Source organism: Anastrepha obliqua, chromosome 2 (genome assembly GCF_027943255.1).
Source record: "Anastrepha obliqua isolate idAnaObli1 chromosome 2, idAnaObli1_1.0, whole genome shotgun sequence".
In the NCBI taxonomy this organism is placed as follows: domain Eukaryota; kingdom Metazoa; phylum Arthropoda; class Insecta; order Diptera; family Tephritidae; genus Anastrepha; species Anastrepha obliqua.
The window spans coordinates 54,935,884-55,044,841 of record NC_072893.1 but is presented as its reverse complement, the minus strand read 5'-3'; the positions used below and the strand labels follow the sequence as shown (position 1 = coordinate 55,044,841).

Here is a 108,958-nt window from a genome sequence, read left to right as displayed (position 1 = left end):
GGTCGATATTTAGTTCCTGGGTGATGCTACGACTAGTAACATCGCTAATTTCTTTTTATTTTATCCACATTTTTTTAACATCAAAAATGCCTGAACAGAATCGACGAAACTAAAATTGCACGTAATTAGCTGTTACCGTATCGGCACCATAAACAACATTTACAATTTCAGCGGTCTGGTTTGCATTTTCGTATTTTGGCCTATATCAAAGAAAAACTTTAAAATGTACCGAATTTTCTCTTTGTTGGCTTCCATTATTAGCACTCTGTAACTCACAACTGAATGGAACAAACAAAAAACAGCAAAACAATTGTTTCAGTATGAAATGTCACCTTAACAACGGGCATAAACTTTAAATTATTTGATGGATAATTTACGAGATATCGATCACTACTGGCATCTACCGGGAAAATAATGGATTTTTTCCCCCAAACTATTATTATCAAAAGAAAAAGAATTTCTCATAAATTTAAATTTAAATTTAATTAAAACTTAATATTTAATAAAAATTTTATTTATATTTTCCCTGCTAAATTTTTTTGAACTTATAACCGGGTAACTTATTTATTGAAATCATAATTGCTGTAATTATACAAGATGGTTCAAAATTAATCATCTAATTTTGTTTTTGAATACAAATAAAATGGTGAACTTTAAGCGCTCCATTGCTTGTCTGTTGATATACTCCAGCTGTGTAGTTCACAAATGACAAATAAGCGATATTTCAAAAGATAGATGCATAAATGTAAAAATTTAGATTATTTCAAGTTTAACTATTTTTATTCGAACTACGACTCTTAAAAATTACAAGTAAAAAATGACTTCAGTTAAATATTCACAATGAGCACTTCCGCAGGTAAAATCCGCCACGGTCAAACATGAATGTCTGCATACATCTTGAGAATGTTGAGATATCGATTTTGAAGGTTGTTCAGCAACACTTTGCCCTACAGCAGCAATATTCCAACAGAACGTGCAGTTTTTGGTATAACAGTCTAGCTGCCTTTTTCTATCCTCAGCCTTTTGAAATTGTTTCACCAAATCTTTTTCAATGAATTGTTATCTCATTCGGACGATTATTTACATAAAAAAAATCACAAGTAGTCGCAATAATTTTAATGCGTTTTTCTATCGTGTAAAATTGTACACTGTCTACTTAACAAATGTCAAAGGTGGCATACAAAAAGGGGATCCTCTAGGAATTATTCCACTCTGACATCTATGTAGGTGGCACTTTTGATTGGCGTACGACCCTTTATGTTTAACGTGCGACGCTATTTGCAAAAATTATAAATCTTCTGATAAGATGATTACTTTTGCGCCACCTTGTAGTTACTACATAAATGCTCTGTGTTTTTTTCTTAATTTTTCAAACTAAACCTTTTTTAACACACCTGCCACACTGTTTGCGAGCACATAATTTTTACTCAAACATTCTCTTGCAGAAGACCTGCAAATAACTCAATGCTGTAATGCCATTACATTTTTCACTCATTTACTCCAATTACTCTTCATGATGTGTAGGAGTAACCGGTACGCGTTGTTGACCTGTTAAGGAAATGCAAAGCCGTATTTACCTATAAGCAGTTATATTTTAAATCGCGATAATCAACGAGCGATTATTGAAATGACATAAACAAATGAGAATCATAATATTCTAGTAAAATCTCTAAATCTCAATGTAACTTTTTAATACCCATCTGTGTACATGCATACAAATGTAATATATATATATGGATGTATGTATTTATGTAAATCTGAATGAATGTGCCAATGTTTCTATGACAGCCAAGATAAAGCAAATCTATTGATTTTTTTTTTTTTTTTTTGCTTGGAATTCGCATGGAAAAATTGAAACACAAATTTTAATCACATTCGATGCATTTTTTATTTGATTCAATCATAGGAAAGGAATGTAAAAAACAGAGCTTAAACTGTGATTGTATCACACCATCAAGGATGAAATTTGCAGAAAGAGAGGCATTGGAAAAAGAGTGGAGCTAAATGAGTTAATAAAATTTTTGGTTGTCAGCACTTCAACGGTAATTCAGAGACACTTTGAAATGTGAGTCAGGTTTACCTGTGTAAAGTTTTTCGAAACAATTTAATACCGTCTGCTGTGTGGGGCCAAATATTAGGTCCTTCGATATATTTTTAGACTAACAATGAAACGATATGAATAAATGAGTGAATATGCATACTTACTTACTGCATATGTACATGTAACGGGTCCTTCAAAAGTGACGCCTAGATGCCAGGAGTGAATACCTCCTTATGGTACCTTTTTTATGTCATCTTTGACATTTGTCAAGTAGACAGATGCACAATTTTACACGATAGATCAACGCGTTAAAATTATTCAAAATTTGTATGAAAATGGTCGATCTTTAAGAACAACATATCGCACAATTCGTGATATTTGTATGGAAATAATGGGCTGAATGAAACGACCAATTCATTGATACTGTGCAACAAGAAAAATAAATGAACAAAAATTTAAAAAAATTTGGTGAAAAAATTCCAAAAAGCTGAGTATGGAAAAAGGCACCTCGACTGGCAGACCAAAAACTGCACGTTCTGTTGGAATATTGCTGCTGTAGCGCAAAGTTTTGCTGAACAAACTTCAACATGGATATTTCGACATTCCCAACAATTAGGCATTCATGAATCGACTGCTTGGTCGATTTTATTTGTGGAAAAATAGTGACAATTTTTTTTAAAGCAACATCTAGGCGTGTCTTTTGAAAGACCTTTTAGATACTTTTAGTCTTAAATATAATCTTCCATAAGCGCATAGTTTTTCCAGCGGTTTTCCAAGCAATTAAACCCATCTCTGAAACGAATTGGGAAAGGTCTTTGAAATATCCACCACCGCCAATTGTCGCCTCTTCATTTGATGCACAACTTTACCTGTGTCGAATTTTTTTTTAATTCGGAAACTGTCAGAAATTGATGGAAACAACAAAATCTGTAAATTAGCTTAGATTTGTGGGGGGTTGGACAAGTCCAAGCACTCAGTACTATACCCGGGTAGATTGCAGTGGAAGAAATAGAGAGACATGATAGTTAAGGTATGGATGGTATAACGTAAAAATTGGTTTGAAGTTACACTTCAAAGAATCTTTTGGATTCATCGATGAATCTAAAGAGATCCGGAAGAGAAAGAGTATGAACTTTATCCATGCTCAGTACATCGCGCCCCAACGGTCTACGGCCTAAGTCTGATTCTTGAAAGCGCCGGACAGCTACAGAGAAAATGATCTGCACAGTCCTCATTCTCACGACAGGTTAGGCATATTTCGTCGCCTGTGATTCCCATGGTAGCCGTATACTGACCACAGGCGTTGTGCCCTGTGATTACACCCGCCAGTACTCTCAGGTCCTTCCTACTAAGTTTTAATAGAAAGGTCGCTAATTTCTTATTTGTTTCTTTCACAAAGCACTTGCCTGCTCTGCAGGAGCCCAACTCAGACCTACGTTTTCTATGGGTAGACCTCATGAAGTCATCAATCCAGAGTTGAATCGATGCAGAATTGACAGCTAGAAAAGGTTCAGGATTTAGTTGTACGCTTCCAGAGCCTTTATTAGCCACTTTATCAGCCAAATCGTTCCCTGTAGTACCACAATGTGGAGGCACACAAATAAGAGAAGCTTTTCGGTTCAGTTTTGTCTTGCATTCACCGACTAATTTCGAGGAGCAGCGTGGGTTAGTAAGAGCACTTAATGCAGTTAAAGTGAATGTTTAGGCCATTCCAAGTGTTTCTTCCATTAGCCTTCTGTGAATTTAGCTATTTACAATGCATTCTTATGAGTCTGTCAATTGTTTGATGAAATTTTCGTAAAAAAAATATAAAAATATGCTTTGCATAAAAACCTGTAGAACTATTTGGCAGGTTAACCCAAAATGTATACTTTATCTATATGAAATACATATGACACGCTAAAATGGTATACAGATCAAATAAGTGTTGCTAAAGGAATGTAGATGTCAGACTAGAAATGCCATACATTGAAGATAGAAGAATATGACTATTAAAGTTTCGCTTCCACACTTCCACGTAAATATTCACGGCCCATTTAAAGCCCTTCTTGTTTAGACTTAATTAGTCATCATTTGGTCATCATCCTCCTTCTTCCTCTTCTCGATTTTTGTTTTGTTTTCCCCCCTCAGGTTTTTCTCTGTATGGCATCACAATGGACGAATTTCTTTGTCCAAATGGGCCTTCGCTTGGGCAGCCTTTTATCCTAACCCAATGTTGCCTAGACTTAACTTAAAGTCCACTTGCTATATGAACAGTAGGAATACCTAAATGATTATTCCCGACACAACTTAACTTAAACGAGTAAGGATGGCCAAATGCCGTCCGGGCCGAGCTTCATATACCAGCGCACAAAATTTCATATAAAGGGTGTTTTTTTAGAGGTTAGGTTTTCAAGTTGGCACTACTTTTTTCGTAGATGGTCTTTTTGACAGCTGTCACTTGATTTATGCTCAGTTTGGTTTGCCATTTCATAATGAATAGACTTACACCTGAACAACGTTTGCAAATCGTGCAAATTTATTACGAAAATATTGGTTCGGTTCGCGCGACGCATCACAAGAATATTTTGTTCAGCGATGAAGCTCACTTTTGGTTGAATGGGTATGTCAATAAGCAAAACTGTCGCATTTGGAGTGAACATAATCCACAAGCCATTGCTGAGACGCCGTTACATCCTCAAAAAGTCACTGTTTGGTGTGCTCTATGGGCAGAGGGAATCATTGGTCCATATTTCTTTAAAAATGAAACCGGCCATAATGTTACAGTCAATGGAGAGCGCTATAGAGCCATGATTAATGACTTTTTCGTGCCTGAATTGTGCCTTAGTGCCTTAGACTAAATCGACTACACTCATTATTCTAAACAGTTTGCTATACATGACAAAAACGGAAGGGCCTGCAATTTAAAGTCGACTCCCAACGGCAGATATTTCTTATGAGAACCTTCTTCATGGCATAAATACACTCGGAGGTTTGCCATTGCCTGCCTAGGGGCGGCCGATGTTTGAAAAAACTTTTTCTTCAAATTGGTGTTTCATGCACGGAGATACGGCGGCTGCTGAATGCTATTCCAAAATATGAACAAAATTTGTGAACAAAATTATAATACCCCAGGATATAAATTATAATACCGCGTGGATATAAAAAACCACAGTTGCATTTAGACAGACTGCATTGATCAAATGTTAGTAATTGCAAAAATAGAGTTTTCCCAACAATCAAAAGTCACGATTATCGCGAAAGTACTGTGACTATATTTTGAAGATTATGACATCACAATCCTAAATGATCTGGAATGCAAGTAATATGCGCATACAAACACACACGAATTCACGTCGATATGTGGGCTATAATAAAAAAATAAGAGAGAAAGAAATTTTTGCAAATGCTCTTGCTAAATATGTAAGGCTGCTCCATTGTCTCCTTCTGGCATTCGACAAGCTGGCTGGCATTAGATTGTCTAATTTGTAGTTAATTGACGATTCTAGAGTTATGAAAATTGTTTGTAAACAAAATTTACTCAATGACGTTAACAAATAAACTAAAATGAATGAATAAAAACTAAACTGAGAAAATGTATATCAACCCACAGACATATTTTCAAAATTAGCAACATTTCCATATGGAATTATTGGCGACATTCTATGTAGGCTAGTTGCCAGTGACAAATGGGGATGGTGATCATATTTTTAAAAATAGCACAACATAATTTTAATTGGTAAAAAAATTGTTTACACTGGGAATGCAATGAGTCAGAGGGATGCTTTTGAAACGGCGGTGGCTTAGTGAAGCCTCAAATGGATTGCAATCGTGTATTCTGCCGCTGCTTGCCCACGCCTCAAGCTTTTAGAATAATTGAAATTGAATTACTTGTAAAAATTCGTGTATTGTCTATATACATATGTACTCATATGCATGTATGTGTGCAAAACACTTAAGCAATTTATGTATTAGGTGAAGCACTGACATTGCATTTGAGTACCTGAAGAAAGGCGTGGAGAAATTGCTCTTGTCAATGGCGCATTGTTTAAGATGCTTAAAATTTCGAAATTCTCTTGAAAAGTTCCAATTATTTAGTGCAAATATTGCGAAAAATTTATAATTAAGAAAAATTGTGAAAATAAATATACTCACATACTTACATACATGCGTGCATACACGGACATACACTGGCGGCCGCGCTTAACTCACCGCGGAGCTTATTCAAGAATTCGTTCACCTTGAACGCGTTTTCAAACAAAAAACTTGTTTGTACAATTTTTATTGTTTCATGATATTGATTCAGGACCGGTATGACCCTAACAAATACACACAGCGGGTGCACTTTTTAACCAGTACAAATCTACTTGTGAGAATCGGCCTGGAAGTAAATGGTTTGGAAATTCTCTTGATTTGAACTCGATAAAGCACTTTTGGCCACTGCAGAGAAAATACAAAAAGTTGCGCATGTCGCGGTACTACTACTCGGTTCTCAGGGAGTTTGAGGGAATTCAGCCGTTGAACTGCAACAATTGTTTTTAAATTTTTTTATTGAAAATTTTTGGTTTACAAACAATTTTTCTTCTTCTATTTATTATCTTTTTTTATCCCCCGTGAATACTTGCCCTATCCGCTATTAATTCGTACCACTAAGATTTCTTCCATCTCCTAACTAAACGCAAACCACTTAAATCTTTTTAATAAGGTAACTAGTCCTTAGAATGAGACATTTTGCAAATTTCCCAAGTCTTCAAAGAAATAATCGCCAAGATATTTGGCACGTCTTCTTTGAAGTGCAGGACATTCACAGAGGAGGTGTTGTCCGGACTCAATTTTTTCGTCATCTCAACAATTTCTCCAGAAATCATTGTGGCGTACACCCATTCTACTGGCTAGGCTGCCAATAGTCCAGTGACCCGTTATAATACCTGTGTGCACGCTGGTAGTTAATCTGTTGAATCCAAGCAGACATTTTGTCGTTTTAAGATTCAGTTTTTGCCAAAGCGCTTTGGAGACCCTGCAGTTATTGCTCAGAGACCACCTTCTCTTGATTTCCGCGGATATGCTCAAGTCAAACGCAATGTATAGTTCATTTAGAGAGCGACCTCCTGCATTCTTTAACACATCTAACACCTCTTGAATTGAGGTCAGTGCCTTCATCGCGGCTTGACTATCAACAAAAATGTTAAGGTTTACCTTATCGTTTTTGCTGTTTTGTCTATAGCGTAGATCTCAGCTTGTAAGACGCTACACCCGTTTAGCAGTCTAAAGGAGCAATTTAAGGATAATTATTCCGAGTAGACTACGGATTCAGTGTCATTGTTCGCCTTTGCGCCGTCAGCATAAATATGGTGACTACTATCATCTGATATGACTCTAGTCTGCCAATCCTTTCTGCCGGGTATTGGTATTTTATAGTCTTTGTTCAGATCTATCTTGCTGTTTTAATCCCGGAAGTATTACAGACTTGGCCGCTATCCCTTTAACATATACGTATATCAATGGGTGGAATATGTGGGAACACTTAAGGCCACTTCGCAATTTTTTTTTTATTTTTGTGTAACAAAGTGCGAGTTTCAACTGGCTACATACCTCTGATTTTTGGAAATTTGTTTGTTAACGTTGTTTGTTGCTTTGTTGTTGTTTGTTCTATATGAAAAAATTCAAATATGCACCTACTTTGAGTATTTTTGGAGTGTATTTTGCAATTTTCAAAAAAAAAATACCTTTTTCAGATTGCTTTTGGAGTGCTAAGCGTAAATGCTCAATTATGGGATATTTTTTCTCAGCATTCTTCTAACGGAACTTAAAAAGAATTAGTTGCTGCGTCTCGCTAAGAAAAAACACCTCAAGAAAGATTTTAATTTATGTTTAATATTATAAATTTTTTCAAAGTTTTCAAAAATTTTTTCTTAAGAAAGTTTTTGTATTTTTTTTCCGTAGGCATGGGTGTATTTGAATTTTTGAGTTTAATATGTAGACATACGAGGTGTGTTCAAAAAGTATCGCGAACTTTGTGTTTTTCAAAAATTATTTATTTATTACTAATATCTATTTTGTCCCCTTCAAAGTAATCCCCATGAGATATTATGCACTTGTACCAACGTTTTTTCCAATCTTCGAAGCACTTCAAAAAATCATTTTTTTATCCTTCAGCTCCTCCTTCGACGGCATCGTCAATCTAAGCGTAGCGTCGTCCTTTCACGGGCCTCTTCAGTTTCGGGAACAAGAAAAAGTCACAGTGCGCCAGATCTGAGGAATACGGTGGCTGTGACATCATTAGTGTGTTGTTTTTGTCCAAAAAGTCGCGCACAAGCAACGATGTGTGAGCAGGGGCGTTATCGTGATGCAAGAGCCAATTTTTGTTTTTCCACAAATCCGGGCTTTTTTGGCGGATTGCTTCGCGCAAATTGCGCACAACTTGCAGGTAATATTCCTTATTGACCGTTTTAGCCTGTGGCAAGAACTCATAATGGAAACGGTAAGCAAAACTTTTACATTCGGCCGAACTTGGCGCGCTTTTTTCGACCTTGGTTAGTGCGGCTTCCATTGAGATGATTGAGCTTTGGTTTCCACGTCATAACCATAAACCCACAAGTCACCAGTTATGACCCTCTGGAGCAAATTTGGGTCGTCGCGGACAGAGTCCAACATCTCATTAGCAATGTTCATGCGATGCAGCTTTTGGTCAAAATTGAGCAGTTTTGGTACGAATTTTGCGGCGACCCGTTTCATGCCCAAATTATTGGAAAAAATCGAATGGCACGAGCCAATCGATATGTCTAGATCCTCAGCAACTTCTCTAACGGTGATTCAACGATTGGCCAATACCATTTTCTTCACTTCATCAATTTTTTGTCTGTTGTTGAATGCTCGGGTATCCGGCACGCCGGCACGCTTTTCGTCGTTCACATCTTATCGCCCTTCTGAGAACATTTTGTACCACCGATAAATGTTGCTTTGGTCCAAAGTAGCTTCCCCGTATGCCACAGTCAACATTCGGAATGCATCCGCGCACTTAATTTTGTTTTTCACACAAAATTTGATACAGGTTCTTTGATCCATCTTCTTGAATAGGTAAAAATCGAAGACGAGCCGAAACTCGTGCAAGCAAAGCAGCTGTTAACAATTAACTGAACATTCAAAATGGCCGAACTCGTCGGCATGAGTGAGAGACATGAGTAGCAACATATCGCCACAATAAAAACGATATTCGAATTTACATACTTAACCTGCGAAAATTCAAAATTCGCAATACTTTTCGAACACACCTCGTGCATACAAATCTGGTATATTTTACTTATTGATTATATTTCATTATGAGTTAATAACAAACAATATTTAAAAAAAAATGTATTTATATGTAAAAGGGTTTTATTCCATTAAAAACGGGTTTAAAAATTTTTCATAAAAATACTACGAGATGCTTGATTAACGACAAATTAACCATAAAACACTCAAAATTCTTCGGAAAAATCTAGGAAAATTGAAACAGCATTAATTTAGAGAGATAGATAGAGAGATCTTATATCAGGTATGCACTTCTATCTCTTCAGATATTTTCTGTATTCTTCTCTTCACTTTACTACCCGGCGCTACCAATGCTCTTTCGAGGTCTTAGTGAATGAATGTGTTTTTTTTTGTTTTTGACCGAAATAAGTTGCTTTTTTCGTCTTCTCGAGATTAAATGACTTAAAGGAACAGATGATTTCATATCTCTAAGGCAGACGCTAGTCGTTCGACCAAATCTCGAGCCTTCGCAGATGATCGAAACTTCTTTTAGCGTCTTATCCTCTGCTCCATGCAAGTCTTTAATCGAGTGCCTTTCTACGGGCAAACAGGATTTCGAGCCTATTAGAAGTCAAATTTTTAGATTTCTTTCAGTAGCTCTGAGTAGAATGAAAAATCGCTCATTCAAGGATCAAAAGAGAGCTCATTTCTAACAAAAAGATTCGCTAGAAGAAGATTTATTGCTCATAAAAGAGTATTTTAGAATCCTTTTGGTTAGCTGGGAAGTTAGGTAGATAGGTAGGTATAGTGGTTGCCGGTTGACACACCTAGGTCTGCTGTAGGCCCATTGTGATACCACCAGGGATGTCCGCTCTCCTCACTCTACATTGTCCGCATTGAACCAACCTGTGGCTTTAATATATCTAACAATGCTTGTTATTTTTATATTGGTTACTTCTGCCAAGTTATTAAGGGAACTTTTTCCTAAAATATTGAACCTTCTTCTATCCAGAGCTATGCACCAGCATAGAAAGTGCTCTAAAGTCTTTTCTTCTTCAATGTCGTTACAGCTTTTGCAATAGTCGTTAGAGCCAATGCTATGTTAGGACGCCGAGAAGATTTCTCAAGTTCTTCCTGTTCAGTTTCAACAGTCGGTTTGTGCGGCCCATATTCCATTCTGGCCACGTCATTCTACTTGTTGCACAGGTCAGGGACTGGGTCCATAGTCTGTTGGCAGCTCTGATAGTGTGTTTGTCTATAAGCATCTTACAAGTTGCTAAAGGTAGAGGTATGTTCGATTTGTCTGGTTGGATCGGTAATGTGGTAACCGATCTCGTTGGTTCATCTGCTTTGAAGTTGCCTTCTATGTCTCTATGACCCGGCACCCAGAGCAGGTTTATTACAAAGTACTGTCTTCGAGTTAATATTAGGCGATTTTAATGCTTTCAGGGCCGTTTGGCTATCTGAAAATCGGGAAAGTTAAAAAATGGGAAAAAATTTGCTGCTGGAAATTGCTACAAATATGAGTATAGAATTAAAGCGGTTGACCCAGTTTTTTTTCATTTTTTTCTTAATTTTTTTCATTTTATTATTAATTTTTTTTTTTTTGAATTTTCGACCATTTGGTTGTACATAGCAATAATGGCAACCCCCTCCGCGTTTGAAAACATTTTTGAACTAAACTTTCACCTACCAGAAGCAGCTTGCAACTGATGCTTTCCATTTCAATTCAACCGGGCTATTCGGGTCATGTTCTTCGATCTCGATGTAACTCAAATATGTTGCTCTCTGGTCAAAATAATGAGACACGTATTTTTTTGTTCGCCCGAAAAAAATTTTTTTCAAGAGTTATCGGCAATTTTATTCTTCGGCTCAAAATCGATTTTTTTTTTTCATTATATAAGAATTTTTTTCTTTTTTAAACGCTCATAACTTAGTCAAAAATGAACCGATTTTAGTTGCAAAAAAGTAGTTGAGAATTTTTTATTTTGCAAAAAACAAAACGTGCGAAACAGGTTTTTTACTCAAAAATTCATTACTCAAAAACAACTCATTTTAGCTACTGGGCATTCAGCTCAATTGAAGTTTGAGGTGTCCTCTTGATTTGGAAAAAGTTATAAAAAAAAAATACACTTTTTGAAATATTGAATTTCGAAAAAATTTAAATTTTTTTCGTTTTTGCTAAATAAAAAAATTTCAACTACTTTTTTGCAATTGTTTGTAATGTAAGTAATGACGATCATTTCGCTTCGAGAATCATTAAAATCGGTTCATTTTTGACTAAGTTATGAGCGTTTAAAAAAGAAAAAAATTCTTATATAATGAAAAAAAAAATCGATTTTGAGCCGAAGAATAAAATTGCCGATAACTCTTGAAAAGAATTTTTTTCGGGCGAACAAAAAAATACGTGTCTCATTATTTTGACCAGAGAGCAACATATTTGAGTTACATCGAGATCGAAGAACATGACCCGAATAGCCCGGTTGAATTGAAATGGAAAGCATCAACTTTGAGTTACTCGATTCTTACAAGATTTTATTTTATTTCTCTATCAAAGTACGTTATACGTGGCCGCCGTTGTCTATTTACTGTATGTATATGTATGTATGAATGTATACGGATGCATGAATTCACAATATATGTACTATGTAATAAAAAACAAAAACAAGTCATTTAGAATACCATTTCAGAAATGATTTTTCAAATAACAGGTGTAGGAGGCATTCGTGTGTTTAAATATTAGTATTCGTATAGCCTAATCTCACGTCTATGCGAATAAACCCACATAACAACAACCTTGAAGAGATCTCAAGGAATATAATCACTGTCGCCGTCATAGTCATTCACTTCGTCAAATTTTAAAAACAAGCAGATGACAAAATCGTATTCAGCAGATTCTTTTGTTTTGGTGTTGAAAGCACTCTTGCGCTAATTTTGCGAAAAAAAACAAATGTAATACGTACCGAGTATTCACTGAACATGTGTAAATAATATACTTGCACATATAAAATTTATTCTACGAATCAATCAGAAACATCACAATATCGAATGCCTCACAATTTGCATTTAACAAAATAATTTAAAATTTTTGAATCTGAACACAAGCTCACATTCATACACACGCAAACGATTAGAAGAGTCCAGTTATGTACGCACGTATGTGTATTAGGGTGAGTTCATTTATGCGGCGAAACACACTCATTTTCAATGAAATAACGATTCTAAAGGGCGATCAGATTGGAGGAACTTTTTCCAATAGGGTTTGTTGACAGATCACGCGTGACTACTGTCAAGCTAAATACATAATTTTTTTCAGTATTCACTGACATTTCATCATGGAAAGACTAACGCCTCAGCAACGTTTACAAATCGTAAAATTTTGTTTCGAAAATCGACGCTCAGTGAAAAGTGTTCATCAAGCACTAAACGCACCATTCGGCAAAATTCAAAATAATTTTACAGTATTAGATTATACTCGACCGTTTAGACCACGTACAGCCCGACGTGAAGAGAATATTGCAGCTGTAAATAAGAATTTCGCCCACGACCTGGAAAAATCAATTTCGGCGCCGATCTCAACAGTTTGACCTGTCTTATGGCAATATTTAGGCGATTTAACGCAAAAATTTTACATATAAAATACAGCTAGCCCAAGATGTGAAGCCGGCCGATTTTCAAAGCGACATAGTTTCAGTCGTTGGGCTTTTGAAAAACTCGCTGAAGATCCGCATTTCGGGAATTTTGTTCAGCGATGAGGCACATTTTTGAACAGCCACTCAACACACAACAGCTTTTATATATACGCATATATATATATATATAATTTGCGCGTACTCCCTTTTTGGGTATTTGGCCGAGTTCCTCCTCCTGTTTGCGATGTGCGTCTTGATGTTGTTTCACAAATTGAGGGACTTACAGTTTCAAGCCGACGCCCAACGGCATATATTTTTTGTGAGGAGCTTTTTCATGGCAGAAATGCACTCGGAGTTTTCCCATTGCCTGCCGAGGGGCGTCCGCTATTAGAAAGAACTTTTTCTTCATTTTGCTCTTTTGCCGAGATTCGAACCTACGTGCTCTCTGAATACCGAATGGTAGCCACGCACTAACCCATTCGGCTACGGCGGCCGCCATTACGTTCATTAAAAACCAACGTTTGGTGCGGCCTGTGGCCCGGAGGAATCAATGATCCATATTTATTCAAAGAGGAGGTTGGCGACAATGTAAGCGGGATTAGCGAACGTTATCTCGCCATGATAAAAGACTTTTTGATGCTAGATGACAAAATAATCGCGTTACTTGCCATACAGTCCACGAAACAATGGATTTACTGCGTCGTCGTTTCGGTGAGCTATTTATATTTCGTCTCGGACCAGTGGATTGGCCACTAAGATCATGTGATATAGCACCTGGACTTTTATTTGTGGGGGGTGTGTAGTCGAAATGCTTTGTGAATAAACTAGCTTCGATTGATGCATTGGAAGCCAACATTACTAAAGTTATTCACAAGATACCGATTGGTGTTTACGGATGGAGGAATCACGACGCAATTGCGGTCAACGTTTGAAAGGTATTATCTTAAAAAAAAAAACGTCATTAATGGGTCTACACAAAAATAATAAAGATTGCCCATTCAATTTGAATGTTCGTTGTTTTATATCAATTTAAAATCCGATTCCTTTAACTTGATCACCCTTTACATGGTTTCAGTAACAATGCGATTTCGGAGTGGTGAGGCAGCTACCTTAAATATAGCTTGCAAGGAATAGCATTTCCAAGAGAAAACCGCTCGCAACGAGACAGACGTGGCTTATACCGCCGCTCACATGAATCACACAGGAATCAGGGCAGAATGATCATTTGAAAGCGCATTTGCTCGCCTTGTCATAGGAATTATCGAGCATTGTGGATTTTATAAAGGACTTGCCATACTCCACGGCAAGACCACTCACACTCGTTATTCCTGCCCGTTGCTTGTCCGGGACTGCTCATACATATGTAAATAAATACTTATTCACAGCTATCCTTCATACCTGAAGGCCGTATCACTCGCAACCGGTGGCCCCTCTGGTATCCTGCAGCTCGGCTTCCGCGGAACTCCACAATTCCGCCGATGTGCCCGTTGATTGGCGCCTCATATTCATAATTAACATTGTTTTCGAAAAACTTTTGGATTTGAAAAATTTTACTTTTTAAATATGGGAAAATAATCGGGCTTTCATAGCTATCCTTCAAAACTTTCCTCCTTGAATTATTAAAGTTGTTTTGTGTTAGGTTCGAACCCAACTTTTTAGATATTCGAACCCAACTGCTGGCCAGTTTTTGCCTTTCGCGCGCAACCCGGTAGAGGAAACTAATTAAACTTTTTCTTTCAGCTGTGACTGGCAGGCTTGGAAGTTGTAGGTGTTCTTGGTAGTTATTTAATAGTGATTTAATCTCAGTGGACCAATACCGTTGATACCGTTATTTAAGCTCATTTTGCGTCTCCCCATTTACTTACAAATACCTTTTTTAAATTAAGCAACGTTAAAAACCTATGGATGTGCACTGAGCTCAGGTCTGCGTCTCCTAGACAACCGAAGAAGTAATGGCGCAAGCAGAGCCTTCTTAGCCTCGCCAAAGCATTACGGTTTCAAAGATGATGGTCGATAATTTCGATTTCTTCGATGTCACGATGTAAGTAGGCAAAGCGCGTAATACGAGTACTTTTGAACTCAAGAGCTCTAGCAGACTACCAACTTTCAGAAGAGTGGAACGGCTGAAAATCTATTCTTTGACTGCCACCCTTGTACTAGAAATTGTATGAAACTTTTGGAATAAGATGTGTTAATAAAGCAAACAGACAAAGCTCTCAAAAGTACGACTATCCACTTTTCTAATTGTCTGCTCTGATAAAAAAAAAATATGGTAAACTCTAATTTAGCCTTTCCCCCGCTTGTGGCATAAAATAAGTTATAGAACTACTTTCGACGGCTTCTTTCTCATAAAAATCGGCCCTCCCTAATAATTAAACAATTTGTAAGTATTTAAAAACGAATGTCGGTTTTTTTTTGTGATCTCACCAAATTAGTCATAAATCACTTGCAAATTGTTTGGAGGGTGAGGCATAACTTCAAGAAAAAAAGCATCCTGAAATCTGTATAGAAGGTGAAATCCAAAATAAACAAGACAGGCGTCTTAAAAAAAATGTTTGATGGCGTTATCTTTTCCACGAGTTACTGCGTTCGGAGTTACATCCCTAGCTGACTTCCAGCGAAAGCTTGGTGGCATTCGGTTCAGTGGAAGCGAAGTTATTGCGTCTAAAGTGTCAGTATGTTTGTGTCATCGGTACAAAAATGAGTATCGAACAAAGAGCTAATATCAAATTTTGTTTTAAAATCGGTCAAACGTTTACCGAAACATTTGAATTGATGAAATGATTGAAGTTTATGGCGATGATTGTCTCTCTCGTGCCAGAGTTCATGAGTGGTTTATACGTTTCAGAGATGGTTATGAGGACATAAGTGACAATAAACATACGGGCCGCCCATAATCAGTAATCACCGAGAACTCCATCGAAATTGTTCGTAAATTTATCAAAAATGAACCGGAATCATCCTTCATCATCATTCATGGAATCCGAGTTGCATTTTAATTGATCGTTTGGGCTTACGAAAGGTCTGCGCACGTTTCATTCCGCACAAGTTAACTGAGGACCAAAAATTGCTCAGAATTCAACATTCGAAAAACCTAATTAAAGAGGCAAGAAAAGACGAGAACTTCCTTCACAACATTGTATGATAACTGGTGATGAAACGTGAACCTGAACTAAGCGTCAAAGTGCCAAATAGAAGGCCCCAAACGAGCCACCACCCACCCAAAATATCGCGTTTGGAGAAGACAAAAATCAAGTCGATGCTCATTTGTTTTTACGATTCCAAGGGAATTGCCACAAGGAGTTCGTGCCAACGGGCCAAACCGTTAATGCAATTTTCTATCTTGTCGTTTTGAAGCGTTTGTTGCATCGCATTCGTCGAATTCGCCCTGAATACGGCGAAGGAGGAAGCTGGGGCTTATTGCATGATAGATAATGCACCATCTCATCGGTTCACTCATGTGACTGATTTTTTGACAAGAAATCATATTTTATCCATCAATCACTTACCGGATTCGCCTGATATGGCTTCTACCTATTCAGAAAATTCCTTTGGGCCAGTAGAGCCATTCCGGTCAATGACTTGAAACACCCTTTCGAAAAGCTTTTAGATCGCGCAAAACAATGTATCGAAGTTATCAGAACAAAGCTCCTGTCGTTTCTATTTTAGCTCAGCCTGGTTTATTTTGGACTTCACCTTGTAGATTTCATTGAGTTGACAAATATTTTGAAAATGTACTAATTCAAATCGAAAAAGCTAAATAAGCACTGTGCGAAAAAACGTCACAAAATTTCGAAGGTAAATTATAATTATTTGCTCGAAGGCGATTTTGGGTCTAAATGTTTTGCCTCCTTGATGAGACGAAAATTTACTTTATCGACAAATGCTTAAAAATGTCTGTCAGTTTTCTCCATCTAAATAAATGCTAAAAAAGCCGACGAGGTCTACTTTATCCCATTCAGCGTGATTTTTTTCGTGGATTCGCACAATGGGAATTTTCGACCATTTTTCAACCGATTTTAATATTGTTTTTTTTTTTTTAATTCTCGTCAAGGATTTTGGAAGAGATGATCGAGGCCCAAAATTCATTTTTTTTTTATTAAACCAAGACACACCATTGAAAGATGATGAGAACTTTTTTCATTCTGCAGTTCTTCAGCTTGATAAACTTTTTCCTTGATCTGTGTCAAATTTTACTTACATATCTAAAGCGTCTTTGTGGTGTTAAATGTGATAAATTATATGAAGTTTCCTACCATCTACCACATAATTTTGACAATAATTACGTCACGGTTTAAAAAGTGCCAAAAAATTCAACTGATTTTGAATTGATGTGCCTCTGGTCACTACTGCACTAGTTGCATTCGCAATTCAGCGAAAATAGTAGTAATGCTTAATGTTTTCTCTTAACTATTACAGGAAGTTATGCGCATTACGAGCATTACAGAATGTTACCGGATTACTTCGAGCTTAATGCCTTAATGCGTAATTAAAAAGTGGATTAACGAAACAAACGTTCCCCCTCGGCAATGTGTGGATTTATTTTTATTATGAAATATAGCCACGGATTTTGCATGCGTATTGCTGCAATAATCTTTTGAAACCTTTGAAGTCTTTTTTCTCATTTCTGCCAATTACTTACTACTGGCGGTCAATTATGCCATTATGACTAAGTTTTCCAATGCAAGTTTAACGCCGCGTTCCCACTAAACTAAATTGAAACGCTCAATTACGCATTTTAAAAATTCGGCGCAGTTAAACTAGCACCGACAAATTGGCGCTAAATCAATAGCTGATTTTTTTTTTTTTTTTTTTTTTTTGCTTCCATAATATTTATATTATTTATCCAAACTCAATATAAACTAACCAACATGAATCTCCAATCAAACAAGCGTACACAAACTTGTCACCGAATTGAATTAATTTTAAGTCTGACCGTGTAAACGGGTAGAGAAATTATCGCAATCTCATTCGATAATTTCGCATGTGTGAACATCATTTAAGGCCAAATTTTGCCTGTAGAACTGCTTATTGTACACACACACACACTTTTAAATATATGCATGCAATTTTCTCTCCCCATCCATTCTGCAAGTAGAATCTATGCGTTTGGCAGCAATAAGCAGCTTCTAGTCTCACAGGTCTCACACACATAGAATTTCATTGCATATATTTAGGCAAATATAATATAAATACATTCGAAACAAAAAAGGAGAATCAACCGCCTTGCGATATTTAAAAACTGCAATTAGATTGCACGGCATTAAAAAAAGGCAGCAGCTCTTGAATAAATTAGTTAATAATTGTCCATTAAATAATAAGTACCAATACTTTCCTTTATTTTAAAAATCCATGGGAAGTTCTTCATTTGATCAGCGACGTAGCATGGGCACTAACATTCATACATACATACGCATATGCATAACGTTCATAACTTTAGGCGACTGCACGACTTGCTTTCGCGCATACGCCAGTGGGTCGGAGGAATGATCATAAAAGCTGAAAATATTTATGAAATTGTTAAATCAATGAAGAACTCAATGAACTTTCCCTAACGACCTCTTCCTATCATTTCGTATGTGTTGCGGTGTGTTTTCATTTAACTTACTAACCCTGTATAAATATGTAGGCATTAAGTATTTAAAAATTTCTCATAAATTTAATTATATTTGTATCTCTTGCACTCTTTTATAATTATTATTATAAAATATTTAAATTACATTCAAAAATTTACTTATGTATTTACGTTATGTTCGTAATTTATGTATCAATATTTCAAACAATTTTACGTTCTGCTTTATATAATAATTGATTTAATTTTTTTTGTTCGATTTTTCGCACAGACGCATTCTGTTACGTTATGTTATGGTATTTTTATACAATCATCAAATTGAAAATTAATACGTATAAGGAAATAAAAACACTCAAAATTAATTCTTTACTAACATTTTTTTATAAGTTCCAGACGAATTTGATTGAATACACACAAATTTGATTTAAGTTAGTTTTTAATAAATTTCTGCATACGCTAGAGTCACCCTTGATCATTTTTTTATATGCCTATACACATATTATATATTTTTTATTATTAACTAATGTTGTATTTTATGTAGAAGCAAGTTAAACTAGAATAAAATTACATGAAAACATAGGGCGATTTGGCGATACGCCTAGCGCGCTAACCCTTTTTCCTACATTTTTGTTTCGACACGTTTTTCATATTTAAACTTAATATTTGTGTTTTTGGAAAATAAAGGAATTTGAAGTGTTTTAAACAAAGCAAAACAATAACTTTCTATTTTTACTCTAGTAAAGCAGCGCAATCACGTTTGTCTTTAAGTGGCTGTTAAAGGGAGAATAATTGCCCAGTTGACAAGTTGACTATATCTTCTTAAAAATTATTCAGGCCATAAGTTTATTCCTAGAAATGGGCTTGTGGGCGTGGTGAATCAGTTATAAAGGTATCAGTCTATTCTTATGTATCTTCTAAAGATAAACGAATAAAAGTATGGAACCCAAGGCTCTAATAAAAACAAAAACAAATGGTGGCGCGCAAGGAAGGAATCACTGATGAGAATCCAGACCGATCATTACCATAACAATTTATTGTAGTCCAAATGTTTACCTTGCAATGTATTCGACTTTAGAGCGGTGCAATGAAATAACTGAAAATTACTACTGCCGGTATGCAGAGTACGATATGAATTTTGAAGAGGGTTATACACCTACTAATATGCAAATAGGATGCATTATTTCCGAGTTGATCATTCAGTCACTTGTGCACATTTGTATGCGCACGGATATGTAGTCAAAGTGTCCACAGAGGTACAATTTACGGTTGTTTATACAATTTCTACTTTGACAAAAAACATGCCATCAATTTGTAATAAGATTTCTTTATGCCTTTACTGTTAAATAAATATTTAAGCACACAAGCAAAATGTGCATGCATTATTTTTTACTATATTTAAAATTCTAAATCAAAGCTTGCTATACCTTTTACTATTTTTCATCCCAGCATTCAGATGAAAACGTTATAAATTATTAGATCCCCAAAAAGATCTTAAAACCTCACTTAAATATTCATATGTAGCTCTCACTATAAAATTCATCTAATTTGATATTGGAAATTTCAACGCCTCATAATTGCTTCTAGAAACTATTCTATTAAAAAAATTTTTATCAAAAAAATGTTCCAACCCTTTTAAAGCGCCTAATATTGGCATAACCCGGCGCGAAAAATACAAATATGTACATCCTTTCAAATTAATCATTAATAAGTGCTTGAAACCCATTTGGAGACGTGGACACTTTGCTATAAATGGATTTATCCATATGTGCATAGACTTGTTGAACTTGTATGCAACCTACTGCCGGCAGTTATTCGCACACACGCACACATAAACGTCACAGCCAACTACCCAAACTGCCACGCCCACGTTTTTTAATCAACCACATATAGCACCCACTTTCTCAAACGAAAAGGACCGCCCACTCCCTTGCGCACGGACACACTCATACCCACACATGCATACATATTTATGCACTTTCCACATTTATGCCTGAGTTCGCGCTCCAATTCGCATAACGGAATTTTTTTCATTTTTGGGCTTGAATATTCATTTGAAAAGATCAGCCGGTGGCTCGGTGGTCTACGATGATCTTAGGGTATTTTCACAATAACTATACCGTATACGACTGTCTGTGTCTGTGAATGGCTCAATTGCTCAATTTATATCCCAAAGCAGTAATTGTTAACTTGTTGTTGTCGCCTGTGATTGCTCTTGCTTCTTATCCCACCACTCCTGTATGCTGTTCATCATTTGCTTCCGCCGAAAACGCATAGATTCGCTGATGCACATTTTTATGAAATTTGATTTCATATCATAATCACCTTTGATTAGATTAAGATGCTCCAATAGTTGCGAGTAATTTCGGCCTGGGCGCCGTATATCGCGAAAAACTTGTGTTCGAATTTCTAGGTTATGTTTGCGCGCTGCATCGCGCTGCTCATCTGTGAGAGGTGGTGGCGACGAAACGATACTAGAACTACGCTGGATATTGCCATTGCCAATATTATTGCTTAAGCTGTTTATATTGTTGTGTTGGTTGTGATTGGGCAAATGATTAGAGTTGCATACGCCCGCATTATTGGCCATTGACTCGCGTTTCAGTGTATCAAAGTTGGCGGAAAGTGTCACAGGTGTTAGCGAATTTGTCGTGGATGATGGTGGTGGCATTAGTGCCAACTCCGTTTCCATTTTAATCGCACCTGCGTTGACTGCCAATTCAAGATTCGGCGCGGAAGTTGTATTCGATATATTAGAAGTGCCGTTGTGGCATTGCTGCAATATGCGCGAAATTTCTTGAGCATCATTAATATCGTTGTGTTGATAGGCAGGAGCTGGGGACACAATTAACGGTGTGGCCACTGCTGCAATGGGCACTGGCGTGCCCACCGGCGCTGTCGCAGCGGGAATACCAAGTAAAGCGTTGCCATTGATTTGAAGCGATGACGCGAAGACGTTGGGTGTTATTGACTGGTTCGCATTAGCCAATACGCTTGGCGCCACTATTGAGCCAACAGCAGGCAATGCATCTGCGGACGCCATAATTGGCTGGCCATAACTGTTCATATAGGGTTGTGGCGAGCCGGGTGGTGACATAGGAGTCAATACACTGTTGTTGTTTTGCATTTGTGCAACAGGTGTCAGTGGCAAAATGCCCACCGCAATACCAGCCGTTGAATTGAGCTGGCCAACACTGGGCACGATCATATCAGAATCACAGCTACTTTCATCGTTGATGCCATTAATAAAATTACGTACATAGCCATTTATTAGCGGGTCGCCGGGTTCGTCTTCATTGAAGTCGAACGCCACCACAAGCCGATCCGAGTCTCCGTCATCTGACATGCCTGACGATATGGACGCTGTCTCTGAAACGCTATCTTCATCGAAGTCAGACAGCGAAGAAACCGAGGCGCTCGAGGAAATCGAAGACGTCACAGTCAGGCTCGGTGTGCTGGGTCGTACATCTGTGGAAGTTCGCCTAAATATATAATCCTTACGAATCGGGCCTGCCTTTCGCTTACGCGTACGTGATGCATCGATTTTCTTTGGACCAATGCCGCCTGGTACGCCCGGCAGTGGCGGACCGCCAGCTCCATTATTTGATTTCATTGGAGCAACATCGCTGAGATCAGCCTCGTCCACCATAACCATATGCTTGTCTTTTTTATACGGATTGCCGAACATATGTTGCCTAACATTCGTTGGTTCTATCTCGCGCAATGGATTATCTTTATTCTTCAAGTATTCCTGGTAGTTGCCCATTTCGGCAATAGGTAGGCAGTGTCCCGAATCTTTAGCCACTAAACTTGTTGGCGCTGGTCGAAGAACGGCTTCACGCATACGCGCTATTTCTTCCATTAAATCACGACGTGGAATATCGAACGGATTACGGTACGATTTCGCCGAAGATTGGCGTGTCAACTGTGGCACGACAATGGTGTAATTCTCAAGTGGTTCAATTTCTGCATGCAATTTGGAAAAGGTTTCTCTCAGCAAAGGATGTCGTACAAGATCGCGACGCAACGGTACACCCGGATTTAGTTTTGCTGTTTCGATTTGACGATACGGCGGTTTCGGCTGTTTTAACTGTTTATATACCTTCATACAGAGATTTTCTTGATCCTGCTTAGCGGTGTTTTTGATATGCTTCAACTGGTTGGCAATGTTCGGGGACAAGTAGTTGTCAATATTTTCTGGCAGCAGAAATTGGAGCAGTTGATACGGTACATTGATGTTGAGCAGTGCTTTCCGCAAAAATGGGCAGTAGTAGGGCGGTATTGAGCGCACATAAGCATTAAATTTATACATAAGATCGTTAGGCGGGCTCATGTTATACTTGTGTATGAGGTCGTGCAGTAGCGGCAGTAATGCCGGATAATTATATGCCAACACATACAGGTGAACTTGTGTAAAATTCGGAGAAGCCTTCAAGTAGCCAAAGGGCAAATCAAATCCATGCATCCCATTCGATATAATTACCTGCCAGCATTTATTCATTTCACGCTTTTGAAGTATTTGTAGCGTTAGTGGACTGCCTTCGATTTCGTACTTGTCGACGGGAAAACTGCGCACCATTTGTGGTTCATCGACGGCAGGTGCTACTACTTTTAGTTTGGGATGCGCATCACGCGGCGGTAATGTAACTGCTTTCGGATCCGGCCAGTATGGTTCCGGCAATGGCCAGTATCCGATGGGGAAGGTCTTTTGTGTGATATGCTTTTGCACGTAGATCATTTTCTTCATTGGTTGGAATATAATATCTTGCATAGCTTCATTTGGCAGACCCTCCTTCGGTAGCATTAGTTCAAACTGTAGCACAACACCCGGTTGCACCTTCTGTACTAAACTCTCTATACATTGATTGAGTACATGATGTGAACGCACACGATACGAACGCCCACCCGTCACGACACACATGCGCTCGATGGGCGAATCGTCATGCGGTACTTTACCTTCAACACGCTCATCGACCTTATTGCCAGGCATGCGCAGAACTAGGGAAAAAAGTCGTTGATCCCATCGAAATGGTTCCTTTGTAAAATTGGTTCCGGGTATTTGTGTATTCAACGGCAGTATGATTTCCTGATGTACACCATTACGGTACGAGTACCGTCCACCGTCAGTGATCACAATTATTACAGACGGTTCCAAATAGAAGGGACATCGACCCTGACCGTAAGTGTCGATACCGGATTGCATGCGATTCAGATTTAGTAAATCGAAGGCATTCTTTAGCGATTCACCCATTGAAGTAAGTCCATTACTTTGCAGATTTTTAAGTTCATTCATAAATGTTGCGTGATTCTCCTTCCACCCGGCCTTGACATTGGAGGGGGGTTCCTCAAAAGTTAACAACATATAGCGATCCCCAAGACAATCCTGTGTGCGTTGACGATATTTTAGAAATGTTTCCACAGCGCCCTTCGCTATGTCCAGATACGACTTTTGTACGCCATTTACGTACGCTTTCTGGCACATCGACGCGGACGTGTCAACCAAAAATAGTATAATGGTCATAGCGACCACACAGCAAGCGCGTTTAAATCCTCGTCAACTATCGATGAAGTGCGGTTTTCCACTTATTTCTTTCTCTTTAGTTATTCAGTATTCCAGTATTTTCTAAATACGATATTAGGTTTTTGAAAAAATAATGCACTTGTTGATTTACATCTGCTTCGACATCCGGAAATAAAAATCGCAGTAAAATGTCTGAAAAACAATTTGGAAGAAACACATAGAAAATATTAAGCGTTCAATTAAGGACCATACAGAGAAAAGTAATTAAAGAGAGAGAGAGAAAAATTCATTGTGTTTTAGGGATTATAAATAAATATTTTTTGAGAGTGAAGCATACAATAATTTAATTAAAAAGAAAAAAATACCAAAAATTAAATCTATAGTATTATAAAATGTAGGATAGTCGTGTCTGTATGTTGAAAACATCAAAAAATTATTGTGGACGGTGAAGGGAGGGTAACAGAATTCATCCAGAGCGGCTGAATCAGAATTGTTGGCACTTTTACAAGTTTGTGAAGTAGTTCTCTAAACAGGGCATAGGATTCCTTTATCCTAAAAAAATTACTTCTAGATGGTGCTGTAGTTGAAACATTCCTAAAGATCCTACTTTTTATCAGATTTTTTTCAAAAAAGTACCAAGTAGTTAATAAGTCTTTGAATAAATCTGTTAAAATATGTCTAAAATGCGGAACAATGCCAAAGATATTTTTTAGCCACTTCTCGTGCTGAATTTGACATTTGTATTTTTTTTCTTGATATTTTTTGTTTATTTTTGATTTTTTGATAGAAATCATAATAAAATTTTGGCTTATCACAAAGATACGAATGTTTTAAAAACTGCACACCTCAAGGTAGTGGAGTTCTGATCGCTGTATAGAACAATTATCGGTCTTCATTATATCAGCTATCAAATAATAAAATCTTCCTTGATCGGTTTTACGTCTGCATTCATAGCTCGCTTCGTAAATTTTTTTTAATTATTTGGTATTCCTGATTATAGCTTAGCTGGTTATATCCATATCACGCTGAAATGACTATTATTGTTAATCTCTGCGAAAAAAAATTTATACTGGCATCAGGCTGAAATGACTATTATTGTTAATCTCTGCGAAAAAAAATGTATATTGACATCAGGCTGAAAATACTCCCAAAAAGGATCCTATGAATATTGCAGTTTTTGGATGCTAGATGACGATAACCCCAACCAATGTTAATAGATCCCATGAAATTTACTTTCTTTCAAAAATTTTAAACTTGTTACCGTCGACGAATATTTAATGCCTATTTTTTGTTTGTTTTTGAATGCTATCTTCTAATATGTAAAACAGACAAATAGTGTAAGCCATTTATCATAACGCTGGAATTGTATAGTGGCTTTGCTAATGGTAATGATAAATGCAGCTGATTGCTTTGAAAGTTTTCTTTACAAAATTAACGATACTTTTTTTCGAACAATCTTTCTGTCTGCCATACATAAATTACCATGGCATAATAGAAACCTAAAAAAGTTAAAAAATCATAGAACCAAATTTTGTAAAACTTAATGTTACAATTTAAATTTAAAAAAGAAATAAAGTTATTTTATGAATTAGTTTAATATTCTAGATAAGTTTCTATACAATAAATATATTTGTAAATTTGAAACTGAACTTCAGCAAAAACCCCAAAGCCTTTTCGAAATACAATCGTTCCAAAAAAGGTGGTTCCATTGGGTTATTTTCCCAATCGCTGCTTAATTCTGTTTTTGCAAACTACTTCAAGTAAAATATCTATATTAACTCTACCCAATCATAAGACTTTGGGTCTTTGCCTCTGAAAAATGTAGATGCCATAAATGGTATTACTTCCGTGAGCAACGCAAATTCTCTTTCTTCAGCTGTGTTTAAATACCGACCGAAGGTCGCTTACTCTATTTTAAATTGGGTGGTAGAAATGATATAAGCAATTATAGACCAATATCTAAATAACCTAAGCTCTAGGCATATGGAGCGGATTCATAAAAAATACCTTCGCCACAAATTCTATTTTAGAGCCGCAGCTAACAGACTCTAACACATTTAGTCGATTTCTCTGAATATTGTGTCTCATGGTTCAAGTGTAATTTTCAAGTAGACGTCATTTATACAGACTTCTCGAAAACTTTTGATAGTGTGTCACATGCAATTTTATTGCATAAACTCGAATATATAGGCTTGCACTGTTTTTTTGTTTTTGACTTGGCTTAACTTTCACACAAATTGTCATTTGTTGAAATAGAAAATTACAAAGTGTTGTTGTCGTTGTATCGGCATAAACATTGCCCATAAATTTTTGGGGAATGCTGCTGGAGTTTCAGTCCTTGGCCGGATATAAATCCGGCTCGTTCTGGTAACGTTGAACCGCCTGTCACGAAAAATTTGCAAGTCGGTCTCTTTTATAGCGTGTTTCTTGGTCCGATTTTATTTATTATTTTCATTCATGACATTGGTTCCTATCTAAAAGATTCAAGTTATTTACTTTATGCAGATGTTTGGAATTTTGTCGTAATATTACCTGTGAGCTCGTTAAGGTCCTTGCAACAAGACCTAAATAATCCTGTCGATTGGAGTCGCAGGAATAAACTATCATTGAATATTAACACCGATCCCATATGTCTGTTTCTAAATCTACCGAGATTCGGCAATCATACTATACTATCTTTAATCACCAACTTGAATCTGGGCAAAGTAAGTACATTCGCTTTGCACTCTTAATTGATAATATTTGAAGAGCCGTTACCCTCTTATAGTGCACGCCGTGTGTTAATAAGCTTAACAACACTCGAAAGCAGAAGAGTAATCCGGTCTCTTGTTTGTTTAAGACGTGATTAGTGCTTATATTGACTATTCTGAACTTCTCGGTCAGATTAGTTTAAATTCACCCAGCGAAACATTTCTGTTTCAAAATCCATTTCACCTACATATGTGTTCGCAGCCAACTATTTTTCTCATACACCCATATTCGGAGCACTTTTCGAGTGTAATAAAATATCAAAAAAAAACTAATATGTACTGACTTTTCATCTCCAAGTTCTGTTTTTAAATATGCCGTTGGCGCTCTGTACTGTTACTTTCTATAGATATTTCATGAGAGCTTTTATTTACGTATGTATGTATATGCATATTAGTTAGAAGAAAAATTACATACTACTTTAAATTACATACCACTAGTCTGTAAGATCTTCCATGTCATAGACTGAATTAACATATTTAATATTGACTAGCAAATGCTTTTTTTTCTTCACATTGCTTGTTTTTCTAAACTTCCTTCTCATAGAAATTCTATTTTAGCTAGGCTGTTTTTTAATGGTCGCGCTTGAAATGCTTTTAATAATTTGAGTGTAGAATACAAATATTTGATTTCAAACATTTCCTTCAACGTTTCTGACTGCATAAAACTAATGTAGTTAAGGAAATTTACGCCCTACGTTGTTATTATTGTAACAGCATAAAATATTACCTACAACATTTTTGAAATGCTATTTGAATGGCATAGTTACACAGCCATGATATAAATTCCTGCCGTGCCGGCAATGCAAACCCGCTCTGGTTTCATTTTCTTAATTGCATCATTCGCTCCGGTTAATACCTTTGTGACTTATTTTTCGCTGCATTGGCATGCATCTGTAAATCAAAGGTGCTAACAGCATGTCCGGTGGTGACTATGATTAAATTATTTGTTTTTTGCCAAAAAATATCAAGTTTTTGAAAAGCGTTTTTTAATACTATGCTTATGTATATTTGTAAAATAATTAGTTTTAAAAAGAAACCACAAATGTTTAGGTTGTGCTATTAAAAACCAATATTTTCATGAGAACAACAATTGCATTAAATTGAGAAAACAATATAATCTTTGTTCTTTTTGATGAAAGAAGTCTGAGAGTCGCATAACTTATCAGCACCAATCAGTGAGATTTATATAAGTTTAAAAATACCAGTCCTATTTAAAATTAGCTCATTTGATCAGAAGAAAAATATGCATAATTCAAGCATTTCTCAAAATACGTCATCATACCAAAGTCTGTGTGCATATGTTTTAATAAATATGATACGCCACTGTGGAGGAGCCTGTTGATTGTACGCACTTTTTAAAACTGGGCACGCTCAAAAGAATGTGCATGCGCCCGGTTTAAACTCTCTGATATTTTCGGCAGTGCAATAGATGGCGCTGCACCCCAATAACACCAACACACGATTTCCAACTGGAGCTGCCGGAGAGCGCCAAACACTGCGGAGATTACCAAAAAACAGCAGTTAAATAATAAAGAGGTAAATAAGTGAGTAATACAGGTGTACAGCAAAGCAGACAGACTCACTGACTCGACCATTTCAAAATGCAAAGAACTTTATTTCATTCTTAGCGCAAGACATACAAGTATCTAGCTGAGTAATAACTTTGCACTCCCAAACATGGATAAACTGCGTGTGCAAGACGAGCAAACGGTAGCGACGACAGTGATACAAGTGAACACATAGAAGATGTTGGCATTTCTGGATGTATTTCAAACAACAAAATTCTTTAATGCTCTTTTTCTATTTGTTACCGAATCTAACATCAAAAATAAATCGTTTGTTTTGGAATATTATTGTGTACATTTTAAAATTTAAGTGAATGATTTCAACTATTCGGGTTGCAGGTGAATTTTATTAATATTGGCACGGTACTATTTGTTATCTAGGCGTTCGTGAACAACTTTCCGCTTGCCATTTGTTAGCTATGACACAAATTCAAAAACTTTTCTATTTTCCGCCCTCCCCTCTACTGAGAGAGCAATTTAGTGACAAGATATGCTACCAGCGGCAGTGCTGTCAACTTGGTAAAATTATGAAATTGATCATATTTTAAAATAATCAATCATATCACGTTTGGGATTTTTGAACACGGATATTACTTCAATCTGTTTTTTTCAGATTATTACAAAAATTTATATTGAAAAAATCGGCAGACATGTCATCTTTCCAGAGGTTTTTAATTCATTTTAATATTGTAGCTGTTATCGACTGCCTTCCGAACCATACGGTCGTTTCCACAGCGAAGTTTTGTTTTTCTCCTCAGTGCGATTATTCTTTTTTTTTACTTTCCTATTTCTCATTTACTTATCGCTATTGTTATTACACATATTGAATATTTCTACTTGATTCCATGTTAACTTTTTGAAGTGTTTAGAAGCTATTTATTATTTTTATTTTTATGTATATAGATTTTTATCATTTCAATTTCTTGAAATCAACTTAATAATGGATTCTATGGATATTTTATAGCCGTTAAAAACACTAATAAAACTAAAGCAATATCACATTAATTGGCGAGCCTGATTACTTCTCCCAAAATTGTAAAGGCCAATTATTAATGGCTAGTTTAACTGTAGTGAATTTTTTAACCTAAGTTTAAGATTTCAAAATTAGGCTTTTAGCTTTTACGCTTAGTTTAACTGGAAAACATAATTAACTAGCACTGAAAACTGGTACTAATTCAGACCCAATTTTGCCTCTAAAAGTATCTTGAAATCCTGATTTCATGCATTTGTATCGAACACGCTTTTTAATTCCACATGGTAACGCTTTTAGGCCAAGAAACCGAAGGAAAAATTCTCACGTGCGCGAAAGCGAGACGACCGATAAACGACCAAAACTTTGACATTTGGCAAGAAAAAATACACTAAAGTAAAAAAGGAGAATGCTCGCCTAAAAAGAATAATCTCTGTAGCTTTGCATTGGCAATAGGTGGCTGTATGTATTTTAAAAGCACATCCCGCATAGAATAAAGTGGTAAAATAGCGACTGTAAGCTTGAAATAGGCTCTAAAATTTATAAATTCTTGAATAAATCTAATTGAAAGAGTTGACAACACAGATGTTGTGTAAAATGGCAGTTTGACGTTGGAGGTTTTCATGACATAAACACGCGCCTCATACAATTAGCGATTGAAAAATCACCACTATTAACGAAACGCTAAAAAATTCGCACCAATACAAATTAAACACACGTCCTTGAGGTTAAGAAAATTGTAAGCGGTAGCGTGCAACCGAAATTTGTAAACAAAATTGTGATTGTTGCAAGCGAAGAGCGAGCGGTCCGCCAAACGTGCGAGCGTACGCAATGTTCAATTGATGGGTGGGTGGACATGTAGCACCGCGCGACTGCCACTGATAAGTAGTTTATACTACCACTGTCGTTAAATACAGCATGCAGCAACAACTCCAAACCAACTGCTATTGCTATCAGTAAGGTGAATCGGCAAGCGTGATCAAACTGCTCTCAACCATTTTCGTTAATTTGATTTCGAGCTTGGTTTTTTGTCTTTTTGTAAATAACGTCTGCGTAAAAAACGTCGTTTACCAGTTTGTATTTGGTATTACAGCTGACGTCGCCGTCACCGCTACAGTGGCTGTCACTATATGTTTCAATCCGTTTGCTCCAAATGTAACGAATTGAACTTACACTCGTTGGACGTTTTCACAAACACTTTATGCTACTTTAATATTCCTTTGAGTGGGAGACATCCCAATTCAGTAGAACGCTGTGCGGTACCTTTATTTGCTTGCCAGCTACACTCCATACGCTGCGCTTAATAAAGCTTCTTCATCCATCAGTTTCCTAAAGAGGCGTTCTAGTGGTATTCGACTTGTGCAATAGGTGTATGGTGCGATGGAACGAATAAGTCAATCCAACAACAAATGCATATATCAACGCAAGGCAGATGAGAGAACGAACAGCCTATTCGTAGTGCCACTGCGGGAGCACCAAAGATTCCCCAAATCCACTGTGTATTGTTATTGTGAAGTGCTGTTGTCACCTCTTCTTTCTTCCTTCTACTTCTCTCTCTCTCTCTCTCTCTCTCGCTTTGTTTCACACTTTTAAGCGCTGCTGCTTTTTCTGCTTTGCTATTTGCTTACATACAACAAATTTATCACCACCGCGAGCGAACACTGCTATTTGTTTTTGTTCCGTCCCGAATATTTAGCTTTGATTATATTTTTCAACCGGTGCTTTTAAATGATTACAACCTTTCTTTCCAAAAGCAAGAAACAAACTGTCAAAATTTCGCTGGACTACAAGCATTCGTCTCGTTTTGGTGTTGCTCTTGGTATTGGTATCGGTCTCGTTCAACGACGAACAACTACATGCAAGCACAATTCTCAATTTTACTTTGCGTTCACATTTGTGAACGAAATACGAAGCATGCACATAACGTGTACGGCGTAAATCAAAAAGAAAAAATGACAATTGTTCAATCAGAAAGACAGTCTCGAACATAGTTGCCAGCTTCGTACTTTAAGCACTATTTTTAGTGGTTGTGAAAAATGAAAACACTAAACCAACGGTTAGTGTGTAGTGCATTGTTTGGTGATTTTTTCTGAACTCATATGCAATATACATGAATTTCTTAAACATTAAAAACATAAAATAATTTGAAATATTTAAAACTGTGACATCACTGAATATTATATATTGTCCTTGGTGAAAGAATTCGAAACTTTGGCGAGCATTAGCAGTGGAGGGAGAGCTATTGCTTCAATGCAATAGTCATACTGAGTCCGTTTCAAAATGGGTACGAGTTAAGGCCTGAATCCATTTGAAATTGTGGCAAATTTAGCAAGCTCTAGTGATCTCCCTCCTCAAATGCAGAAATTAAGCGTGATTTCAGCGCAGTGAATACTTTTCTAAATCGATTGCCCTTTCTTTCTGTAAACGCATTATATATAGTATATATATGTAATTGGCGCGTACACCCTTTTTTGAGTGTTTGGCCGAGCTCATCCTATTTGTGGTGTGAACAACATCAAGACACGTTCCACAAATGGAGGGACCTACAGTTGTAAGCCGACTGCGAACGGCAGATATTTTTATGAGAAGCTTTTTCATTGCAGAAATACACTCGCAGGCTTGCCATTGCCTGAGGGGCGACCGCTAGTAAAAAAATGCTTTTCTTAATTTTGATGTTTCACCGAGATTCTCTCTGTGAATTGAGAATGGTAGTCACGCACCAACCCATTCGGCTACAGCGGCCGCATTGCTCAACATAAAAAACGGATTGAAAAGAGTAAATTATTCAGACAATTATAATTTACCAAATAATGTAAGTTGTAACATCAATAGTAAACACATTTATCAAAATTAAAAATACGACAAATCCTCAAATTGGAAATTATAAGGAAAGAGTCTCTGAAATAAATGTGCGATACAACTTGTGTATTTTAAATTTATAAAGGTAAATTTTTTTTCACAATCGTATACATTTTGTGTGGGACTTCTACTTTACATTATATGTTAAGTTTTCACTTTTGATAATACAAACTGTGACGAACAAAACGTATTCTTTGATTTAATAAGTTTAGTGTGGTAAATGTTTTTTTTTCATGTTTTCGTGTTTTTTGGCTCGGAAAGGTGGCAGCACTGATCACGAAACAGATGGCTTCGTTTTAAATTCAAAAAGTAGAATTGAAGTGTGATGTTGTAAAATAGGCGAAGAGCTATACAATAGTAAGGATTAATGGGAAATCTATGAATCTAATTGGCCAATTGTACTATAAATATGCATTTAGTTTATATACAAAAAATATTTTTATGGAGAAAGCAGGTATCTCATTGGCGGCTTAAATAGCTACTTGTTTTGTAGCTACACAAAAATAATTCAACAAGTTGCATGTTTTTATGCTAAAAGTCGTGGTCGGACTGAATTCACATAAGGTGTGCTCGAACTGTAATAATTGTGGTAGTGTTAGTTTTTATAAGATCGCGTCTGTCACATAATTTCTGCAACAATGCTAACGTCATGCGTTCTGGCAGTAAAATGTTAACGACCTGATGGTTATATCTAGCGCAATACAAATTTTTTTCACTGAAAAAGAGAAATAGAAGGAGAATAGCAAGTTTTTATTTAATAAATACTATGATACTTTGAAGTGTGCTAAATTAAGTTCAAATGAAACGAAGTTATTGGTCAATATTTTCAAACACGTTTGGCGCGAAATAAATTGTTCAAAATTTTAGCAGCTAATCAGCTTCATGCCGCCAGAAATATAACTGGATTGCAATATTGCTGTAATTATTGAGTGTGTGGTGAACATATTTTTATTTTTCTGTCTTTACTACAAATATGGTGATTTACTTCAAAGATTCCGTTTCCTCCTTCGATTAAGAACATTTCTCCTAATGATAAATAATGAACCATTAACTATTACATAAATATACCTTATTGCTCTCGCCATAATTTTAAGCACTTATTCTTTAAAAATTAGAGATAGTTTATTCATTTTTCTTTATCTTCGAACCGTTTTATTCCACAAGTGCTTATAAAATATTAGTTATGGTTGAAATTTTTAACCGAATTGCAGCCTTTACATTGCAATTTACAACTTGAATCAAAAATTATTTACATTTAATTCAATAACATGCTTTATAGGAATTTAATTAAATATATTTACACACGAGTTACTAATATTATTTTATTACTAGCGAAGCTTTCTACGCAATATGTTGTAAAATTCCTTGTCGTACTAGTGATTCGACTTGGGCCCGTGGCAAATAGTGCTGACTATTTTTTTTAAGATAAATTACTTCGCCGTCCTCAAGTTCAAACTTACCGTAATCTTCAACACATCGCACTTCTATGTAGAGCGATTTTGGTGGGCGCAAGTCACCCGTCAAATCTATACCCTGTCCATCACCAATGGAACGCATGTAGGAAGCTAAAGATTTTGAGTATGTATTAAAGAAGTTCACCTCAGGTTCGCATAATGAAGCTTTAATGTCCGCAGGAATAATTGGCCCAAATTCCCAGCGCAGCATTTTAATACGCAGCAAACGCTGATACAAATATGTTAAAAGGCAACGTTTGTTTCTTTGTAAAGCAGCGTGACGATAATTAAGCAGAGGCCATAGGGTACGATCGCCTGAGGTTGAGTAGTTGGCGCTAAAAGGAAAGTCGTAAGCAAAACTTTTAGATTCCATTAATACAGAACACAACATACGCTTGTGCACAATTCTCCTCGAATATAGCTTTGATTTCCTCCAACACTTGTCGCACGCCGTCGTCCTGTAAATCATATTCGATTATTGTTCAAACGCTACAAATATGGCTGCACTTACATCGAAAGGGGGAATTGTTTGCGAAGAACGTTCCAACTCTTTAATTAGTTCGAAGGCTTTATCAGCAAACATTTTGTTCGATTTTGCCATTTTATTTGATTTCGTATACTTCTATTAACTGAAAGATTCACCAAGCGAAGTTTGGGCGCTTTTTGCTCTTTTGTTTACTTTTTATTTCTACAATGCGCCTAATCTGTTGTCATTCAGCCAGTGTTGAGTAGCATGTTAAAAAATTGTTTGAGTACGCCATAAAATGTGTGAAGCTGTCAAAATCAGCTGTTAAAATTTGTATTCTGCAGGATTTACAAATGGACGACATTTGTTTCTGAATTAAAGTCGAGCTGAATTCATATAAAAGCAACGTAAATTAAAAGCTAGCAAAGAAAACCCTAAAATGCCGGAGTACATTATCGCAGGAATACCAGTGCATTTCCCTTTTGAACCATACGATGTGCAGACGGCTTATATGGAAAAGGTAATCAATTGCCTGCGTGATGGAACTAATGGTGTATTGGAGTCTCCAACCGGAACAGGTAAAACACTAAGTCTGCTATGCGCATCCCTAGCCTGGATACTGTCCCGAAGAGCAGATTTGCAATCGATGCTGCAAAGGAATAATGTGGGAGGTGGTGCAACGTCCCAGCAAGGCGTTCCTGACTTGAATGCAATACAAGCGAGAAACGCTAATTGGGGCATTCCAAAAATTATATACTCCTCGCGTACACATTCTCAATTAACACAAGCCATGCAAGAATTGAAGCGTACTTCTTACTCATTTATGAGGGCAGTGGTGTTGGGCTCACGCGATCAATTGTGCATTCATCCAGAAGTTATGCGCGAACAAGGGAACTCCAACAAAGTGCAACTTTGCAAATTGCGTATACAGACGCGTACATGTTCATTCTATAATCGTGTCGAATCCAAGAAAGATAGTCCAGAATTAAAAGAATCGCCAATAATGGATATAGAAGATTTAGTCAAAGTGGGGCAGAAACTTAAAGTGTGTCCTTATTATGCATCCAAAGAGTTGACCAGCGAGGCGGATATTACATTTATGCCGTATAACTATCTATTGGATCCGAAAGCACGCAAAGCTAATAAAGTGGAATTGGGCAATACTATTGTGATTTTAGATGAGGCTCACAATATCGAAAAAATTTGCGAAGAGTCAGCATCAGTGCAAATACGTTCATCAGACATTGCATTGGCTATTGATGATGTGACGCATGTGATGAAGGCAATGATGAATGAAAATTCATTGGATTTTATGAGCGGTGATGAACCGAAAGATTTCAAACTCGAGGATCTAGCGTTACTGAAAGAAATGCTCCTGGACCTTGAAAAGGGGTTTGATAACATTGTGGTTGAAAACAAAGCAGAAGGAACTACGTTCCCGCCTTCGTACATGTTTGAGTTGTTAGCCGCAGCGAAAGTAAGTGCTCTGTTTATATGCGGTTTAAAGTAATATACCTTTTACTTGCACAGATAACTCCAGCTAAAGCACCTGCAACTATAAGTTTACTCGAACGACTAATTCAATACATGACTGTTCAGTCACAAAATAGTGCATTCCGGAAAGGTGCTAGCTTCGATACGTTTTCCAATCTTCTAAGCGTTGTATTTGTTAAAAAGGATGATATTGTAGAAAAGGTTCACAGAAGTTTTAAAGTGCATGTACAGATTGAGGAAGTAAAACAACAGAACAAAGGTTCTAACAAAGATGGCTGGCTCTCAAAGGCATCAAGTAACAATACGGTTTCGACCAAATTACCAAAAATTATTAATTACTGGTGCTTCAATCCCGGCTTTGGGTAAGTTAAAAAAATATATAAAAATGGAACGTTTTTAATATTATATGTTTTTATTATGTTTTGTAGCATGGAACAACTTTTGAATGCTCAAACACGCAGCATAATTTTAACAAGTGGCACTCTAGCGCCTTTGAAGCCATTAATAGCTGAGTTAGCCGTACCAATTGCTCAAAGTCTCGAAAATCCGCATATTGTTAATCAATCGCAAGTTTTTGTAAAAATCATTGGCACAGGACCCGATCGAGAACAACTGATATCAAATTTTGCTAATCGGTGAGAAAAAGTAACTGCTTGAATTCAATTACTTAATGCATTTCCTTTTTACTTTTTTGCATTTACATTCCAAAAAACAATTGTTGCTACAAAACGCAATAAATCCATAACATCAGTGACAATCCCAAGTATCTTAGCTCCCTGGGTCAAACAATACTCAATGTGTCACGCATCGTGCCAGATGGTTTACTCGTTTTCTTCCCTTCATACCCTTTGCTCAACCAGTGCGTGAATGCTTGGCAGGCAAGCGGGGTGTGGGCTGAAGTGTGTCGACATAAACCGATTTTTGTAGAACCACGTAGTAAAGAAAGTTTTACCACAACTATGGAGGAATTCTATAAAAGCATACATGACGCTAAGGGCGCTTGTTTTATGGCAGTATGTCGCGGCAAAGTATCTGAGGGTCTCGATTTCGCCGATCGCAATGGTCGTGCGGTTATTATTACAGGTTTGCCATTCCCGCCAATGAAAGATCCGAAAGTTATCTTGAAGAAACGCTATTTGGAAGATAATCGCACTAAAGAAAATGAAGTATGTATACGTACACTTAAGTTGTACGTGTTCTAACTACAATCTGATTTAGCTACTAACAGGTCAAGCATGGTACAGCTTGGAAGCGACTCGCGCCGTTAATCAGGCGATCGGACGCGTCATACGTCATCGGCATGATTACGGCGCTATCCTATTGTGTGATGTACGCTTTGCCCAACCTAATCAGGTGTCACAATTATCGAAATGGGTGCGCGGTCATTTAGGTGCGACACCAAAAAGTGTGCCCTTCGGTTCGATTGTGCGGGAATTACGTGAATTCTTCCGAAATGCTGACAAAACAGTTAATTATAATGTTTATGCAAATTTAAGCTAATGCAAATGTGGCTAACAATAATTTTATTCAATAGCTGCCAAAACCGAAAGAGCGCAGCATAGAAGCACTTGTAAGTGAAACATGTGAGGAAGCTGGTATCGTTCATAGTCGCTACTTCTCGGATCCGAAGCTGGTGCTTGAAGCGAAACAAAAATTTGCTACAGCCCATTCAATGGCGATGTAAGTTAAATTCTTAATTTAATCTGTTCGATAAGCAATCGATAGTGATTACAATACGCCTAAATAACCAACAGAAAAGTTGAGAAAACCAATACTATTGAAAGCTGGACACCTGATGACTACAAAACAGCCGCAGGACGCTCACAAAATAGTCAGGTACCTAGCGCAATGGACTTTATGAGTCGGCTTGATACTAATGTTAAGGTGAGGCAATAAAAATATATTTTTGTTATCTACTTTGTATTTATAAATCGTATGCACACCCAATTTCTTCTTAGGCTATAGATTTTAATAGCGCCAGCAGCAGTGCTCAAGTTAGCATTTACAAACGTGAGCGAAACTCGCCGATTGCAAGCCCAAGTAGTAGCGGCCAAAGTTCTAGTGTATTTCCTACCAATAGTAAGAAGCGCTACAAATTAATTACGGATACCTCTGTTCCAGAGTCACCCACAAGTAGTACACAGTTCTCTCTAAATGAATTTGGTTTCAAATCGAAAACGAAATTATCGCATGACCCTCCAGTAATAGAGAAGGAAGCGCCGCAAGAGCGCCTGGAGTTTTTAAGAATAGTAAGTTTTTTAATAAACTTGTGAAAGGTTATCCAATTTACATATACTTTGCTTTTGTAGTTACGGAGTTCCCTGCCACCAGATGACTTTAGTGCTTTCACCGCAGGGCTGATGGCATATAGTCGTCAGGATGAATTCGAAGAATTTCTAAAAATTTTGGTGCGAATAATGGGCAAACCCGAATTGCATTATATGTTACGTGGCATGCGACGATTTATAAAAACTTCGCATAAATTGTTGTTTGATGAAGGCACGGCACATATTTTGTCATAGTTTTTTTAAGATAGTATTTATAGTGAGTTATTTCAAAATGCAAGAGACATTTTTTTTATTTTCACATCAAACACCTGTATGTATTTTTTAAAATAAACATTTTTTTAATATGGATTTGCGTCAGTCACTAAACTAGTGCGATTTATTTTGAATTTTATGATATTTAAAAAAAATAAAATAATTGGCGCGTACACTTCTGTTAGGGGTTGGGTCGAATGGAGGGACGTACAGTTTTAAACTGACTCTGAACGGCAAATGGTTTTTATGAGTACCTTTTTCATGGCAGAAATACATGGTTTGGGCGATGGGCGGCCGGTGCTAGAAAAAACGTTTTCTATTATTTGATGTTCATACACGGAGATTCGAATCTACGCTCTCCCGAATGGTAGTCACGCACCAAACCATTCGGCTACGGCTGTCGATATTTTTAAGCTTTTGTAAAATATATATTTTCCACATCTATTATACTCTACAATTTAAATGTATACAATCCGATATGCACTTCGTTATTTTATGCTGGCAAACTGAAAGTTAAAGCAAAATCAAAACTCTACGATGCTCAACTGCAAAAAGCTTTGAAGGAGTTTAAGGATGCAGTAGTAGAACAGCTAATTTTGAGTGACTTTGACTATTTTAGTCTGTGCAAATTTCAACGGTGATATTTATTTATTTACTAGTATTCCTATTCTAAATATTATTTTATTTTCAATTTTAGTTTTGAAACAATTTTGCTGGAGATTACTGAACAAAACCGTACTTAGTCGAATATAAATCCGAGTCATGTTGTTGTTGAAGTGGTTGAGTATTTCTGTTCTGTATCACTGTTCTCGTGTGATGTCTTATGTTTTTTTTTTTGTAAGTCAGAACCATTTCGTGAGATCCAAGTATAGCAGCAAATTCTTCATTTCGATTTCTGAAATGTCATTAATTTGCTGTACAAGAGGCTTACCTGGACATTCGCATAAATAGTGGATAAGACTTTCTTTCACTCCCTCCGCTTGGCAGCACCTGCAGATGGGATTGAGAAGAAGATTAAGTCTGGTTGCATGATCCCCCTCGCGGGTAAGGGGGTGTTAGCCCGAGGTAACGGATGTGTCCGAGTCCTAGTGCGAACTATCATTAAAAACATAGTTTTTGTCTCAAACCGGAATTGTGTCTCTAAATGTATGTAAGTATTTGTGCCATAAGCTAATCTCTGCCTGAAATTAAGAAGTAAGTAGCTACTGTATTTATATTTATTATTATTATTTATATATGTATGTACATAAGTAGTTTTGCTTTGCATATATGTAATTTATTATTACACTTCATCACTATTTAATTGATATTTATATATTATATATTTAATTGATATTTAAAACAATCACATTAACAGTCACTTTCGCTTTTCCTTGGGCGTATTTAATTTCATTCGAGTTGATTGTTTAACGGAACTTATAAATATAAATACACATAAACATATGAGTTTATGAACACTAAATACATATTAATAGTTTTTAGAACATGTACATACTTATGTATGTATATGTATATAGAGCTCTCTGATAAGTGAGGCATTGCTCATTTAAATTCCTTTACTTAGATATAACACATAGTGATTATTTGAATGATGCGCTCCTGCTTCATCTATTTTAGTACTTTCACTAATTTGCGGTTGTAAAGGCACGGTTTAAATTTCCTAGTTTTAAATTTTTGTTTGCATATTCTTTTCACTCCGGATGCGGATGTAACAGCGCGCAATGAAAGTGTAGCAATCGAAGAAAGTAGTCGCAAAGAGGGGAACAATAATCAAACTATGTAAATTCAACAGTTTACCATTTGAGGCCTGCATAAATATGTATGAAGCATAAAATACAAACAATTACACCATCTATTCAATACGCCAATGCAGGCCGAAACGTTCCTCAAATGTATTACGATTAAAAACGCCGATTTCGGCCAACTGCTGCGGCTCTGTATAGTACGCAAATCGACGTATGTCTAGCATTGCTGCGTCGAACATCTGCTTCCAACTGGTTAAATCGGTAACGGTCATATGTATGGGCATCTGTGGATCCGGTATATCAATGGCGGCCGACAAACGGTCGAATGCTTCGGCAATGGGCCCTACCGATAGATTCACCCAATACTCTTCAGGAAAACGCTTATTCTCACAAAAGGGTGCTCCTTTGCGCATGATAAATATCAGCATAAGTATTTCGTAGCGTTCACCTGCTTCATAGAAACGTTTTGTCCGCGTCTTTTCGACGAAATCGATAAGCAAGATTAGTGGTGTATAATTTTGTAAGTGCATCAACAATTCACGGTCCGTCCACACATATTTGCCGCCCTTGACATTGTTGCCTGCGCTGGCGTTGGCCACCATGCTGCTCGAAAGTGAAGCGCCTGTTTGTCTGAGACAACCGCCTTCCTCAACCATCACAGTGGTCAGCAGCGTGAATGAGCGTGTGTGAGTATTTGTTTATTTGCCTATTTGGCTCGTTGTCACTTGTTGTTTTGTGGGTTGGTTGGGCGTACAAATAGTACTTACACAAACTAGGGCAAGGTCGTACGTGTGAGTGTGAGTGCGATGCACTAGTTGGCTGCTAAGTGTAATTTGTTAACTGGAAAAGGTTGAGGGCTCTTTGATTAAATTAAATATAGGAAACTCATTCGTTTGTTAACTTTAATAATGCTTTTTTCACATATTTGAAGGTAATGCCAAATACTATTTGTTAACACATTCAAAATTAAGCTACAAGCTTTTGCAACAAATACTGTTTTACTTATTTTTTAATTGTTGCCTTAACTGCTGGTAAACAAAACTGGATGCAAAATACTGAATGCAATCAATAGCAAGATATGAGCATGTCCGAGAAGACGTCAATGAGGATATAGGGTGTAAAATGTTCGTTAACTTATGAAAACAAATTCATTGGGTAAACAAACAAATCTGATGGATATAAAAAGGTTGTAGAGTAAGGAGTATCATGAATATCATTATATATAATATTACTATAAACACGATTTTAAAATAATACGCAAATTGTATTGAAGATGAACAGTGCCGCGCTTTTGTTTTCAAATTTTCCTTTTAAGATCGTATTTCCCACCAAAGTTAAGCAATTTTTTAACTAAATTAAAATATGAAAGTGGATGGAGGTTATTCGCCGATTTTAAACAATCTTAAATAAAAAAATACTTCATGCAATGAGCAAAGAATTAAATCAATAAATCTTTCAGGGTGGTCGCCGTAGCCGAAGGGATTGGTGCGTGACTACCATTCGGAATTCCGACAGATAACGTAGGTTCGAATCTCGGTGAAACACCAAAATTAAGAAAAAGTGTTTTCTAATAGCGGTCGCCCCTCGGCAGGCAATGGCAAACCTCCGAGTGTATTTCTGTCATGAAAAAGCTCCTCATAAAAAATATTTGCCGTTCGGGGTAGGCATGAAATTGTAGGTCCCTCCATTTGTGGAACAACATCAAGACGCACATCACAAATAGGAGGAGGAGCTCGGCCAAACACCCAAAAAAGGTGTACGCGCCAATTATATACATATATATATGTATATATCTTTCTATATATACACATACCTTTTCACCAATCTAGTTAGTATAGCTGTATTTTTTAGATAAATATAATAAAGTACTTCTTGAAAGTACCTCGCTCAAATCAAATGCTCTGAAGAAGTATGAGACGGCTTTAGGTTATAGCGGCCAAAACCTTTACCTTTCAATATTCAATTCGTTATAAAAAATAGGTATTCAAAACATAAGTTCTATTGCACCACACAGTTTGTTAGAGTTGTAATTCCAAATACCCTATATTTTTCATACTATATGTGTACCAAACATCTGGCTATGAGAGTGAGATGACCATTTGTGCGCAATCGCGTTTTTATTTTCCCCAAAAATGTTTGCCAACACTGTCAACAGATTATTAAGGCTTCCAATTTCTTTTTTCTTAATTTTGTGCACCATTACATTTTTGTAATTCTTTATTATAAATGCATTTGTACTCGTATAGTCTAGTAGTGATTTTACAATTAAAACTAATTTGTAGAATTTTATTAATATTAAATTGTTGCAAATAATTAAGTTTAAACTAAGTTGAAAGCATTTGACTAATCAAATCAAATAGATTTCTTCTTAGCATTGTTAAATATACCCAAATATTTGCCGCGTGTCATTTCTTTGGCTTCCGACACACCCAGCTGGTATGCTTCATCGTACATTTTTTTTATCTCCATTATAAGATTACTGAACGGCATATTGCTTAGCTCTGAAATTGGGTACGACAATCAAATTAGGAATCAATTATGGTTTTAACAAACAACTTACGCATCATAGCGTTAATGTCTTCCTGGGAGAGGTCCTTCGACCACTGTGGTACCGGTGTACGTATAGGTGTGTCACTCATTGCAATAAAATTACTTATACCAGGAACTGCAAAGTCAACAAAATTCAAACTTCAAAATTTTTGACATACATTATTTTCTTAACTGCCGCAAAATACAAAAATACGTTTACTTATGAACAGCGAAGAGGAGGAATAATTGAGAAAATCGACAAAATATTGGACACGTGAAAATTTCTACACACAATGGTGATGCGGTCTTTTATTAAATTCATGAAAATTATATTATTTATGAAATTTAGGCATATTCTTTTCTAATTACACATACATTAATAGTTTTATTCGGAAAAGGTGCGACACACATTGAACCGACCGTCGTGGAAACGGATAATCTTAGCTAAAACACAACAGCTGATGTAATGCACTATATCTAATGGAAGCAAGGATGAGCGCATTCACCCAAATAATTTAAATTAATAAGCCGCGCTATCGTAATTGTAAAAATGCTGGAGTCATATAGTTGCATATCTGAGAAACAGATTTTAGATCCTTTTTTGTTTTCAAAAAAATATATACTCAGTGGAATAAATCTCTGCGCTGTCTCTGTAGATACGAACTCTTACTGCAGAACAAACTGTATGCATCAGTTCATATACTATTACCTATTACCGACATCAATTTCTGTTAATTTAGTGGATAAATATATTTTATATCTAACGCATAAAACTTACTTTTTTCAGGCCACAGTTCTGGGGATGTCCGTAACTTCTCCAACGAATACAGTCCATCTTCAGGAGAGTCCTCCTTCATTATAGACCCTGCAATAATAAATGTCGGTTAAAACCTTTACTGTCATTTATTTAATAAATATATATTTGTAAAACCTTTTAAAAGCGTGCGACTTCTGTTAGGATTCGACATGTTATATTAAACACAAACAGCGAAATAACAATGCGAATTTTAGAGAAAATGTCAAAAGTAAAAACAACCACAGAGTTGCAATTTTATTTATTAGCCAAAAGAAATCAAATCTTTAACATCTTGAAGTAGGACATACATAAATTAAAAATTTACAAAAATCAGGAATCTAATAAAAAAGTACCACGGCCAAGGGATTTCTTTTGTTTTGTAAAATTTAAACAGTTCGCTAAAAGTTTGGTTTTGTTTCCGCTTTATTTAATGAAAGGGATAGACAGTGATGATGCTTTGGTGAGCTTCGGGGAGTCGTGGAGGTTATATTTGGGGCGCTTGGAAAAGGAACCGGGGCATTACGCAAAGAAGTCACAGAGGGGAGGGCGCCTGCTGGTTGTTACAGCATGCGACAACAAAACAATGTGGTCTACCCCGTATGTACATATTTCAAGGCATAAAAAGGCCTTAAGATGGCATTAATCATTGCATTGATTGCATTTAACCGAAGTTCAGTTCTGGGTGAGGCATTTTTGGGAAAGGAAACAGAAATAGACAACGGGTACGTGGTTAGGTTCTATATCAGCCCTGAGAAGGAGTGTTTGGACCAACTTTGCTGCATAGAGCTCCTTCAGTAACTATAGACGGGGAACGGGGTTCAGCGCATTAAAAAAAGTTGGTTTACCGGCGGCCATGCAAATTCGGTTTTCGTCTTAATTATGCTGGCTTTCAATTTTTTAACTAGCCCGCCCCCGCCAAGTATTTAAAAAACATTTTACAATTTAGAGACCAAAATAAAAATTGCAACTCTACCTGTAGATTGGTCTACAGTCATTGTACAAAAATGCAAGTATAAATATTATACTTTTCTTCTTTCTATTTTTTGACAGGCACCCTGGTGTGAGTTTGACGGTAGTCAAGTGTTTGATGGTGTGAGTGCTTAGTATTTTTGCTTGAGCGTATTAGCGCGTTTGCTATGCCAAATTAGAATTTTCATGCTAACATTCAAACCAAAAAATAGGAAATAATATCATTGGCTTGGAAAATTTATAATAACAAATATTTTTAATATATTTCTTAGCTATAATAATAATTTTTTGAGAAAAATGTGCACAATTACGTAAGTTTTTAGACTTTCTGATGCGATTTTCAATGAAATTTAATCATATTTTATGCAACCATGTTACATTAAAGAAGGTTGGAATAAAGTGATCTCAGCTGTGGGCATTTTTTGACAATCAGCTGAAGTTGTTTCTATTATGTCTACAATGCTACAATCAATGATGTTGACATTTTAGTTAATCATAACGCCGTTGCAATGATTTATGTTGCCGCAACCGTTTCATCCCAGGTTGTTTACAAATCTATTTCGGGTAGTTCGTTTTGTGCTCCTTCCGTTAAAATTGTTGGTTGTGGCGTTAAATTATCGTTTCTTAATGCATTTAACGAAATTTGGAACGTTTTACCGTATGTTACCAGGTTTCCAAAATCAAGTTGTACTTAAAATGCCACGACATGCTCAAACGCAACACGGAGACGCGACGGTGGATGAAGAAAACATAGTGCTATTGAAAAACATACTCTACCAACCTGTTCCCACTACAGAGCCGCTGACTTGCACGTGGTTTTATAATGTCGATCCCAGCGTAGTACCAGTTCGTAGGCACACAACAACGGTTAACAATCTTGAATTAAAAGTCGGTCATCCGGAAAAGAGAAAAGCTGAAGATGTAGAGCAGACAGAAGCATTAAAAAAAGCTAGGTTTGAAACGAAGGCCTTAAAAGCAAAGCGCCCAGGATTCTCCGATGACAGATATGATGAGACCTCTTACTATTTTGAAAACGGATTACGAAAAGTTTATCCTTACTATTTCACCTTTACTACCTTTACCAAAGGACGTTGGGTAGGTGAAAAAATATTAGATGTATTTTCTCGTGAATTCCGCGCCCATCCACCCGAGGAATATAAGCGTAGCATATTGACCGGGTCACTTAAAGTTAATTATGAACATGTACCAGTCGATTATGTATTAAAACATAACGACTTGCTGTCCAATACTGTTCACCGACATGAAGTGCCTGTTACTGATCAACCTATTAGCATAGTGCACATGGACGAAGATATAGTGGTTATAAACAAACCCGCTTCAATACCGGTTCATCCATGTGGACGATATCGCCATAATACTGTTGTTTTTATTTTGGCTAAAGAATTCAACTTGAAGAACTTGCGCACAATTCATCGTTTGGATCGGCTTACATCTGGATTATTGCTCTTCGGTCGCACACCCAAAAAAGCGCGTTTATTGGAACAACAGATTCGAAATAGGGACGTGGAAAAGGAGTACGTATGTCGAGTCGATGGAAATTTCCCTGACGGTGTCGTCGAATGTAAGGAACCCATTGAAGTAGTCAGTTATAAGATAGGTGTTTGCAAAGTTTCGTTAAAGGGTAAAGAATGCTCCACAACATTTGAAAAAATTGGTTACAATGGCACAACAAGTGTACTATTATGCAAACCTTTAACTGGGCGAATGCATCAAATACGTGTACATTTACAATATTTAGGATATCCCATTGTAAATGATCCGTTATATAATCACGAAGTATTTGGGCCGCTCAAAGGTCGTGGCGGAGATATTGGTGGTAGAACCGATGAGGAACTGGTAAAAGACTTGATCCACGTGCATAATGCTGAAAATTGGTTGGGCATCGATGGAGATTTCGGGAGCGAAGGATTAAATTTACCAAAACAAGATTTTATAGCAAATGGCTCTACCGTGCCTGAGACTACTACCAATACAGATCTGTCAGCTGCTGACGTGATTAATACAAATACTAATTTGACAGAGCAAAATAACGAAGGGCATCCCAATAAAGTGACAGTTGGAACGCAAACGGGGCATGATCCTCCTGATTTTGCGTATAATAAAGCCAAGCTAAGTGTTGATAAGGATTGTTATGAGTGTAAAGTACGCTTCAAAGATCCCAAACCGAAGGATTTAATTATGTATTTGCACGCATGGAAGTATAGAGGTCCTGGTTGGCAATATGAAACACAGCTACCCGACTGGGCAGGCTCAGATTGGAAGGAAACCACAGAATAGGAATTATTACCAATTTCAATTATTTACAGCTGTGTCATTCTGGTATATAATGAATGGATGAATATTAGAATCAATTTTATACAGTTTGTACTGATAAAGTTATTTTTATTGTAGACGTGTATGTTTGTAAACTAGAAAATTTCGACTATTTGTTAAGCAATTAGGCATTTAATTTCTGTTTGATATAAATCAAAGTATAATCATGTGTAAATATAGTAATCATAATGGTTACAAAACCTTATAAACCTTAACAATGACTTATAAATAATATAAGTATTGTTTGACGATATAGTTTACATGTAAATTTATCAACGATTTCTACGCATACTTTTTTTAGATCACATTGACCTCTTAAAATGCTCAAAAATTTGAAAAACTATTTTTATAGCGTGGAAGAGAGAGAGGGAGACATAATAAATATTTATGTGTTTATGGATTCATATCAAATTATACCCCATTCTTTCTACTATTAAACTTTTATTGTAAAACATATTCATATGCAAAGCCGTTTAAAGTAAACCAACTATCAATTTCTCTAAATATTAATCTAAGATTAAATTTTTACATAACATACATAAATTTAGAAATACATACTTACAGTTAATTCACAAATAATGAACCCATACGTATATAAAAGTTTCATTGTTTTTTCCTACTAAATAAAGTTTTCATCATAACCTGTTGATACACAGTGACTCTTACACTTAATCGTACACGCATACTGAGTGTTCAAATTTAATCACATATAAAATTTATAAATATTTGCATCCAATATTTTTATAAAGGGAAATAAAAGTAAAGAAATTCTGACAATTTATGACGAAACAATTAAACCAAGGCGTATCTTTAAAAGTTGGTCGTATTAAAGCAACTGATTTATTCTTTATCCGTTCGCCTTAAATTACACAGGTCTGCAAAAAAATGGGTTCGGAATGTTCTATAAAAGTGTAGTGTCATTTCCGAAGTAATTTTTTGCGTAGAATCCGAATCCGGGGTTTAAATTGCTCTATCACGTAAGGACTTTGAGATATCCTAGCCTAAAAGTGCAAAAAACGCTGTTTTTGCCCATTTTTGACGTTATGTAGCTACGAAAGTAGATGTGGTATTTTAAATTATAATATAAGTCATCCTCTTTTAAATGCCGTTGAGTTTGCTCAAATATCTTAATTTTTCACTGAGATATCGCATTTTGAAGTCTCCATGTTTGTGCGACTATGTAATGGACCGTATCACGTCTCATGTTATCTCAATGGATTTTCGAATATCGAAAAATTCACAAACATGGAAACTTCAAAATGCGATATCTCAGTGAAAAATAAAGATATTTAAACAAACTCAACGGCATTTAAAAGAGGAAGACTTATACTTTAAAATACTATGTTTACATTTTTATGAAGAGCAAAATCTGCGTAGCTACATAACCTCAAAAATGGGCAAAAACAGGGTTTTTTGCACTTTTAGGCTAGGATATCTCAAAATCCTGACGTGATAGAGCAATTTAAACCCCGGATTCGGATTCTACGCAAAAAATTACTTCGAAAATTACACTACACTTTCCTAGAACAAAACGTTGTTGTTGCCAGTAATTCGAAGAACAACAAACAGAATTGGTATAAAAAATAAAGAGTGCTATCAAGTATTATTTAGCCGGAGGAGAGCAGAAGACCAGGTATAGAGTAAATATAATAGAGTTACAGGAGGATTACTTTTACTTAAAAGTATTTAGCGAACTTAATAAAAATGAGAGGAAAAAGCATATTTAGAAATTGCGTGCTCCTATTTACTTAGCGTAAGGTTGCATACATAACCTGATTTGACAACTTGAGTAAGGATCGTTATGTTCTTAACGTAAGTTAAATGTACATCTAGGGTAATCCCACTACTAGTGTTTAAGGTGAGTATGTACGATTAATATACATTAGTCACTGTACATGTTTTTATGACATAACAATTCATTAAAAACTATATATAAAACAATTTATTATTTATTTCTGAGTTGTAATCCAATTATGTTTCAATAATTATGTATTTTTTTAATATGAAAATTCAATTGCAATTCATTTTTTGTTTTTTTATCAAACTTATTTGATTTGACAGCACTGAACAACTGCTAGCTGGCCTACACTTTATCCGATTTTGCCGGTAAACATTCTTTAAGCAAAATCTTTATCCACCACAAAGAGAACGTTTATGATTCAAAGCCCCTTTTTCCTCTTCCCCCCTCGTTTGTTTCTTCTCCCTCTGTTTTTCTTCTTGAGACATCACCTACATCACAATGGACGAATTTGATTATTTGTCTAAGTGGGCCCCTCGCGCGGGTACCCGTTTATCATATCCATTAATTTTCCAATTGCCCTGCGAATTACGTTATAATTTTGAGAGCTAATTATATATATACGAGTATAATTGGCGCGTACATCCTTTTTGGGTGTTTGGCCGAGCTCCTCCTCCTATTTGTGGTGTGCGGCTTGATGTTGTTCCACAAATGGAGGGACCTACAGTATCAAGCCGACTCCGAACGGCAAATATTTTTATGTGTGTGTGTGTATATCAATTTATGCAAGAATATAAGAACACGTATTTTGAAATACGAGCTCAAAACATGACCAAGAACCTATTTTTAATAATGATGTATGTATATGATCCTATTCTCTATTCTGAAACGCGAAATGCGCTGCGCTATTTAAAGCGATTTTCAATTTATACTTGGAATTATTGATGAGTGATCTAACAAGTTTCAATTTATGCACAGCAATACAAATAGACTCACTTCGTTATTTAGTTTTTTTTTTTCACCATATCCAAAATGTTTAAAGTAAAAGTTACGAGCAAATTGGTGAAATCTGATAAAATACTCTTAACTAGATTGCAGGTGGTGCAAAATACACCATCCTTATAAAGCAAAATAAAGTAAATACAAGCACTTATAGTCTTTAATGAAATTCCAGTTTTTGTTCTTTAAAGTTTGCGTTGTACTATTACATAATTTTAATTTTTAATGTTTAAAACACTGTTCAAATAAAAAAATATTTTAAATTAAAACAGACAGCAATTATTACGTTTTGAACAACCATTTGGAATTTTTAATTTAAAAATTATCTGGCAACACTGCTACTTGCCAATGTTTTTGATACAAAACGAAAATTCTCTTTATAAAATTATTCTCTTTGCTTATTAACCATTATCCATTCACTTTTGCTGTCAGTTCCATTTAACCTACTCAGCTGCAATTTGTGTGCAGTTGATCGGTCTCATAGTTTTAATTATTTGATAAATTATAGTTAAGCTAAATTGGTGCTAAAACGTCTTCAAATTCTTATCACAATAAGCAATTGTGTTCCTGCTATTTGTATTAATACTAATACAACGTGTAAAATAATATTTTTTATTGCATCAGCGAAAAAATTCGCTTATCCACTAAGTTTTTACTCTGATGGCCGAAGGTGAAATTGTAAACGACAAAAGCACAAAAAATGCTGCTAATTTATGTATAACTACGTCCAATAGCGCCAATATAAATAACGCTATATTGGGTGAAAAGCTAAGAAAGATTACTGCACTTTTCTTCGATTTGGACAACACATTGATTCCTACCCGCTCGGGTGATTTGAAAGCTGTCAAAAAGGTTAGTTGATTGAAAAGGATGGGTTGGGGAAGCACGAGGAATCAGTGAAAATTTTCCATTGACTTATTGATAAAAAGAGGTGAAGTAAGGGTGACTAGCACACGCGTCGCTTTTGCTTCGCCGTTTGCATTAAATTTGTATATATACATACATACATATATGTACATGCACGTACATATGTTCAGGGAAAGAGAGAAGTGTTTGCGGAAATCCCGTATTCGCAGTGCTGATTAATTGCAAAATGGTTTGTGCTGTGTAGAAGCGTATGTAAAATCGGGGAAAACAAACGGAAAAAGGACTGGACATATTGTTTTTTGCGGACTTAAATTTCCGTGTCCGGGAATTTCAATGACATATTATCTTTAGATATTTTTACACGGTATGGAAGAACTTTACTGTTGCAAAAGGTTCAAAGTATAGTGGGGAATCTATTCGTGTACCGCCAATATTTATCTGTCAAACTCATTAAAAATTGTAAAACCCGTTGCATTCCACGACTAAATACACAGAAAGTTTAAAACCCTTGGCCACAAAACTTACTAGATGATCTTGAAGACTCCTTTCCAGCAGTACCTTTTTTGTCTTGGATTACGATAAGTTGGGTAAACTTCAGTACGAATTGTAAACAATTATCCAAAAATCCGTAAGCTAAATAGCGATCACGATTAGCGCTCTATTCCTTTTGGATAACCGCAGTCATAATTAATCAACATGTAACAGGGTTTATAAACCACTAGCACAGTTACTCAAGCCATGATACTAGTTAATATTGAAGAATCTGCTATCCCACAGAGACTGAAGGGGTGGTCCGCAATGTACCTTTGTAATTGAAACTCGTCAGTGACATTTCGAAATATCTCCAAATATACAAGGATGAAACAAGGGTAGCCGCAGGGTGATGTCTCTTCCTCTTTAAACGTCTGTATTTCGAAACTTTTTCAGCCACCAGAGCGAGTTTTTTGATCTCATACGCTAACGGTTATTCCATATTGGTCCGGCAATGAAGTCGATGGATCAAAAGTAAAGTCAAACTCCAGGCTTCAACGCGTCTTCATTGCAAGAAATCTCAAATTTTCCTCACGGCGACTCTATTCACAACATGTACGAAAAACGTCAAACTATCACTGGAAGTCAATGGTACATCAATTTCGCCGATAAACAACCCCTATATTATTGTGGTTGTTGTTTTTGTTGTAATATAAATATTTCCCATAAATGTTTTGGGCAATGCTACTGTAGTGATTGACAGGTCGTAATCGGATATAAGTCCGTGATGTTACGGGTACGTAAAACCGACTGAGGTCACTTTCTATAGTTGGCTCTTCAAATTTAGTTCCTACGACAGTCGGTTCTATATTACCGGAAGGACCTAGATTTATATCCGCCCAAGGACTGTCACTCCAGCAGCATTTCCCGTACATGACTAGGAAATGTTTATATTGCTCCAACAACAACAACAAATAAACTTTCGGGTGAGGTTCAGCACCTGTCTAGGGCTAGTTTACTGCGGCTATGGCCTTTAGCCCCATTACGTTCTGGATATTGCAGCAGGTAAAGTCCAGAATCGGCCCTGATGTACTCAATATATGTATGTCCGTCATATGAATGTACCGCGCACGATACTAACTATCTATTCACATGCCCTCTTAAGCCCACTCTTCTGACACCCCCCTCTCTCTCTCTCTCTCTCTGAACTCAACCCGTACGGACGGCATGTTTCCTGGACCTACCATAACATGAGATATATATTGGTGACCACAGTACACTGACAGGGCTTGATAAACTCCTACAATGGAAACAACAAAAAAGAAACTTTGCTGGCGAACATATGTATAAGGCAATCAACCTTTCAGTTCTAAATTATGCGGAGGTTTGAAACTAGTGATACGCAATGAACGGAACTTACGACCTGACAGAGTAGAACATGCAGGACGGTGACGGGATGTTTCCTGATGTTTCCGAATACACAGTAAGTCACGCACGCTTCCTGCGAAAGAGCATAATATTAAGCTCAGCAAGTAGTTCCTGGTAGGGTGCTACCGTAGAAATGCAGGATTGTACACAACTACCACTGCGCCTCCTGGTATGCAGACCAGCAATTGCGACATTCGCCGGGCGTGTCTAACCGCTCACCTAACACCACTTTGCCTCTAGGCCAATAGCGTCAAAACAGCATGTTTTTTGCGTCTATCTTTAGATAAGATAGACGACGACAGTCGATGACTACACTGTGCATGACAGTGCTTTGTAAAGTGTTACAACAACAAGCAGCATGAGTGTATCATATATACATACTATACAATAACAACATAAAGCAATCGAGATAGATGTGGACATATATAAATATATAGCAAACTATTCAGAATGATGAGCCATGTCTGTCCTTTCGCTCGTGCGCACGTTAACTAGAGCAAAAATGTATATTTTTCAATCTTAATCCAAGGTAACGATAATTAAAAAAAAGCAAAAAACGTGATAAAGATTCCAAATTACTCAGATTTGATACAAATTATAAACCCAAAAAAAAAAAAAAAAAAAAACGAAATGCGACGCAAGACAAATTTTGAAAAGTGGGAGGTCATGTCTCCTTTGGATAAATGTGTATGTATATCTCGATAAGGACTTAATAAAAGTCGCTTAAACTTGTACACAAATTGCTCTCTAACTAATTTAGATCCGGCTTAGTATTGAGATCGGGAAAAGGCTTATGTCCATTTTTATATGTCAAGACCAAATTTTCGTCCGTCCCTTTAATGTTACCAGCTATAACTCTCATTGTCTAATAGTTTTTTATATTCCTACAGTTAACAGCCAACTCAAATTATATTTTACTAAAACTCATTCGAAAATGAATGCATGCAATTTTTAAAATATATTATTTATTTAAAAAAATTATTCTACATTATTGTTAATTTTTTCCTAAATCCATTTTAGCTAAGTGAAGTGCTCGAAAATCAGTTTGGTTTGTCGAAAGAAGAATCTAGCCTTGCAACTCAATCATTTCTAAAAGCATTTCGTCGTTGCCCAGATAACTCGCAGACATCTCTAGACTCCTGGCGCACTTACTTATGGCGTGAAGCTCTTCCACCTCGCTACAAACATTTAGCTGAGCAGATCTACCCAAAATGGTTACAACTTCGTTATCGTTATCTAGCTCTATCGGCCGATTACGTACAGATGTTAATTCGTGCTCGTGAAGCTAATTTCTTACTGGCGCTCATTACTAACGGACCATCCAATGCACAGTGGGAAAAAATAAACAAGTTGCACGTAAGTCAATATTTCGATTGCATCCTTGTTTCATCAGATTTGCCATGGGAAAAACCGAATCCACAAATATTCTACGCCGCCTGCAACTTTCTGGGAGTCCCTCCATCGCAATGTGTTATGTTTGGTGATAAACTAGAATCGGACATTAAGGTGTGTAGAAAATGCGAGACTATTTCACAGACCAAGATGTTAATTTGTATTCCATTCGTTTCTAGGGAGGCTGTCTGGCTGGATTGGGCGCCACATTTTGGATACCTCTGAATCCGGGCGAGATAGACTTGAACGATATTCCACATAAACCGGATTTTACTCTTAAGCAATTATTAGATTTATATAAATGTTTCCCAACACTAAACAACACTCGGAATATACGCTCTAACTCAAATAGCAACACGACCAGCACAAGCGCACAAAGCAACGCTACTACAACATCCTCCATAGTGCATGGCAATAACGGTGCTATAGCTGCTATACCTCAGTATCGACGTAGAGGTAGTCAAATTAGTCATAGTCGAACCATAAGTACCTGTTACAGTGATCTTCAACATCATCAAACACATCATACTCCACTTGAGTTTGGGCAAGAGTCTAATGATGAATGGTTCAGCGAACGTTTGAATCAAGAGCAATGCAGACAACGCCGCGGGGGCTCACTACCAACAATGGATTATTTGAATAGTGAAGCAGAAAATAGCTCAGACAGTTTGTTTAGCTAAATATTTTTGTAAAGAAGGCTGTGCATATTTCTCAGATAAACACCCCCAACACATGCTCATTCTACGATCCTAAATATAAACGAATGTACAATGAATAAATTGCAATAAATCACAACAAAGTAAGGGCTTCGAAACTTCACGTGATACGACATAAATATATATACCTACATACGTAGCTATAAATAAGATATGCATGCAGGTAGCTACCGTTGAAATCTACCCTTATTCTGCACACTAACTTGAATTGGTTGTGCTCTTCACGCTTGTAAGTGGTATATACATACGTAGTTACTTAAGTATTTAAGTATATTCGAATTCATATGTGAAGGAGTATGTATATTTTAAAGGGAAGCATCAAATTTACAAGCTAAAAGTTTTTAATCAATATCTATAAGTTTTGCAATTTTTTATTTGCTTTCATATTTTGCATAGTAGTTATAGTAATACTTTTACTAAATATAAATATGTATTTGAGAGAAAAAATGTTGAAAAAAGTTGTATGATCATTGAACTTTTTTAAAGGCTAGTATTGCGTTTGGGACCTTTGAACGTACTAAGATGTGGGGAATGGAGGTAATCACGGAATATTTCGAAATAAATGCGTGGACTTTTGAAAAACAACTTATTTGACTTTAACCCTTTTTTCCTAGTAAATAAATCCTAATCTTTAATATTGTTCTTATTCGAGTTTCAATTAGATGATTTTTTGAGCCAAGGCTATCAATGGCTAATAGTTTAAATATTGGATTAGAACCACACAGAAAGAAAGTGCTACGAAGCGTTCCCACGACAGTCGGTTCTACGTAACTGGAACGACCCGATTTTATATCCGGCCAAGGACTGTCACTTCAGCAGCATTCCCCGTATATGTATGGGGAATATTTATGCTGCTAGAACAGCAACAACAACAACAAACTGCTAAGGAGACTCATGTTGTTTTGTCAAATGCCCGCAGGTATTTATTTTAAACTACCGAACTACAAATTCTAATTAATTTAAATATATCTAAAATTAAGGAATTGCGATAACTCGTAATCTCGATAAGTTGAAAACCTCGACAACTTTTACAAAATATATGTAATTTGGTCCGTATTTTTTTCAGCTGCACAACTTCATCAATTGTTTTCCAGTTGGTCGTTGGTGAAAGTGTTCTACACTCGTATTCATGATTCAAATTGCTCTGTACCTCGTAATTGACAAAATAGTAAAAAAGCGCATTTGCTTTTCATCGTTACTTTTGCTTTTCGTTTTGCTTTATAACTGGTAATCTCGGTTGATGACAGTGTCTTGTAGCTGATAAAACGAAATAATGTGTAATATTTAGGGAGTCTCTTGGATTACGAGTTATCGCAACTGCAATGTACTTAAAAACATTTATTTTGAGTATAATAAAAACTTAGTATGCGGAATTTTACAACGAAACGTTTTTCGGGATTTTCAGTTATTTGCATATATGGGGAATGCTGCTGATATGATAGTCTTTGGCCTGATAAAAATCCCAGTCGTTCCGGTAACGAAGAACCGACTGTCGTGGGAACGAGAAAAACTTCTTGCCACGTCGTGCGTGCCCAGCCTTGTTGAAGTAATGGTGCTCACACTCACCAACGTAAACGTACGCCCGTAGCAGCTGACACGATTAAACTAATAAGAGCCCCATGTGAAAGAATTTTCACCACCGTTCCGTTCCGTAGTATCGTAAGAATCAACAATCTTTCTTATTATACGAGGGTACGGGCGGACGTTTACGTTGGTGAGTGTGAGCACCATAAGATATATGAAGACATGTAGCGTGTTTCCCTGGGTATTTAAGTATCACGATCAATGCACACTGGAACGATCCAGATCATTCTTATGCATATTGGCAGCACTGATATAAATCATCTGTTTTGGTAGTATTAAGAAGAAGAAGAAACTTAGTAGTTCCTAACATCCTTCCACAAGAATTGTTGTTGAAAATGCATTCGACATATTTAAAACCAATTTCCAATAATACTTATAATTTCAATTGTAAGCTACAGTTTGTAATAATAATAATAATATAAACAGACTTGGACTCAATCGCTAAAATAATTATAGGTGTAATATTTACCGTATAATATTACCCTATAAGTGTTTGGGGAATGCTACTGAAGTAATACTCATCGGCCGGATATAAATCCTGGTCGTTCCAGTAGCGTGAAACCGACGGCGGTGATAGTTTATGTCTATTGGATTAGCATTAAAATTTTCAACATAAAATTTGTCCCTGAAATTAAAGCTTTAAATTTACTAATTTACTTAATGTTTATTTCTGCCTTCACTTGTCAGTGTTACCAATTACAATGACAGTGCTGCCTAATAGCGCAAAGAACGGATCAATATTCTCATAAATTTAATTAGCCATGACTGTTTATCTACCAGCAGTAAAGTCGAGTAAACGAATCTTTTGGCCTCTGGTCCAGCATGCTTGACTGCGCTTTGTGTGTGTTAGTGCAGTCGGGTGTCGTCGTGACACACGTATTTGTTGTCGGCTACACGTACGATGCATGATGAAAATCAAAAATTTTTGATATTTTCGTTTGATGCTTACTTTTTTGATCGTGTCGGAGTCTGATGGACAAAACAGCAGGGTTGTTTTTATCATTGAGGTTAGTATTTAGTGTGCGGTTGCCCAATAGTATGTTACTCGTAAATACCTACATATACTAAAAATAAGCACAATCCGTATGAAATATGTACATAAATAAGGAAAAAATTTAAAAATTTATATGTAAATGAAATTATTTAAAACTGATATACATGAGTAATTTAATAATAATAAAGTTATGAACCCGAAAAACGTAAGTTATAATTAAAAACATGACTTATTGCGATTTTTTAATATAACACAGAAAATGGGTAACAAAAAAATTCTCAAACAACGAACAGAATAAGTTAAAGCAGATTACCTTTAATTTTTGTAAAATATCCCAAACTCAAATTTAATTCCCTTACCTACGCTTTTCAGCCATAGAATAATTACGTATATATAAATTTGCATAAACCAACACACAGTTTTCAATAAAATTACATTATGTACACAAGACTAATTAAAAGTAGAAGTCGAAAAGGATATAACGAGCTTTGAAGTTTATAAACTCACTTGAATTCAAATCATTACATTTCAATTGAATTAATTTTACGATAAATATGTAATTATAAACATTTCAACACGTCATTTCTCCATTAAGGAAAAATGAACTGTTTTCGTCAGTTATTTTTGGCGCGTTTCTTCTGGCAGCCTGCCATTTCGCCTGTCAGCTGTTCAAAATCCCATAATGTGTGAGTGCTGCCAAGTTTTGAAACGTCCTCATGGGCGCGCTTCACTTAAGTTTCACATCTTATTATTTATGGTATTTAGTTTGTGTTGATATTCCAAATGGACAAGTGCACCGAAGATAAGCAATTCATATTGAAATTCATTGAAAATTATCAATGTTTACCAGCATTATGGAATGTAAAAGTAGAAGCATATTGCAATCGGGAAGAAAAGGCGAAACAGTATGAAATTTTATTGGAAATATACAAAGAGCGGTACCCGAGTGCAACAGTAGAAGATGTAAAAAAAAAAATTTATGTTTTTGCGGACAAATTTTCGGCGTGAAAAACAACGTCTTGCTGAAATAAGCAGAAGTGGCGCAGGTTCTGAGGAATCACTGGAGACAAATCTTTTTTACTATAATGAAATGGAGTTCTTAAGCGACATGGAAACCCCATGCTCATCAAAGAGTAGCACTGGTAGTAAGGTAAGTACAGTAAACAGCCTTTTTAAATGTATACGTATGTATATATATATATATGTATATATATATATATATATATATGTATATATATATATATATATATATATATATATATATATATATATATATATATATATATATATATATATATATATAGGTACATATATGTATATATATACGTTTGTATGTCCCAATTTTCTTTTCAAGTGAGTGGACATTTGCAATTGTGTTGCATGCACAATGCACATACATATATGTATGTATGTATATACACATAAATATATGATACAAAAATTAATAAAGGGGATGCGACAATTTTTTGTATTTCCCTTTTGTATTTATAAATGCTTGCAAAAAAATCCTAGTGCATGTGTGAAATAGTTGGCCAGTTTTTGTTGTTGTGTAAAAATGAAAACAATTTTTTTTTACAAAATTGAACATTATCGCCCATTCCCTCATACTTTACACTCCCCAAATGAAACATAAGCTTATTTTTACGATTTAAAAGTGTTTGTTATTTAATTATGTACAGCAATATTATTCATATTAACGTAAGTACTTTTGTTGCCACGAAACAGCTCCTTCATTTATAAAGTACTCTGCAAAATTGTTCCGAATTTCTTTCGCTTTGTTCGAAGAGTTTCTTAAATGTGTACTTTCCAATACATTAAGATGTGATTCCCTTCGCCATGCTCCTTGAGCTATACTTCCAGAGTTTACATCTTCTTGGTTAATTAAGTGGCTGAATGAATACGACTTTTTCTTACTTAAAAAATTGTGCAAATAGCAGCAAGCCAGTACTATTATTTGAGCATTTTTTGGGGCCAACTGAATAGTCGTTTGTAGAACTCCGAATCGTGACACTAAAATTCCAAAAACATTCTCAACAATTCTGCGTGCTCTACTTAATCTATAGTTGAAAATTCTTTGTGTGTTTGTTAGGTTTGTCCCAGGATATTGTTTAATTAAATGTTCCTGCATTTGGAAAGCATTGTCAGCAACAAAAACGTACGGCAGTACTTTATCGCTTTTCGGCAACTGCGATGGACCAGGTAGTGGTAAAGTTTTGTTGTAGATAGCTTTCCCAAATTCCGTATTTTTTATGACACCACCATCTGATACACGACCATTTGTGCCAACATCCGCTACTATGAACTCATAGTTTACATTCACAGTAGCCATGAGAACAATGCTATAAATTTTTTTATAATTGTAGTATAGTGCGCCAAAGTTGGGTGGTCTTTTGATGGCAATATGTTTGCCATCGATCGCTCCAAGGCAATTTGGGAAGTTCCAAATTTCTCCAAATCCATCGGCTATAGCTTTCCATGCAATTTCAGACTGCGGCACCTGAAAATATTTCAAAATCAATAAAAAAAATATTATTGTACTTTTCATTCAAAGTATATGTTTTATTTTTATTTCAGAATCTGTTAACGGCCACGATAAGAAAAGAAGCAAAGAGGAAACCAGATGCTGCTGAAGGATTGGTGCAAATCGCCATAAAGCGGTTTTCATCAAAAGATAGAAATAAAACAACAGTTATTACGGATTCATGGGCAGTTAAATTAGAGCGGATGGCTCCTAATCAAAGAATTCTCTGTGAAAAATTCGTAGAGGACATACTGTTTGAGAGCCAGATGGGAACATTACACAGGAATTCCCTACAAATAAATGCAGGATACCATCCAATACCCTCAGCAATCAGCCACACGGGCGCACCAACACCAACATCCAGAAGCAATACTTCCACACCACTGGAATTCCACAGCCATAGCAGCAATAGTTCAAACAATGACAGTGAATCGTAAATATTATAGTAGTCATATCCTCATTTTAATGTTAAGCCGGCCAATAGTCATAAAAACAGTAATATTTTTGAATTATTTTCAGTTAAATATGTATAATTTGGTAAAAACGGATTTTTTAAGAAAGAAAAAAAGTAGTTAATCAATTTTTACATTCCTCTTTGCTTTTTTCAAAACTAATTTTTTTACTTGCTTAAATGTACTTACCTTAATAGCATTTGAAAGACAAGAAATAATAGCCTCACAAGTTTCTATAACAATCACTCCCAGGGATCGTGGAGAAATTGCAGTTAAAAACTTCAGATCTTCAAACTTTTCTCCAGTCGCCAAATACCTTAATGTTGATGATAAGCGCATGTTGGGTGTTATTGCATCTCGCATACACGTATTTTGTTTTGCTATTAATGGCGCCACTATGCTCAAAAGCTCTTCAAATGTTTCCGAGTCCATTCGCATAAAATTTTTATATTCGTCTTTACATGATAATTTTAATTCACTTAAAAAAAAAATTCATCCACACTTTTTTTTTATCTCTTTTCTTCTTTTTTTTAACAAAACTGCAATAGTTGCAAGTAATAAAAATTCATCATCCGATGAAGACATATTTACTTCTAAATACAACTGTGGATTGATCGCTTTTTGTTTTGAACGTTACCGGGCAAACGACAAGCACTCGACACGCACACATATAAAGTGCTTGTCAAGCAATGCTGGACCGTCGCCAGAGGCCATTTGGTTGGTTGCAAGAAGCATTCATTTAAGCTGGCCACAAACAGGGTAAAATTCCCAGACATTTGTTGTAGTTGGAAGCAAATTGTGAACGGCGAAGTGCGGACACAAATCCCATGTAATTGAAAATTTTCATTTGTTGCTAGTTTGTGGATTTTCTCATTTTTTTATCTACCGTCGTCGACATAAACACTATAGCTAATTTAGAAGGATTATGCATTCATATAACAGAAAAAAATCGTGTTTCCATAAAGGTATGTCCTCTTATTACTTATTATAAAATTAAATATCGAATTTTGAATGCTGCCATAATTTTTTGAAACCTCGTTTACGGATTTCCTCCAACTGTTTATTATTAGCAGCCAATTGCTCAATTTAATTAGCTATTCGTTCTCATTGTATTTTCTTCATATCGAGAGTAATAATTAAACATAGCACAAACACCGAAATATTCTACGAAAATAATTTCTATTAAGAAAAACCTTTCACAACAATATTGACAGCTGATTGTCAATTTTGCAGGTAATCTTCCATATGTGAACGGGTATATTAATTTTGTGGGTTTATTCGTAATTAATGCGTATGTGAACGTACTTTTATCGGCAAAAAAAAAAACTGCGTTTGAAAATATTGTTATAATTCGTGCTTTCACAATTGAAGACGAGGAACTTCATTTACATTAGTTTATTCAATTTAAAAACCACAAGCAAGTAAATAATCGATTCGGTGGCGTTTCTTTGCAATTCGCAGAAGAAAGCAAAAGCTAATCGCAAAGAGCCAAGGTGGATTTATTAAGGTGACAGCATTCACCCAGCTGAATTTTTCGCCGTAGGTATGGCTTACGTCAAAATGATATGCTTTGTTTGTATGTATTGGTATGTTTACATTTGCTTGCTGATTCTGACGTGTTGGTTGGACCAAACGCAACAACAAATACATGTAGGGTTTTACTTATATGTATGTGTTTGCTGTCACCTGTAATAAATTCGCCTTGCAAAGAGCGGACAATCCGGAGAAAGGAAGTAATTTGTACAGCACGGCACTAACGGCGGTTTGCATAAAAGTGGATTGTCTTTATAACTACCTGGACATTACACAACAATTTTTCTTTTTATCGACAGCTAATACGTATTTTCAATTTTCTTTAGAGCATTGTTCTGTGTAAACCCAAGGTAAGCCTTTCCGTACCAAGCAAGTCGAGTACAAATAAATTTATCAGTGTTGTGATAGTAGCTTCTCTAAAAGGTAGAAAAACAATCGCTACTCTACATTTCTTAGCAATCCTGAGGGTTGACAAACAGTTTTTTTTATTTTAATTTTTTCGTATACTGTTTGGCAGCACCGATTCTCCTACTGGACACAAAAGGATGCATTTGCATTGTTAAAAAAAAAAAACAGTAGTTGACGGCCAAGTATATATTTTGTAAAGAATTCAATATTGAATTTTGAGTATCGAGAAAACTTAGCAATTCTTTAAATTAATATTTGAAACGACAAAAATCAGGCGCTGAAGCAAAGAAATTTGAGTTAAATACAAAAATTAAGGTATGAACTCAGGATTCATTTTGACCTTCAAACTATTTAGCTAATAAGAATAACAAACGCTTTATATTGGTCAATGATATAAGAAGCAATAATGTGGAATGCTTTTATAAAAACAATAATACATTTTTTGCGTAGAATGCCAATGGGAGCAGATCCAGTTTATCAACCAACAACCGTATCGGTCTCTTATGAGCCTCGGCCAGGCAGGAACAATAGCAGTCGTTCAATAGCATGCAAATTACTGAGCAATCCTCGATTTCAGGTAATAGTCATTGTTCTCAATAATTTCCGCAATTATTTATTAAAACTGAATGCAATTATTTTTTTAATCTGCATTAACGTGCATATCTGGCATCAATAACAAAGAGGTTTTAGTTTGCTTGCATGCAAGTAAATATTTTGCTTGCGAATCACTTTTTCGTCTCCTAAATTTATGCTCTATGTAACAAAATTTATCCAACGAGCACGAATAGAATAAGCAGAGAATATTAATATTCTCCTTTATCGTCTATGTATGCACGTACGTACGTTTGGTATTATAATTATGGAAATTGAACAAAAAATGTTTAGTTTGCCAGAAAACTTAAAAGGCAATCATAAGACACTGTCACGCCCGGTAGGGTCTAAGTGAAAACCTCGTCTTCACCATTTCTATTTATATAGCATGAGGAGTAATGTAAATGTTTTATTTATTATTATTATTTTATTATCAAAAGCCCGTAATAGCGATTTTTAGAAATTTGAGTTGTGACTCTAAAAATATGTGCGATATGTACGTATACACCATCATTTTATATTTATAGGGGATGTATGTACATATGCATGCACGTAATTCAAAACTAAATTTTCTTGTAATTAATAAACAATTTTTGGTTATGTACGAGTATATCTTTTTAAAACTAAAATAACGTTCATATGTATAATTTTATAGATTATGCTGCTGCTTTTTGGGCTTATAACTTTAGCGACTGGCATTGCGGTAGTAGCTAGCTCCATCGCAGGTCACATTTTCATTAATAGAAACTCCAAGGATCTAGCCGATGACGATGCTGTTATGACTTGTTCACAAATGCCAATTGGCATGATCATCTCGGGTGCCTTTTTTTCGGCAACCGGATTGTTTTGCCTTGGTAAGCGAAGATATTTTTTTTTTTTTTGGATTTACATGCTAACAAATCTCATTTCGGGCATACTTTCAGGCGTGTACATAACGGTGGCTGATTGGCGGCGTAATTGTATTTGTCAATGTCCATTGTTTGATAAGAAAAAATCACTTGCTAGACAATTGCAATGCCAGAATGGAGGTGTTTGTGGTGAAGGCATAATGGCGTTAAATCCTTCTACAGATCCGTTGGTATCGCATACACAATATGCACCAGTATCAGAGTTGCCGCACCGCTGTGATGAAGAAGAACGTAGAAATTTGATGCCTGATAACAAAGATTGGTGAGCCTTTGTTTGTATTCATTCATAAAATTCGTATTACGAAATTTAAATGAAATCCTCTATAAATTGTAGCCTCAGTAGCGCCGAAGAGTCTGATCGTATGCTCGAACCTGATCCACGTATCGTTTTGCGACCAATGGGTCGCGTCGACGATGCCTAAGAGTTTTTAGTAAATTGAAATGGATTGATTTTGCGATAATTAGGAAAAGTAGAGACGTATGCATCGATTACGTATTATTGCTATGGATTTAAAAGCGGAGTTTCTACCAACTTTTTACTTTTGTTGTTGTGCTTAGAAAGGTGTATTTTATAGCATTCATTCAGGATGTTTAATGTTTTTAATAGTATATGTTTCAATAATTAGACTGTCATCCTTACTAATTACCCTAGTAATGAATAAGCAGGCTAAATTTCGTTTAAAAAAAGTAAATGTTAAATTTTTGAGTACTAAAATCTATGGGCTGCTTAAATGTTCTATTAAATTTTGAATAAAATGTCATAATCTCGTAGCTGTCAGCAAATATTTAATCGCTTAGGCAAAGTTCAGCAATTTGTTGGGCACGCACACCATTTACAAATGGAATTAGAGAGTAGAAATATTGTAAGGAACTAAAAAATGAACCATTTCAAAATACTAAGTATAATGAAATGGACAGTTCTCGTATAAGTATTACTTAAGTGAATCACGTACACATATACATATACATATACAAGTTAAATATTTGAAAAACTTAAATGTTTGAATCGTGCAAACAAACTTTTTTTCTAAACATATTTTTTGTGTCTTATTTATAAGTAATTAAGCACTTTGCTTTCACAACCAATAAAATAACGTATTTTCTAAACTAAATGCTCTGAGAGTTTTTGTTCCGGTTTATTATCTACCGAGATTGTTGCCATAAACGTATCAGTAAGTACATACATACATTTTAGCAATAGTTTTAATTTAGCATTGTTGTTGCAGCAGCTGGATTTTAAACTCAGGCTCATCATCTCCACCGTGTTGTTGTTGTAGCAGCATTCCCCATACATATACGGGGAGGGCTGCAAGTGACAGTCTTTGACCGCATATAAATCCGGGCCGTTCGGTTTACGTAGAACCGACTGTCGTGGGAACGTATCAGCTGTTGTAGCTATGGTCGGTTGTTGTTGTTGTAGCAGCAATATTAAACCCTTTCAGTGCAATGTAAATCACCGGTGGTCTTCGTCTAGCTCATCTAACGGTAGGCCCACGAAACTTCGATTGGTTGAGTCCAGGGGGAGAGGGGATTGGGATGAGTGGGTTTGAACTGTTTAGTGTATCGTATCTCAACTAAGGTCGGTGAAAATGTCCAGCGTGGTTACCGAGGTCAAGACCGGAAAACATGATGTTGGACCAAAGAGAGAGAGAGAGAGTAAGTAGAAGATTTGAGAAGGAGAGATATTGTTGTTGTAGCAGTATACTTATCAGTGTTATGTAGATCACCGGTCGTCTCATTTAGGGGTAGGCCCAGGAAACTTGCTGTTTCAATAGGTTGGGTCAAAAGGGAGAGGTGTGTGAGGTGAGTAGGTTTGATGGGGCATTTGAAAAAGTGGTTAGTGTCGTGCGGAGTGCCTTCACATGCTGGACATATGTTTGGTATGTCGGGGTCAATTCTGAACAGGTAGGAGTTGAACCTGTTCCAGTATCCAGAACGTAATTGTGCCAAGGTTACGCGGGCCTCTCGGGGTAGCTGGAGCTCTTCGTCTGGTATGGGTGGAGGTTGGACTCCGATAACGGCATTCGGGGGTTGGGAGCTTAAGAAGGTGGTAAGTGGCTCCCGAGGAATGTCGTTTATAGTCTGTCTGTACACTGTTCGGTCCAGTTTTTTTTTTGTTTTTGTCGGGACAGACTAGCATAAGTACAGCACTCAGACACAATTAAATCCATTGTACTGCCCTTGGATTCCCTTTTCAATTTTCTTTAAGGGGTTAGGGGTAGTCAGAGGCCCGAAAAAATGATGATTTTCACGATTTTTTTTTTTGCTACTTAATTAATTTATTTAACAAAAATAAAAACATAGCATAAAAACATCATGTTTTAACTTGACTTCACCAAAATTTCAAAAAAAAAAATTAATAATTGCAAAAGTTATCGCTGTTTGTGTGAAGCCCGTTTCTCCAGAAGTCCCTTGCGGTGAACATCACAAGTCCTTGCAGATTCATCTAAAACCAATCGGACAAGAAAAATTAGTTTTATTAATAGATAATCTTGTGCCTGATTGAAGCTTTTTTTTTTTTTTCAAAATGAACAAAATGGCGGCCTCAGAAATTTTTTTCCAGATTTTAGAGCAAAAAACCAACAGTTAATTGTTAAAAAAAAATCGAAATTTTTGAAAAAAAAAAAATCCTTCGATCAGGCACAAGTTTTTTATGTTTTTCAAAAGCTGTACAAATTTTATTGAAATCTACGTAGCGGTTTTTAAGTTACAGTGTTCACCAGTTTGAAAAACATAGTTTTGAGAAAAACGCATTTAAAGTTTTGCTATCGGCTCCGGAGCGGCCGAGCGCCCTTTGTTAATTGTTGAGTAACTTGAAAAGTATTTGTCGGATTCACTTCAAATTTTTACACAATATTTTTAAAACATTATACTTTAAGAAAATGCAAAAAAAAAAAAAAAATTTTTTTGAAAATTCTGACTACCCCTAACCCCTTAAATCTACTCGACTTCCGAAGAAATCTGAGTAGATCTTGTGGTGCCAAAGAGCCAAGGTGGCCGTTTCTTAACACATCAGTGCCAAGGATCTCAAGCCTGATTCGAGCTAAGGCGGGGCAGATGCACAGAAACTGGTCCGCCGTCTCGTTCTCCTCTTCACATGCTGGGCAGAGTGCACTGTCTGAGATGCCCACCTTTTCCATGTGCTTTGCCCATAGAAAGTGACCCGTCATCAGTCCAACCAGCCTCCTACAGTCCCCTCCGCTTAGTGACAGGAGGAACGGCGACAGTCGGTTGGACATGACAGGTAACATCAGTTTTGTCCATCTGCAGCCTCTCTCAGTCTGCCAAGCTCGCTTGTGGGTTAGAGTAAGCCGTTTGCTAACCGTGGCTTTGATGGCTGCAGAAGGGAGTGGCAGATCGACTCCGTGCCCAGTATGTTGGTATCAGAGCGCATTCTGGCTAAAGAGTCAGAAATCTCGTTACCCACGTGTATCGGGACCCATGTTAGCATCAAGCTATTATGTCTAGCGACATAGTTCAGCCTGGATTTACAGGACTCTACTGCCCTTGAAGGGGTTGGAGGCTGTCTAAAGCCATGACCGCAGCTTGGCTGTCGCTACAAACACAAGTATATCTGCTTCTCCATCTGTTTTCCACAACAAAGTTCATCGTTTCTTGAACAGCATTCACCTTCGCTTGAAACACAGATGCATTCCAAGAGCAAAGTGCGGTTTTGTCCCGCCGGATTTCACGTAGACCCCAGAGCCGGAGCCGTGCTCGGTCCTGGAGCCATCCGTGAAAATGTGAAAACAGTGTTTGCCGGGCTAATTTTCTGAGTTAGACCACAGTTGAGCCTTTGGCATCACCACACTTTATCTCTTGTTAAGGTCGACTCTGGATGGCATGGAGTCAAGGCGCATGGCAAGGATCGTTGGTTCGGTCTAGTAATGGTCGATCTGTTTTGTCCTGGATCTCGTCCGTGTAGATCTTCGCTGGCAACTTAGTGAAAATTTGTGCAAAAAGGTTGGGTCGATTACTTGCAGATGACAGAAATCCATCGTACTATTCAGAAAAAATCCTACTGCGAATCATTTTCAAAGCTTCTTCGACAGGGTATTCAACTTCGATGACAATGCAGGTAAAGCTGCTGCTTTTTTATAATTTGATCTGCCTTTTCATTGATTGGTATACCAGAATGGCCCGGAGACCACACCACATGAACATTTGAGAATTCAAACTCTGAGAGCTTCGTGTGAAACAGAGCGATACAGTGATTGGAGGAACAACTGTTTTTAAGAGCTTGCACGCTGTTTGTTTTTAATAATGCCCATAATCCTTCAAAAGTGGATGATGTGTGTGTTCACGCATAAGTTTTCTACTGCTTCGAAAGGATTACCAATTTTGGTGTTGCTAAAAACGCCTGAAACTTCAAACACAGGTGGTTTTATAGATTCAGTTCACAAATTTTGAAGTGATCCGTTTTAAATTTCTAATTAGATGTGAAAATAATCAAACCTAATTCCAATACGGTGGCCTCAGAAGTCGAATGGGTTGGTGCGTGACTACCATTCAGAATTCAGATGGAATGTAGGTTCGAATCTCCGTGAAACACCAAAATGAAGAAAACGTTTTTTCTAATAGGGGTCGCCAGGAAGGCAATAGCAGATTCTCATAAAAAATAATCCGCCGTTCGGAGTCGGCTTAAAACTGTAGGTACCTCCATTTCTGAAACAACATCATTAATCAATTTAAAAGTGAATGTACTGTTATCAAACCAATGTAACTCTTTATTTGAAATGTACTTTTGCAAATTCATTCAATATTATTACAGTGAATATGCGTTACAGTGTATACTGAAGAAGATATTGACATCATATGATGTGCTTAGAAGTATTTTCGCTGCCGTATAAAGGCTTTAGTAAAAATTGGTGTAACATTCCATACATATATATTCTTATCATCCTCCTGCTTAACTCTTGAAATAAATGCATTTTTAGTCTTCATTGGTTTCTTCTACTTCTTCCTCTTCTTCTTCGTCTCCATCTGCCTCATCCTCTTCGGCTAGAAATTCTTCCTCTTTTATGACAGTTTCTTTGCTTTCCTCTTTTATGACAATTGCTTTGCTTTCCTCATTTTTATCCTTGGCGCCTTTGTCTCCACTGCTCTTTTCAACATCTTTGCCAGTTTCCTTTGTCTTCTCTTTATCTTTGTTTTTTTCTTTTTCCTTTTCCTTCGTCTTCTCCTTTTCTTTGTCCTTATCTTTCTCTTTCTCCTTATCTTTGCTGGACTTAGCAGCTTCTTTAGGTTTATCTTTTGCATCCTTATCTTTATCTTTATCCTTATCCTTATCTGCATCCTTATCCGATTTATGATCTTTGTCTTTTTCACGGTTGAAATATGGCGCTACACGGTTGTAAATAGTTGAGAGTGTATTATGCTGATCTCTATATTTACGCTGCAATTAGAAATGAAGAAATTAGTATTAACAAGTTTTTAGTTTGTAAAAGAAACACAAGCATATGAATGTACTCACATTAAGGGCAAATAAATCTTGATTTGCATCAGATAGTTTTCGGCTCAAGGTTTTCACCTCGGATTGTAAATCTTTGCTTTTAGTATTAGCCTTGGTATGATCTCTGTGCAATTCCGTGTGCTGCTTCCGAAGGTCATTGTACAACTTTTCTAAGTCTCCGTAGTTCTTTTCGGTGCGTTTGATTTGTTCCAATAATTTGCCAACATGGATAACAATTCCTTTATAGTTGACTAGACCTAGGCATTCGGGGCAAGAGTATTAAAATAAAATAACCTAAAACAAAAAGCTATAAAATTATATTATTACCATCACTATCATTTGCATCGGTTTTGGAAGAGGTCGCTCTTTCCACAACTCCGCCGCCACCACTCAGCTCATTTTCATTCGGGATGTAAACGTTGTTTCCCAACGCAATTTTATTTAACTCCTCACTGGGTATATCGTCTGCGTCCTCAATTTTAGGAGGTGCCTCAACTGATTCTTCCTTATCAGTAAGTTTTCTAAAATAAGCAATTCATCGATTACAACCATAATTTTCTTATAATTATACTAAGCATATTTATTACCGGTAGTAAAACGCTTGTCGGATGGAAAGTTTACCCAGCACTTTGCGAATTTGGCCACGTGATAAATTCAAACCCAGCACAGTGAACAAATCTTCCAAATCCTTTTCAAATATGTAACCACAATGTGTAGTGTCAAAATAAATAAATGATAGCAAAAGTTGTGGCTTCACGACAATCATTTTTCGGTCTGAAACGTGTTCTTTCTCTTTCTCCTTTTCCTTATCCTTGCCGGTAGCCGACTTTTGCTTGCGCTCGTTTGCATTCTTAGATGGCGTTTCTGTGTCTGCTTCTACATCAACACTACGTTTTGAAGCTCTACGCTCCGATATAGTTTTGTCGCCGGCGCTATCAGCATTTGTTTTTGTGTCCGTAGAAGCTTTTGACTCTTCATCGACCTCCATGGTTTCAGCATCTGTTTTACCTTCGCCATTAGTGTCGCCCTCTTTCTTATCCTTTGCAGCATCTTTGGAAGCATTGTTTTCTTCTTTATAAAGGTACATCTCTTTGTAGATATTGAAGGCGAAGTCACGCATTAACATCTCGTTGAATAATTCAGCAAAAATAGACACCTATGGAGTAACAAAGCAATAAATGTATATATTTCTTTTTATAAAATCATCACAAAGCCAGAGATGAGCGAGAATATCTCTGAGGTCGTTTTTGGAAGTTTATAATTCCTTATGGCCGAAAAACAAACCGGTAAAATTTCTTAGCGGCCGCCCTAGCCGAATGGGTTTGTGTATCGGAGTATTATTCGGAGTACGTAGGCTCGAATCTCCGTGCATGAAACACCAAAATGAAGAAAAAGTGTTTTCTAATAGCGGTTGCCCCTCAGTAGGCAATGGCAAACCTCCTAGTGTATTTCTGTCATGAAAAAGCTCCTCATAAAAAATATCTGCCGTTTGGAGTCAGCTTAAAACTGTAGGTTCCTCCATTTGTGGAACAACATCAAGACGCACACCGCAAGTAGGGGGACGAGCTCGGCCAAACAACTGACAGAAGTGTAAGCGCCAATTATTTATTTATTTTAAAATTTCTTAGCTTTGAAAGGATAAAACGAAAATTCGTTTTGATTTGCGAGCCGACATAGGAAATTTAAGTTTCGCGCATTTGATTGGTTCTTTCATAAATTCGAACTCCTGTTCATTGTATTGGCATAGATAATTCTCCATAAACTAAAAAGATTGGCACTATTTGGTTGGATATGGTTTTGGATCGTTTCGTCTATATAAGACGGACTATGGTTGATACAAACTAATTTCATGGTATACTATAATATTAACTTTTAAGCCGCCAAAAGAAGTTTTTTAATCGTTTCGTCACAATCGTTATTTTCCGACTGTCTTTGACTAGTTTTTCGGTATTGTATAAAATAGTGCCAATACCTCAAAGAAGCGTTCCTTTGTATCAGCAGGCCCGTAATCCAACAGCACGGATAAGGACATAATTGAACAATCGAATTTGCCACCTTTGGCGGTTTTATTTGGATGTACCACAATGTGCTCTTTAGTTGGTAATTTGTAACGGCGAATCAATTGATTTTTCTCCTTTTCATTCAACTCTTTTGGTGTTTCCTGAAATAATCAAAATATGTTTTGCTTTCACAAAGTGAAATAAAAATGTTTGTAATAAGGATTTACCTCTGGGTTTTTACTTGAATCATACTCATCAAGTATGACAATGTCACTCATATCAACGTCAATGACATCATTCCATTCTTCTTGGTCTTCCTGCTCTTCTTCCTTAGGTTTATCGTTTTCTTCGGCTTCTGCGGTTTCTTCACTTTTTGAATCCGTTTTCTTGGTAACTGTTTCTGGCTTTTTAACGGGCTTGGGTTGATTTTTGGCCTGTTTGGTCTTTGGCTCTGTCTTCTTCGTTTCCTTATCTTCCGCCTTTTCAGTGTTTAATGCCTTTGCCAAGCGAGCCATTATGATATTGCGGGCACCTGTCAAAAAAGCGTGTGTGTAATCGGATTTACGAATTTATGGGAATACGAATAAAATTATACCTTTCGCATTGAGGTCGCGTGCAGCTAACTCATCGCGTATTTCCTGCACCTTCATCGACTTCAAATCCAATTTAGAATAATGTGTAGCTTCCGTTTGGTCATCCTGAAATCAGCATGTCTTATTAAAGCGAAGTTGAACTACATCGACTTACACTATTTCATAATGTCTTCATTCTGCATTTTCAGTGTTTTTTTCTAAATAATTAATGTTAATTATATACACATAAACATATACGCACAATTGAGTATCGTCAGCAACTCTGATTTGCTGACATTATTGAACTGAATTTATTCAAAAGGATGTGAATATGAACTTTAAATTTGACGGAATCTGCGCATAATACTGAAAGCCTAATCGTTAAATGGGGCGTTTGTATTGAAGATATTCAAATGCTTAAATCAAATACTGTATTAGCAGATAGCGAATATGTTATTTGGTGTGCCATTCCCAACGGAACATAGCCAGCTTGCGTTTGGAGGTTACAAAACTATCTATGTAGTATGGACACTTTGTCCAATGTAATTAATTCAATAATAAAGAAAATAAAATTCAATCTATGCGCTGCGCTAAGTTTTCATTTTACGCCCACGTTATGAGCGCGTGAAAGATAATGCAATCATATGGTACGAGTATAAAAACGAAATCGACGAAACAAAAAGGCTCATCTAAACAACGGCATACATACAAACATATTAAAGAAAACTTATTCTTGTTAATAACTTAAAAATATCATTTGCATGTGTGCCTTTTGATCATCATTGTTGTCACCATCAGCGCTTATTTCTACCTCCTCTATAGTAATAACTTCCATAGAAGTGTCAGCTCCGTCTTCAGCCTCCCTATCAGCAGCATTTTCGCCTACTCCGTTAGATGTGGTTTCCGCGCCACTCTCGTTATTGGTTGTTACACTTTCATCTCCAGTGGTTTTATCCGGTTCTTCTTTTGTAGCATCGGTGGCCGAAGTATCGGCAGCATCACCGTCAGCAGCGGTAGGCGAGGAAGCGGCCATTTCAGCATCAACGGCGGCGGTGTTTGCAGCAGCTGCCTTTGCAGCAGCATTTTTACGAGCGATTACACCTTCAACCGCATTCTTGTAGACTTGAGTAAGTTCTTGCCATTGAGTTGAATTCGGCATACAAGAATGAACATCAGGCAAATATATAACAACAGTTTCAATACGCGGTTGTGCGTCCTTCTTCTTGTGATCTTGACGATGATAGTGAAGCTCCACAAAGCGGTACCTATGCAAACAAATCGAACCAAAGAAACCCCAATCGAATAAATCGATTTCCAATCGCCGTTCGACATACGACCATATTATCATGAAGCCCCCGGGAATATGCAGCATCAACATTCGTATTGAAGTTTTGTTGTTAGTGTTGAGTGAGTAGTAATTGTGGTTTGACATCACGTAAAGTTGTGGGTGTTGAGGTATCACATCAAATAACAACGAGAGAAACAACAAAATTTAGAGAGGAACGCAGTTTCAATTATCCATCGGTTCCGGTTCCAGTTCCGGTTCCACGACAGGCATATTCGTGTCGGTTGTTTTATTTTGTTGTTCCACGACGATGTTGATATTTGCCGATCCGATGAGTTGAGGTGTCGTCCAGAACGCAGTTTGTTTGTGAGTTTTGGTTTTGATTATTTTTTATTGTTATTGTATATAATGAGTGCAATCACCAGTGAAATGGTGAAGCAAAGCAGACGCATTTACGAACATGGAAAAGAAAGAAAAAAATCATAAGGAATGTGGAAAATTTTTGTGCTCGTTTTTGTTTTGTTTTGATGTTATTTAAAATTTTGAATGAAAAGGGGTAACGGGGTACACAACCGCAATAGTAATATTGACGCTAAGAAAATAAATTTAATATTTCGTTGCTTAAAATGTGTGTGCACCTTGCTGTAAAGAATATCATTTTGTTAATTAAATACAAATACGTGGTATTTCTCATCCCAGTGGAGAAGCAGGGTGATACATGCCTTCTTCAACATACGAAATTATGAATGGAAAAAATTGTAGAAATGATTCAACGAGAAGTAAGCGAAAAAGTAATGTGATATGAAGATTTTCAGTATAAAAGTAGTAATAAATGGTAATGCAGAAGGTAAGTCGTAGAGCGCCCACATATTACTTTCGGAGAGCTTCGCTTTGTAACAATTCTTAAACAACTCTTTATACTGCAGATATTTCTATCACATACACTCCTCGAGCATCTCGCGAGCGTTGTTTTCTTGCATTAATTTTCACATTTAATTCATTATAAGATAAAGGCAATGCACGCCCCAATTTTCCACTAGGTTGTTTCGATGATAAACACACAGTGGGTGAAAAATCGGAAATCTTAACATAAATAAATCTTCGTATAAAAAAATAGTATAGTTATTTCACATAACATAGTATGCACCATTAGTGTAGTATAAATATACAATATAACACAATATTCTCTTTGGTTGAAATAACCACAGTGTGGATATAATAGAGCAGAGTTCGAAAAGTTGAGGCCACTAAACCTACATCGCTAAAAATTAATAAATAGATGTGAGCCGTTAATAAAATTGTTCTGCAATCAAGGAAACCCTTTTGCAGATGGGGGAGTAAATATAAAAATATTGCATAGCACTTGCTATTATTCTTTTGATAAGATAATATCATATTTTGACTTTTAAGATAACTTTTTTATTTATTCCTTTTATACGTAAGAAAATGAGGAAGAGCCAATTTACGTTTTTCTGAATTTGGTAAAGTGTGGACAGTCTAGGCGCGACAACTTTAAAGGAGTATATACGAACAGTAGAAATTGAGACGAAATACACACTCTACATTTTCTTCTGTTAAAACGTATTTTTGACTTTCATACTCCGAGGAGGGTGCTAGATCACAAGAATGGAATTGGATTCATCCCTCTTCCCTTCCAGCACTTAAAGTGTTAATTTTCTAAATTTTTTAAATTGAAATTCTGTCGGATAAATTTTAGGTTTGCCTAATAATAGGAGTTATGTTTTTGAACGTAACTTAGATATTTGTTTAATTTCAACAGCCCTACTATTGTTTCCGAACAAATTTTGCAAGCATTAAACATCCATATACTGCTTCAATTGTCTATATAAATATTTAGTTTACATACCATTGGGTGCATTGTGATAAATCGATTCCAGTTAATGCTTTGCATGTGCGTATAGCCGTACGTATTAATACGGCAGGGTCCTTGTCAGGATTTTCACCATCGAGCGATGGACTCCAGGGGCCACCAATGGCCATAGGCTCATTTCTCCCCCTAGTACCTACGAGAAAACTAATTAATCGAGATGGATGTACTGCATTCTGTTCGTTGTCATTGTCATCTTCTTCGAAGCATTTTTGATAAAGTTCAGTAATTGGGGGACAAGCTAGAAGCATCACTTTAGCAGAATACAAGTAATCTGCATCTGAAGGTTCTAGAACGTCATTGTTTTGTTCAAATGGAGAATCCACTATGCGATGCATTATATGAAACCGACAAGGGCGACGTAGTGAAAAAGCATTTTCCGGTGTGAAAACTTTAGGCCACAAAATGTTGGCGTGAAAAAAGTCCGATGGAATATATAGTGTTGAATAACGTTGACGTAACTCTTGTAAATCAGCTGATTTGCTGGAAAATGGAAAAGACGTAGTGATCGATTTAAGATGGCTCAAAATATATAGAAGTTACTTTTATAAATTTAAAAAAGAAACTTACTAAGCCAAAATATTTTTAGGTATTTGAATCATATATCGTCGAATTGCACGGGTGCGTCGACCTTTGACCGGCGGACGATAAGGACTGCGTTCGGCACGTTCTCCACGTTCTTTATCGCGTTCTCTCTCACGCTCACGTTCTCTGTCACGTTCGCGTTCTTTTTCCCGTTCACGCTCACGCTCCCGATCACGCTCTCTGCGTTCCAAAGCGGTATCAGGCTTTCCTTCAGGGCGAGCACGATCTCTTTCATGTCCCCGCCCTATGGATGATATAGCGCGCTCGCGGCTACGGTCACTATCCGCCCGCCGACGTTTGCGATCTCTTTCATCCTAAGTAGAAATTGATTCAATTATATATGATATAATATATATTAGACCCAATTACATCTTCTCGTTCCCGTGAAAGTGGATTACGACCGCGTCGATCTCTTTCACGATCATTTCGCACATTCGAACGATCTCCACGCATGGGCGATGAATGCCTTGGTGAACGACGGCGTTGTTGCATTTGCGCAAGTTGATATTCGTTCGGAGGCGGGACTGCATTATAGCCACTACCGGCTCTGCCACTATTCCCCATTAGCGACGGTAAATGTTGCGTTTGATGAGTCATTGTGCTCCTATGAGATTTAAAAGAAATTTTTGGTAATTATCCAGTTTATGGTTCACATGGAAAAATTGATCGAAAAAAGTCAAGGGGGTAACCAATTGATGCGTATTGATCCCAGCGCTAATAATATGAACGAGCGAAATGATTTTTTTCTCCGTTCAAAGTTGCTAACAAAATACATTTCAATTTATCAATTTATTCAACTTTTATCACTAAATACAGGAAAGTAAATACTCTTAGAGGTCAAAACTCATTTCCATTTTAGATATTTAAGGCTATATTTTCTATAAAAACTCGTTAAATATTAATTTAAATATAATATTATATATTGTTAATAAAAATGCATGCATGTTTGCGTAACGAAATGAAGCCATAATCGACTCTATTGAAATGTAGCGATAATTAAGATTTGTTTATAAGGTGTTAAAGGGTCGCTTACTTAATATTAGGTTAGGTTAGGTTGATATGGTTGCCCAGGGAATGGGCACACTTGGACGAAGAAGGATTCGTCCTTTGTGATGCCATTATGGAGGGGTGAGGCGGGAGAGAAAGACCGATGGGATACAGGGAGAGGGCGGGGAGAGGTGGTGCTGGGATAGTTGGGAGCGTGCGGATTACGAACGATGACTATGTTTGCGTCAACCGCTTTATGCTGCTGCTGATGAAATTCATCAGATTTTTAATGTCAGCGCCAGCTATATCAGCAGGCGTGACAAAGAAGTAGGAGCCAAGATGCCTAGATCTTAGCCCCGCCAGAGCAGGGCAGCTAAGGAGAAGGTGCTGAGATGATTCCACCCACGAGATTAGAGAGCTGATACTTTGTCAGCCTCAGAAGCTCGCCCGAGCGCCTGCGGTCCACACGTGGCCAGAAGGATTTCGCGACCTTACACGTTTGTGTACTTGCCCAGCGCTCGCTGAGTTGGTGCGATGCCCATCTTTCCAGGAGCATACCGCAGGTATTACTTAATATTGCAGCATTTAAATATTTACTAATATATTACGGAGAAATTTATATACACTTCCCAGAAAAAGTATCCCTACACAAAGAAATGAAAGCAACATATTAAGAAATTCATCAAAGAAAATCTAAAACATTTTAAACTTTTATGAGGAATGTTTAATCAGTAATTTTTCTACAATTTCTATACATTTTTTCCTAAGTACATCTTTCAAAATTAAATTTTATAAAACAAAAACAAAAAACTTCACTTCAACGAAGCAGAAAAAGTGTCCGTACACATGAAAACAGGGATTCACCACAGTACGCAGTGGCATATTCCTACCCAATAACGGTTTTATTTTAGTTTGTAATTGATTTCGCTGTGACTACATTACTTTGGAGTTATTTTAAAGTTTTTGTGTACAAGAAATAGCGATGGCTATCAAAACTAAGGAAATTTGTGTTGGCGCGAGAAAATTTATTCTGAAACTTACAAATGAAGGCAAATTTTTCCACGAAATTGGGCAAATCATAGAAAGAAGACTCTCTTCTGTACAGTATGCCGTTCAAACATATAATGCTAGTGGTTCAATTGTGTCAAAGTAACGTTCTGAGTGACCTAGCAAGCTGATCGTACGTGAAAAACGAACCATATTGCAATCAGTGAAAAATAATCTTTGAATTATGGCTTCTTAAATATGTAAAAACATAGAAAAACGTACGTATCCGTAATAAACAGAAAAAACGCATGGATTTTGCAAACGAATATGTTAACTCTTCAAAATTTTAGGAGAGCAAATATTGCATATTTGCATTAAAGGAAAAAACTAGTGTGGTGTAAGACCGGAACTGGGATCGAAAAAGAAAATCTTGTACCAACTATGAAGCATGGCAGGAGAGGTGTGATGGTTTTGTCTTAGTCTTGTTTTTATAGAGTCAACCATGGATAAATCTTATTATTTAAATATTTTGATGCAAATATCATGATGCAAAGCGTTCAACAGTTGGAGTATGGTGATGATTTCTGGCTTCAGCATGATAATGATCCCAAGCATTCGGCATATAATGTTAAGCTCTGGTTGCTGCATGACACAAATCACCAATTGAGTATCCCGCCCCAATCCCCACCCCTATACCCCATTGAGCATTTGTGGATTTACTGGAGTGCAGGATCCGTCAGCACAGTATGACCTCCAATGAAATACTTAAAAACGTATTTATTAATGAATGGGGCCAAATTACCAAGAGGATACTTCTAAATTGGTCCATTCTATGCCACATCGACTTGCGGAGGCCCTCAAGCGGAAAGGTTATCCCACAAGTTACTAATTTATTTTTTTGTTAAATATGAATACTTTTACCGTATTTTGCAATGTGCCAATACTTTTTCTGCTTCGTTGAAGTGAAGTTTTTTTTGTTTTCGTTTTGTGAAATTTAATTTTTAATGAAATGGAAATTTTAATTTTTAATGTAAGGAAAAAATGTATAGAAATTGTAGAAAAATTACTGACTAAACAAATGTTTTAGGTTTTTTTACGATCCATTACTTAATATGTTGCTTTTATTTCTTTGTGTACGGATACTTTTTCTGGCAAGTGTATATAGGTACATATATGCTTATGTATGGGGTTGGCTTTGTAGTGCAGACAAATTTGAGGCCACATTTTTGACAACAGATAAACCGGCAAGTCAATATATTAATATAGAAAATTTTTTTATAAGAAAAGTGCCGCAGGCGAAAATTTCTAATAAAAACTCGTGTGATTTTTTATTCCAGATTTTCACTATAAAATAATGTTTTATCAGAGATATACGGACAAATCAATATATTAATGTAATTGACAAGAACTTTACAATATGAAATTCAATTTTTCTTTTTGTTATTTTGATTTAGTTTAACATTCGGTTTGATCCAAGTGGTAAAAGTGATCGGAGAAAAGAACATTTAAATTTATGAATGAATTTAATGAGAAAGTGAAGTTTGCTCTTAAATGTGCTTCAAAAGAGCAACATTATAAAACTGTTTTTTTTTTTTTTTGTTAATATCTTTTGTAAAAATAATTATTCCTCCCCTTGACTTTTTTGATCAATTTTTCCATGCGCCCCATAAATTCGATTTTTTTTCATATGTACTTTTTATTATAAATCATTTGCTTACCCCATTAGCTGAATCAATGTTGCATTCCATTTGAATTGTCCAGTTGTAGAATAAGTAGCTTCGAACACGACGCGGTCACCCAACTTCGGGATTACGCCCTTACATGCATTGCGGTAGAAGAAGACTTCATCGTTTATAAGCCCACAATCATTATTGATTTTAGTTACGGTGCCTATTGAATTGGTCATTGTTTGGCCACCATTATTGGGTTGTTGAAAAGCAACGGGATTCAATGTATTCGACCGTTGCTGGGGATAAGATACGGAGGGTGCGGCGCCACTTTGCGAAAAAATGGCCGAATGGCCAAACGCAGATTGAGAAGCCGCATGTTGCTGCATAAACATTCCGCCCTGTCCAGCGTCCTGATAGAATCCGCCTTTACGCTGCCAAGGCTGATTTTGCTGTCCACCAAATGACATACTTTTTGTCACACAAAATTATTATATGCACAAAAAGTCGGCTTTTTCTAAGAAAGAAATTTCACGATTACACACTTTGAAGTAATGCTGAAAAATTTAGTTGTCAAATGCGAAGATTTTACAGAGTTGTATTAATCAAATAGCAGTGCTGTATTTGTACTTTTTATCTATAATAAAACGTTTAGCACGATGGGGTGTACATATTTCAGTACTTTTTAATTTTTTTGTTCAATAATAGGATATTTGCTCCATTAATAAATATTTAATAAATCACGAAAAATTTATTTTTTGTAGTAATTACGCTTACAAAAATATTTTACCAACGAAGTATCGGATTTATCATATAAAACAAATATTTTTTTGGTGGAAAATTTTTGTCTCAAGTACATATTTACAACATTTTCATTTAACTTCATTTAATTGGTACTTTTGTTTATATTTTCCCTAATATTACTAAAGAATTTATTTTCGATAGTCTTAAATCGATAATATATCAATAAATATTAAATATATGACAAGAGCAATGTTCATTTTAAGCCAGCTTCGAATGTGGGAACTTTCTTATTTGAGCAAATATGGGAAAATGAGCAGCATTGCACTGCACACTTTATCGGCCGACAATTTAGTCGGTCTCTCTTTGATAATGATTGGCCGACTGCTTAATCAGCAAGGCGCTCCTCTACGTGCGAAATATGGAAATGAGTGCTCCAGAGGATATTTTTTTCAACACTTGTCATTTTTCCGCTTACTCTTATCTCGACGACTGTCTGAAAAAAAATTAGAAAATCAGCACACTGCGCCACATACTAACAATAAATCCCAGGTCAATGAAAATTTTCAATGACTTGGGATTTGTGCCGCACTGCGCCAAAAACCATAGATTTTCCGCGAACTGCAAAAATTCGCTGGGCATTCTGCTCTGTTTGTGGCCCGCTTAAGGCTTTTCGCACTAGGCCTCTTCTTTTCGTCAAGCGTTAGCAAGTGGCGAATAGATGAAGCAACTGGTATAAATGAACATATATTGGCAACGCGGTAATAGAGCTGCCTTAAATTACACGTGTTTGTAATAGGGGTGGGACTATTCGAATAAAAATTATTCGAATAATAAAATCTTTTATTCGAGAGGTATTCGTAATTCGAATAATATTTATTCGAATTTTTTATTCGTTTATTCGAATAATGCTAGTGAGGTATTCGAATAGTAAACTATTCGAATAGTGAGGTATTCGAATTATTTGAAACGAATAGTATTATTCGTTTTATTCGAATAATGTTTATTCGAATATTATTCGAAAATAATCCCACCCCTAGTTTGTAAGGTCGTGAGCTATACCAGTCAAATGAGGTACAACAATACTAGCTAGCGGCGAATCTTGCTCGATAATTTTAGGACTCTTCTATTCGCAATTTCCCCGCTGGCTATCCTATGCTCGATTAACTTGAAAAATTTCAACAACAAAGTTATCGAGTAAAATTCGCCGCCAGCGAGTATTAATATGTTCACATATAAGTAGATGATCTACTTTTTCGCGCTTAACTCAAAATCCGCAATTAAAAAGCGCGATTTCCCATACAAAATTTCTCTCCCAACATCTGAGATTATAAGATAATCCTAGATAATAACGATACTTTTCGACATACAGTCCTGTGTTTTCTGTGTTATCGATAATTATTATTACGAATGTAAGGAGAAACATCAAAATAAAAACTAAATGAAACAGATGCCGGCAAAGAAAGCAGGTCTGTAAATATAATTCTAATAAAATTTTTGTTAAATATTATTAATAAGGGATTCATTTTACAGAAAAAAGCGTGTGCCCATAAATGTTTTGTCCTCTTATTACTTATTATAAAATGTAATATAGAATATCCCATGCACATTGCAGCCATAATTTTTTACAACCTCAGTAAACGTCGCATACGGATTTCCTCCAACTGTTTATTATTAGCAGCCAATTATTTGCGCAATTAAATTAGCTATTCCCTCTCCTTGTCTTTTCTTAATATTGTTAATAATAATTAAAGAAACCAAAAACACCGAAATATTCCACCAAAATAATTTCTATGAAGAATAACCTCTCAAAGCAGTATTGAAAGCTGATTGTCAATTTTGCAGGTAATCTGCCATATGTGAACGGGTAGATTAATTAGGTGGATTTATAGGTGATTAAGGGGGGACTCTACTGTAAAACTTAAAAAAAATCGATTTTTTACTTTTTGTTGAAACATACTCAGAAACAACTCCAGAATGTTCCATGAAAATCTTAAAAAGAAATCTTGAATAGTTTTCAAGTTATAAAAGTTTTAGCAAAGCAGCTATAAACTGAGCGCCCGAGCGCTTTACGGTCATATGCGCTTGATCAATTGCTTAAGCGTGTTTTTCTCGAAACCACGTTTTCAAAATTGCCCACATCACAGCTCCGTGAAAAATTAACATATCAAGCTCAAACTTTGATAGTATATTTTTAACAATATTTACTAGTTTTTAAAGCTATGGTGGGAAAAAATTTATTATTTATAACCCCTTTTTTAATAACAAAATGACAACAAAAAAATGTCGATTTTTTAAAAAACTTCAAAAATTTTACAAAAAATTTTTTTTTTTGCAAGTAATAGGCTTAACAACTAAAAATAATGATATATAATAAAAAAAATTTGGTTTTTTTCATTTCAGATTTTTTTTAAATGCGCGACAGTGTGGGCAGATTTCAAAAGGCGTTTCGGGGAAGCGGCTGTACAGCTGCCATTTTGAAATGAAAATAAATTTAAAAAATTTTTTTGTACACTCAAGACCTGTGTTTATGTAACCCTAAACTTTTTTTTACTAATTAAATTAATACAAGTATGAAAACAAAATCCATGAAAATTTGATTTTTACAGTAGAGTCCCCCCTTAATGCATACACATATGTGAACGTATTATATGGCTATTACTCATAGATCTTATGCCTCATAAAACTGGTAAAACTCACTATAGGCGCCTTCTCTGCGCCAGCGTTGCCAATATATGTTCATTTGCTAGCTTGGCGAAAAAAAGGTCTATACTTGCTTTTGAGAGAGGATTGTTGCTTTCACTTTTGATTTTTATTGCTAGCTAGGGATAGTTAATGTTTTTGCCTTAAAAGCCTACGAGAATTATCATATTGATAAAAATTTTTCAAAATTGCCTTTGCACTTCTAAAAGAAGAATGATAAAATTCATTGCATTCTGTACTTTGCGCCTCTAATATCGAGCCATAACCGCCGAAAAAATGTATCCCACAAACTCGAAATTTTACAGGGGAAGGTTTTTTTTAAATTAAATCAGTTTGAATAAAGCCATTATTTTAAAATTTATAATGTAAATAGTTTTTTGTGTAATACATTTAATTTTAATAATTTTAAATAGATATTTGCATCATAAGGGTTGTTTTTGTGGGATACATTTTTTTTTGCTTTCCTTCTGGCAACCTATTATTAAAAAAGTGTGTGGGTTACACAAAAATTTATTTTAAGGAAGTGACTCTTTTTATTTAATTTTTTTACTTAGTCCTTAAAATTAAATTACATTTGATTTAAAAAAAAAATGTATAGATACATTTCGATAAAACAAAAATAAAGTAATGTAATTCATATATTTAAAGTTTTCTGCCAACAAAGTAATGTTATTCATATTAAAATCTTGTAAGCTTGAATAACGATAGATAAAAATATATAAAGAAAGCTAAATATTATCTTCCTGGCCGGTTTCAGGTAGCAAATCTTTAACAGATCCATCCCATTTTAAATTTAAATACTCGTGTTGGAATTTTACGTGTAAAGTTTTTCTATCGCAAAGCGTTTTCAAATCCTTATATTTTTGTGAAATGTTCAACGTTTTCAATAAAAATTGTTGACAAACTTTAAAACTGCTATTATTGTTATTGATAAAATAATTAAAGCTGCACTTTTTTCTGTCACTTTCACCATATCGCCTTTTAATATCGACTTGTTTAACACAAGAAGACAGCCAATCTTTCTGTTTAATTTTGTTGCCGATTCCCCAAAAATATTAATTTATTCTTACTCTTTTATCTTCAGAAATTTTATCATGACACGAATTTGGACATTTTTTCTTTAAGCACGGGTTGGGAAAAACACTTGTATTTTTTTCTTAACTTTTTGCAGCCTTTTAGGTATTCTCTTTTGTTTTCTGTAGCCCCTTTTCCCAACACACGTTTTCTCCTCGACTTCTTTTAAACTTTCCAAACCATTTAAATCAACGAAAGGTTCATCTGAATCGCTATACGGTACCAGGGAGAGCTGTAAAAATATCCAATAATTGAAAACAAAAAAATATTTTGCAAAAAAAACAAATTCATACCTTCGACTTATTGTTCTAAAGCTTTATCTTTAATTAAAGTCTCAAAAAATTGTGTTTTTTTTTTATTTTTTCCCCTTGTGTTTCATTTATTTTAAAAGAGAATTTAATTGTATCCCACACAAGCGTTCAAAGAAAATGTAAACAAGTCACCATATGCATTTAAATTAAAATTGTGTTTGTTATAAAATCATAACGGTTTAATCTACAGCCATGAAATTTTGACAGATGATGTAAGTGATGTTGAACTATCCATTTCGATAACAAAACAAAAATCGATTATGGTGTGGGATACATTATTTTGGCGGTAATGGCTCGATATGTATATATAAGTATATATGTGCGTAAGTATATGTATACATAATGTGTAATAATATATTTGGCGGGACGATTGTATGATTTCCGTTTTTCAATTTCCGTCTCGGTACGAACGTAAATCTCTGTATGTACAAAGCGAATTTGTAAATTAATAAATTCACCTTGTGTATGTATGTATATACATAAATATGCATGCCGATCTAAAGAAGATTCATTTTTTGTTAATAATAATTTTTTCATATCACATACATATACATATATGCATACATACCTATGTTTATATGTGAATGTTTAGAAATAATTTTGAACGTTTTTTATATGACATTTAAAATTATAAATTAATATCGCTTACAATAATTATGAAGTGTATTGAAAATTCGTAGTAATGCATTCATTAAATGGAAAACATTCTCAAGATGGCCGTCCCGTTACAACCAGTACTATATTTACATATCTAAATTACATCCATGAAGTATAATAAATAAAATTTATTTTAGCTGAAAATCAGGATGAGACCGTTCTCGAGAGAGTTGCATTCGTGTGCTCATTTCTTTTATTTTTAGCGTTTTTTCCGTTTTCACTTCTCTATTGTTTAGTCACAATGATGGAATTTAAACGCGCAGTTGTATTTCGGTTAGGCCGTTTAAGGTGAGTTTCTGTGAAAAATAGCATAAAATAAAGTAATTTATTCACAATACTAATGTATGTATGTGCATTCATAATATGCACATGCATGCAGAAAGGGTGGTCCACGCGGTCCGGGAATATTTTTCATTTTACCTTGCATCGATGAGTACCAAAGCGTTGATTTACGTACGATAGCATTCAATGTGCCCCCCCAAGAGGTACTCACAAAGGATTCAGTGACAGTAGCATTGGATGCCGTTATCTATTATAGAATACAGGACCCGCTGAGAGCAATTATTCAAGTAGCAAATGTTGAAGCATCTACCATGCTACTAGTACAGACGACCTTACGAAATGTTGCGGGCACAAAAATGTTAATGGAGCTATTGGCTGAGAAAGATGCCATTTCGCACGCCATTGAAAACATATTGGACGAAGCAACCGATCCTTGGGGCGTTAAAGTAGAACTTGTAGAAATGTAAGTAAATTGCCGATTATACTACAATACATAACCTTTAAGTTTTTGTTTGTCTATTTTAGCAAAGACGTGCGCCTACCGCTATCTCTGCAACGAGCTATGGCCGCGGAAGCGGAAGCCACTCGTGAGGCTAAAGCGAAGGTTGTAGCGGCCGAAGGTGAATTTAGCGCTTCGAAAACACTTAAACAGGCTTCGGATATAATTGGAGTGAACCCAATTGCACTGCAAGTAATTAAATACAAAATAAATTAAATTGAACAGAAATTTCAAGTACAAAACTTTGTTTAGTTGAGATATTTGCAAACCATGAATACAATAGCCGCTGAACGTAATACAACCATTATATTTCCGTTCCCAATTGAGCTGATGGATGTTTAAAATTGCATATGTATGTACGAGTATGTGTGTAGTAGTGTAATAATGAGATATATAAATTGCTTTGTTAATTCGAACCGTCTGTCATTTCTCGAAAGCAAAAATAATTATAAAGAGGTAGTCCACCTGCATATTTCATGGGTACTAGTTGCATGACGTACGTCATACGGATTAACAGCAAGGGGTAGGATCAAGGCGAATTTATTACAGGTGACAGCAAACACATATAAGTAAAACCCTACATGTATTTGTTGTTGCGTTTGGTCCAAGCATCACGTCAAAATCAGTAATCAAATGTAAACATACGAATGTAAACATACCAATACATACAAACAAAGCATATCATTTTGACGTAAGCCATACCTACGGCGAAAAATTCAGCTGAGTGAATGCTGTCACCTTAATAAATCCACCTTGGGTAGGATTGGCAAGAAATTTTTAAACTTCCTTTGAGAATTGTGAAGTTGGATGTGGTTAATCTGTTATTTCATAGGATGACCCAGTAATCAAATCGATGTTCGTAAATTTATATAAATGCTCCTTACAGGATTGTCAGAATTAGTCAGTATTTTCTTGTGTACGAATTTTCGTTCTCCCATGGCTGTTTCCAGTTTTGGGTGCAAGAACAACGTGGCTTAGACCAAGCCAGGTGCACGCGGCTGTCAATATATGTTGGTAACATGTGTGGCAACCATTTTAAAGCATTGTACAGACACATAAGTAAAAACACTCTCAATTGGTTGTCAAAAAATGTTCACAGCTGAGATCATCTGATTTAACCCTTTGCACTCGTATGTCACACTGGAGGTGACAATACTAATTTACTCTACAACTCGTATGTCACACTGGAGGTGACAATGTATGCCTGTAACCAATAGCACTAAATAACTGTAAAATACATACGGTATTCGAGATTTTACACAGTTATAATTTGTCAAGTGTAGTGGGAGATTTCAGACAAAGAGCTAAAAAACGTGGGCGACCATCAACATCAGATGTAGAGAATCGACTTGATGGAAAACTCCACATTTTAGTACCTCATCCGGGGAAAAAACATAATGATTGTATGGTCTGTTCTAACAGAAAAGCTAAGGGCAAAAGGAAGACAACTGTTTATTTCTGCGAAACATGCGAAAGACATCCTTTTCTTCACGTTGGAAATTGTTTTAAAAAGTATCACACTGTAAAAGATTACAAAAAATAAAACATTTTATATTAATAATTAATGAAATAAATATAATACGTTGAATTCTACGACTGTAAATTACTTTAATTCATTTAGCTAAAAATAATAACAAGTTGACACGCAACAACTTTGAAAATAAATCGAGTAAAGGGCTAAAAACGCTCATTTCGGATGATGGTTGCATAAAAAATGATTGAATTTTGTAGAAAATCGTATCAAAAGGTCTAAAAAATGTCAGAGAAATTCAGATATTTCTCAGTAAAAAGCAATTTTTGTTATTGTAAATTTTCCAAGTCCATTTTTATGTATTTTTTTGTCGATATTCTAATATGTATTTTTAATATTTCGTAAATGTTTACTGCCAATATGCTCAACCAAAAAGACCAAGCGCTCACACCAACACACATCTGGGTGCCTGTCAAACTTATACCTAGGTGTCTGACAAAAAAATACTAAGAAGAAGAGTGTTTTTACTTGTAATTTTGTACAATGTTCTGAACTGCCAATCTGTGTGTATAGATTTTGACGTTCTAGGGACTAAACGCAAAAACAAAAGACTTGTGTTTACTCCGCGTTCAAGAGTCAAATATTGTTCCCGCATGTCAATTAATAAAAATCGTCTGTAAAAATTGAACCATACCCGAACGCTTAAAAATGGTTGCTCGATAAAGTTTTGATTTTACGATTTTTCATCAAGTGTTTCCAAGGAGTTATTTTAAAAATTAATGTGTATTTTTAGCTATCCGAAAAAATAAAAAGCCTAAATTAAAGGTGTGGTTCGAAGGAGGATTTAGGACTCAACCAGTGGATGGTAAAATTTCATAAAAAAGGAAAACTTCAAAAATTCTTGACCAAAACCAAATACTTAACAATTTAAACTTTTTTATTCATTACAATTTTGCTCTTCATTAAAATCTTTATCGTGACCATTTCGTTCTCTTTTTATTTATGTGGTCTTCGTCTTTCGGACATCAAAAGTGGTAGTTGGCTGTCCACAAAATTCCTGTTTTTTTGTGTTTGAAGAAAGCTGTGTATTCGAGTATAAATCTGTAAGAGTCTAGTCGCCTCAAAGGATTCCGCTCTTCTATCACTTCCGGAGGCATATAGTGATATGAGTACTGTCCAGTAGTACGCATTACAAGCCACTCCACTACTGCGATCAACCCAGCTGTTCTGCAACAACGTTCGTAGATGTGGTTGGGTACGCCCAAAAGAGATGACGTATTTCATTTTCTTGTTTCTCGTAAAAATTACGGAGTTGGCCAATGTCAGTACGCCGCACACTGGGGATTTTTGTACAGAGATGCGGAAAAAAGTATACATACATCCCAAAAAATATTTACATTTTTACTACTAACGAAGTTGTATATATTTGTGTATGAAAAGAACATGTCTAAAAACTATTTTTTAAAAAAATTAAAAAAAAATTTTTTTTTTTTAATTCATAAATTTTAATTTTTTTTTTAATTTTTTTTTATTAATATAAGCCAGCAAATATTTACGCACAGGATACATGTAAGTTCATAATTCTGAATTACCCTCAAAATGTCAAAACAAAATTAAAAGTGTTTCGTTATCATTATGCACACACTAGAAAGCGTTTAGTTATTATCATTGCCAAAAAATAATCAGTGGCGCCTGGTGGCACCTGCAATTGATTAAAACTGAAAGAGACGTTATTAAGCAACACGTTGATACTAGTTTCTGACCGTAGGTAAATGTAGCTCAACTTGCAGATCCAAGAATATGAAGGAATATGATTTTTTTTTTTTCGTAAAATTAATTATAAATCTATATATATAAAAATGAAATGATGTTCGTTCGTCCGCATTTTTTTGGGCCGATACGAGGCCAATTTTATTCGTTCTTTTTTCATATTATAGGGATCCACTAGGGGAAGGTTTTTAGCAAAAAAAAATTTCTTTTAAATATTTTCTTCATATAAAAAAAAGAAAAAATCAAAATATTGTCCAAAACAAAACTTGCTCGATTGTTAGATTAAAGTAAGTTTCGAATCGACATTCATTTTATGTGTAATTTTATGTGTACAACTTTTTTTGAATTTTTTGTATTTGTATTGTGATACAGAAATGTTTTGTATACAGAAATTTCAAATGATTCGAATGAAATTTTTTTTTTTTTTTTTATTTCTTCCATAAAATATTACACCTGTCGTTAGACAATAAGTAATTTGATTTACAAAAAGATGGAATGAGAGTGATATTGAAGGGCCAATGCCCCCAAGCTCATTTAGAAGAAATATATACATATTATTTAAAAACAAGTGGTTAACAAACAATGACATATACGATTAGTTGACAATTGATTACAAGGATTTTGCAAGATCTGTTGGTGTTTGACGGTTAAGCCGACTTTGGGTAGATTTTTCTTTATTTGGTAGTCTTCTCATCATAGGATTTGTATGCGTTAATAGTCTACTTATGTGTCTTCTGCTAGCGCTTTGTATTGCTTCATCAATAGTATCGATGTCAAGGTCGCGATGAGTATCTGCGTTAGGTATGTACCAAGGTGCATTAGTTAAGGTCCTAAGTATTTATGAAAATAATGTTTCAATTCAATTGAGCAATGCTTTCTTTGACCAATTCTATATGGAAATGAATGCGTTTGCAAACGATGTTTTCGGCTATGAACAAATGTTGGAATCGAATGAAAAAGGAAAGAAACGCGAAATGATAAAAAAAATTCTTGAATTCTTTGTTTATTTCTCATTTTTTCAGAAGTACACCACACAAGAACTCATTCCAACTCTGATTTTGAAATCCTGTTCGACTTGGTGATCGATAATTTTGTCACTATAATGGTCAATGGAAATTTGCGTGTATCAGACCCTGCATATTATTTACCATATCAACTTTTTATGGAACATATGGACCAAATGAACACAAAAAAATAATTTAGTTTTGTTTTGATTTTTTGCAACATTTTGGTTTTCAGTTAATACAATAAAAACAATACTGTTTTTTTCGTGAACACAAAATTCTAAATTTATTACGTTGTTTGTTTAGAATTTTTTTAGAAAAAAAGTAAATTTTTTGGTTTTGAGGAAATTTGTTTATTGTTGCTATTTGTGAAAGCGTAGATATTTGTAAGTATTTGACTATAATCCTAAAAGTTAATGGAATACCACTATGACACATAGAAAACATTTTTTCAAAGGGGTGTTTTTCGAAAATTATAAAAAAAATTGTTTTCAAAAATTTTGAAGAAATAAAGTAAAATAAAAAAATTTCGAAAGCATGAAATTTTTTCAAAACCAAATTTTCCTCAAAAAGATAAAAGAAATTTCTTCGAAGAGGTGTTTTTCTAAAATTACAAAAAAAAAATTTCAAAAATTTTAAACAAATAAAATAAAATAAAACTTTTTCAAGGGTATGAAATTTTTTCAAAACAAAATTTTCTGAAAATCAAACAAAATTTAAAAAAAAAATGGTGTTTTCAAAGCATTTCATATTCCACTATTAATAGAGAATACATTTTTTCGAGGGGGTGTTTTTCAAAGCGGAAAAAAATCTTTTTTAACAAATCAATTTAAACTTTTACAAAAGTGTGAAATTTTTTCAAGAACAAAATTTTCTCAAAAACGTTAAAGTAAAAAAAAATAGTTTTTTCAAAATATTTAATTTTCAGCAATTAACTGAGAAGAAATTTGTTAGAGCGAAGTGTTTTTCAAAACTTCAAAAAACACTTTTTAACCAAAAAAAATAAACCTTTTTTCAAAAACAACAGGAATGATAACATTGCATAACAATTTCTGCACTTTTGCACAGTCTAAAGAGGCATTGATACAGAGTGTATTTCCAAACATAGTTCAACATTACAAAAACCATGATTGACTCAGCGAAAGAGCAATTTTAGCTGAGAAAAATAAGGACGTCAATGATATAAATTCAGCTATTTTAGATCAAATACCTGGTGACATAGTTGCGTATAAGTCAATGGACACTATTACTGATCAAGATGTAAATTATCCAACTGAATTCTTAAACTCACTCGATTTACCAGGCTTACCACCTCATAATTTACGATTAAAAATTGGAGCACCGATTATTATGCTGCGCAATAGTAATGTGCCCCGACTTTGCAACGGTACCAGACTCGCTGTGAAGAAGCTAATGGGTAACGTTATCGAAGCAACAATTTTGAAAGGGAAGTACAAAGGAGAAGACATTTTGATACCCTGAATTCCACTGACTCCGGCGGATTTACCATTCGATTTCAAACGTTTGCAGTTCCCTATTCGCCTTGCCTTCGCTATGAGAATTAATAAGGCGCAAGGACAGTCTCTACAAATGTGCGGTATTAATTTAGAATACCCAATTTTTTCTCATGGACAATTGTATGTAGCTTGCTCACGAGTTGGCAAACCATCGTCATTATTCACGCGAAAGATGAAAAAACCAAAAACGTTGTCTACCAAAAAGTGTTACTATAAAGTTCGAATGAAATTGTATCAAAGAATTTGCTTTGCTTCGTATTAATTTTATTCTCTTTCAGCAAATCATTGAATTTATCGTCTAGCGAAGCGGGCGAGGGTACGCTAGTTAATTATAAATAGATAATCAAATGCTTTACAGCCTTTGTTCTTCCGGCTAAAATATATAAAAATATCGTACCCTAAATGAAAAATAAAAAATTGGAAGTCGGCTCAAGCAAAAAGAAAAAAAACCACCTTGGGCTTTGAAGTTTTTTCTTGGTCAGTTCAATACTATAAAAAAATTATACTTTTGACATATCTATAAAAAAAAAAAAACTGTAAGTCGGAGTTTAGTAATTCTTTTTGATTTTATTGTTGGTTGTTGGTAGGTGGTATGTTGCAAATTTGACTTTTTTCCGCAAAATCCCCAGTGTGCGCCGTCTCATAACAGAACCAGTTTCTTGTAGTCTTCAGTAAGTTCCAGCAAAAACGCTAATATCAGGTACTCGACGAGTATGATACCGTACATGTACTCATTACGTGCGCGCGACGACACTTCTTCGCAGTCCGTAAAACGGTAGGATGTCAGCGTATTTTGATATCTGCTAATTCAACGAAATTCAGACATATAACTTAAGAAAATATTTTTCATGATTTTCTTCCAATCTTTGGTTTTATTTAATTAATATAAATAATTTATAAAAAATAAATAAATAATTGGCGCGTACCCTTCTGTTAGGTGCTTGGCTCAGCTCTTCCTCCTATTTGTGGCGTGATTTTCATAACTATGTAAGTACTGGTAAACGAGAATGTGACAACAAAAAGGTGCGGAGGCGCTAGTTGTATTCTGGAAGAATCACCACTTAAACCAACCAACCAAGTACTGGTAGGGAAGTACGCAGGTGAAATGGTTGAAGTACCACTCTGGTACTCGCCAAGGAGCACTAATCGTTGTTTTGATACCATTATGAGACCACCAATAGGCAGATATCTATAGCCAGCCAGAGTTGTTGATATAATGGAGAAGATTGATGGGACTTAGGTTGGCGCACTGGGGGGATTCTACTGTAAAAATCAAATTTTCATGGATTTTGTTTTCATACTTGTATTAATTTAATTAGTAAAAAAAAGTTTAGGGTTACATATACACAGGTCTTGAGTGTACAAAAAAATTTTTTAAATTTATTTTCATTTCAAAATGGCAGCTGTACAGCCGCTCCCCCGAAACGCCTTTTGAAATCTGACCACACTGTCGCGCATTTAAAAAAAATCTGAAATGAAAAAAACCAAATTTTTTTTATTATATATCATTATTTTTAGTTGTTAAGCCTATTACTTGCAAAAAAAAAATTTTTTTGTAAAATTTTTGAAGTTTTTTAAAAAATCGACATTTTTTTGTTGTCATTTTGTTATTAAAAAAGGGGTTATAAATAATAAATTTTTTCCCACCATAGCTTTAAAAACTAGTAAATATTGTTAAAAATATACTATCAAAGTTTGAGCTTGATATGTTAATTTTTCACGGAGCTGTGATGTGGGCAATTTCGAAAACGTGGTTTCGAGAAAAACACGCTTAAACAATTTTTCATACTTACAGCTTAATCAGCTATTCCTGCCCCATATAACATTTCGTCTGCTCTTAATATTTCATTATCCTCTTCAAGAAGAGCCTCTGTACGAGCTTTTCGGGCTTCGTGGGTGGATTCAGAGCGACGTTTAACCTTTTTCTTCTCACGACGATTGTGGAGTAGGGAACGTCTTATCTCTTGATCAAGCGCATATGACCGTAAACCGCTCGAGCGCTCAGTTTATACCTGCTTTGCTAAAACTTTTATAACTTGAAAACTATTCAAGATTTCTTTTTAAGATTTTCATGGAACATTCTGGAGTTGTTTCTGAGTATGTTTCAACAAAAAGTAAAAAATCGATTTTTTTTAAGTTTTACAGTAGAGGCCCCCTTAATCGTCTAGCTGCCAAATCTGAACATTTACAAAGAAAGTTGCCAACATTCTCCTTCACTGAAAGGTCCCCACAGTTGCTGCAATGGTAAAGCTAGCTTTTCCGCGCGTGAGCCGATCGTCCGATGGCCGGTAAACACAGCTACAAGTTTGGAAATGGAATGGCGTGGAGTCCCCAGGACTCTCTGAGTCCTTCATCTATTGTACTAGGGTCACAATGTTTTCGAAATAGCACATGAAACTGTAACTGCATATGTAAGTTAATGAAACAATTTTGAAAGGCTCTTCAAATTCAATAAGAAGCGGTTTTAGTTAAAAAAGTGCAGATAAAGTGAATACTTTATTAATATATGTCAAAACAATTTCTTAACAAACTGTATGCATGTATTACTTGTTAGCTGAAATAATGCCATAATAAATTATTTTAGTTAGTTAGGTTAGGTTAGGTCACATAGACCTATTGGTCCTTGTTTCCTTGTGGTAGGCTTCTTGTAATAAGCCTGCGTCTTTTGCGTATCTAAGTAAACTATCAAGCCCTAACTCCGAGAGACATTCGAATCTCTCACATTGTAGAGCTCCTAAACATTTCATTCGGGTTCTAGCTAATGTAAGGCCAGAACATAGAAGGTGTTCAAGAGCTTCCCTCTCTTCTAGTTCATTGCAAAATCTGCAGCTATCCTTGTTTGCAATTCCCATCTTGTGCGCGTGTGCCGTTAACAAATTGTGGCCTGTCAGTATACCTACGATAGTTCTGCCTTCCTTACTAGACAGGGCTAGTGCGAATCCGGCGTATTTATCTGCATTCTGTGTACACATGATTTTCGCGGTTTTACAAGTGGAATAATCTACCACACCCTGTCTATCCGTGTTTTCATGTCTGCAGCAATGTCATCGTATACCGTATTTAAAGGTTTCAGTATGTCGTTTTCTTGTTCGCTTTTGCCAATCGCATGTACAATTTCGTTTCCTATAATGCCCTTATGTCCGGGTACCCAATAGATGTGTAACCTTCTGTCTGCGACGAGCCTCTCTATGGCTTTCCTGGTTCAACGAACGTTTTTGAGTTTATTGCCTTTATTGCCACTTGACTGTTAACGTATGTATGTATCTATGTTGGAATTGCTTGATGCCTTTGCTAGTACTATTTCTGCAGCTTTTCCTACCGCAAAGACTTCTTCTTGAAAAATACTGCATTGGTCAGGGAGCTTAATTGGCCACCTGATGTCCAGCACTGCGCAATAAATTCCTGCACCTACTTCGTCCATCATTTTCGAGTCGTCAGTAAATATATTAAGCGTATTGGAGCCAGGTTTCATACCTCTTTTTCACCCCTTTTATTGTATTGTTGTTCGGAATCTCTTCACCCAATTGTATTTCGGAGTCATACAATCTGTATTGGTCCGATTTTACAGGTAAATTCACCCGTTGCGTTAAGTCTTGCGGCAGATCTAGCTGCTAGATCGTCTGCCGCAATGTCAATTGGTGGTAGGTTGAGTATTCTTTCGAGTGCTGCCGCAGGAGTACGCATGCAAGACGTTGAATACTCTCCATAGGTGTTTTGTGTGTCGTTTTTCTCAATGCAGTCCACCACACTAGAGCACCATAGAGTAATATTGGCTTTATTACAGCTGAGTAGCACCAATACATTATTGAAAGAGATAGACCTCTTGTAACTCCCAGCATTCTTTTACATGCATACAGTGCATTACTGGCCTTTTTCTTCCTCTCCAATATATTGTGCTTCCATGATAGTTTGCTATCCAAAATTACTCCAAGGTGTTTTTTAGATAAGTCTGTAGAAATTACCTCCAGCTTTTCTTGTATGATGTTTAAAAACTTCATAGCGGTATCTAGTAATTATATCTCAGTAGACGAAGTGTTCTACAAGACTCTCATCACGCCCGTCCTAACGTATGGCGCAGAAGCGTGGACGATGTCAACATCCGATGAAGCGACGCTTGGAGTGTTTGAGAGAAAGATTCTGCGGAAGATTTTTGGACCTTTGCACGATGAGCTGTATGAGCTTTACGACGACATAGACATAGTGCAGTGAATAAATATCCAGCGGCTACGCTGGCTGGGTCATGTCGTCCGAATGGATACGAACCTTCCGGCTCTGAAAGTATACGATGCGGTACCAGCTGGTGGTAGCAGAGGAAGAGGAAGGCCTCCTTTGCGTTGGAAAGATCAGGTGGTGAAGGACTTGACTTCACTTGGTGTATCCAACTGGCGACGGTTAGCACGAGAGAGAACGACTGGTGCGTTTTGTTAAACTCGGCCAAAATCGCGCAAGCGGTTATCGCGCCAATTAAAAAGAAGAAGACGAAGTGTTTTTATTTTTACTTGGGGGTGCATAGTAAATTAAAAACCTTAATTGAATTTTTCGAATTTTTGATATTTCTTTACCATACAGTTGCGATATGTAAATAGTAAATTAAAAACTAAAGAAAACATCAAAATAATAAAAAAATATTATTTTATTTCGAAATATTGTTTAATTGAATTTGTGTTACAAAATTGTCAGCAGATTAAAGATGAACCGTAATAGAAGAGAAATTCGATATTTTGCAACAAGTGAGATCATACACTCGCAGACATAAAGGAATCAGTAATTAAAAGGTCATCAATATTTTCAGGTGAAAATCAAAAACCAAGCTGTATTGAACAGGCCATCGTTTTAATAAGCCTTCTCTTTGTTGTACTAACGCTTCCAATATCAATATTTTTATCTTTGATTGTGATGCCAGAATATAAAAGGGCAGTTATATTCAGATGCGGCCGTCTAAAGTGCGTATACCAATGCATTTTCGTCGTTTTCTTCCCTTTAAAGCTTGAATTATTCCATGTAATTCGAAAATTGATGGCATTATTGCAGGCGTGGTGGAGCACGTGGTCCTGGTATTGTGTTTAGAATCCCAGGGGTCGATTATTGTGTAAGAGTTGACTTGCGTACGATATCATACGATGTACCAGCGCAGGAAATTCTCACAAAGGATCACGTAACAATTAGTCTTGATGCAGCAGTTTATTATAGAATTTTCGATCCATTGCTAGCCGTAATACAAGTGGAGCAAGTTCATTTCGCGACCAGATTGCTGGCGCAAGCGACACTACGCAATATAGCTGGACAAAAGCAAGTTTTGGAATTGATGTCCGAAAAAGATTCAGTGTCGATGGCTATGGCAGAAATCTTAAAATCCGCTACATCACCATGGGGAGTGTATGTGGAACGTGTTGAAATGTGAGTAAGAGTACATAGCAGTAGAGGAAGCCAAGATGATGTTAGAAAGTACGACCAAGCAATTTCCCACCAAAGAAGTTTATAACCGCAAACCAAATATTGAGCTTTAGATTGTCGAAAGCTGTAACCAACTTCTTTATCATTTATACAATTGCTGCGCGGTATGCAAGGGCGCTGATATTCTGCTTTATTTTCCACTGCAGTTGATTACTTTTTATTTAATTGATTACGGAGACAGTTCTCTCTCAACATGACGCTGCCATCTGCGCTGCCAAGCGACATTATTGTCGTTGTTTTACAGTCATGAATGTCGGATCAGCTAAGCATCACCGTCCGTAAATATGACATGATCAAGATAACCCAGTCGTATTCTTATGAATGCTTTTTTCATGCATGAATGCTACGTTCATGCTTTTGGAAAGATCGTTCAGTTCATCAACCTGCCTTCTTTGATATCCACCATTTTGCATCATATAAAAGTAAGAGTACACTCCTGTTAGCAAGAATTATTCTTCGCATGATATGAAGACTGTCATGTGATGGTGTTTATGCTGGTTTATAAGTAGACGTTGCCTTTTATCTTTGGCCTCTTTGCGATTTTTAGTCAACATATATCTAATTGGCACGTACACCCGTTTTGCGTGTTTGGCCGAGCTCCTCCTCCTATTTGTGGCGTGCGTCTTGATGTTGTTCCTCAAATGGAGGCACCTACAGCTTCAAGCCGACTCCGAACGGCAGATATTTTTTATGAAGAGTTTTTTCATAGCAGAAATACACTCGGAGGTTTGCCATTGCCTGTCGAGTGGCGGCCGCTATTAGAAAAAGAACTCTAAAAAACTTAAATCCAGCGAACGTAAATTGTTTCGACAGTACTGACATCTTCGTTAAAGCGTGAATGATTATCAACATTTCTTGGACGTTTTTTGTTGCAGCACACAGCTTTTAAAAAATTCGATCTTTTGTGCAATAAGTTCGATAATTGTGTCTATCAGTCATCTTGGCGATAAACTGGTTCTGGAGGATGCCCTGAAAGATCGATATTATGCGGACAAAACGGAATGTGAACATTTTTAATGAATCCCTAATGCACTCATATGATGTACGTTTGTTATAATTTATTTTAAAAAGGAGATTTGCATTTGGATTACTCTGGCAATATTTCCATACTGCGGTTGCAACAAAAAAATATCCAATATTTCGAGAAGTCACGGTGAGGACTGACTACATCGTCCCGATGGTAACCTTAAATAGGAATTTTGCCACACTCTTTCCATTTAAGGAAGAATGGAATAAGGGATTCTCTCTAAACAACTTTGACACTACAGTCTATACAGATGGCAGTAAAATGGATTGTGGTGTTGAAGCTGATATATATTTTCACTGACTTGGAATTGAAAAATCTGTGCAATCGGGGAAGCTTGTAGGTTACTAATCGTAGATTTCTCTTTTGAGGACAATATCGCTATTCTTTCGGATAGCCAAGCTGCAATCCAGGCACTGGAAGCGGCTATAACAACCTCTAAAGTGGTGGAGCAAAGTAGGAATAGCCACACCACCTTGAGTGAAAACCATAAAGTAACCTTAATTTGGGTTCCGGGACACCGAAATATAGAAGGTAACGAAAAATCTGGTGAACTGGCAAGATGGGGGATCTGCCATGAATGCAATTTCCCTAAAATACCGTCGCATCGCAAAATCAGCAGGACGTTATGGCCCTCCTACAACCTCAAGCAATCGTTGACATTGATAAACATGAAACGACGGGACGCCTGTAGACTAACGGCAGTCACAACTGGCTTCTGGTATATCGGAGAACAAGCCGCCAAAATGGGCATCCCTTACAACACATACTGTCATTGTTGGAAACAACTGGAGAAAAAGGAAACCATCTTCCATTTCCTCTGTGAATGCCCTGCCCTGTGAAGGGACAGAATGTTAACCCTGCGAAAACCGGTGTTCGAGAGTCTCGAGCAACTGTCTGGCTAAGACGTCAACAACCTAATAAGGTTCCTAAACCGCACAGACTGGATATAGTCTTGCTGTAAATAACTGTTAAACAATTTGGTAACTAGGATGTGGCATCAAAATGGTGCGAAAGCGCTAGTTGGATTTTGGATGAATCACCACTCTAACCAGCCAACCAACCAACCAACTTCGAGAAGCAAATGTTGAATCTTTCTTAGCGGAAATAGCAATACTCACACGGTTCCTAAAGCAAACCTCTCAGTATTTTTCGGCCTTGCAACAATCGATGCCTGTAATCAAAAAATTGCTGCTAGTCTCAAATGGGGGGAGCCGCTGGACGGGCGAGGGTCGCTGAGGGCGAGGGGTATAGGAGTGCACAGTAAAGAAAATAAATACGTTGAACCTTATAAAAACTAAGGCTTTATTTATGGTAACACAAGAATTAAAAAAAAAAAATTATAAACAAACTGCTATCACTGCTAATGTTGTATGCCTTGACGAAGTAATGCCGTCATCTTCCGTCTTATCAGATTCAAAGTAATATTCGTCAGAACTATCACTATCTAACGTATCATCTCTAGATCGGGGTTAAGATTAAGATGCGGGAAGCAAGTCTGTGAACTGAGAAGAATTGCGCCTTCCATGGTTTGTGATTGCAAAGTTCCTAGTCACTGTCGAGAGCTTAGCCTTTTTGAGATGAGGGAAAAATAATAGAACACAGCTGTATTCCTTGCTCATATTATATTATATAAAATAATCTTTGAATTTCAGCAAGGATGTCCGCCTGCCATTGAATTTGCAGCGAGCAATGGCTGCCGAAGCTGAAGCAATCCGAGAGGCGAAAGCAAAGGTAGTTTCCGCGGAAGGCGAACTGAGCGCTTCCAAGGCCCTTAGGGCCGCATCTGACGTTATGGCTTCCAATCCCGTAGCGCTGCAGGTACATTTTTACAGAAACACAGATTATTAGTAAATAATTTTTCTTTATTTTTCATCACAACCTGGCTTATCTAGTTACGTTATCTGCAAACCTTAAGTCTTATTTCTGGTGATCAAAACAAAAATATAATATTTCCGTTTCCCGTGAATTTGATCAAACAACTAGTGCTTGGGAAAGGAAGTGAGCCTAGTCAGGGAAGTTCATCTAAGAAAAAAGTTGCAGACGAAATGGGTTTGTTGAATGTTACCTTATGAAGGGTCTTTCAAAAGTGGCTCTTAGATGTCAGTAGTGAATAATTTCTAGATAGTACTTTTTTTATGTCATCTCTGACATTTTACAAATAGGCAGATGTGCAATTTTACACGATAGAACAACGCGGTGAAATTATTGAAGCCTATTATGAGAATGGTCGATCTTTAAGATCTTTTTTGTGGAAATAATCATCCGTATGAGTCGACAATTTTAAGGTTGATGAAAAAATTTGCAAGAAAATGATTCTGTCGAGAATAGAAAAAAGGACTGGCAGATCAAAAACTGTACGGTCTGTTGAGAATATTGCTGCTGTAGCGCAAGATGTTGCTGAACAACCTTCAAAGTCGATATCTTGACCTTCTGAACGACTAGTCTTTCATGAATCGACTGTTTGGCGTATATTACCTGTGGACGTGCTTATGGTGAACATTTAAATGATATCATTTTTCACTTATAATTTTTAAGAGCCGTGCTTTAAAACAACATCTAGGCGAGACTTTTGAAAGAATCCTTTACAAGGTGGCGCAAAATTAATCGTCCATTGGAAGATTTAAAATTTTTGCAAATTGCGCCGTACCTCAATAACATTTGACACTTGTGAATTAAATAGTTGCAGTATACAAACAGACAAGCAACGGAGCGCGTAAAGTCAAAATACATATTTCCATCACCCAAAATCATTTTTTTTTTTATTAAAAAAGTTATTTAAAAACAAAAATCGATGATTAATTTTGCGCCACTTTGTATTAGTAATAAAATCAATTAAGAAAATTAATTTCTATTTAGAAATAAGTGGCGCTGTTGATGAAGCACTGGAAGAAGCATATAGGGCTTTAGATGATGCTAAAATATGTAGATGCATCGAATAATACAAAAAAGGAGCATAACCATCGTTGGAGGTATTGGACAACATTTTTGAAAGATCGGTTGCTTTTGGCATATAAATTTTTGTCAATCATAACTTCTTAAGTAGCTTTTATCCTTAAATACTTATTATGAAAAAGAAATAAAATTATGTGCCCATAAAAGACGTGTATAAAAACATTTGGAATGTGGAGATAAATGATTTAAACATTTAAAAATTTTTTAAAATATTGATCGCTTTGATGATCGAAATCGTTTCGCATATTTAGGCCTATTACATGATTCAATTATTGAAGGTTTGCTCATTTGTGACATTAGAATTTTGACACTCCCTTAAAAAAGGTCGCATTTAAGAAGGGCGAAGAAAGTGGAAAAATTAAATTCCTTTTTTTAAAAATGGTAGCAAAAATGTTTTGCTTTTACTTTAATTATAAATGGTACAAACGAAAATTGCCGGGAATGATATTAAAAAAAAGGTTATTAAGTAAAACCCAGATTGATATTTTGTGAATTAATTTTTAAATTGAAAACCGCTCACGAAGTTGGGAAGTTTTGCCAATATGACGCTATTACATTACCTAAGCATTATGGCCCTTTCCTTTCATAGGAGAAGCAAACTCATCATAAATGTAGTTGACTAACAACAAGCAGTGAACATACTCACGTAAGTGTGGAGTTTTGACGCCCAAGTCGAGATTATTTTTACATTCCTAACTACTGAAAAACTATTCCGGGCATGAAACACCAAATGATAGAAAATGTTGTTTTTATTAGCGGAGGCTCCTCGACAGGCAATGGCACCCCTCCGAGTGCACTTCTGCAATGAAAGAAACTCCTCATAATCTCTCCTCATAACCACTCTCCATCTGCCATCAGGAGGCTGTGATTAATTACATATTGTTAAATGGACTCTTATTGGTAACTTATGTATCTTTAGTGTAACCTAGTAAGTACTCCCCCAACCTGTATTTGAAAGACATCGGATTCAAATTGTCAAAACGTCCATCTTTCTTTCTAAGGGATAAACGCAAAAAAAAAAACACTTTTTTCATGAATTTATTGTAGCGAAACGGTTCAAGTCAGTTTATTAAAAGTTGTTGCATATTATAAAGTAACATTTCTAGATTATTTGATAAAATTTTCATGTAAAAATATTGCAAAATGAGCGAATGAGAGCACATTTACGTAGACGTCTTTTCAAAAATACATTTTGCAGTAGTCAGCATATCTCAGCGTAGAATCATCTGAAATCAAAAAAATCGAATAATTTAGTTAAAGTATGAGTTAAACTTTCCCCCAACGTTTATTTTGACGATTTATTTTCATTTTCAGCCATTTGGTAGTCGTTTGAAGTAAAAAGTGATTTTTGACGAAAAAATGCCGCCATTTTGTAGGTGTAAAACCACCTTAATATAAAAAAAAAATGGCAAAAAAAAAACGTTGGGGGGAGGTTTTTTATATGTAAAATATGTGTGCAAAATTTCAAAAGGATCGGTTGAGTAGTTTTCAAATGCCAATGACTACGCACTTTAAAAAAAAAGGTTCGAGAAAACCGCGTTTAAAGTTTTAAGTTATCTCGGCAGATGTTTGAGGCGGCTCGGCTTTATGCTCTATAACTTAAAAAGTTTTGCTCGGATTGACTTAAAATTTTAACACGGTATTTTTGAAATGGCAATGAGTAATTAGAAATTTAGTCTTCAATAATAAAAAGTGGACGTGGTTGTTATCCGATTTTAATAATATACCCAAGCACCCGCTCCATATGTCACCATTGGTTTTATTATCGTGCTGTACAGCCATCTCAGAATTCTTGGACTACAGACCCAAGGTTTTTCTGCTAGACGTTTGCAGATCATGAGAGACTTTGTTGCTTGGGACAAGTTTCCAGCTAAGCTTGGCATCCAGGACAAGGCCAAGTTACTTATATATATATATATATATGTATATATATATATATATAATTGGCGTATACACCCATTTTGGGTGTTTGGTCGAGCTCCTCCTCCTATTTGTGATGTGCGTCTTGATGTTGTTCCACATATGGAGGGACCCACAGTTTCAAGTCGACTCAGAACTGCAGACATTTCTTATGAGTAGCTTTTTCATGGCAGAAATACACTCGGAGATTTGCCATTGCCTGTCGAGGGGCGACCGCTATTAGAAAAAACAAGATACATACTTAATTTCGCTAATAATATTTAAGTTGAGTTTAAATGAATTGTAAGCTACATTTCTATTGGGTTCCAAGCCATAAGGGCATCGAAGGGAACGAACTAGTAGATATAGCGAAAAACGGGGTCAACGAAATACCAAAGTCAATCCGAATATTATGCAACGGACTAGACGAAAACCTGATCAGAAAATTCAGAATAAGATAGGAGGCTCCGAACAGTTGCAGAAATGCGAAGATCACAATCATATACGATTTATACTATCACTAACACGAAGAGATTGTAGAACCACGATAGGCGTGCTGACGGGACACAGCCCGCGGTAGCAGCGTATACTTATAAGATAGAAGTCTCGGCCAGCGTGGAATGCAGGAAATGTAGGGGGAAATCTGTGCTCTTGTGCGGATGCGCTGCGTTATTCAAAAAAAAGCTTAAATATCTGAGGGCACCATAGTTTAACGCATTGGAAGATATCTTAGCTGTAAGTTAAGTGCCTCTTTAAATTCGCAATAGGAACAGGCATCATGCGGGTGGACTACTTCAATACACAAAACACATAACTAATGAACGCGTTATGGACCGAACCTGTCTATGCGTGACGACATGCCAACCAGTTCAACCTAATCTAACCTAAATGAAGTGGTAGTAATATGCGTACCAAGTCTGGGTAACTTTTATTAAGTCGTTATCCGATATACGCATTTATTGAATTGTGAGTGGGACACCACCTATTTCGCAAAATTTTTTGCATTGTAAAGGGTGTTTAAGTTTTAAGGGCCGGTGTTGATATTGAATAAAGTACAATTTTTTTAAGAAAATATTGTAATTTCTCTTTATTATGATAATATTGGTATGGCTCAATTACGTATGGGGCAAAATATCGGTCAAATGGCCGCCGAGGCCGCGACCTTCAACCGATGGTCCAAATTTTCGATGACGCTGAGGCATAATTGAGGTTCTATGCCGTTAATGCGCCGAATTATCTCATCCTTTAGCTCTTGAATTTTTGCTGGCTTATCGACGTACACCTTTTCTTTCAAATAACCCCAAAGAAAGAAGTCCAACGGTGTCGTTGACGTTTAGGTGTGGTTCGCATTCAACATCGGCCCTTGAAATTTAACCACCCTTTATTTATTATTTTTTAGATTTATCACTTTTACCAATTTTGAGTAATTTTTCTTAATTTATAAGAGCGATGTCCTTTTTTGTTGAAATTCTGTTATTTGGGAGGCGGGCGTGCTAACTTCCCGAATGCGCCCATTTCCAATACCAAACTACCTTGGACTACATTGAATACATCTTTAAACAGTGTAAATTGAAGAAATAAGAAGGTCTTAAGAAGGCAAAGAAAAGTCGAAGTTATCTTCGTATAAAATGATATAAAGATTGATTAAATTTCAATTCAATATATTTTTGAAAATTAAAACGAAAACTTTAATTAACAACATTCCTCTCGAATAAAAACAATAATTCTGGTTATAATTCTTCGAATAGCGGCTTCCATTCGCTGGTTTCGTTGCTCGTGTGGCACGTAGGGCCGTCTTGTTGAAAATAAACGTTGTTCAGATCAATACCATCCAATTCCGGCCATAAAAAACCGTTAATTATCTATCGATAGCGCAATCCTATTCAAAACAACACCTGTTATTGGAAAACCCTTTATATTCTGGTTGAGCCTTGTCCAGAAGATCTAATGGACTTGGACCATTTTCAAAATTAATTGAATGGCCTATAAATGACTTAATGCAATAAGAAACTCTGAGTTTTATTTGAAATAATAACTTTAATGAAATAATACATGAACATTTATTAACTATTTTTAAAAAGTAATCCATTTTATCAATTTTTCTAGTTTTTAAGATTCTTAAAATGTTCATGATAAACTGGAGGGATGTATGGTAGTAAATAAATAATATCTTTATGTTATTCTTCCGTTACTAGTTTAGGGGTGGTGTATAATGGAAGTAATATAATATTTTCGTATATTTTTGGTATTTCTCTTTTAGGTGAAATATGCAAAGCGTGGAATTTAGAATCATCTAAAGAAGTTTTGTAGAACATTTTATAAGGTTAATTTTTCAAGAAACGCATCCATGGAATTTTCAGCCAAGACAGATTCGCCCGTGGTTACTCTTTTTGTTATTGATTCTTCTAGTGACTTTGTGTCGAAATAAAATCCGGTTGCGCCATTCCTTTTACCGAAAATGGCTTTTACCTTCTACACTTTACTATCAATTCATAACAACGCCCAGGCATGTAGTTATAAGTAAGTTGCTTTTTTTATTTTCATTTCTATCAAACCGAAATCGCGATCATTCGGTAGAAGAGAATGACCCGATACCAAAAATTTGTGGTCTACCGTTTCAATATAACTATTATTTGACTGAGCAATTTTCATTCATGTTTTAATGCTACTTTACTCTCCGATTTTGGCCTGCACTCGCATCACTGCAAGCTACTACGTGCTTTTGAGTAGTTATCCTCCATATGCGCTAAAATGCTTGATGTTACTTCTTGTGCACCTCTTGATGTTGTACTTTCATCCCATACACACATCTTGACATTGTCATTATGCAAATTATGAAAGCCTGAATTATAAACACTATTATCTATTACTGCGAAGTTACCTCAGCGACCGGTACTTCTATGTTAAACATCAGGACGAATGCTCGCAGGTATTAAAATGGATGCCGGAGTACTACAAGACAGCGTATTGGGACCATTATTGCATATAATTTACACATATGACATACTGTATCCAAATGACGACAGCATGATTGCTACTTTCGCCGACGACACAGTATTAATTACGTCTGATAGGAATATAAATGTCGCTTCATCAAAGTTACAAAATCTAATTGACACAATGTTGACTTGGTACGCAAAATGGGGAATCCAAGTAAACGCAGACAAAACGGTCCAAGTAATATATATGAATTGGAAACATGACCATCGTAAGCTGACAATTAATAACACAGTTATCACTCAAAACGCAAAAGCTAAATATCTGGGCATGATCATTGACGCAAAACTGACTTTGAAGGACCATACTATATAATCCAAAAAAGGAACGAAGTGAAAAAAAACTAATATATAAGACCTTGATAATACCAATCTGGAGATACGGCACAGAACTATGGGGGACAGCAAGCAAATCAAATATCAAAAATCTTAAGGACTATCGTAAATGCACCCTGGTATATAACAAATGAAGACTTACACCGCGACCTAAAAATTGATCCCATTAAAAGACGTAATCCAGAAATACAGCACGAAACACACACAAAAATTACTAATCCATTCGAACAAAGAGGTACAAAAAATACCGCACAGGGAGTTGACGCAGAAATTAAGACAAAAGCGAATCACACCAACAACATTAGCAGGTACAAAAACTATTTTGACAAACTATACCTAAGTATATTATGTATATATATAATTGGCGCGTACACCCTTTTTGGGTGTTTGGCCGAGCTGCTCCTCCTATTTATGGTGTGCATCTTGATGTTGTTCCTACAGTTTCAAGCCGACTCCGAACGGCAGATATTTTCTTTTTATGAGCTCCTCATGGCAGAAATACACTCGGAGGTTGACCATTGCCTGGCGAGGGGCGACCGCTATTAGAAAAATGTTTTTCTTTTCTTTCCTAAGTATATTACTGTTGCTAATACCTCATGGAAATAAGTATATGTGCATGACAATTTATGTGAAAAAAATATATTTCAAATGAAATAAAATTTATTGACTTATTTTTTACTTATAAATCTAATCAAAACAATTAAAAAACAATAACAAAAACTTCATTTTTTTTTTAACTTACAAAAATAAAAAATAAAATGAAAAAGTTTAATAGGAAATAATTATATGTGCATTTCACAATTTTGTCGCATTTCTTGCCGAAGTTCAATGATTTCAACTTATTTTTTTAAATTTAATAATTAATATGGTTGCCTTTGGCTGAAATAACTTTGTTTAAGCGAGTGGGCATTGAGTCGGCCAATTTTTCTAGCGTGGATTTGCTAATTTTTGCCCACTCAGCGACCACAGCATCCTTGAGGTGCACAATGGACTCAAACTGACGTCCATTTTTGTAAACCTTGGCAGAAAGTATGCCCCAAAGGTCCTCTATTGGATTAAGGTCAGGACTTAATGCTGGCCACTCTAAAACATCAATATTTCGTGATGAAAAAAACATTTTGGACAAGTTTGCAGTATGTATTGGAGCATTGTCCTGCTGAAAAGTCCACTTGTCAGGATAAAATGTTTCCGAATAATCAATGAGCTCTTGGTCAAGAAGCTGTATGTACATTTCCGCGTTGGTTCTTGTCGGAATAAAGCATATTCGGGACTTTCCGGCATATCCAAAGGCAGCCCATACCATTAACGACCCTCCACCGAAGTTGCGTTTGTGACGGGTTTGTCGGGGCAGTCTTTTATCTTGCCAATACTTGTGGCAGCCATCTGGACCGTCTAAATTAAATTTTTTCTCGTCGGAAAAAACCACATTTCGGAACTCGTGAGTCCAAAATTTGTATTTTTCCGCGAATGCCAAGCGGGCCTTAAGGTGACGTGGTAGTAGCTTTGGTACAGGCTCTCGCAAAGCATATGACAGATTCTTATTTTCGCAAATTATTTGGTTGACTCGTCTCCTGGAAACGTTGAGGTTCAGATGGCTGCAAATTTCGCTGCAGGACATCTCTTTTTGGGCAGCAAGACGCCAAATCTCCCTTTTGGAGCGTTCTTTAAGAGACGTTGGTCGGCCGCTGCGCTTGCTTTTACCATAACTGGATGCATTTTTGCAAAAGTTTGCTATGGTGTTGATGTGACGATCTACGCGGGAAGACATTTCTGCAATTGTTTTGCCACTTTCTCTCATTCCCAGGATCAAACCACGCTCTTCAGCGGTCAAATGGGTCCCACGTGGCATTCTACAGTTCAATTCAACAACAATATGACAATTTCTAATTGCTCACGCTTTTAATTAATTACTTACGTGATTAATAATTAAAAAAAAAATTAAAAAGAATTGCCAAAATATTTTAATGTGATCGCGATCGCTGCCAAATACCCACTAATGTCATATTGCACATATACTTATTTCCTATGAAGTGTGCTATGATGACACACAAAACTATGATAATGGTGACGAAGAAGAATTTTACAGTAATATTCTTGCAGTAGGCTCAATTGTGTATACCAAAAATAAATAAAAAATAAATGTACCGTTAATTTTAGTAGAGATACAGAAAAAAAAATTTGTGCACATATACTTATTTCCATGAGGTATATTAAATGTAAGCTATGTAACTATTCATTGAAACATGTTATTTAAATGCTGATTTCAAGCAACAATTAATCTCCCACCCAAGTTATAAAAATTACTAAATGTCCATGGACAGATGTAATAAAAATTGGGATGTAAAAAACTAAAAAAAAGTTATAAACATGCATATTCGCTTATATGTAATGGGCTAACGAAACAGACAGTTTAGGTACGGAAGTGCTTTTTGTAAATTAAATGAGAATCCATAGTATTCGCTGGAATTTTCTTTGGCGTTTTTCTGGTCCTCTGCAAGACAGTTCCTAGCTCTTTCGTTATGTTGTAAATGTATGATACATCCTGATTCAAATTTTTGACTTAGACCATTTTCATAATTAACACCAAATGAATTCCGTATACCGTTGAAAAAACATCCACTATCTATGGGTTCATTTTTGATGATATCGTGAAAATCACATTAAATACCTATAGTTTAAGATAATGTGGATGTGAAATAAGTGATAAACTCAATTTTTTGTAATTTTGACTTGGATCACTTTCATAATTATGGGCACAAATGACTTTGAAGGTTTTTCTTCTTCTTCGTTACGTACAATGCCTTAATACAGGGTGGCTGATGAAAGCCGCTACCAAAAAAAAAATTGAATAACTTTTTTTCTTTTTAAGTTATCTGTTCCATTTTTGTTTTAATTTGCAGATTGATCTTTAAAATTTATTAAAATGGATAACTGGGACACGCAAACAAGAATTTGGATAGTCCGCCGCTATCACGCACTGGAGTCCGTAGTTTTGGTACAGAGAGAGTACAGGCGGATGTTTGGCGGCGATCCCCCGAGCAGATGGACCATAATGAGACTGGTGAATAATTTTGCTGAGGAAGGAACAGTCGCAAGAAGGCCTTATCATCGAAACCCACCAGTTCGGACGGAGGAAACGATCGCTGCTGTAGCTGCAGCTATACAAAGCAATCCAAGGGTTTCAACAAGAAGCTTATCTGCTCAACTTGGTGTCAGCCGACAGTCTTTGCAAACAATAATGCACAAAGATTTAGACTTATTTCCCTACAACATTCAAATGGTTAACAAACTGAATGCAGCAGACTTGCCGATTCGCTTGGAATTTCGCCAGAAGATCCTGCAAATGGTGGAAGAAGACCAAAACATGTTAAACTGCCTTTTCATGTCTGATGAGGCCCATTTCGATTTAAACGGCAAAGTGAATAAACAAAATTGTCGAATATGGAGTACTTCTAACCCACAGATACTCCACGAGACGGAATTGCATCCTCTTCGCGTGACAGTGTGGTGTGCGGTTTCTTCACGCTGTATTGTCGGGCCTTATTTTTTTGAAGAAAATGGTCACACCGTTACGTTTACTGGAGACCGTTATTTGAAAATGCTGAAAGAATTTTTCTATCCAGAACTACGCCGAAAACAATTCCTTTCAACTCTGTGTGGTTTCAACAAGATGGGGCAACGTCTCACATAGCCCAGACTGTTATGACAGAGTTGCGACGAAAATTTCCCAATTAACTGATTTCAAGAAACTCCGAATTTCGTTGGCCCTCCAGGCCGCCTGACCTTACTGCACCTGA

At 36.1% G+C, this 108,958-nt stretch overlaps 11 protein-coding genes and 1 long non-coding RNA gene across 17 annotated transcripts; 7 read left to right on the top strand and 5 right to left on the bottom strand.

Annotated features, from left to right (window-relative positions):
* Positions 1 to 18,568: 18,568 nt before the first annotated feature.
* Positions 18,569 to 31,177, bottom strand: LOC129237274 (integrator complex subunit 6). Of its 5 annotated transcripts, none has more exons than XM_054871920.1 (3): positions 30,521 to 31,177; positions 28,005 to 28,217; positions 18,569 to 24,164 (listed from the first exon to the last, which is right to left on the bottom strand). In XM_054871920.1, exon 3 carries the CDS (start codon positions 23,970 to 23,972, stop codon positions 20,637 to 20,639), a length of 3,336 nt encoding a protein of 1,111 aa, XP_054727895.1. In that variant the 5' UTR covers positions 23,973 to 24,164; positions 28,005 to 28,217; positions 30,521 to 31,177; the 3' UTR covers positions 18,569 to 20,636. The 5 variants fall into 5 exon arrangements, with proteins under 5 accessions (XP_054727895.1, XP_054727894.1, XP_054727893.1 ...); XM_054871919.1 differs by lacking the exon at positions 30,521 to 31,177 and adding an exon at positions 28,306 to 28,753; XM_054871918.1 differs by lacking the exon at positions 28,005 to 28,217.
* Positions 31,178 to 33,237: 2,060 nt separating this feature from the next.
* Positions 33,238 to 34,277, bottom strand: LOC129238580 (DNA replication complex GINS protein PSF1-like). The gene is made up of 3 exons (XM_054873651.1): positions 34,082 to 34,277; positions 33,964 to 34,028; positions 33,238 to 33,905 (listed from the first exon to the last, which is right to left on the bottom strand). The coding sequence occupies exons 1-3, from the start codon at positions 34,169 to 34,171 to the stop codon at positions 33,458 to 33,460; spliced, it is 603 nt and encodes a 200-aa protein (XP_054729626.1). The 5' UTR covers positions 34,172 to 34,277; the 3' UTR covers positions 33,238 to 33,457.
* Positions 34,278 to 34,363: 86 nt separating this feature from the next.
* Positions 34,364 to 38,184, top strand: LOC129238578 (regulator of telomere elongation helicase 1 homolog). The gene is made up of 9 exons (XM_054873650.1): positions 34,364 to 35,513; positions 35,567 to 35,892; positions 35,959 to 36,165; positions 36,282 to 36,696; positions 36,749 to 36,997; positions 37,065 to 37,210; positions 37,285 to 37,414; positions 37,489 to 37,779; positions 37,840 to 38,184. The coding sequence occupies exons 1-9, from the start codon at positions 34,476 to 34,478 to the stop codon at positions 38,050 to 38,052; spliced, it is 3,015 nt and encodes a 1,004-aa protein (XP_054729625.1). The 5' UTR covers positions 34,364 to 34,475; the 3' UTR covers positions 38,053 to 38,184.
* Positions 38,185 to 39,322: 1,138 nt separating this feature from the next.
* LOC129238577 (uncharacterized) lies at positions 39,323 to 40,862 on the bottom strand. Its single transcript, XM_054873649.1, has one exon. It carries the CDS (start codon positions 40,469 to 40,471, stop codon positions 39,923 to 39,925), a length of 549 nt encoding a protein of 182 aa, XP_054729624.1. The 5' UTR covers positions 40,472 to 40,862; the 3' UTR covers positions 39,323 to 39,922.
* Positions 40,863 to 41,987: 1,125 nt separating this feature from the next.
* Positions 41,988 to 43,361, bottom strand: LOC129238575 (protein lin-52 homolog). Its single transcript, XM_054873648.1, has 4 exons — positions 43,276 to 43,361; positions 43,123 to 43,209; positions 42,376 to 42,480; positions 41,988 to 42,316 (listed from the first exon to the last, which is right to left on the bottom strand). Exons 1-4 carry the CDS (start codon positions 43,310 to 43,312, stop codon positions 42,168 to 42,170), a joined length of 378 nt encoding a protein of 125 aa, XP_054729623.1. The 5' UTR covers positions 43,313 to 43,361; the 3' UTR covers positions 41,988 to 42,167.
* LOC129238576 (uncharacterized) lies at positions 42,474 to 43,355 on the top strand. Its single transcript, XR_008581798.1, has 3 exons — positions 42,474 to 42,640; positions 42,694 to 42,807; positions 43,132 to 43,355. It is a non-coding gene; the product is annotated as an uncharacterized LOC129238576 (long non-coding RNA).
* A 1,268-nt stretch (positions 43,362 to 44,629) lies between the features above and the next one.
* LOC129238574 (pseudouridylate synthase RPUSD2) lies at positions 44,630 to 47,274 on the top strand. Its single transcript, XM_054873647.1, has one exon. It carries the CDS (start codon positions 44,737 to 44,739, stop codon positions 46,405 to 46,407), a length of 1,671 nt encoding a protein of 556 aa, XP_054729622.1. The 5' UTR covers positions 44,630 to 44,736; the 3' UTR covers positions 46,408 to 47,274.
* Positions 47,275 to 49,604: 2,330 nt separating this feature from the next.
* Positions 49,605 to 54,594, top strand: LOC129238573 (N-acylneuraminate-9-phosphatase). The gene is made up of 3 exons (XM_054873646.1): positions 49,605 to 50,032; positions 52,967 to 53,452; positions 53,518 to 54,594. The coding sequence occupies exons 1-3, from the start codon at positions 49,841 to 49,843 to the stop codon at positions 54,016 to 54,018; spliced, it is 1,179 nt and encodes a 392-aa protein (XP_054729621.1). The 5' UTR covers positions 49,605 to 49,840; the 3' UTR covers positions 54,019 to 54,594.
* A 6,994-nt stretch (positions 54,595 to 61,588) lies between these two features.
* Positions 61,589 to 64,157, top strand: LOC129238572 (uncharacterized). The gene is made up of 5 exons (XM_054873645.1): positions 61,589 to 61,861; positions 61,997 to 62,123; positions 62,793 to 62,991; positions 63,061 to 63,307; positions 63,380 to 64,157. Exons 2-5 carry the CDS (start codon positions 61,998 to 62,000, stop codon positions 63,465 to 63,467), a joined length of 660 nt encoding a protein of 219 aa, XP_054729620.1. The 5' UTR covers positions 61,589 to 61,861; position 61,997; the 3' UTR covers positions 63,468 to 64,157.
* Positions 64,158 to 67,746: 3,589 nt separating this feature from the next.
* Positions 67,747 to 79,043, bottom strand: LOC129238565 (cell division cycle and apoptosis regulator protein 1-like). 2 transcript variants are annotated; one of them, XM_054873626.1, is made up of 12 exons: positions 78,520 to 79,043; positions 75,197 to 75,431; positions 74,813 to 75,141; positions 74,222 to 74,725; positions 71,839 to 72,334; positions 71,093 to 71,195; positions 70,725 to 71,029; positions 70,470 to 70,658; positions 69,085 to 69,653; positions 68,825 to 69,018; positions 68,519 to 68,754; positions 67,747 to 68,440 (listed from the first exon to the last, which is right to left on the bottom strand). In XM_054873626.1, exons 1-12 carry the CDS (start codon positions 78,936 to 78,938, stop codon positions 67,979 to 67,981), a joined length of 4,041 nt encoding a protein of 1,346 aa, XP_054729601.1. In that variant the 5' UTR covers positions 78,939 to 79,043; the 3' UTR covers positions 67,747 to 67,978. The 2 variants fall into 2 exon arrangements, with proteins under 2 accessions (XP_054729601.1, XP_054729602.1); XM_054873627.1 differs by having other exon boundaries at positions 71,881 to 72,334.
* A 4,853-nt stretch (positions 79,044 to 83,896) lies between these two features.
* Positions 83,897 to 85,151, top strand: LOC129238571 (band 7 protein AGAP004871-like). Its single transcript, XM_054873642.1, has 5 exons — positions 83,897 to 84,031; positions 84,092 to 84,242; positions 84,334 to 84,699; positions 84,762 to 84,927; positions 84,988 to 85,151. The coding sequence occupies exons 1-5, from the start codon at positions 83,980 to 83,982 to the stop codon at positions 85,075 to 85,077; spliced, it is 825 nt and encodes a 274-aa protein (XP_054729617.1). The 5' UTR covers positions 83,897 to 83,979; the 3' UTR covers positions 85,078 to 85,151.
* Positions 85,152 to 95,085: 9,934 nt separating this feature from the next.
* Positions 95,086 to 100,097, top strand: LOC129238570 (stomatin-4-like). Its single transcript, XM_054873641.1, has 6 exons — positions 95,086 to 95,227; positions 95,290 to 95,440; positions 95,529 to 95,894; positions 98,631 to 98,796; positions 98,871 to 99,027; positions 99,835 to 100,097. Exons 1-6 carry the CDS (start codon positions 95,188 to 95,190, stop codon positions 99,915 to 99,917), a joined length of 963 nt encoding a protein of 320 aa, XP_054729616.1. The 5' UTR covers positions 95,086 to 95,187; the 3' UTR covers positions 99,918 to 100,097.
* The last annotated feature ends 8,861 nt before the right edge of the window (positions 100,098 to 108,958 follow it).

What these genes read in the sequence shown, in the direction of transcription:
- LOC129237274 (XM_054871920.1), bottom strand. Translation starts at nt 23,972, where the DNA reads ATGACCATTATACTATTTTTGGTTGACACGTCCGCGTCGATGTGCCAG.
- LOC129238580 (XM_054873651.1), bottom strand. Translation starts at nt 34,171, where the DNA reads ATGGCAAAATCGAACAAAATGTTTGCTGATAAAGCCTTCGAACTAATT. An exon ending in AAACAATTCCCCCTTTCGAT is followed by an intron (nt 34,029 to 34,081) that starts GTAAGTGCAGCC and finishes TATGATTTACAG; the next exon opens with GACGACGGCGTGCGACAAGT. An exon ending in GAGGAGAATTGTGCACAAGC is followed by an intron (nt 33,906 to 33,963) that starts GTATGTTGTGTT and finishes CTTTCCTTTTAG; the next exon opens with CGCCAACTACTCAACCTCAG.
- LOC129238578 (XM_054873650.1), top strand. Translation starts at nt 34,476, where the DNA reads ATGCCGGAGTACATTATCGCAGGAATACCAGTGCATTTCCCTTTTGAA. An exon ending in TCCGAAATGCTGACAAAACA is followed by an intron (nt 36,998 to 37,064) that starts GTTAATTATAAT and finishes TTTATTCAATAG; the next exon opens with CTGCCAAAACCGAAAGAGCG. An exon ending in ACAGCCCATTCAATGGCGAT is followed by an intron (nt 37,211 to 37,284) that starts GTAAGTTAAATT and finishes AATAACCAACAG; the next exon opens with AAAAGTTGAGAAAACCAATA.
- LOC129238577 (XM_054873649.1), bottom strand. Translation starts at nt 40,471, where the DNA reads ATGGTTGAGGAAGGCGGTTGTCTCAGACAAACAGGCGCTTCACTTTCG.
- LOC129238575 (XM_054873648.1), bottom strand. Translation starts at nt 43,312, where the DNA reads ATGTCGAATCCTAACAGAAGTCGCACGCTTTTAAAAG. An exon ending in AGAACTGTGGCCTGAAAAAA is followed by an intron (nt 42,481 to 43,122) that starts GTAAGTTTTATG and finishes TTGACTTTGCAG; the next exon opens with TTCCTGGTATAAGTAATTTT. An exon ending in AGACATTAACGCTATGATGC is followed by an intron (nt 42,317 to 42,375) that starts GTAAGTTGTTTG and finishes ACCCAATTTCAG; the next exon opens with AGCTAAGCAATATGCCGTTC.
- LOC129238574 (XM_054873647.1), top strand. Translation starts at nt 44,737, where the DNA reads ATGCATTTAACGAAATTTGGAACGTTTTACCGTATGTTACCAGGTTTC.
- LOC129238573 (XM_054873646.1), top strand. Translation starts at nt 49,841, where the DNA reads ATGGCCGAAGGTGAAATTGTAAACGACAAAAGCACAAAAAATGCTGCT. An exon ending in ATTTGAAAGCTGTCAAAAAG is followed by an intron (nt 50,033 to 52,966) that starts GTTAGTTGATTG and finishes AATCCATTTTAG; the next exon opens with CTAAGTGAAGTGCTCGAAAA. An exon ending in AACTAGAATCGGACATTAAG is followed by an intron (nt 53,453 to 53,517) that starts GTGTGTAGAAAA and finishes ATTCGTTTCTAG; the next exon opens with GGAGGCTGTCTGGCTGGATT.
- LOC129238572 (XM_054873645.1), top strand. Translation starts at nt 61,998, where the DNA reads ATGCCAATGGGAGCAGATCCAGTTTATCAACCAACAACCGTATCGGTC. An exon ending in TGAGCAATCCTCGATTTCAG is followed by an intron (nt 62,124 to 62,792) that starts GTAATAGTCATT and finishes ATAATTTTATAG; the next exon opens with ATTATGCTGCTGCTTTTTGG. An exon ending in ATGCCTGATAACAAAGATTG is followed by an intron (nt 63,308 to 63,379) that starts GTGAGCCTTTGT and finishes TATAAATTGTAG; the next exon opens with CCTCAGTAGCGCCGAAGAGT.
- LOC129238565 (XM_054873626.1), bottom strand. Translation starts at nt 78,938, where the DNA reads ATGTCATTTGGTGGACAGCAAAATCAGCCTTGGCAGCGTAAAGGCGGA. An exon ending in TTATCACAATGCACCCAATG is followed by an intron (nt 72,335 to 74,221) that starts GTATGTAAACTA and finishes TTGTTTGCATAG; the next exon opens with GTACCGCTTTGTGGAGCTTC. An exon ending in AAGATTTATTTGCCCTTAAT is followed by an intron (nt 68,441 to 68,518) that starts GTGAGTACATTC and finishes TTCTAATTGCAG; the next exon opens with CGTAAATATAGAGATCAGCA.
- LOC129238571 (XM_054873642.1), top strand. Translation starts at nt 83,980, where the DNA reads ATGCATTCATTAAATGGAAAACATTCTCAAGATGGCCGTCCCGTTACA. An exon ending in TTTCGGTTAGGCCGTTTAAG is followed by an intron (nt 84,243 to 84,333) that starts GTGAGTTTCTGT and finishes ACATGCATGCAG; the next exon opens with AAAGGGTGGTCCACGCGGTC. An exon ending in AAAGTAGAACTTGTAGAAAT is followed by an intron (nt 84,700 to 84,761) that starts GTAAGTAAATTG and finishes TGTCTATTTTAG; the next exon opens with CAAAGACGTGCGCCTACCGC.
- LOC129238570 (XM_054873641.1), top strand. Translation starts at nt 95,188, where the DNA reads ATGAACCGTAATAGAAGAGAAATTCGATATTTTGCAACAA. An exon ending in TATGTGGAACGTGTTGAAAT is followed by an intron (nt 95,895 to 98,630) that starts GTGAGTAAGAGT and finishes TTTGAATTTCAG; the next exon opens with CAAGGATGTCCGCCTGCCAT. An exon ending in AAAAGTTGCAGACGAAATGG is followed by an intron (nt 99,028 to 99,834) that starts GTTTGTTGAATG and finishes ATTTCTATTTAG; the next exon opens with AAATAAGTGGCGCTGTTGAT.